A 113,525-nucleotide genomic window follows, 5' to 3' on the forward strand; every position below is an offset into this window, starting at 1 on the left:
TGAGCCGCCATTCCAGATGTGGACAAGTTGTGGTCACCTCTGAATCAGCTGCTTTGTGGCTATAGATTGCAGGAAAGATGAGTTTTATATCCACAGTCATATGTTTGTCTAGAACAAGCCTTTGATGTGTTCAAAAGCTGTTCTGTTGCTGACCTGGCACAAAATTCTGGTGCCAAAATTATGATTGTAGTCTTTAAAACAGAATTAATTCTCCAGGCATTCCCAAAACATACCTGACAAACTAACCCAAGCTGGTTACAGCAAAAGCAACTCGGAAGCAGAAGAAGCAGCCCTGCTTTGCTTTTCCAGAAGAATATCTGCATCTGAAAGAAAATAATTTATTGGGAAATATGTACAGTAGAGTAAAATTGCAAAATAAGATATTCAGTGGGGATTCTATATAAAACCATGCCCTTTGCCTCTAGCAGGTAATGAATAAAAATGATATAAAGAAGAAATGAACACTCAATGTTTTATATTTAAAATATGTTTTGTGAGGAAAACAATGTGGCATAGAAACAGGACTGAAAGGTTCTTCAAGATAATGCCAGCAACTGCAAGATGTCAGTAGCATTGTCGTGTAATTTTCAAGGTGTGGGTTTTTAATTTTCTCTTATGAATCACAGAAGGCAGACGTGAAAGCTGTCATTAAAATTCATTACAAGAACAGCAAACTTATATTAAAACCAACTCCATTCTTCTCTGAATTTTGGGTACTGGTTAGGAATCACTGTCTGCCTTTCTGCCAAAACCTTACCTACGCAACATGATTTAATCTCTAGGCTGTTAAATCTGAGTTTTCATACATCACCTTCTTCAATCCAGAGTACAAAAAAAGCAAATATATATATATATATTGCTACTCTAAATTGCAGCCTAGATTTTCACACCAGCAAGCTACAGTTTTAAGAGGCTTCATCTGCCATAATTTTTCTAGGAATTAAAAGAGAATGAAAAGTAGAGCAAATATGAAGAAAACAGATTAGAAGTAAATAAGAGAAGCAGCCCTCCTTCGTCCTTCCATTCTCCTTCCTGCTAGGTATGTCTATATATATATTTATAAACTTAGGTATTGCTATTTTTGACCTAAAATCCAGTTACCTCTTCCAATATATTTGTAGCCATTCTCCCTCTCCAAAGGAAAGAGGAGTCAGCAGTAACAGCAATATACGCGCATGAAAAAATCTGTTGTAAATTGTGACCTCTTGGTGGATGGATGTACAGACTGAGCTGTGAGAGAGGAGGTGTTCAGACAGCAGCGTTCCCATGTGCTGCACACCAGACCAATGCCTGCAGCCCTGTAAGTGGCAATTTACAGAGGTGAGCTGAGTTTGCAGGGAACTGCCTGCCTGGCTGTGGGAGGGTTTGCCACAGTTGCTGCAGCAGGTGAGTGCTGCGGAGCCAGCAGCAGGACCATGGCATGGTGGCAGTGCAATCAGTGGCCTGGCCGGGATGGGAAAGGTTGAAACCAGAGCAGAACTTAGAGCAAACAGCTGAGGCTGCTCTGGGGTGATGTTAGGAAGCCTGACAGCCTGCTGGTTACTTCAGGAAGCAGAGGAAGTCGTAGGTGCTCTTGGCATGTCCAGGTGCCAGCTCTGCATTCAGACATGGCCAGATCAGTCACAACCACAGCGTTAAGTGCAGGAAGGGTATTTCCGAGTCCATTTGGATGAACTTGCACACATCCTTTTTATAGTGAAGAGTGTCTCTTCTTTCTTCCCTCCTTCCTCTCTTCATCCTTTACATGGAAGCAAGCCCTCCAGGCCTGTCATTTTCTTTATGTATAAGGAAAGGTTGATGAGGTCTGAGTCCAATGTTCATTTAACCTTGCTGTGCTGCTAAGTTCTGCCCTGTCCCATCCTGCCCTCCTAGCTCTTGGGCCTACCCCATCCTCCAGGCCTTCTCTCCTTCCCATTGTAATGGTTTTTATTGCTGGGAGAGGACAAAGGTAACTGAGTGCTACTTGGGTTTAAAAAAAAAGTCATTTTTCTTCACTGTGCTGTTTTTAACGTGGACTGTTTCCCAGCTCTGTCCCCCAAATTGTTTTAATGGCACGAGAGTGGATAGAAAAGTGATGGGAACAAGGCTGGGGGGGGGTCAGGATGGGTTGGAGAGTGGTTAGGCTGCCGTTGCTACAAAACAGAAATGGAAAAGCAAAGCAAGAACACTAAATGACAGCCAAAGCACAATGTATTTAGGGGCTTGGATTTGAAAAGCCAAGCACCATCTTCTGCATTGGTTACATTCCTCTGCAAGATAACTTCTGGCCAAGTTTCCTGTGAGCAGAGGCAGAGTTCTCTAAATTTGAATTCCTGAGGCTCTTGCTTGTGGATTTTCTTTTGTGTTCAGCATTAAAGGAGGAGAAATCACAAGGCTAAAGTTGGGCTGTGGCTTGTCCCTCCTTGGGATGAGCAGAGGCTCCAAGGGGCTCTGGGACCCCTCCCCCCTTGCAGATGGATGTAGCACAGAGATCACCTCAGTGGCCTGTGGACATGGAGTACCAGGAAAGACAGGGCAGTTGTGGACCTGTCTGTGCAGGACTCACTGAGTTTCCCTCCTCCATGGGCTTCCTCAGCTCAAGCTGGTTCCTGGGTAAGGCTGTTTCTGTCAGTGAAGACATTGGTCCATCAGTAGTTGCATGGCTGCTGCCAAGGCAACTGAATGGCTGTGACGTCGGGTGGCTGAGGCCATTGCTCGGAGGCACAGCCATGGTGGAGCTCCAGGCTTCACATGGGTAAGGTGCTGCCCAAAGGCCTCCGTGTGAAGAATACACATGGCAGCAAGTCCCCAAGAACTGCCAGGGTGCTCACTGTCACTATCCTTGTGGGGCTTTAGGTATTTTTAGGGCAGTTTTGCTCTCCTGGCAGTCTGGCTAAGGACTGCCAGCAGTGATTCCAGTCACCTCGCAGCACATATTTCATCAGCCCCAGGCTTGGTTGGCAGCAGGGACATGTGGGCAAGACTCCCTGGGTCCTTGAGGCACAAGAGGAGGCAGTTTGCCAGCTGAGCTCCAGGATTCTCCCAGCCCTGTATCCGCTGGAGAACAAAGGAGGCTCTTGGCCCAAGACAGGCAGCATTGCACACCATGTTTTGAGCAGCGCATCTTTGTTCGGTTACGTTTGTCTTCTTTGGTGCTTCTGCTGAACAAGAGTCTGTTGTTCTCTCACCAACTTCAACAAGGCTGAGTCCAGCTGGATTTGTGTTTTAGGTGCAGAGAGTCAACAATGCACCCACCAGTTTCCATGTCACAGAGAGCTAAGCACAGCCCTGCCTGGGCACCTGTGCTTGTCCCTGCATCCCCAGAGCAGCAACGTCCTGTGCCATCAGCTTCTTGAGCAGGGCCTGCATCCTGAGCCCTCCCAGCAGCTCAGGCCCCTCCGCTCTGGGGAATGCTTTGGTGATTTATGTATCCCCAGTATTCATCTGCCCAGTAACCTATCTGTCAGGACACCCTGGGTGGGCAGGGCTTGCTTGGGTTCCTATGTAAGGCTGGGGCAGGTCCAGCGAGTGGCCTCAGGCTCCTCCTGGTGAGTCGTGGCAGAAGGGTCAGGGTCTTGACCTGCTGCTCAGTACCAGCCCCACCAGACTGGGGACAGATCAGAAGGACACTCGGCATTGTCACTCCTGTCAGCCCTGTGCAGGCACAACACAAACAGTCCCCATGGCTGCTCCAGAGTGTGATTGAGGCTGCCGAGCTGCAGACAAAGCCAGGAAGCTGTTACTGGTCAGATACTTTGGGGGGAGCATAATTTCCACAACAATAAATGCATCTGATTATTTGGTTGCAGGGAAGATGTGGTCCCCTCGAGGAGGGCCTCATGCACAAAAGAGAAATAACTCATGCCCTGCTGAATGGGAAGCGGCCACTGTGACAGGGCAGGAGAGTGAGCACAGTGTCCTATGGAGGCTTTGATCAGCTGGGGTCAAGCATGCCAGTAGCTAATATGGCTGAAAACCAAGCGGGACAAGGAGGCTCCTGCTGTAGCATCGTTTGGGGACCCTCCTGGCCCTCCACTCCACTTCTCCACAGACCTTCACCCTCTCCTGCTATTTCTACATCCTGATCTCTTTTGATAAGCTGCTCGTGTCCCCTTGTCACCCCTCTTGCCATGGCTTGGACATGGAGATGAAGTGTAGAGATGGCAGGACAAAGAGGATCATTGTCCTGTTTCACATCCTGAGCACATGCACAGTCTGATTGTGGTCACAGGCACTTGGGGTTTTTCCTGTCTCTGGTGCGATTGAGCCATCGCCCTTTCCTCCTGCAACAAGAGCTGCCCCCTACTCTCCCTTGGACTAAGCTACAGTGCATATAAAAGTAACTTGTGTTTGGCCCACAGAATCATAATACTTGGAAGTGAGAGCAAGAAGGAGAGGACTTGGCACTTAAGGAGTCTGGAGCTGTCCAAGATCTTTACAAACACAACACAGTTAACTCTTGCAAGAGAGAGGAACCCTACTCATCTGCATGGAAAGGAGCTTGTGCTGCAGGCAAAAGGCACTGGCGCTCCAAAGAGCAGAGTAAGTTTTTTTTTGTTTTTTTTTTAAGTGAGAAAAAATCCATTTTATTCAAATGTAGGTCTCCACACAGTTGTATTGCATAGGTGCCGCATACAGATCTGTGTGTAGACAAGTCCTGAGGTTTTGATCCCAAGTGACATTTAAGAGTTTATCTAATAGGAAAAAAAATCTCCCTTTGATGCGTGTGTGCTCTGAGGATTTCAGTGTTGCCATGCTATAAAATGGACTGGAGCAGTGCAAGTTCGTGCTTCGCATGCTTCATAGCCTCTTGCTCCCCAAGCTATTTCCACGCTGCCCGTGTAGCCAAGGCCGTAAGGAAAGATTTGCCACCATGTGCTTGTCATCTCACCCTCAGTAAATCAACCCAGTATCATCTGGCTCAGAGCTCCTAGGAATCTGGACAACCTTGAGAGATAGTATGAATAGTGGACTGGGAAATCCACAAGAAGAGTTTTGGGGAACATGAGACTGTAAGCCAGGACTCTTCCCTGATCTGCCTTGAGACCATAAGAGTGCAGCTAGAAAGCAGCCCTTTAAACAGACACTGCTTCAGGGGTATTGCCTTACCAGTGGCCTGGGTACAGTTCCCCATGAAAATTCAACCTGGGATATGCGTGTCGCTAAGAGACAAACAATACCATCTGCAGCCTGCCCCTTCTAGATGTTGGCTCTGTTTATAGAAAAGAAGGGGGTGGTGAGCGTCTGTTAAAATCTATTACTTCCTGACGTCATTTGTGAGAAGTCATATATTACAGTGAGACCAGTCAGTCAAAACTGCCTAATGGCACAACGGTCAGTGCTCCTTCCTTAACTTCTTCCTCGTGTGGCTGCTGCAGAGGGACAGAGATGCTAAAGATAACATTTCCATCCCAAAATATCTTGGCTCATTGAAGGGTGTATGGGTAGAGGGAGCGCTAATATTTCGCATGGTTGGTGCCTTGTGATACGTGCATCCCCAGGGAGGCAGAGCTCTGTGGAGACCTGTGGGGAGAGTGGAGGAGTAGAAACCATGAGCTCGGAGAACGGAAAGAATTTTGAGGTGCAGAAAGAGATGTTTGCGTCGCCTTTCCATATCTACAGGCTCTGAGGCAGTTACCAACAGAATCAATAGGTTCAGCTTAAGCTAATGAAAAAAGCAGGGAAGAAAGATTTCTTCCCCATCCCGCGCCCACATTCTCATTTACCTTGGGCAAAAAGCACAATAAAACATGCCTAGATATGAGTTCTCCACCAGAAGCAGTATTTTATACCCATTCACAGAGGGTAAGTGACTTCATGTGTTATACAGCAGTGGGAATTCAGGCATGTAATGTAATAACAAGAAAGGATTTTTAGATTTGTCTCAGGAACCCTGCTAGCTCAGACGTTATAAAAAAGAATTCCAAACCTTTGTGTCCATCTTGGTCTTAAAAAGTGTGAAATACATCCCCTGTTAGAGCTTGGTTCTTTATTTTGGAAAATTGCTGCAGAGAACATGGGCGAACAGCACCTCACATCTGAACTGCATATTACCATCTCTTGGTTCTTTACTGGAGCAATAAAATCCCACAGAGCAACTGCTTAACCAGCTTCTTTGCTTAGTAAGCCATCCACTAGTCATTTGTATAGGATGTGGCAGTGCAGACCAAGCTTGAAATGGGGTTCTAGGCAAAACCACAAGGCAGACAAGAAAGGAAAAAGGAAAAGCCTTCTTGTGCTGCCTCTGGGGGTGAAACAGCAGCACAACACAACAGACCAGGACGGCATGAAAAATACAGTATGCGCTTAGAGCTGACAGCCATAATGTAACGTGACCCCAGTCACATTGGTATTTGATTAGCGAATGCAGAGGGATTGGGAAACAGTCCTGCTCTTAGGAGAAAGAAATCTTTCATATCTCTATAGTCGAGCCCTCAGTGTTGTTGTATCTGGGAGATGGTGTGTGAATGCTTTAGCAGAGCAAACTGTGTTAGCCGAGTGCCTTCATCCCTCCATGTCCCCATGCACAGGATTCCGCTGCGGGTGCCGGCTGGCAGATAAGGGGCATGCGGCAGTCCCAGAGGTCTGTGGCACATGCCATGGTGGGCTGAGAGCCCCTCGTGTGCCCATTGTGCTCAGGGCTGTGCATGTCGCACACAGATGGAGACAGCTCACAAATTCGGGTGCTTTTAAGCTTGGTTACTGGGAGCTGGCCTGGGATTAGAGGGAGGAAAGCTGGGGCAGGTATACTTTGTGTGCTCCCGTTGTGCAAAGCTCAGTGTGAGTCATAGGCTTGGGCCATTGGGCTTGTACTTTTTGTTTGTGGGATCTCACAACAGGTCATCTTCATCCCCTGCACTTCCCAAGGCTGCAGTGGCTTGGTTCATCCCACACCCAAGCACTGGACAGGAGCTGGGCATTGCCAGCCACACGCCTCTCCCCAAGAGAACCTTTTTGGAGTTAAAATCAGAGGTGACAGCTTTCCTCTTCCTCCTCCTCACCCGACTTCCCGCATCGGCTGGCTGTTATTTTATTTCAGCCAGTTTTGCTCTGCCCTGAAACCTGCCTCCCTCCCTATGTCCTGACATTTCATTTCCCTTGCAGTGAGGCAAATAAATAAATAGCGGCAGTCAAAAACGCCTGTGTGGAACAAAGCCTGGGCTGCCAGGAAGCAACTGGTGTGCCTGATTTTTCAGTGAAAGTCCAGGTGCAATCTCAGCAGCGCAGCCACTGTCTGCCTTTCAAGCAGATGTCTTCATATAAAGCGCCCGCTGCCACCCCGCTCCCTTTGTGCGTCGGTGCAGGGAGGACGGGAGCAGGAGACAATATAAATTAATATCCATTGGAATGACAGCAGCTGGTGCCTTGCATAGCTGCAAGCACGTGTCTTAGGAGTAGAGTGATTAGTCGCAAAACTGTAGAGCTGAATGTTTATGCTTGATCAATTACAGGAAAACAATGGATGATTTTTTTTTTTTTTTCTGGGTGGGAGGAGTGAGGGGAGGGAGTCTTCAGCCATGAGATGATTTTCTTCTTTTTTGTGTAACAATAGCTGCAAAGAAAGTGGGGCCTGGTTACTGAAGGGCCTGGCAGACAGCAGCTTCTGGAGAACCCTGTCATTGCTGGGGCTCCGCAGCAATTCTGAAAAACAAGAACTTTGTGGGCTGTAGACTGCAAACTACTTGGCTTTAAAGAAGGATGGACTCAGCTGCCCAAAGCAAGGAGCTTGAGGAAATGAATTAGCCAAAGCTTTCCAGTGCATGGGCATACACGCAGTATGTCCAAGAGACTTTCAGCTGCAAGAAGTCATTTCACTGTGTTTCCTTTTGGAGAGCTCTCCCCTCTGCTCCCCAGTTCAGGAACAGTAGCCCTGTCAGAGGAGCATCCCCCTCAGTGCCTGCAGAGGGTGCAGAAGTGTGAGCAGGACTTCGTTTGCAATCCTTAGCAATTCTAATTGCAAAAACAGGCCAGGTCTCTCCCCACATACGCAAAAAAAAAAAAAAAAAAAAAAAAAGAGAGAAATTGAGTTACATTTTGCAATAATTCTAATGGAAATGCTAATGGGATGAACAGTGATGCGCAGCCAGTGAATGACCCAGCAATTTCATCTGTGCTGGCAACAGATGACCATCTAAACCATGTTCGGGTAATTCTTCCTCTCATTAGCAGCACAATAACTCATACGCACAAATCCATAGGCATTTGCTATAATTTTTTAAAACATGGCTGGAAATAGAAATAAGTGCCTGCAGAATGCAAGCGTTACAGCATATGTTGGCTGTAAATCTGTCTGGAAGTGGCCCGATCCTGTTCCTGGTTAAACCAGTGGGAATTTTGCCACTGACTTCAATGGAAGCAGGATGGGCTTTTTTGGACTTATTTTAAAAGTGGGACGTTGTTTCTCTGGAACAAAGCTTTCAGATTCACAGCTATGTTTCAGTACTTGGCTGGAACTCCAGTCAATTCACCTTCCATTTGTTTAGCAGATGGGGCTGCTTGCTGCTCACCTGTTTGGCATCAGCGCTGAACAGGTCTCAGCTGGGTGATGGCCACCCAGGGCCTGGCATGCATGGAATTGGTGGCCATGCTGTGGGACAGAGCTGAGAGGAGGTGGGCACTTTTGCTGCTTTCCCTGGGCACTTTTAGTCTGGGTATGTTAGAGTGCTTGGAAGAGACAGCCACTGCTTCTATTTTTCAACATCTATAGGGAAAGTAGCCAACGTGCTTCTCAGAGCACAAAGTGCAGAGGTGAGTGGTGGTGAGCACAGGAGGATTGGGGAGGCTGAGGGGGCTCTGCCCTGTCCTGTCCTGCCCTGGGTGGCTCTGGTGACTTTGTGTCACATCATGGAAAATGAAGGTATTTGCAGTTGTGGTTCTCCTCAACCACCTGTAGCCCTTTAAGATTGTGCTGTGTTGGCAAGTATTCCTTAGAGCATACATACATGCTTGCAGCTTAAGAGCGTAAGGAAAGGGACTTGTGTGTGGTCACATGTTTCTTTCCTGCTGTCGCAGTAACTTTTGAACCTTTGGGCAATTTAATCAGAAATATAAATCTCCTAAAAGATTTGAGAAAGCAGCTGGTGATAGAGGACAGAGAGCCCACGTTAGTGCCATTGCAACAGGAAAAGCATGAGCTCAACGTTTCCTGTACAGCAGTGGATCCAACCACATGCCAGGCACCTCTAGGAAAGCAGCATTCATTTATCCTGTTGCTCGCAGAGCTAATTGCTTCATTGATATTCATTTTTGGTGATGAATCCAGCTCTTTTTTCCTCTTCAAAGAGCGCACTCTCATGCTGCTCCTTTCTGGCATTGTCCCTGCTCCCACCTGGCCTCCTTGCTGAGCACTGCCCCCCATCCTGCCTCTGTGCTGTGCCCCACAAAGCCCCCCTTGCTCCTCTGCTCATTGTCTCCTTACTTTCCAGGGACACTTTTCTTCTCACTTGCTTTCTGCTAGCTGTTTGCCCCCTCTTCAGCTGTTGGTGGTTTACAACACGTCCATCCCCTCCCCAGTCTGAAATTTCCACCACAACAAAAAACACAGGAATGAGGCAATTAGTATGTATTATTTCAATGGGAGGCTTTAAAAAACAAAAAGCTTTCGCAACAACTTCCCAGTCAGAACCACAGAGACTATTGTAAGGCAGAAAAACCTAAGAAAAGGCAGCTGTAAAATATATTTAAAAGCCTTTATTCTTTCCTATCACAATGTGGCAAAAGAGACTAAATACAGCTTTCCATTTGTTTAACTAAAAGCTGCCATTCCTCAGTCTCTTTGATGATAATGATACCCACAGTTACAATCAAACTCCAGCGCACACACAGAAAACTTTGAGCTCTGTACCAACTTTACACAATGTATTGTTAATAGAGAGATTCGCGAACCCAAGTGCTCTGAGGTGCTGAGAGCAAGGGGAAGCCTGGCTGTGCTGGGCTCCTGGTCGATGCTGTTAAATGTAGCACACCGAGGAGGATAAAGAAAACCCTGTAGCTGAATATTGTTTGTATTACAGTAGCCACTGGACTTACTGTGCTACACTTGGGGAGAGACCATTCAGGAGTTCATAATAGAGAAGTCAGAGTAGGGGTAGGAGAGAAGCAGATTGGCAGTTTGATTCTACTAATGTGGAAATGAAAGGCCATATATTAAAGGCCCGGTGCTGCTAACGCTGGGTCGGCTGCTGGATCACTTGTCCAGCTCAGGAAGACAAGAGCCTACTGGTTCTCCTGTCTGCAGCTGGATGGCTACAAAAGCACCCCTCATGTCACAGAACCCAGTAGTTGTTATTTTAGTGCATCTCTTTTACAGCTAAGCCATAAGTTAAGCTTTGAGAAGACCAGCCTGAATTTGAGGAGGCCCACGTGCTCCTCAAGTCCTGTGAAGGCAGCTCAGTGAGAGCACTGTGGTGCAAGCTGCCCAGAAAACAAGCAGCTTCCTGGCCGTTGTTCTATAGGTTCCTGTTCCCCTGAGGACTGTCCAGCGTAGTTATTTGAGGCATGGGCCTCAGTGCCTCCCAGCAGCTGATGTGCCAGCCTATTGAGTGGGAAGCAGGCTTAGCACAATCAATCTCCAGAAGTTTTACTGAAAATCAATGGTGTCTGCGTGCACGATCCGGAGGACAGAAGGAAGAACCTCCTGGGAAAAAGGAGCTACACTGCAGTGATGAGGGAGCAGCCCTGTCCCCAGAGTGAAAGGGTGATGACAGTGACTCAGAATGTTCACAGAAAGGGAAAGGAAGCAGCACTGAGCTCTGAGAGCATGGATTTCTTGTCTAGGAAGTGACATAAGTACGAGGCCTTGATTTCAGGTGTGCATTTGAGTTAAAGGGAGGATTAAGAAGACTGTCTTCCACGTTCGGCACATAGAAGAACTGTGCCAAAAGGATGATAACCATCACTGTGAAATGTCTCAGTAGGTGAACATGTACACAAGTTCAAATGTGCCAAATGTGCTTTGAAATGTTCCCAAAGCACAGGAGTGGTGGTCTGTGATGAAAACATATCTCAGCCTTGAGTCTAATGATCAGCTGGAATCCACTATGTCTGTTCTCTTTCCTCTCCTTATCTGCCCTTTGCCAGCAGGGCACATGCCTCTTTCTGGTTTGAGATTGCTTTTTTGGGACACTGAAACGTGCTTGGTGATGACAGTGAGAAGTGGTGGCTCCTTCAGTACTTTCTGTGGCATCCTCACCTAAGCACTCTGTGCTGAAAACCCATCTCCAAACAACAGGCTGTCTAGCAGCATCAGGGGAAAGCTCCTACCGCTGATGCTGCACAGGCACAGTCGGATGGCAATCCCTCCCTCAACAGTTTACAACTTGACTAAATGCAAAAGTAATCCACAGGCTTGTCATCCACGTTGTTTCTGGCTCTTGGTTTTCATCTGCTTTGTCTCTTAAGACTGTAAACTGTTTGAGGGAAGAACTGTCTCTGACTCTGTGTTTGGACAGCAGAGGGGTCTCAGCCCTTGCTGAGCCAGGTACCATAATACAAATAAGGTGTAATAATTTATTTTAGAATGGACATCAAAGAAAACAAAAGATTAAAAGGGAAAGACAACCTTGCATAGCTCAAGGCTTTCCCCATAGTGCTCCAGAAGAATGTGCTCTCTGCCCGGAGAACAGCCCAGTTGCAGGGAGGGCCCTGTGACATACCACCACAGCAGCCAGTGCCAGAATGTCCCTGGGCACGTGAGGAGAAGAGAGGTCAACAGCTAAAGCAGGATAAGCAAAGGAGAAAGACCTTTAAAATATACACATGTGTTTTCTTGCCAGGATCTATCAAGCCAAGAGCCAAAGCATTGTAATGGCATTTTGTTTATAAGGAAAAAGAAATCGCTTCTGGCCTGAGAATTTCTTTGCCAAGTCTCAGGCAAGGGGGAGTCCAAAAGGCTTGCTAGTTTAGGAACATGTGTATTTTTAAGGCGGCGTTTTAAGAAGATTGCTGGTGAGGTCTGTTACAGCACTGAGCACACAGCCCTACAAGCCCATACTGCAGAGCACAGCACTCCATGGGAGCCAGCCTGGCAGAAGCTGATGGCAGTACTTGCAGTTAATGGCATCGTGCTGGCTTTGCAGAGCTCAGCCGCTTTTGTCGCACCCAGCCATCAGCCAGGGTGATCATGGAATCATAGAATCACTCAGGTTGGAAAAGACCTTAAAGATCATTGAGTCCAACCATGACCTAACCATACTACCCTATCAGCCCTCCAGCTTCAGCAAACTTTAATTGAAGCTGTGGGTTTGCAGCTGTGCCTGGGCCCACATATGTGTCCCTCTCCTTCAGCCTGTATCAATTTCGCTGTTGACCCCACCTGGAGCATGTGCCAACTACGGCTTCTCCAGCCTATAGCTGGCCAGATACTGCCCTGTGGGCGGGGATCTGTGGAGATCACAGGTGGTGGGTCATTATGAGTGCTTCTACTGGGTTAACCTGCAGAGCTTGGGTTGCCACAGACTAGCAAGAGGTTGATCTCGAGCGGGGGTAAGAACATCAAAGCTGATTCAGAGCCCTCAATAGCAAAGCCAAGAGAATTTCCAGGGCCTGGCACAGTGGCTGATGGCTTCTCAGTCCCCTCTCTGACAGAGGGGAGAAGCTAAGGGATTCCAAGTGCTCTCCTTGCAAGCTGGCCCAGCTCCTGCTGCAGCTTTAGTGCAAAGCCTTCACTGCACATCACCATGTGCAGGCCATGCTTGTGCAATGCCGGATACCTGTCCGTAAGGGAACTGCTAAGTCCAGGAGTGTCAGCATCTGCAAAAAAGCTGTCTTTTGTACAAGGAGCCCTCTGCACAGCGACTGCGTGGAGAAGGGAATGCTGGAGCACAGCAGGAAGCAGGTAGGGAGACGGCAACAGGAGACGTGGCTGTGTGCAGTCTGTGGGGGGGCACTGAGACAGTGCCTTCTGCTGCTGTCACCAAAGGGCTCTTGGGTGTGTTACAGTGGGCTCCCCTACAGCCTGGGTCGCAGTGTTCCCCTCCTGCATTCTCCTCCCACGTCTGTGCTCTGCACCAAACAAGGGCTTGAGATTCTCTTGTGGGGCTGATTTCTGCCTAATGTGCCCACCCAGTGGGATTTCAGCAAACATTAAAGCAAGAGATGGAGCCTTTAATGAAGTTAACCTGCTGAAACCAGGAGAGCATTTGGTTGAAGTACACCTGAAAGCCCTGGATTACACAGCAGCTGCTTCAAAAGAAACCCATTCCCTCCTTTCATACTGCTGCCGCATTGAGAAATAATACAGCACCTTTATATTCAGCCTAATTTACTCAGCCTGCTGAAGTCCAAAAGCTTTTTTTATTAACTCAGGAGATGCAGGGCTTTCCTTCCCAGCCGAACCCCCCTGCAGGCAGCGGGCACAGGTCCCCAGCAGCAAGGAATCACCCCCCTCTGCACTAATCCAATGATGGGTTTAACTTCATTAGTTTGCTTCCTCTGCTGTCTTTCTTATTTTCTTCCTTTTATTCATTTTCCCCCATCCCCTTGTTTCTGTTTCTTTTACCATCTCCCTCCCTGGCTCTTCTCCCCCTTTGCTGTGTTTTGCTGCATGCCAGCAGAGCTCCTCAGATGTGGCATACTGGGTCAGAGAGCAGCTCCCAGCAGCTGCTGACAGCCTGGGCAAGTATGGGGCCATGGCAGGAGGCAGGCAGGCAGTGCAGGGCAGCCCCTGAACTGCCCCCCACACACTGCTTCCACTGCAAAGTAGCAGCCATGGTATCATGGTAGCCTCATGAAAAATCAGCTGGGAGACGTGCTGGTTAAACACTACCTTACAGATACCTCCTGATGGTCATGGCAGGGGTGGGAAGGGCTCATGCAGAAAGAGGGAGCTGAGGGTGAAGACAAAAGAGTCAGCATGATCGGTGCTGGGAAGGAGCTGCAGTGAGAGGGAGGGATAAGCTGGAGAGTGCCAGGGAAAGCCCCAGGTGCACGGCCTGTTGTCATCACAGCTCTCAGTGACACCTGGGCCGCAAAATCCTTCCACCAAATTTAACACAGGTGGTACAGTAAGTATTATAGTGCCGTGGTATTATGTGTTGCTTCATTTTTAATGAGGTTTTGTGGATGATTCTGGCATACAGGCATGGTAAAACACAGCAAATTGCTAGTGAGCCTAGTGAGCGATGCCCACAGGAGGAGGACAGACTGGGGAGGATCTGAGCATTAACTGCTCCCCAGAGAAGTGCCTTGGGGCGCTTTTGTACCTGGGCCAGACTAGCAGGAGTCACCAGCTTGTGGTCAGGCTGAGCATCTGCAGCAGTAGAAGCTCTGCAGCTCTGCCCTCTGTCCTTGGCTCTGATGAGGCTGCACCTCGAGTAATGGACGGATGGACAAACAGATAGCTGGACAGAGAGTAATGTCCTCAAGTTGTACTGGGGAGGTTCAGGCTGGATATTACAAGAAACTTCTCAGAATGAGTGGTATTGGGATGGGCTGCTCAGAAAGGTGGTGGAGTCACTGTTCAAGAACTGTGGAGACGTGGCACTGATGGCCATGGTTAGTGGGCATGGTGGGGTGGGTTGGAGTTGGACTGGGTGGTCTTAGAGACCTTTTCCAACCTTACTGATTACATGATTCTAATCTGCAGGGGCCTGCTTGGTGTTTTGTCTGTGCCTTCCATGACAGCAGCACGCTGTGCAGAGGAGACTTGAGATGGGACAAGAAACATGTGGCGTGCCAGTTGGAACCTCTGTGAGCAGCAGGTACCTTCATTTCCCATCATTATATTGTCTCCTAGAGTTAACTTCTCCTCTTTGCTTAGCAGCAGATCATAGCTCAGAGCAGTATTCAGAGGGCATGGCTGAACAAGGTGTGAGGAAGGTAGCCCCTGCGCCAGGTGATGTGTTAGGTGGGGCCATTGCCCATAGGGCCATCTCCTGTGGGTCCTTATGGCCTCCTGCTTTTCCACATGCCTTTTGGGAGAGGAATGATTTGTGCCGTAGGTTCACATTGCGCTTTCATAGCTGTGTTATGGTTTGTGAGGGCTATTTATACACTCAGCAGTCGCGCTCTGCTAGCTTCAGAGTAGTCTGACTACAAGCAAATAGTAAACAATAGTTGCATAACTCCACACCACAATGCAAAGTAAGGCAGCAGGATGGCTGCCACTGGCTTTGCATTGACTTCAACAGCTGCTGGAGCACGATTGAGCCCCAGAAGATGTGAAAGGGATCCCAGAGTGTGCAGAGACAATGGGGTGACACAGCCCTCGGGTGACAGCTATGACAGCGGCGCTGCCCCATCGCTGTGATGCTGAGGTCCGGGCTGCAGGGTGAGGTCCCGGTCCGGGGGAGGCTCCGCACCCGCTCAGCGGCAAAGGCGGGCGAGCAGAGCTCCGTGCAGCGCCTCCCAACGCCGCTCCCAGGCTAGGTTTTAAGGAGCGCGCTGGGGACGCAGCGCGGGAGGCAGCGGCGGCGCGGTGCGCTGCGCTGCGGGACGGTTTGCTCCCGCACCGCTCTTGGCACTGCGGCGCAGCGCGCGGCTGTCAGCAACGGCCCCGCTCGGGCCGAGGCTCCGCGCTCCCTCGCGCGCCGCCGGCAGCGCTCTCCCGGAGCGGGGCCAATCCTTGTCCTGACGCTCCCCCATCCGACAGCTCGGGCGCACCCGCCTCGCGCACAGCTCCCGTCTCCGGCGGCGCCTTCCGCGGCTTCGCGGTGCCCGCCGGCGCGCGGGGAAGGGGCGGCGGCGCGGAGCGCGGAGCCGAGCGGGATCCTCCGCGCTCGGCGCGGGCGGACGGCACGGGGCGCCGCGCTACGGCTTGGGGCGCGGGCGGGCGGGGCGCCGGCACCCGAGGGGCGGGGCGCGGGCGGGCGGGGGGCCGCGGAGGGCGGTGCTGGCGCGCGGCGCTGACAGCCACATGCCGCCCTGCCTGAAAAGGCTGCGAGGCGCCGGCGTGGAGCGAGAGGAGGCGCAGACGGCGCCCCAGCCCGCACTGCCGTCGCTGCGCCCCGGGGGATGTCGAGGCGCCGACCCCGCGGGTCGCCCTAGGGGACGAGCGCTCCGTCCGCGCCGCCCGCCCCGTGGCCCCGGCCCGGGGAAGCCCGACCCCCGCTGAGCCGCGCCGGAGCCGCTCGCCCGTCGTCCGCCCACTGGGGCTCCGGGGCAGGGAAGCAGTCCGGCGCGCGGCCTCTCGGTTGGGTTTTGCGGTTATTGGCTCCTCGCGAAGGATGGATACGTTTCTTCTGGTGTGGGGATTTCTAGGGCTGAGCTTGCCCGGCTCCGGAGGCGCGGCGGAGACAGGTAAGCGGCCCCCGGGCGTGGGCGGCGCGGCGCGACTCGCGGGGTTCGGGCGGGTAGCGTGCGGGGCGAGCCTGGTGCGCGCCGCCTGCGGCCGCTCGGCTGCCTTCGCCCTGCGAGGGGATGGAGCCGGGCTGGAAAGTTGAGCGTTGCTTTCTGTGAGGGGAGAACGGGCAGCAGGGAGAACCGTAGCGCGGGCACCGCAACCGGCTGTAGCCTCGGGAAACTTTGGGTGCGCAATGGGAGCTGCAGGCGGGGTACGGGCACAGACCTGGCAGCGAGAGAGGCTTAGGGACGCGTGGCCGCGGGCTGCCCGTAGGGCCGGGCGAATCCGGGGCTGCGCTCGGAGCCTCTCCGAGTGTTCTGCCTGGCCCCGTGCTCCCCTCTCGCTCGGTTCGGTCCGGCCACTGAGGGCCGCGGGATCTCCGCTGGTGCGGGCGCCGCGGGGGAGGGACGCGCCCCTCCCGGCCCCTCTCGGGGCTCGGGCTGCGTTTAGCGTTGCGGTCGCTGCCCGGCAGGACGGAGTGCCGAGCCGAGCTGGGGATGTCCCATCGCCGGCTGGACCGCGGGACGTGCCCAGGCAGCCCCCGGGGCAAGCGGTCCCTGCCCACGGCGCGACTCGGACAGCGCTGGGTAGCAGGGGGCGGTCGTCACGGGTCGTTCCCTGCGTGCCCCCTGCCCCGATCTGCGTAGAAGGGGAAGTGGGAGAGGCGCTGCGGGCTGATAAAGTCCCTATTTTGCAGCAGCTGCGAGGCGCGGATGTTCCCGGCGCGCACACGGCGTACGTTTAGTTGCTCACTGGCATCGCCTCTTTTCTTACGGTTATAAAGGAATGAGACAAAAATTGGATCTTTTGTTCAGATAGGAAAATAAACGAATAAGCGCTTAACGGGGTAAAGAGAGGACAGAGTCGTGGGACCCCCGTGGGTGGAGCGGCCCTTCCTGCGGTCCCCGTGTCGGAGCCGCTGCCCTCCCTCCCGTAGCGCTGCTGTGCCGGGCTGCAACCTGAGGCTCGTGCCTGGGCACACGCTGCCAGCTCCGGGCAGCTCCTTGCGGCAGCTCCTTGCGGCCCCTAGGAGCCCGGCCGCCTCTTCCCGCCCTCCACTGGGCTCGGGATCAGCACTGCTTTTCGGGAAGGGATTGACGAGCCGGCCGTGGGGCTGAGGTTGCTCGGCTGCCGAAAGGAATGTTTATTTGAACGCGGGGTTTTCCCGGCTAAGTGGAGCATCACATGGTGCTGGAGGCAGCGAGGAAGTTGTCTCCCTGCGGCTGACACCGGCGGCTGTGTCGAGACGCTGTCGCGGTGCCTCAGCTGCTCAGATGGCTCAGTCGCGAGCCCGGTGAGCAAAGGTATGAGGTAGAGAGGCGCGAGCCCCAGTCGGGCTGAGTGAGACGGGCACATCGGTAGATGAAGCTGCCACACCAATGAGTCGTGTCACGCAAGTGTATTGCAGCGCTGCGCACGTAGGGAATAGCTCCACCCAATATGTGCACCTTGGCTCACGTGCAGGTTACATTTATTGGTTATGTTTACCTAGACTCATATTTTTCCCTGGAATTTCGTGCATGTATTAAATATTTTCTCAAACTCATGAACGTTTTCTTAGAACTGATAAACATAAGGCCCTCCCCTTAGAGCATGCGCAGTCACTCTTGGGGGTCTTTTCTGTGGTCGTCCAGGGGTTGAGAGGGGAAGGCTGATAGTCTCCATTGCTCCTAAACCTTTGACCCCTGTCTTCAAGAGTGTGCTCAGCTAGGTGTTTGCCTCCTCCCTAAGTGTGGTTTCTCTGGTATGTCTGATAGGGCCCATCCATCTTCAGTTTGATTTCATTTCCCATCCTTATCTTTAAGGTAGTACATATGGTTCCTCCAGATACTGATGCTTGCAGTATTTGAGGTCCTCACTCCATCAGAGCACAGCCCCGGTCAGTGAGCAGCTTGGTAAGAACGCGTGCCTGAGACAGATGGATTTATGTTTCAGTCTGGTGTATCTGAAAGCCTGTCTCCATTACAAAAGTCCCTCTTAAGATTCCCTAAGGGAGGTTAATAGAGGGGGGAGATGATTTTAATAGACAATAATATGATAATCCACATGGCAAAAACCCTGGTGCAATATTTCTACAGTAAGAGATAAACAGTGCAGCTGCCAATTTGTATGTAGCCAAGCAAACCCGGAGATAACCGTAGAGGGGAGCGGGTGGGAGACCCTGCAGATAAATCGGAACGCTGGATGCTGTGTTTTTCATCTTCCCGTAAAATGCAATCAAGTAGGAAAGTAACAGGTTTGAGTGACCCAAGTGCTGAGCCGTTCAGACAGTGTTTATGCTGCTCTGAGCAAATCTCGCTCTCGAAGCCTTCCAAATAGTTTGCTTAAAAGCCAGTATTTTTCATAATGACTTGAGAGATGCGGTGAGGTAGGGAGGGGAGCACAACAAATAGCTGCCAGGCAGGCGCAGTGCCGCGCTCGTTCGAGCAGCACACACACCCACGCGGTGCTTGGTGTAACGCCGTGTGCCCGCTGTGCCGTTTGCTCGGCTCTTAACGGGGAACAAAAGCTTTTTTAGCCCAGGAGGCAGACAGTTGTCAGGAGCTTCACGGTGAGCGACTGATAGGAGCTTGGTGGGGGCTCTGCCCGGGATGAGGAAACTGGGTTTTGTCTTCCGAACTTCCCTGTCTCTGCACATCTCCGTGCACGGTGCCTGGAGCTGCAGATGGGCGTGTGGGTCCCAGTGCTCTGTGGGAACGCTCCCCATCTCCCTGCTCTCACCTCCCAACACTTATCCTGCACTTGGTACCTCCGTGGCCCCAATTAAAGCACGTCAGGCTGTGCTGGGTGCTAGGCAGCACTGTCCATCCCAGCGGAATGCTGCTGTGGGCAGTTGGTGTCCAACAGAAAGTGCCAGTGTCACTGGGCTCCGGGATGTGGTGGCCTTGTGGCACAGATAGCCTGAGAGGAGAGAGCATCCTTCATGGGTTTAGGATGCTGTCAGGTTCAGATAAGGCTGGGAGCCTATCCTGTGGGACCCCTGCTTGTATTAATAGGGAAAAATTAATTTTTAAGCACTGGGATTGCTGCCAAATTATATGACCTCTGACAGACCAGCTGCGCTAAGAAAATAAATTGTCTGTATTTGAGACCCATGGTCCTATCTGAAATCGAAATTGAAGAAGTCGGCAGTTAGCCATGGCAGCGGGGCAGACTGCAGCAGCCTTACAGCAAGCTGGAAGCTGCTAAAGTTGCTTTCCATTGTGCGGTGAAGTCACCAGCACTGTCCCCACGGGGGCTCAGGAATACAGTTGTCTGATCCGGGAAGCACGGGAAGCTGCTGGGCTGACCACGTCGGCGCGGAGGTGGGGGCAGGAGTGGCCGTGAATGTCTCCGGCTCTACCCTAGCTTGGAACAGCCTTTTGGCTTGTCTCTAATTATAATACACACACAGACAAAGAGGTAGCTGGGCTATTTTCGAAATCCCTGTCTACACCCTGGTGGAAACCGCAATACTAGCAACAACATAAATCAGGGCTGTTGCTAGCAGTGTTGCACACGGCGTCGCGCTACAGTAGCATGGTTTTAATCATACTTGGAATCAAAGGGTCAGCTTCTCTCTGCCTGAGCCAAATTGCAGTCTCGGAAGGCTGGATCCAAAGCCAGGCCCCATGCCTGCACAGCGAGGAGGCGCGAGCACAGAGAGGGGAGGTTTGTCGGGACGATGTCGGCAGGCACAGTGCCAAGCACTCAAAATCACAGTTTGGATCTGCAAGGCTTTCCATGTGCCAGCCGTGCCCTTAGATGGCATGGCAGGGAAGCTAGGGTAGCACAGTAGCAAGAGCCCCATCCACAACACTGCTTCTTCCCATACAGCTGGGAATAGGGCTACAAGCTGAGCAGGAAAGCAGGAGTTGGCAAGTAGATTAGCCAGAGGTATTGCTAACAGCAGTGGATGGCTGCAGAGACTTTGTCTGAATGCTTCTCACCCTGCCTTCATACATGAAGAAAATTGGGCCCCAGAGGTGGAGTGCTGAGCTCTGGGTCTTTGAAACTTTCCCCGATTCCTCACCATGTATGTGAAACAAGGGCAAAACATCTCTCCCAGCTGTCCTCGTGAGTCACCCCAGCGTGGGGCTCAAATGCCTGCCCTTCTGCATCTGCCACCCTGAAAGATGGTGAAGCCAAAGGGACACTGTCTTTTCCTGCCGCATGTTTTCTGAAAGATGCAGTTCTTAGGGGATGCCTTTCGGGTTGGGGAAGGAGGAAGGAAGCTGCTGACTTGTACATGTAGATGCAAATGCCCGCCCGTATCATCTCCCTGGCTTCTCCTCTCTTTGCTAGCACCCAGGTCTGATCCTTTTCAGTTTCCAAAGCCTTACTGCCTGCCCCACACACTCCTGCATCCCATCCTTCCCTCGTGCTCTCCCTTGCACGCTCAGGCTCTCTCCACAACTTTTTCCCTCACACACACCCTAGACTCGCTTCACTTTCCTCTCTGCCTGTCCACTGAATATGTGCTCAGCAGGAAACAATGTGCTTAAGATGCTCGCCAGAATGTGTAATAATGTTGGTGCTAGCAGCAAGGCTCAGCAGTGGCTGGATTTGAGCAAGTTGTGTTAAAGGCTGAAGCTGCTGCTCAGCAGCATGTGCATGGGGGGAGCTGCAGCAGGGCCTCTCCCGGCTGGTTCTGAGGGAGCTGTTTCCCTCCCTGTCACATCCCATCCCAGGCCTAGGGCTGTGCGCCCGCTGCTGACACGCTGGGTTTTGCTGTGCACCGTGAGGTGGGGTGTTTGGGCTTAGGGATATGGAGGATTCGGAGAGGCTCTGCCAGCTGCCTTAGGGAGAGGCAGAAGTAAACTGGTGGGGGAAGTTGGGATTTGAGGTTTTATAAAGAGCAGATCCTGACAGATGGGCTCGGAAAGTACGAGGGATCTGGAAGATCACAAGGGGCTGTGAGAGATGAGATGTGCTTTTGGTTTCTTCTTGGAATTGTCATAATAACAATACTAATTAGTATTTCAGTGGCATTGAACACCTCTCATCAAGCTTGAAGCTCTTTAGAGAGGAATCCTAGGTGAATTTCTTTAATGTGTGGAGTTAGAAATGTCTCTCACTTTTCTTCTGTGGCCCTCAAAGCAGCCTGTTTTTGATTCACAGGGATGGCTCAGCAGGTTGTTTCCTCCTCCTGTTTTTTCCTGGTGCAGCCTACAGGGGAGGTGGCAGGCTGCAGCACAGGAGTGCTCTGCCCTATTTCTGCCTCTGCCCCACACCTCTCTGAGCTCCATTTCCCTCCCTGCATACCAGTGAAGCTTCCCCAGCACCTGCCCGAGCTGCAGCAGGAAGCTCTCCTGAAGCTGCCACCTGCTCCTGGGAGGTGGCAGTGTGCTTCCATGTGTTTTCAAACCCTTGGGAGCCTGACACAGAAACAGGAGAGATAGGCATGGCTCCTGAAAGTTCAATCTGCAATTATCCCCTTCTGTGTGCATGCACACACTCACACACCTCTGGAATGATTGCTGCAGTAGCCAGAAGTTGTAATTTCAGACCCACCAATTACATTCACAGGCGAGCCAGGAGAATTGTGTGCACACATCTATATAAAGACTAACGCTATTAAGCCGGTTGCCCTATTGGAATTGCATTAGCTTGTGATATAAGATGACAAATAACAAAGTTAACGGAGGTGGCACCTTGTAAAAACAGGATATGAAACCTCATCCAAGGTACAAATGTGTGGGCAAACAAAACAAACAAACAGACCTCCCAACTACAACATTTGAAGGTCGAGATTCCACAGACTCAGGTTGTACAACCAATGCCCACTGCTGGAAAGCAGCTATCCAGAGCCTCAGGGGTGGAAATCACCTGAGTTCCAGTGATTTTAAAGCATATTACTGGACTTGCATTCAGGATTTGGCCCTCTAGTTTTCCACAATGAAGCTCGAGCAGTTCTCTGTTTGCAGTCAGTTCCTCGGTGGATTACCATGGACAGGAAGTGCAGGTATGTCTTGTTCTCTTCCTCCCTCCAACGCTCCTATCTTATTTAAAAATAATTTTAAATTATTTCTTTCTGTGAAGGCTCACAGCTAAAATGTTCCATTTGCTGAGCTTTCCGGAGTTCTCCTCTCATTGCTGTCCAGCACTATAAAGTGAATATATTGCATCCTTCCCCAGTTGCCTTAGGAAGTGGTCAAACGGCCGCATTCCTGAGCTGATGGATTGGCGCGCTCCTTTCTTGCCTGAGCCCAGACAGTGTTTTTATGGGCCTGTCTCATGACAAGCTTGAGACGCTTTGAATCAAACAAAACCCGAGTTCACATCTCAAAAGCAGTCTTTACGTTCTGCTTTGCTGTGAGCGTGCTTCTAAGGGAAATTTAGTCTGAGTGGTGAAGGCCTGGCTGAGGTGCTGGGGGAACTTTCCCTGTCTGTGTGGAATCCCCAGAGGTGGACGTGGGTGTCACACTGGGATGAGCTGTGCGTGTCAGTGCTTTGTGTTGTCTGGGTGTGTTTGTCCATTAACTCGTTCAGGAAGCCTTTGAAGCTTTATCTCACAATCCAAAGCAAACATGCTCTTGCTAATATGATCTATGCTACTGGGGATAAAAAAATCTAATCTTATTAGCTTCCTCTGTTCTGTGTGTCTCTCCCTGGCCAATGGCTAAGCTGTACATTTAAATCCGAAGCTCGATTTGTGCTCCCACCCTTCAAAAGCTATGCCTGAGGGTTTAGGGTAGGGCCCACGCCAGCCTGCAGCATCTCCTAGGGCTGAAGCACTGGTAAATGAAGCAGGATGGACGTGAGAAGTAATGAATCCCACCAGATGGGATCTGTTTCTCCCATCCATGCTGAGGTTTGGCAAAGCACTTGCATGCATGTGGACCTTAGAAAGCTTAGCTTCCTAAAGAGCTGTTTGACTCCAGCAGGTTTTGCTGTAGCTTGTGCCAACTCCGGCTTTGAGAGCACTCAGATCCTCCATGCCAGGACCCACATTTTTCTGTGGTGTCACTGGGCAAACCTGCCCTGCCCAAGTGCCACGTCCCATGATGTAGAAATCTTCTGGTGGTGGGATGAAAGCGTGGAGTTGAGGTGCAGGGCCTTGTGCAAGGCAGGGGAAGCAGTCAGGAGGCAGCAGACAGCAAGCCGTGGCGACATGGGGCTGCTGGGATCTCCCCCCTTGCTGCCTTCATCCAGCAGCAGGCGTCAGTGCTGCTGCCTGCTTCTGAGGCAGCAGGAGCGCCTTGCATGGTGCACACAGCCTTGAATTATATCCCCAAAGTAAACTGAACCCAGCGGATCAAAATGTGCGATGGTTCCCTGCTGGACGCTGTGAGCTCTGAGAGGCTGTAGTATGTGTTTGTTGTGAAATGGGCCTCTGTGGTGATGATTATTTTTGTTACAGGCAGAATTGGCTTCAGTTTCTGTGTTGCAGGTCCAACAATAACAGTGAGCCCAGCTCTCCTGGGGTGAGGAAAATCCAGAGGGGTTTAGTCGACAGGAAATTCAAGTAGGAGAACACTGTGCTCCTGTCCAAAAGTTTCAGAGCATGCTGATGAGCTGCGGAGCTGGGAAGCCCCACATGTGGGTGGAAGCTCCAGGGGCCTTGCTGCTATCTATGGGTCCCCTGAGTGCCGACTGCAACCTCTGTGGGAGTCTTCCCTGTGAGCATCCCTGATGTTCCCTTTCAACCCTTTTGGCTTGTTCATTGTCCTCTGGTGTAAGTCCCCTGCTGGGGCTGTGCTGTTCTTGTTGGGTTAGCCCCTACTTGCAGGGATAGCCCAAGGTACCTGGTGGGCTGCAAGGAAGGAAGCCTTTGGGGGTTTCCCATCCCAACCCCAGCCCACTTTCACACAACCAGGAAGCGCTGAACCCTGCGGCATCCGCTGTGGAGCCTGCAGCTTGGCCATGGGCGCAGCCTCCCAGCCCTCTGCCACGCGGCTTGGCATGGCCCCAGCAGTTGGCTTTCAGGGCCCACGTTCTGCTTACTGAGCAGCGGGATGTCCCACGCACCTGGCAGCCTCAGCTGATGCTTCAGAATTCAATTTTAATTTTATTAAGTGAATTTAGGGCTGGTGAAAGCTGCCAGAGCCCATTAGTGTTGGAGCACGTCTTGCTTCCAGAGCATACAGCCTGGGCAGTAGCCATGCTACTCACTTTTTGCTTTTTTTTTTTTTTTTAATTTTTGCACTGACTTGATGCATCAGTTTTAAAGGGCAGATTTATGCAGAAGCTTGGACCTCTGCTGAGTGCACAACAGACCTGGTTTTATATAGGAAGTCGGTGCTTGGCACGTCTGCTGAGACAAACCCTTTGTCTATCAGTGGGCGCAGTGATGGATTTTTTTGTTGCAGGTGTTTGTCTGCTAGATACCAGTGAATCAATAGAAAGAAAAGCCCAACAGAACAATTACAGAGATATTAGTCATTTTACCTCTTCAGGTGACTCTAAGAAGCCTGTTTCCCTGCTATGCAATTGCCCACCTCCTAGGCAGTGCTGCATGTGGGTGAGATGTAGCTCTTCTTGTTAACAAGGAGCTTCTCTGGGGTGGTGGCGGGGCAAAATCTGCTCCTCTAAAAGGCTGAAAAGCTTTCCTGCAGGTGGAAGGCTGCAGAAAGATGGTGATGCTTTCCTGGTAGTCTCTAAATGTGTGTTAGACAAGATAGGTCTTCCTGTCTGCTCAGTTATCTCACCTGCTCATCCCATTTTGCTCTTGGAGCCACAGAAGGAGGGTTCTGACTCTGCTCCCTCTCACCTTGGCACCTGAGCAATGAGCTGACCTAAAATCAGGATCGAGCCTGAGGACTTCCTTAGCATGATCCTGCTGAGCTGTGGTGGCCTCACAGGGCAAGGGGAGAGATTGTAGCATCAGGGTGTCTGCTACTGAGTGTATCTGTCAGGAAAGAGCCGGCGCCTGGTCCCTTGTTCACATTGCAGTTCCCCCCGACTGGCTGGATCGCGATGTGTGCTTGTAGTACCCAGCACGAGGAAGGGGCTCACAGCTTCAGAGCGGTGGGTGATGTTGGTGGTATCAGCCTAGCGGGTAGCATGTGTGTGAAAGCAGGGGAGACAGGGAGGGGATGACGAGGTGTGGAAGGATTGACTGTATTTTCATGGCTTCGAGACTTTGCCCTTTCCAAGAAAAATAATCTGCAGCTTGAATATTTCTCTTTGCTGGAGGGGGTGGACATGTGTGCAAACGAGGTGTGAATTTTTAGGAAAAGGTGTGAAAGTGCGTACATGAGTGAAGTGTGAATTACACGTCTATTTGTACGTTGATGTCAACAAGTCCTTGATTTTCTTCCTTCCACGTGAGTCTCTCTCCAATCCCCCCTCCTCCCAAACCCACACAGACACGTGTGTGGGCAAATATGCTTTGCTAAGAGAAGGGGTTTGTGCAAAACCGTTGGTTTGTAAATGTTTGTGTGTTGAGCAGGCGCTCCTGTGGAACAAAACCAGATGTTTTTTGGTATTCTCAGCTCCTCCGTGGCAGCTTTGCAATTTTTTCCCCTCATATTTTTCAGGATTCTTACAGGATTATTTTAAGAAAAAGACAGGGCTGCAGAGATGCCTCTGGGTGTGTGAGAAGAAAGTTATTTTAAAGAATGAATGTGTTAGAGGGCACAAAAAATATAGAGGAAATGGAGGCAGAGCTTTCTCATAGTGAAGGAAGCCTGGTTCCTGTGGGGCAGCCAGAGCCCAGGAGGACCTTCCTGCTGCTTCTGCACAGCATTCGCCCCTTCTGCAGGGTGCATGTAGGCAGCAGGGCGATTTCTCCAGGAGGCATCGCCTTGCTTTTTCTCCTTATGTTGCCAGATGTCCTTGCCCGGGCTGCAGGAAAGCCCACCCACACCCTGCTGGGATGGAAAGACTGTGGGACAGCCCCTTGGAAGGAGGACAGTCCTTCCCCTTCACCCCTTCCTTTCTGGTCCCTGTGTCTGGCTTTCCCTCCACTGCAGAGGCCCCGATGTGGATGGGTGTACATGAAGATTTGTGTTCCATGTTTCACCCCATCGCTCATGGGCTGGGAGGGTAGAGCCTCCAGAGCACAAGACTGGGGTCAGCAGGGCAGTGCCGGCCACGCTGCTTCCCTGGCTGGCTGCTTTGTGGAGGAGCCGCAGGGTTTGGCTGTATTTCACCCATTTTGCTGAGCAGGAGCAGGCATTGCCATCATCTGGAGATGTCTGTGGGGCCATGATGCTTGGACAGGGGGGTGGCAGTGGGGAGGCACGCGATGGGGCCCCATGGAGAAAGGGACTTTGTTGAGATTTGTAGTATGTTATCAATTGACCCTGTGATGCAGATTTTCCTCCCGGCAAGTAATGCAATAATAAATTTGATTTGCAGCGTTCATGAGATTAAATGTTTTTTTGAAGATGAAATCACCCTCCAGGGCCTGTTCTAACCCAAAGCTGGGAATTCTCCCTCTGCTCACCATGTAATTGTTGCCAGCTATTTGTGGGCTAGCCCCACAAAACCACTGCTGATTATCAGTCTACAATTCCAACAGCTTGGATTGACCAAAAGATTTGGGAAGGAAGAGGTGGCCTGTCTGCTGAGTTGGTGTCATGGCTGCTGTGGGTGAGAGGGAGGCAAGTGGGGAAGGGCTGTCACACAGTTCCTTGCTGGAGCCAGGAGGGCAGGACACCGTCCTCACCTCTGCTGTCAGTCGTGGACCTGCTGCTCAGCTCTGCTTTGCCTCAGTGCCCTTCCCTGGAAGCAGTAAAGCACTCTGCAGCTGCACTGAGGGTCAACTGTGTCCAAACTTTGGTGCCTCTCGAGATGCCTGTGGGAGGCTGCAATGGAGCAGCTTGCGAAGGAAGATATGAAGTGAGGCAGCTCCAGATAATGTGATACCAATCTGTCTCTTACTTTATTGCTCTGTAATTGCCTAGGCAAGGGCATTTGTTTCTGTTTTCTGGTCTGTGTGAAATGTGGCATGTAAGTGTGGCAGGAAGTGGAAGGAGAAGGGAGTAGGTTTCTTGTGTAGAATAATGTCTTCAAGCCCAGAGGTTGATACTGAAATAGTAAGGCACCAACCTGGCATCAGAAGGCTGGAGAGTGGCCTTTATCAGACCACCACCACCCATGGCCCACAGGGACCTGCTGTCTGTAGCCAGTGTCCCAAACCTGTTTTTAATGCCTCATTCCCTTCCTTGTCTCTGCAGCTCAGCCATGTGGGGGCCGCCTCAACTCCAAGGACGCCGGGTACATCACCTCCCCAGGCTACCCCAATGACTACCCCTCCCACCAGAACTGCGAGTGGGTCATCTATGCTCCTGAGCCCAACCAGAAGATTATCCTCAACTTCAACCCTCACTTTGAAATCGAGAAGCATGATTGCAAGTAAGAACCTTCCTCTTCTTCACTAGTACGCTGTTATCTTGCTTTCATGTAGCGGTATGGACGTGCTTGAAAGCAAGCATCAGCCTGAGCTTCCATGGTGCTGTACTGTGTGTCATGGCCTTTCAGGGCAGGTGTGCCTCTGTCGATGGGTGGGTTTAAGATGCTTCTTTAGACTCAAAGGATGAGCATACACTGTTCTAGGCTGAAATATTCTAAGCTGAAATCATCTGAAAGCAAGAGCTAACTGGCTTTCAGCCTGAGTCTGACTTCAGTTAGAAGGCAGCCTGAGTTTTTTTTCTGTGTTGCAGTGGCTTCACCTTTAAGCCATGCTGAGAGAACAGTGCAATTTCCTGTTGGGTAACTAGGCAGAGGCATGGCAAGGAGAACCCAAGGGCTGGTGACCTGGGCTTGGGCTTAGCTGAATCTGATTCTCCACAGTGTTTGTTCTACTGGGTTTAGTAATCAGGGATATTGGTTTTGTTTGCTTTTCTTTTTCCCCTAAGAGGGGGCTCAGAAACTACACGTCCAGGAAAAACAATTAGCAGCTAGTAAAGAATAATTAACAGCATCAAAGGGCACCATAAAAGGCTGAGTTAATAACATGGTCTCAGCAGACTTATAAACCTGTGCATTTCATCTGGAATCTGTGGCCAGCTGCAGGGATGTCTGAGCTGTGAAGCAGCTCAGTCTCCTAAAGCAGGCCTGATGCAGCAGTTTTGCTAGGCATGCTGCTCCTGTTGATTAAAAGGAAGTTATATATGGAGAGCAGGACTCTGGTTGCAAAAAGGGTCTGGGGAAGCATTTACAGGGCTGTAGGATTGGTCCTGTGGAGAATAAAGAATTCAGCATGGGTTTCATGATGTACTGAAAGATATAATACACAGAGCTGGATCCTCAGCTACTGTAAATCAGCATAGGTCCTCTAACTGTAACCAAGGTGTGCTGATTGATGTCACTGGGGATCTCATCACCCCCTAAAGATAAAGCCTAGGCTAATAAGGTTCTGAGCACCATCAACTCTCCTTGAAGTCACTCTGTGTGTAAGAAGTTTAGCACTTTGCAGGATCAGGCCTGCATTTAGAGAAGGGAGACAGTGGAGAAAGGCTTAACATGGGCATAAATGAATACAGCAAGGCCTTGGCAGTGCTCGTGAGAATGATGGTTGCTCTCAGGTTTTACTATTGCTTGGACAGGCTTGACTGTATAGCCTTCTCACAGCTAATGCAGTTGCCCCAAATTCAGGGTAATAAAAGCTTCATAGGCCTATGTTCTCAGACTGCAGAGTATGCAATATGTATTGGCAGGGCAGCGTGCACGGGGCAGGGGCTGAGCTGGGCAGGAGTGACTGTGTCTCTCCAAGGTCTCAGGCTAGCAAATCTGGGTCAGTCAGAGTGCCAGAAATCTTCAAGGGCACCTGGTTTTCCTCTGCAGCTGTGCAGTTGTTGCTTACAGCACTGAGTACTTTGGACAACTTCTGCTACATTTTGGTGCCTGTGAGAAAGCAGGGTCTGGTCCTGAGCTCAGGTGCTGTGTGCTGGAAGGGTGACCCCAACCACTGAAGTCATCGCTCCACTGCAGCTTTCTGCTTTGTTGTAGTAAAAAGTCTGAGTAAGTGCTGTGGTACTATGCTTTCCCTTTGCCGTGTGTACATGGAGGAGCTTTGCAGGAAGGTTCGTGTTGGAGGGTTTTTGTTTCCAGCACTCTCCATAGGACATGAATGGTGGAAGTTTTCTCAAGGTCTTTGATTCAGTTTTGCTCCTGCAACAGTATTGCTCTCTAGGAACCAGGAATTCATATCAAATCTGTTGAAAGTGTGGTTTGCTTGCACCTCTGTTCCCTCAGCTGCCACGTGTGTACAAGTGTGAGACAAGGTTCATCCACAGTGCACCTGGGCCTTTGCTGACCCCCAGGTGTAAGCCAGAAGCCAGCAGTTCAGTTGCCTATCCCCACAGCAGGCATTGCAAAGGATGGACAGTGCCTGGTAGGGACCGTGACTAAATCTGTGAAAATAATGCAAGAAAAACACTACCTAAAAAGAACAGGTGTCCTATCAGAAAGAGAGAAATCTTAACACTGTGTAATTGCCTGGACATTAAGTAGCATTAGCAGATGACCATCTCATAATAAATCTCATCTGAGTGTCAGAGGGTGTGTTACAAGGATGCAAAGGTCTCATTGCAGCTGCAGGTGGGAATCTTAATGGGACCAGGAGTTCAGCATCAAAGAAACAGCATCTCAGGGCCTTTCTTCTGACATCTGGTCATTTAATAAAAGCACTTTCTCTGAAGATTGGCAGCCGATGGACTGACTGGCACTCAGTCTCTCAGCAGACACAGTCCCCCTGGCCTGGTGTTGCTACCTGGCAGCTCATGGAGCGGGAGCAGGGCCAGGCTGTGCTTCGTGCTCCAGCTGCCAGGAGTAAACAAAACACCACAAGCGCTTCCTTTGTTGCTTCATCCTTCGACATTTCTTTTACCTTATTAGGCTAAAGTTTCTTCCTTGTGAAGCATAACATTTACATTCCAAAAGCCTGTTTTAAGGCGTATGAAACTATCTGCAAAAATCTTCATCCTTGAATCAGATGTAGGCTTCCCTTTGGGGCAGGAGGTGCTTCCTGCCGTGCTCTGCACCCTTGGGACCTACACGGCAAGGTCAGTGACTTCCTCTGGCCGGGCAGCTGGCCGGAAGAGGTTGCGGACCTGTAGCTGCCGGACATCAGAGTGAGAGCGGCCTGTGTGCGGCAGGGTCTGGTGGCTGGTGCTGCTCAGAGAGAAGGAGCCCAGGCTAGGGCTGGGTGCCCGGAGGTGGCAGTGACAGGCAGCTCAGTTGGTGCTCATTACATTGCTATTGTTTCTCCAGAAACACATCTGGGCTTTTATTTTTTGGCTGTGTCCAGCTGCATTAAGAAGTAACTGCATCCCTCAGCTGTCATCAAAGGAGTAATTGATATAATTGAAGGCCCAGAAGATACTCTCTATCTCTGTGTTTCATCTGTGCTCTGAGGAAGTGCCTTACTTGGGGAAACGCTTTAGATAAAGAAGACTGGCCACCTCCTGCACTTGCAGCTCCTGGTATCAGTCACAGTAAGGCTCCTGTTGCAGGAGGGTGGATGTGCTGGGGGGGACAGGCCCTGGGCCATGCTCCCCCTGTCCTGCATCCATGGGGACACAGTGTGACAGCAGGGACACAAAGGAAGCTGAGCACTGTGGTGAGAGGACTACCTAGCATCCAGAAATAGTTACAGCCCTATCCCCTTGCCATTTCCTCCTGTGCACTGTGAGCACAGCTCAGGTGGGGCAGTGGGTGTGTGCTCCCTAAATGGGGAGGTGGCAGCCAGGGGAAAAGTGTGCTGCTTCTGCAAAGGGGGTTCAGCTCTGCCACAAGGCATGGTAATACCTGGGCAGCCTTGTGTCTACCATGGCCCTGCATGTGGCAGGGGGGTTGGAGATTCTTGATCCTTGAGGTCCCTTCCATTCTGTGATTCTGTGGTTTATTTTTAATCCCAGGATTGATCCAAACAGAGTTTCCCACTGTGCAGTAGAAACCCCCCCAGCTCGCCCAGACATGCAACCCTCCTGCCCAGTTGCCATTTCTCTGTCTGTGCTGCTTACTTGGAAAATCCAAGTCAGAAACTCAGCTCTGAATGAATCATCGCCTCTATAACTACCTTTTCCATCTGTGTCCCTCCCATTTGCTAGGGATGTCTCTTGGCCTCTGATAGCTCCCAAGCCTGGCTATGGGTTCTGCCATCCCAACTACAAGGCAGGTTGGGCAGTGACACACTGGGTACTGGGACATGGCTGTGTGCACGTGGCACAGACACATGCTGTGCATCACAGCGGGCAGGCATGGGCTCCAGATGCCAGCAGAAGACCTTTGGGCTGAGTCATAGCATCTGCACCAGAGGAGCGCTTTGTATTGAAAAGCCTGAGCCACAGACAAGCCACGTCGGTGGGATTTTGGAACCCTTCTGCCAGGCACCCAAGGGAAGGGTGGAAGGATGCTGCTGGGGCTGTGGTTTTCTGCCTGGGCAGGTTTTGGGGCTGCTGGTGCAGCTCGCAGCCCCCTCTGGTGGCGCTCACCAAATGCTGGCAGAGGACTCTAGAGATGGGCTCTAAAAACAAGCAAGAGGTGGCAAATGGCAGGCAGCCCAGAACTGTAGAGTCAAGCTCTTCTTCTTTGTGCTGGCTCACCATGTCAGGCCTTGAGGGTTTCCAGAAAAAGGAACTGCGACCACAGTAAGGAGGAAATCTGTGTAGTTGTCATTGCAGCCTGATATGGTGATGTCAAGTGAAAAAGGCCATGTTCAGCATGACCAGGCAGATGCAGCTGGAGAGGCAGGGCACTGGGGCCGGGGCTGGCATGGGAAGATGTCACATGCCAGTGGCCATGTCGTGGAGCTGGCAGCAATGCACCAATGCTCCCAAGGCACGTTGCAGTGGGACATGGTGGGCACAGCCAGTCAGCAGTGGCCCTGTGGCAGCGTGCCATCTCCTGTGCTTCCAGGAATGGGACGCGTGGATGCAGCATGGCTCCATGTCCTTCTTAGAGAGCAGCCAGGCGCTTGGCCCCGGCCCCACACACAGTGGGGAAGCAGCAGCCAACCCCTGGCACCCCAGGACTGCCGCCAGGCCCTGCCCTGCTGGTCTGCCTCTCCTGATCATTTCCTTCAAACAGGAGCATGATATTGCAAGATGCCCTTCTTCCATCAGCCAGGGTTAAGAGCAGACAAGGCAGCAATTATGGACAGCTAATTAGGGAATGCTTTTGAAAAGTTTGCATAATAAGCTCATTAGTAAACACTTTAGAAACAATGCAGTTCATCTCCAGATTGGGTGGATGCTTAGAAAAGAGAAATTTGGCACACTGCGCCTGTTTGAAGGGGGTCTTCACTGGGGTGCAGTGGGAAGTGAGTGCCTCTCCTGCAATGCTGGAGCAGGCGGGCCGAGGCTCTGCAGAGAGGAAGTCAGCGATGAGATGTTAAGGAAGGCATGTGCTTGCTCATACATTTGTGGCACGGGTAGCCAGAAGCAACATTTCTAACGTACAGGAAATAATTCTGTCTGGGTAACGCAGCCCTGTGGCTCAGTTTGTCTTCAAATGAGCTTCTGCTGCTTTTTAGCTCTGTCCGGTATCCGCCGTATGGTTCATAACTCCTGTCAGCCGCAGCCGTTTTGCACACGTGGCCAGCAGTGAGTGGGCTAGCAGTGGTGCTGTTTGGCCACCTCCAGGTGACTCATCTCTTTGCTGCCCATCTGCAGGGCTGGGAAGGCTCAGCTCGCTCTGTGGCCATCCCTGACTGAGCCCCTCAGGTGGGTGGGGGGCTGCAGGCACGCTGCAAGGCTCCAACGTCTCACCAGCATCCGGCGCTTAGGAGTGCTGGGTTTTGTCCTGCATCGTGTATCCTGTTGGCATGATGACACAGCAAAGGCTGTTCTTGTGACACAGGAACAATAGCATGAGACACCTCTCACCTCCTTCCTGCTCCAGAAGAACCTGCGGATCACCCGCTTCTCCTCAGCGTCTGGGGAATGAGGGGAGAGCAGGACCCAGGGGCTCCAGGAAGGGGTTGAGCGTGGGGCTGGCTGTGGTGATGCCTCGGGATCCAGCTGCCGGCTGTGTGGAGTGTGCCCAGTGCCCTGCCTTTCTTTGCGTCATCCTCTGTGTTTGCAGATGTGGCCTCAAGTGCCCAGATGGCTTTGGGAGTGGGGTCTGGGCTTCGGTCACTCTTTTGGCGTCACTCAGTGGGGTTAGAAAGTGCTCTTCTGCATCACAGGTCTGCTATCTGGGTGCAGGAATTAGAAGGTTTAGTGAATGTAGAAGAGAGGTCAGCCAGAATGATATTTTGGAAAGTATCCTTTTTTTTTTTTGAAGGAGCAGGTGCAAAGCCTGTAAAGGCAGCAGGAGGTTTTACCTTGATTTCCACAGGAGATGAATTAGGCTTTTAATGAGCAAGTGTTTTCTTTAGCTACACACAGCCTCTCCAGTGGGTACCATGCCTATTGTCAGGCTGTGATGGAAGGAGTGTTGGGCTCACCAACAGTACCAGGGCTGGGCGTTGTAAGACTGAGGCACTTCCCCTTCCCTGCTGTTGGTTTTACCACTCCTGCTTTCACACTTTAAATTCCTCACCCTATAAAAAAGTGATGAACGCTTGGGCATCTGCAGGCTCACTGACCAGTCTGGCTAGTAACAGTGCATTGCACGTTCCCCACCAAAGGCTGCTTTGTTGCAGCATTGCACAGAGCAGGTCAGAGCGCTGCATATGAAGATTGGTTCCTTCCCAGCCTTTTCTGGCCAAGTGTGAATTCCGCAATTAAATATGAATGCAAAATAAAAAGAACAGACTGCAAAGAACAGACTGAAAACGGAAGAAATTTCTGGTTGCTTTTGGCCAGAGCTCAGCACAGAGCTTATTTGAAAGAACAGGGAGAGGTTAGTTTTCAGCATGAGGCGAGTTCTCCGTTTTCTTTAAATCAAGCGGCTGCGCATCACTGTTGAATGGCAATGTAATAACATGTTGCAAACCACAGTCTGGTGATCCTGGAATTCCTTATAAGTTAATAGCAGTCATGGTCCACTAATCACAGCCAGGATGTTTTAAGCAACTGTCTTTGATATATCAGTTCAAGCACACCACTGTAAGCTCTTCTTATGCTGACTGAGCAAGTAGATGGGTAGAGCGTCAGAAAGAGTGAGTAACGTGGATTGGTTTTTTTCCTGAATCCTAAGGGATTTATTGGACATACGTACAGCATTGCTGAGTAATCCCAGTCCAGTGGGATGGTAGTTTTAATGCAGCATCGGGTCAGACATAGAGATATCTCAGTCTAATAAATTGCTAGAAGCAGAGGCTGAGGCAGTGGGATGAGTCTTGTAGCAAAAATCCTTTGCCAAAGACTTCCTTAGCCCTGATACAAGCAGCACAGAAAGTGGTGGGTGGCTGCCCTGCACGTGTGCCTGGTGGCTGTCCCAAATATCACTCCCTTAGAGGAACAGACGGCCGTGCCGAGGCCATGTGCATGCACGGTGCTTGCACGCAGGCGGTCAGCATGTCAGGAACCCCCTGGGGGCCCACAGAGCAGGAGTTGCTGACGGATGTCCTGCAAGCAGGGCCCCCCCTCCCATCCCCTGCTGCTGGCACGAGTGTGAGGCATGTGCTCAGCTTCCTTCCCCTTCTGCAAGTGTCAGTGTGAGATTTTATTTACATTGTTGTTTTTCAGTGGAAAGGGAAGGTGTAATGCCTGGCTCTCACGTGCTGTGCCTTTGGTAACGTTGATGTTGGGCTGATAATGGTGAGCAGGACCAAGGCCTGAGCTCTCCATCAGCTGAGGGGACTGATTTATCATTGATCTCTACTGACTGCACCTTGTTGAAGTTTTTTAACCCGTTTGATTTCTTAGGTTTTCTTCTATGAAAATCCTCTGATTTTCTGCCGATCAGGAGCAAAACATTTCTCTGTGTCTTTAAATATGGCAGATGGGGATTTCTTCAGATGTCCAACAACTCAATTGATGGAGACCTCTCCTCTTCCCTGTCCCCCTTCTCAGCCTGTCTTTTCATCTGCAATCTGGAGATGTAAGGGCTGTAGTAATAGAGTGTCAGAGGAAGTAATTGATTCATCACACGCCGGGAGAGGAGTCTGTTGCCTTTAGTGTCAATGGAGCTGAACCGCAGCCTGGGAGGGTGAGGGCGGCTTGTAAACACTGCATGGCTGAGCTGGCAGGCAGTGCGGGCTGAGCCGGGTGGCACAGAGGGGCCACTTCTCAGGGGAACTAAGGCCCTCAGTGGGGCCTGTTGGGACCTGGGGGCTCCAGGAACACTGCGAATGCCCACCTGGTGTCCAGACTGCTGGCATGAGGAGCTCCTCACTTGCATCTCTTCCTGCAAAGAGAGCAAAGGGAACGTTTGCCCTCTGCCTTCCGCCTGCTCTGCTGCTCTTCAGCAGTAAATTTCCCTCTTGTGGTTGTTATCTTTTATTATATAGTTTTTTTGTTGTTTTTTTTCTCTTTGTTAGCGATTGGGTTGCCTGTGAGTGGTGACAGTATAATGACACAGAAAGAAGAGTCAATTTTTTTTTTCCACAGATGGATTGTAGCAGAAGGAGGAAAGCGCAAATGCAGTTTTCCAAGTGTCCTGCATTCAGGGGTTATGGAGAGCTGCTAGCTGCCTCGGCTCCCCTGCAGCAGCAACAGAAGGGCTGAGTGCCTGGGGAGGGGGCTGTGCTGAACACACTCTGTGCATCTTATTTCTGGTTTCACCAGAATTTTTCCCCTCCCGAACACTTCCAAAAACATCTTGCAAAAACCGACCTCTGTAGCTAAAGATAGAAGGGTGAGAAATTTATAGAGACAGAAATAAAATTAAACATCCATGTGTAACCCCTGAACAACAGTCTGCAGAAAACCCCTGAAGTGCACATCTTGTTTTCTGAGATAATGAATAGTTCTCCAGACGTGCCCCAGCTGAGAGCACTCCTCCATCCATTGCACTACAGTGATCTGGGACGAGAGGCATGTGGGGCAGCAGGCAGTGTGCTAAGAGCTGCCCCTTCCTGGACCACAGAAGCAGCTTACAGATATGTTTTATTCTTCCCTTTGCAAGATGCATCTTGTCTAACTCTTCTTTTTTTTTTTTTTTTTTTTCTGCTTAACTTAACAGTTGCTGCTGAGACTCTTCGTATCAGCAGTGCTGGTTTGGGGGTGAAAACAGTCCAAGGAATATAAATAGAGGCTATTTGTAGTTTCCATTTTTTGTCTTGAAGGCATTTTTGAAGTTCTCCAATCTGTTAGGGTTATTTTCTCTGTCTGCCTCACTCCCTCCTTATTTTTTTGACGGGGTGACTGGATTTTTCTCATTTCTCAGAAACTCTGGTCAGATTTCTGCAGAGATAAAATACTCCAACACGCAGTGGAATGATTACAAAACGCCACAGCACTGTGGTTGCACAAGGCGTAATTGGATGCAACAAATTCAAAACAAACTTCCGAGAAATCTGAAGCAATTATGTACCCCCAGGCTCAGCCCAGCCTCGGCTGCCACCAGACTGTGATAATTTCAGTCGCTGAAATCCAGTGAAATCTCTCCAGATGCAGAGCAATGCTGGCCTGCTTGTCTCGGTTACTCCCAGGCACAGTTATGTCAGGGCATAAGAAGGGTAAGCTCTGCTGCTCCGGGTGCATCCTTTGCCTTAGCGTGGCACGAACGGCTCCACGAGATACAGGCTGAGACTCTGCCTCCAGTCTCCCAGAGGGCAGTCCCAGGCAGAGCAGATCTGCAGTCAGAGCAGGGGAGTGATTAACCCCCATCCTGAGGCAGGGCAGTGAGCCTGTCTGTGAGAGCTGCAGACACTAGCTGGCTGCACTGCGAACTTTTAGGGCTGCACACAAATCCATTTGGGACCTGTGAGGACTGATTCTCTTCTCACCCTAGGATAAATTAGGAGTGATTACCCTTAAAATGATGAGTTACACAAGTGTAAAGCCAGTTCAAATCAAAGGAGAATCCAATTCATCTGCTGTATTTATAATTAATTACTCTGATTAAGGGCTGGCAGCTAGGATCAAACTTCATTGCTCTTGTTTCATCAGACTGCAGAGGTGTTTGCCTCTGGTATCACGGCTATAAAAACTCTGTTTAAAAGTCCCCAGTAGTTTCTGCAGCCATTTCAGCTTTGAAGGGAATGTCATTCAGTAGCTCAAGATTGTGTAAACATCATGGAAAAGTTTTCTTGTCTTTCACAAAGTAACCACCCATGAAATGAGGATTTGGTTGGAAGGTGGCATAAGAAAGAGCGTGAAGATGGGTGGTGACACAGAAGAATTGATGAAGCCAGCTGGCATGTAATGGACGTTAATTCTAGCTGCCCCTTGATTACAAAACAAGTGCTGAGCTGCCCCTGACCATTTCTTAACCATCTTTATGCTGCAGCTGCTATCTCATTCCTAAGCTTAATTCAGCGTTTTCTTAGAGCATCTTTTAAAAACATTGTGCTTTTAATAATAATTAAAATAAATACCCTTTCAAGGGAAGTGCTTGCATTTGCCTGCTGACATTGTGGCTAAGCAGGTCCCTACCTCCCCCCAGATATCTGCAGAACGTTAATGTCTGCTGAACTCCACTGGCATTGTGGTTACCCTTCATATTCTTAGCGGATGTATACGAGATACCACAACATATGGTTCAGGCAGACCAGAAGTCTCGAAGGCTTGAGTCAACACTGGGCATTCCCAAATTTGGGGCTATTGGCACGCAGTCAGTACCTATTTGTCTCTCTGTCTATCTAGGCCAGACTCTTCTAATATAATTTAATCTGTCTAATCAAGGCTGGCTTCTATTCCTGGCCATGCTGCGAGCTTCCTGTGTGACCTTGGGCCAACCACTGCTCTTGTCTGCCTTCCCACCTCTCAGGGTCTCGTGAGGATCCCTTCACTAATGTTTGCCAGGTGCAGGCACGGGCCCCTTGGAAGTGACTATAAATAACAGCTCCAAATTAAACGGTGGGGAAGCTCAGGTCGGAGCCTTGTGTCTCTCTGGCTTTGGCAAGCGCTGGAGCCCAGGCATAGCTGTGTACAAGCCTCACCTTCTCCAATGGTAGCTCTGAGAACACTGCCAGTGTTCCCAGGCCAAAGCTTTCCTGGGTGGGCTCTGAAGCAGGGCTTACGTGTGGTTAGGTGCTATGGCTGTGAGCAAATAAATGATTTATCATTTGTGTTTCTCTCCATACTAAGCTAACTAATGTCCGTGAAGTGAGTTTCAGTGAGGAAGGACCTGGCATTTCTAAGGAGCTGTGATCCGGGAGCAGTAGGTTTGTTGATTATGTGAGTCCCAGAACAGCTTTTTGCTGTCTATGTGTCTTGGGAAGGAGCGCCCATTGGCACGACACAGCTCTCTGGTGCTGCTCCCAGGCAGGGCGCATTGCCTGCAGCTCACAGCATGTGGGTGGGCACCCAGGAGGTCTGGGCTGGCCTCAGGCACGGGAGCACAGCTGGCTGGCCAGGATCCCATGAGCCATTCTGCAGCAGAATGGGACTGAAAAGGTGGAGTCTCCTCACCACTGCAACTGGGGCTCGTTGCTGGTCTTTATAGGGCCTGGCAGCCTTTTTCAGGAGCCAGCAGCAAAGTGACTTATTGAAAATAGAGAGAAAGAAGAGGCTAGGAACTAGTGAGGGCTGACTGAGGGAAGAAGCAGGCAAGCATGAGTAATACAGACATTAGAAGTGCTTTATAATTAGTTTATAAAAGCTCTCTTAACATCCGCAAAGCACTTTCTACTAAAAATCTTTAATAAAAACACAGCAATATTTGTAAGCATCTTACATTTTCCATTTAATTCTGTTAAACAGCTACAAGAAGAGTGTCTAAGCACTGCACTTCCCTTCCTTCTCAGCCCCCCATTGTCTGGGTAGTTAAAAGCACTTCAGCTTTACCTTCCTGCCTTAAAACTCTCTAGCAGAAAGTTTTGTTTCAAACCAGCTGGCTGGCCCTCCCACTCCAGCAGTAGCTGAGAATATCCCGCTGCTGGAGGAACAGCCAAGAGTGGCCACCTTCCCTGCAAGTAGACCTGCTTATTCCATTGACCGCAGATGTGAGTTATGGATGTTGTGCCCTGCCTTCACGTAGCTGCGGTTGGCTCTCTGGAGCAATGCCTGGATGGGAAGAATCATAGAATCACCAAGGCTGGAAAGAAAGAAGTGAGAAGTGGCCGTGAAATGTGGCCTTGGAAATAGCAGCCTGCCCAGTGGAGGTAATGCTAGAGAGGTCAGCCCGCAGGGGTGATGATGCATGCTGACTGAAGTAGTGGATTTGGTTATGCGAGTGAAATGCAAATTGCTGGGTGCTGGTCAGGGTGGTGTGGATGCAGTCACTGCATAGTTGTCCCACCCAGCTGTGCACTAGTTTGTAATTATCCGTAAATGAAATGGTTAGACTAAAAAACCATCTCTTGCATTGCACTTTCTTCCTTCCATTTTTTCTTCTTGTTTTTCACATAGAAAGAACAAAGTCTGGAAACAATGCTTAAGCCTAACAGAAGCAAAGGTCTGGCCAGTGACCCAACATGAGGAGAATGGGGTTTATCAGTTTGTTTGATTGTGGGCCAAGGCACGGACAAGACCAAAGCGCATGATGCCAAAGGAGTCTGTGGTGGGATTAGCCGGTATTCTTGCTGAAATTTTAAACTCTTGTTTTGGACCAGGAGTCTTTGGTGTTTCATTTTTAAAGCCTGGAGCTTAATTGCTGCGCTGGAGAGGAAGGAGGTGCTCCCCCTCATCTGGGCAAGAGCTATCTCCTGACCGTAATGCGCTCCCAATTCGTGCTCTGTTTACATGACCTGAAGAAAGGGGGTTTTGCCTCATGAGGAGCAAGGGGCTTGAGCCAAGATTTTTTAGCTAGGAACAAAAACTCATATGTGTTTATGTTCATTTTATATTTGGCAAAAAGGATTCTCTGACCTTCTCCTAGGGGCTTTTTTAGCTGTTTGTAACATTTGATTTATTAAGGATTAGCAGCAGTAAGAGAAAGCTCGGTTAGATGCTTGGATGAAGCCAAACAGGGTTTAATTCAGAGAGAGGCAAATATTTCCTGACGGTTTACTTACTAGATTCATTCTTTTAATTTTCCATTTGCAGATTGTCCAAGAGCAGAATGCAATATTCCCAAATTGTATGTATTATTGGAAGTCATTCACCCATTCAGTAAGCAAATATTTCTTGGTCCAGAATTTGCTTCTGAAATTGCCAGGGCTCCTAGAGCATTGGGTGGTTGAGAAGCCATGTGGAGAGCAGTGGGCTGCTGGGTGTGCTGGCTGCAGCAGGAGCTGGAGTGCTGCATTCCAGCAGCTGAGGCTGTGTCCAGAGTTGGCCAGTCATAACCCCATGAGGACACAAGATGTGTTTCCTTGGGGTGCAGCTAACCTGCGCCTGTGCCATGCAAATGGCAGCTTTTCCAACGCAGTATGTTAGCTGTGTCTTGCCAACACTCGTATTTTCAACAAATTGATTTTTGTTGCATGTTCATTATTTCAGTAGTTGTCGGCAGTCCTGTAGCACAGACATGTACTTCAGATATGGAAGGGCTGCACACACAGTTGAGATCAAGGAGTTATGAGAACAAAATGTCCCCGCTGTTTGCTCAGCACTACTTTAAACAAATAGACAAACAAGGAGGAAAAAAATTCTGCTTAGAAGAAGCACTAACACTGTCCTCTGTGTTCTTCCTCCCAGGAGAGAGGATGGGAGCAAACCACACATTAGGGACATTAGTGGGGTCACGGAGGGTGCTGCTGGGTGGTATTAGGGCAGAAAGGGGTCACGAGGTGACGGGGAGCTGCTCAGGGGCTGGGGGAGCTTACATCCCTGCACTTCCACCCACCAGCTAAGCCAGGTCTCTTCCTGTGCCAGTGCTTCATTTCAGGACTGCTTAGGTTTCACCTTGGCCAAGGCTGTGGCATTTGTAATGGAGTTAAAGGCTGGGTGATTAGAGCTAACTCAGTGCTGCGTCCAGCACTGACAGGATTTTATCTGCAGGCGTTTTGCTTCTGGCTCTTGGCCTGATTTAGTCCCAGAAAGGAGTGAAACTGAAGCTGCTCAGGCAATCTTTCTTTGTGGAGGAACACACTGCGTCTCTGTAAGTTTGTTTTCAGGCTGTTGCCCGCCAATGTGAGCTTTGCAGAGCGGGAGTGAGTCACATGAGGATCACTGCATCCAGCAAGCTACTTCTTTCAACTCTTGATTCTTAAACACGAGATCTTGTGACAAAAGGCAGATTTCTGGCAGCGTGGAGCTGCTGCTTCCCTCCCAGCCCCACAAGAAGAGCTGTAGCACTGTTCAAACAGGTTGATAACAAAGCGAATGAGCAATGGAAGGGAGATGGGCAGTCTCTGTAAATAGCAGCGTGCTGGCCAGAGATGAGGAGAGGGGCGGGAGAGCGCGGGTGTTAGGAGACAGCTGAAGAACAAGATGTTCACATAAAAGCTGTTTGTTTCTTCGCAGCGCACGCAGCCTGATACTACCTTGCTATTAGTCATGGCCCAGACGAAGGAATCTGTGGGAGTTTCCCCTTCAAGCCAGACTTTGCAGCAAGCCTTTGTCTCAGCACCAGGAGGCGGCTCTCCCAAGCCACCGTGTTCCTCCCCAAAGCCAGGGGCTGGCTGGGTGGGCTGGCAGAGTAGGTGGGAAGGCAGGCTGTTACAGGGACCCAAGGGCTGGGCGGTAGTGGATGTGGTTGCCCATCTCTTCCTGCAGAGCTTCTCATCCACATGAGTCTAAGTTAGCACTTAACAGAATAGAATTGGTATTACCATCCAAAACCTGAATAAGTATAGCAGCCACTCTTGTTAAAGGACCAATGCAGCGTCAAGAATGTACACAATGTGTAGAATGATGGCACGTAGAGAGGGAAGGGAAGGAGAGCAGCCCAGGAGTATTGGAACTGAGCTTCTCCCTTGCCAAAGGAGTTTTGTAAAAATGCAGGCAAATTGTGTCCAGAATTTTGCAAGTTGTCTGTGAAGTTGAAGTGGATGTGGGTACAATAAAATAATAATTGTGTAAGGTCACAGTAGAGAAAGGGGCAGACAGACAAGAAGGAAAAATGTATGTGTGTGTGTGTAGATGTGAATGACTGAGTCCCAGGAACCTGACTGGAAGGTAGTTCTGTGAAATACTCAGATAAATAAGTGCTTAGCGTCTGTCCCCAGCATGCTGAACCTCTGACAGATGGTTTTCATGCCATGTCCCCTGCCTCACAGGTACGACTTCATTGAGATCCGAGATGGAGACAACGAAGCAGCCGACCTGCTGGGCAAGCACTGCGGGAACATTGCACCTCCTACCATCATCTCGTCAGGCTCCTCTCTCTACATCAAGTTCACCTCAGACTATGCGCGGCAAGGGGCCGGCTTCTCCCTGCGCTATGAGATCTACAAGACAGGTCAGTGGCTGAGTCAGTGCCTGTCTGCCGGGCCGTGTGCCGCAGTGGTCTTCACAAGGAGATGTTGTTGGTCTCCTTTGCTGTATGATGTTAGCACATTCATGTTCTTCACAGATAAAGAGCTCTTTTTTTTTAGTTTAGCTTATTGGGGTTTTTTTTTTACATTTAAGCTAGTCATCATCTCACTTCCAATAAGGTAAAGATACCAGAGTGGGAAATGATGGTACCTTTTTGGATCATAGTGTGGCAGCAAAAGCAGGATTCCTTGTTATACACTCCCTTGAATTCAAGGACTCATAAATGCTTATCTTTCTTCATGCATGCGTGGAGCTTGTTAGGGCTAAGTGGGGATTGTCTTTGGGTTAGGAGTGTATGGAGCTCCCCTCCTGTGGAGTTGCGATTGAGGAATGATCAATGGCACTGTGTTTTCTCCTCCTGGAAGCTAGGTTTGTAACTGAGGAGCTCTGGTTTTCAAGGGACTGCTGTCAGCAGAGCTGTCAAGGGTAGAGACGGTGCCTTTCCAGGCGAATATGAGGAACTATTCATAATTCTGTTTAATACCAAACTATTATTGAGGAAAGTAAAAGCTGCTCAAAGGCCTTTTAATAGCGTTTCTGTCTAAATATTTGTCTGGATTGTGTGTCTGGGAAGAAGGCGTGAGAGCATAAAACCCACTCAGTGTGTTGTGTGTGCGGGTGAGTGAAGTGTGCCCGCTTACGAAGGGAGCAGGAGCATGTTCTGCATGGAGATGCAGTGCCCACATTTCTGTGGTGGTGCGTTGGAAGAAGCACATATGCAGCTCTCATGTCATTGCATCCAGCAAGAAAAACGTGCTTGTGCCTGGTAAAGAATCAGAAGGGAACACAAGACTGCCTCCCCTTTGCAGAGGCTGGTGACTGATCCGCCTCTACAAAGAGGCAGGAGCACAGGCACCAGTGCTGAGGGACCACATGGCAGGCAGGTTCACAGGCACCCCATCTGCTCACACATGGAGGTGGATGTGGAGACTTTGCTGATAGGGGTCAGGGATGGGATTCCTCAATTTTACTGTGGATTGGTGAGGACAGGAAGTTTCTAGAGGTTCTCGTGAATGAGGAAAATGCCGTTGCTGATGGTTGCCTGGGCTGCATAGTCAGCCACCAATCTGGTCTGGTGCAGCCACTTCAGACCACTGCTGTTCTTTAATGGTGAAGACTTATTTGATTTGATTGAGCTGGCTCTTGGGATTTGTTGAGGCCGGTTGCTAACACAGAAGATGGCAGAGTGCCTGTGTTCAGGTGGGAAGACTGGTGACCCTGCTCAGCATCCCTTGCCACTCCTTCCTGGTACACACATGTACACTCCAAGCCCAAGAGGCTGGGTACGGGGTTGTGCTGGTTCCCAGATCGAGTCTGTGCCCTGCCTCGGAGCACAAAGTGGTGTGAAGTGGTCCAACTGGCAGATGGCAGAGGTGGCCAGTGGGAAGGAATGGGGCAGCAGGCAGGAACTGACTGCCAGTGTTGGGAGATGTTGTCCCCAGGAAGGGGACAAATTCACGGAAAAGGCGATCTTGTTGCTTCTGGGAGGGGAGAGATGGTGTTGGCTGGAGGCTGGATATGAGTTTGCGTCCCTTGATGGAGATTCCTGCAGAGCTGTCAGGCCTGAAGTTGTGCTGTCACTCCTCTAGCCACCATTCTCCCGCTGCAGGCAGCTACTGTCTCCAGAGAGAGAAACGCTTTTTTCCTGCAACAGCCCATGAAATTTAGCTTGGCAAGGCATATTTCAGCATAGGGGACTGGGAGCACCACATTGCCATCCTTGCCCGGCCCTGTCCCTGCCAGGGATCCCTGGAGAAGTGTGCTTCAGGCACTGCATGGAAACAAACCTCACCTTTTATTTTCATACACCTTCAGTCTGAGCTGCCAGGGGAGCTTGCAAGGGTGTCACCAGCTTTAAAGGTCACTGGATTGTCATTGTCCACATCAGTAAAAGCAGCATTGCTTCAGCTTCTTTCTTCCTTAAAGATGACCAAAAAAAACAACTCTTTTCAACCGAGCATTTATTTCCACACCTTATGCTGAATTTTCCTTATCACTATGTGAGAGGGGCAATCTGCATACAAACAACTGCATACCAGTCTCTGAGTCCCCTGTTGGGACTCAGTCAGTGGTCTGTGGGCTGACAAAAGAGCCCAGCCTCCCTGCTGCTCACTTTGTGAGTCAGCTTGGCAGGGCTGGCCTGAGCCCTCCTTGCTGGGCATCAAAGTGTGCTCTCAGGCTGGTCCGTGCTGCTGAAGCCAGCAGGGCTCCTGTTTATTATCTGCAGCATTCTTATGAAAAGACGATCATTGTTTGCTGGTATCAGCCAAGCTGTAGACAAAGATGCCAAATCCGATAAGAGCTCCACATGAGGAAACTTGTTGTCGAATACAATGACATAGTTATGTCTCTCTCCTGTCTCGAGGGGACAGTTCCTTACTCCTAACTCTGGATTTTGTCTTTGATTTTCTCCCTAGCTTGGAGCTTGCATTATTTTGTTTATCTATTTGTCTTTTCAGCTGTTCTGAATGAAGTACACCCTTATCCCCGTTCATGGCATTATGCTGTGATTTGTGTTTGGCCTTATTTTTTGCCTCTGCATTTTACTCCATAGGTTCACACCAGAAAAGCTGGCTGCTTCATTAGGTAGTCAATTAAGAGACTCTCCTGAGTAGCTCTCCAGCTAGGCACTGCATAATGCGGTGCCGGGATCCTGCCATTACTGTGGGCTGCTGGCCTGACTCCTGGAGGTTAATGCTGAATTGAATAACAAGTCTCCCATTAGTCCCAGGAAGGCCTGTGCTGCCTGGAAGAGACGAAGCAGAAGGGTCTGTAGAGGAGAAGGCGGGTGTCCCAGCAAAACCAAAGCTGAAACCTTTGTTAACACCGGGTTGCAGCAGCGCCTGCAAAGCTTTGTAATGTCTCCTTTCCCCTCCAATAGCTCCAGGCTGCAGATTTCTGTTGGCCATTGTCCTGCCTCCACAGAGCAGTGGTTTCAAAGTCACCGTGGTATGAATACGTCACAAATTCCCCTTTCGCTGGCCACCCTGAGGCACCTTGGCTCTCTGAGAGGGGGCACCGAGCTGCGGCGGGGGCCAGTGCAGAGGTCAGCAATAAATAAGAGGCAACATTGTCTGCCCGACTTGCAATGCAAAGGTCTTGCTTAAGGATAGAAATAACTTGCATTTCTGGTGCGGACGGCCGAATCTGTGAGAAAGGGGCTCTGTTCCCCCTCTAGGCAGAGCCCCCTGCCACAGCTCCATCTCCCCCACCCTTGCTGTGGCCATCGAGCACAGCCGTGTGCTGGTGCTGTCCCATCCCTCACAGAGATGCAGGGGCACTGCAGGCTAACAGCTTGCCTCCCCAGGGTTGCCAAGGTTCCCAGCTGACAGTGGAAACATTGGCACCCGCTGGCCCCTCTGGGTCTTTTCGCTGTCTAAATATTTGCATTTCTTGATTTTCTTGAGGAAACTGAGGCATAGATGTTGAGAGAAGTTGCAGGAGACCGGCCCCTGGGGAGAGCTTTCTTGAAACAGAGGAAGCCTCCATTACTCTTCTTTTGTTCCTTCCCAGGACAGCTCCCTCACTGAGCAGGGGCTCCTCCATCATGCCTGGATAGTGGTGGCCTGTTGCCAGCTCAGATGGGTTGATGATGATGGCAGGTAGCAGGTCACTCTTTCAGGAGCCAGTAGGGGAAGCCCAGCCCAGCTTGGCATGGCCTCCCTTCCCCTGCAGAACTACCACCTTGGTGTGGGGGATGCAGCAGGGACTGATGTGCCAGGTCACAGCCCTGGCTTTGAGTGGCTTTGGATGGGATCACCTTCCTAGTCCTGCTTTCGGAGTAACTGGCAAGGGGATCAGCAGAGGCACATGGGGTATGTATCTATAGCTATCTGAGGGATTTAGATACACTGTTCTCTCCAGCGAGTGCACAAACCTTGTCATTCCAGCCATGGAAAGCTTTGAAAATCGCTCTCCATCCTTGCGGGCAAAGTCACACAGCTCTTGGGCCACAGAGAATTTCCAGAATACACAGCCCCTCTAAGCTCAAAATGGGGTTTCCACAGTCTGTCAAACTGTTGGTATTAAGCTTGTCATTAAGACTGGGTTTTCCCTGCTGCTACAGGCTCTGAGGACTGTTCCAGAAACTTCACTGCCTCGAATGGCACTATTGAGTCTCCGGGTTTCCCTGACAAATATCCACACAACCTGGACTGCGTCTTCACCATCATAGCCAAGCCAAGGACAGAAATCCTCCTCCACTTTGTGCTCTTTGACCTCGAGCATGACCCTCTGCAGGCAGGGGAGGGAGACTGCAAGTATGACTGGCTGGACATCTGGGACGGCATCCCTCAAGGTAAGCCATGGGATGCCACTCCTGCGTCCTCAGCGCCTCTCTGTGTCTCACAGAGCTCCAACACTCTGTGCTCTGTTTCTTAAGATTAAAGGTACCTAACCTTAGAGATGACTGCAGCATCCAGCCTGGCAGTAGGGCACTCTATGGCTGTCCATGGGAGCAACCTGCTTGCAGAAGGCTGCATGCATTAATCCTGAAACTAAAGCTCTGTTGTAACCACTGATCTAAAAAGTCCCATGGGGCACTCCCACATAGCACTGATCCTCACTAAGAGAAGGGCAAAGGGTTCATGCATGCTGAGAGGATCTCCCTACCCTGAACCAACACTGTGAAACAGAGCAAATTGGAGCGTTTCCCAGCAATTGCAGAGCAATATTTGCTGCAGTGGATATTTCTGCGCAGCACACTGCGTGGCACTGGGCCAGTGGATATAAAAAAGTAGCCCATCCCCAAAGCCTGCCTTTCTTTCATCCCAATCTCTCCTGCTAAGGCATCCATGCTGAGTGATGCCAACCTGCTGGTGACCCATGAGGCTGGGGAAAAGGCAGGAGTTAACACTGTTGCTTTTTCTTTTACAGTTGGCCCTTTGATAGGCAGGTACTGTGGCACTAAGATGCCATCAGACATCCGCTCGACCACCGGCGTGCTGTCACTCACCTTCCACACTGACCTGGCTGTGGCTAAAGATGGTTTCTCTGCTCAGTACTACTTGATCCAACAGGAAGTGCCTGAAAGTAAGTTGGAAATGTCCTGAGCATGTCTTGGGCAGTTGTGTTGTCTGTTTCACCTAAGCACTTCCTTTGCAAGAGTGAGGTGGGAAGAGTATGCCTAAAGGGCTCCTTCCCTATTAGCCACGGAGAGAAGAATTATACTGAGTTTGCTGTTTCTCACAGGAATGGGATGTAAGGAAGAGTTACGTTCTCTGAATTTTCCTTAAGTTTTCACTTGCTCGTGTCTTCTCCTTACCTTTTGGGATAGAATCCTTTGTGTATATGCTCAGCCCAAACAATTTAGGGTAAGACTTCAGCCCAGTGGGTGCAGCAAAATCATTAAAGTGTTGGGGAAAATCTCTCCAGCTTTCCAAAAATTCACAGCCCCAAACTACAAGGTGAAATTTCATGTCTGTCTAATTAAGAAATGCCTAAAGCGCTAAGAAATTCAAACCAGAATTTGTTTTAGGTCCTTTATTAAGAGAAATAAATCGAGTTGGTGTAAGGAAGAAAAGTTGTATGTTCTGAGAGTGAAGAGCTTTTTGATTCTTTGTGAAAACACTTGCAGGCTAGAAGAAGTTCAATTACTTTTCCCATTATATTTCTGCAACGGAGCTACAGTTCTCAACCTCTGTTAGCAGCAAACCTGTGATACAACAGAAAAAGCCTTCAGGATACCTGTCAGTCCCAGAGAAAGTGAGGAGGTCTCTGACCTAGGCTGAGAGCCCAATGATGGACAGCAGGGCTGTGCAGGGCTGGGGGAGATGGGTTACAGCCTCTTGCTCCACAGCTCAGCTAAGAGTCCCTCTGCCGAGGCTGTGAGAGTTACAGATATGCACAAGCTCTTCACTGCTACATATTTCCACAGTCTGTTGATTTGTTCTTTAATCCCCTTTCTATCCCATTCTTTAAAAGGTCTGGGAAATAAAGCATTGGTGACACACAAGGCTTGAGAAATCAAGCACAGGAACTATTAAAGGGCTAGGCTTGTTTTGATTCACACTGGTGTAAACTGAAACTCTAATAATACCACTGAGATCTTAACTTGGCTCATCATTTCCACCCGGGGTTGACTTGGCTGCATTAAAAACACAAACAGTTTGGTCAAGCCCCTCAGCAGTGGTGAGCTGTTTTCACTGTTATTGTTTTTACAGGACAACTACCATAAAATATATGAGATGTGCAGTAAGATTGGGCTAATTGCGACCTTTGAAAGTCTTAGAAGTGAGGAAACCCAAATAAAAGCATGCCAGAGTCTTTCATGTTTATGGCTGGTTAATCCCTACAGGACTGATATCACAAATAATGCAAGCACACATCCACAAACATACCCATACACTCACATGCACACAGAACCTTTAGGCCTGCCTGTGCCAGGCTTTGATGTTGCTGCTGGCAGCACAGCAGTGAGCATCTTCCTGTTTTCCTTGCCCACATTCCTTGCCTTGTCAGTGCCTAGTTTTCACCTCCAACCTTCAAGAAGATGGGAGACTTCATGGCAAGGGAACATGGGACATCCTGATCCAAGGAGACAAGGAGTTGGAGGGAAAAGACAGAACAGTGCATTAAAACTGCAGCGGTGGAGAAAGGGGAGAAGGGCAGAAAGACCTGGACAGTGTTGATTGTCAGAAGGCCATTCAGACATAAAGCTGCGCCACTTTTAATTTCACAGTGCCATCTGTGAGCACATACAACACACAAGATTGTACAGATCTGCTCATCTTTCCAGGCAGACAGCTTTGCTCAGGGTTAGATGTAAAAGATAGCTTAGGGCTGCCTTCCACTAGGGAGTGAAATACAGACACTGTAAGCTATCTATGTGTGTGTCCCTGCTTCAGACTTCCAGTGCAATGTGCCTCTGGGGATGGAGTCTGGAAGGATCTCCAACATGCAGATCAGTGCCTCCTCCACCTACTCAGACGGGCGATGGACGCCCCAGCAGAGCCGGCTCAACAGCGATGACAACGGCTGGACCCCCAATGTAGACAGCAACAAAGAGTACCTCCAGGTTTGTATGCTTTCCACTCCCCTCGCCTTGTTCCCCACTAAATGGAGCATCACGCTGTTAAACTGACCCTTGACCATAAGGCTTGTTGAATTTTTTATTGCCTCTGTGGCTCATGGGGAGCAAGCAGCAGGGGAGCTGGAGTGCCTCCGTGAAATGAGATAGGCTGGCTCTCCCATTAACGTGCTTGCATAAGGCTGACTTGACCCATTGTCCCTCTCCCACCCCTCTCCTTCCTGCCCAAAGTGCTGATGGGCTTTCCAGCATACTGACAGAAATTGAGAGACCTCTGCCACTTACAAGGGCCACTGACTGCAACTGGCCTGAGGACCAGTGTCTCCAGGAGACGTGTGGAAAAACAGCTAGAATAATATTTATCTCATCAGTGATGCAAGGAGCATGAGTGGGCTGCACGTCAGGTAGGGGGCTGTCAGAGCCAAGGCCTTCCCTAGGACCTAGTTAGATCTGCAGTTTCTGTCCACACACAGGGTTTCTGGCTGTGTCACATTGCCATGAGACGTTGCTTGCTAAAGGGCACTAGGAATGGAAGATGGTGAATGTCATTGCCTCCAGCAGACATCTCATTCTTCATTCATGGCTGTGCTACCAAGCCAGCTCTGCTGACCTTTCTCAACCCACACTGTGAAAAAAAGAATAAAAAGGAAAACCAGAAACTCTACCACTTGCTAATTGGACACCCTGCTTTTATTTTACATGGAAGAAGTCAGTCCTTGTTCTGTTTAATGGACCTGAGCCTCCAGTTTCTGTGCAGATCCTATTGCTTGGTCTAAGGCAGGAAGGTGGCTTTGTGATGGGCACATCAAGACCAGTTACTCTTGTCCCATTGTTCTGCTGCAGGCATCCTGCTGAACTCAGCCTGGGGGAGTTACGCCTGTGGAGATGAGTTCTTACATTCCCATGTGTTTCCCCATGTAGAGGGAGACAGACTGAATTTGCACGTTTTAATGTTTGGGAAAGTAAGTGAGGAACTAACTAGCCAGCCTGGGCTCTTAGCTGCTCACCACTCTGTCTCTTGTCCCTTTTTCCCTTGTAAAGGTGGACCTCCACTTCCTGACTGTGCTCACAGCCATTGCTACACAGGGTGCCATCTCCAGAGAAACCCAGAACGGGTACTATGTCCGTACTTACAAGCTGGAGGTCAGCACCAACGGGGAGGACTGGATGATGTACCGACATGGTAAAAACCATAAGGTAAAGGCTTTTTTGTCTCTTTTATGTGTGCCCTGGTGGGTCTTGCAGCCAATGGGAGGGAAGAGAACAGAGTGATTTTACAGACCTACAGTGTTTAATCTGTGAGCGACCCTTTTTCTGATGAGGGCTAAAAGACTGATGATGCCTTGAGCAGAGCAGAAATAGTCCTCTCTCCGCTGCACAGCAATGAGGAAACATGATTCCTTGGAAAACCTGGCTGCTGTTGCATCTTTCGTAGTGGTGAGAGTATGTTCTTCGACTGCAAATGAAGGAGAAAATGCTTTAACAGCCTGTGTTTTGCCATACAAGATTCATTGAGCTTTTATGGCTATAGCCCCGTCTGCATGCTGGGTTAACAATCACAAAACCACATGAAACTGTAGTTCAGGAGTTATTGAGGCTTGGAAATGAAAGGGCGCAAATCCTTAGAGGGGATCGCACCATCCCAGAGAACAAAATGAACAATAAATAATGAGGAGCGATTCAGGCTGCCAGAGCTGTGGGATCTGTGCTAGCAGGCGCGGTTGGCAGTGGTGCATCAAACCCCAGGAGCTGCTGCACGCTCTCACCGTGTTCGTGGGAGGCACATGCAGATGGGAGCAAGGTAGGGTATAAATACGGGTTCCTGGCCCTTTGAGGGCCTGCGCATGGTGCTGCACGGCAAGGTGATTCTGAGACAGGCAAAGCAGGAAATGACAATCTGGTTTTGTATGGGGAGTGCCAGCCAGGCTTAGGGTAGCTGTGGTGCTGGCTGCTTCTGCTCTGTCACTTGCCTTGGTCATCTGGTTGTCCTCTGGTTAAGGGCATCTTGGAAAAGCTCTCCCTGCTTTTCTTCAGACCCCACTGGTGCTGCTGCCAATGCTCAGGTCCTCCCCACTGCCGTGCCGTGATCTGATTGAAATGGGGCCTGCCTGCCTCCCCCCACATGCACGTCCTAGCAGTTTCTGCTTCCTCAGCATTTCTGTTAAATTAGCTGTCCCCTCCCTTTACTGGCACAGGCGCTGTTGGCATGAACTGCAGTAGCCCGCCTTGTCCAGGATTCCTTCAGACATTTCCTTCCCTTCCGGGCCATGTGATTTTCCCTTCCTCACAAGCGGTTCAAATTTGCTCTTCATCCCACAGCAAGTCCGCACCGTGAGAGACTCCTAGCAAGGCCTCATACCTGCAATATTTGGAGCCTTTCAGCTTCTCATGTGCCAGGGAGCTGGTGTTCCTGCTATTTTAGAGGTACCGAGATGGGGACACAGGGCAGCACAGCCCCTTCTGAGCTCCCAGCTCAGACTGCCTGTCTGTCATGGTCATGGAACACCAGCTGCCCTGCAGGCCCTGGGCTGCAGCTGATGGCAGAGCTCTCGCTGTGCTGCACAGCCTGCTTTCCCCAGGGCCACTTGGTGCAGCAGTGCTTTCTATGAGCCAGGGGCTTATCTCCCTGCTCTGGGCAGGCCACTGGGGAGTCTGAGGTCTTGCTGGGACTATCTCTGCAGGCTGATTTCCCATCCTTGCCATCCCAGACCCCTCGTCCTTAGCCAGGGTGGAGCAGGGCCCCACTGGGCTTGCCTACATCAGCCTGGCTGGTGCCAGCCCAGAGCATCCCCATCGCCATGTGCATTACCACCCTACTGACACTTGGACTTCAAGCCCTATCAGCTCTTTTCTGCCCTACTTTCTCTCTTCGTTAAAAAAAAGAAAGAGAAAGAGAAAAAGTTAAACCTTTCCTTTTTTACTCCTTTATTCCAGTCTCACCACTTTCCCACATTCTGGCCTCAATTTAGCAGGCACCTCCCCAGGCTGGAAGACAAGTAATTGCTTTCAGTGGCTCGCCTACCCCTTGCATCAGAACATCGTGCTCTCCCTCCCTCTGTCCTCAAGAGCGACCCTGGCAGCTGAGCTATGGCAGGCCAGGGGCAGCTCCTCACTCACAGCCTGGCTGGGGGGCTTTGGTCCATGCTAATCTCAGCTGTTCCTGTGCTAGGGAAGCTCTCAGCCTCTGCGTCAGTACAGTGCTCTGCTCACTGCGGGCTGCAACGGTGGAGTGAGCCATGCCAAAGAGATTTGTCAAGTCTGCCGCAGCTTGATTTGGTGCCATGAGGAGCAAGGAGGGGAGGGGCAGACAGACGGGGACTCTGTTCCTCTCTGTGCATGCATACACACACACAGATAGATAGATATATATATACACGTGTATAGATAAGTATATATATGTATATGCAGATGCACGCACATACATATGGGGTATATCAAACACTGCTCTGAACTTCTGTTCCATGTGTGGGCCAAAAACAATGCATTGCTGTACTGTGGGCAGGTCAGCTGACATTTACATCTTTATCAGGGAGCTAAAGCAGGAGAAAGCCGGCAAGCACAAGAGCGGTGGAAGGAGGAGGAGGATTCTCTCTGCAGAGGACAGAGAGCTCTGACCTCCTCCCATTCGTTCCCACTTCCCCTCCTGGCAGGTCTGGGAGGAGAGCAAGGATGGGCTGTGTCCCTGTGGAACATGATGGCTCACCTTTGAGTTCACAGCCGCTGGCAGTCGTGGCAAGGGAAACTGGAGAGGCAGGATGAAGCGGCGGAAAACGAGATTAATATGCAATCTGAGCAGAGGGGCTGGCTGGGCTGTTTCCTTGCAGAGCGCTGAGTGCTGGGAGGCGGTGAAGCTGCAGCCAGCGGGAGGGGAGCAGCAAGTCTTCCTGGCACCCTGTATTCAGGCCAGGCTTCCCCACTGTCCCTCAGAGCTGAGCCCAGCACACTGCAGTTATCCTCCTGTCCAGGGGATGATGCTCTGTCCTTCCAGGATATGGGACCAAAGGTGTAGAGCTGCCTTCTTATAGGTCCCCTGAGTGTCAACGGAGAGGAGATGGGCAGGAAAGCAGCCACCACATACTGCTGTCACACTTTCCCCTTACTCCCCTCCAGAGCATCCCCATGGGACAAGTCTAAACAGCCATGACTCCAGAAAAGCTGCACTGGCTTTTTTCTCCTTTGTGCATCCTGCAGTGAGCTGCTTAGCCTGAAAACCTGGTTCTCTTTGTGCCACTACCCGCAGTGCTCCTGCTTGTCACCTCTCTCTGGGTGTCTGGGCACAGACACGAAGGGGGAACCAGGCACCCTGTAAATGTGCCCAAGCCTGCAGGGCCAGGGCTGCTGTTTCTGTGTGCAAGCAGTGGTGTCAGCACGGGTCCCTCTCAGTGTCACCCAGCGGTCAGTGGCCCCTGAGGTTATCTTCCAGGCACTGGCCCTGCAGCTTGTGCCAAGATCTTATCTGGCCATTTGCAAATATCTTTAAAAAACAACTCCTTCTTTAACCCAAGAAAGGAAAAGAGTACCTGGCAGGATTTGCCCTTTTGTTTTTGACCATTTTCTTCAGGCAGATGCAGTGGTGAGGATTTTATTGGAAAACAACATGCTCATCCATTCTGATCCACTTCCTTCATTGCAGGGTTTCAGGTTCCAGTCTCCGTGTGGTCTGAGCTTCCCCACATTTGTAATTGCAGATTTCAGCTCTCAAGGATCGTGTAGTGGGGGGCCGAGATAGGTGCTATCACTGCCTCCATTTCCCTAGGTGTGAATGGGAAGAAGGCAACTGAAGCATTTGCTTTGAGACTCTAAGTCAATAGATGAGGAGTGGCAGAAAGATCCAGCTGATGTGCGTTTTCAATTTCCTACTTGTTTTGACAGCTTTATGCTTGTTATCAGTGAACCTTCCTGGGTGGTATTTCAGATGAGGCAGGAAGGAAGGTTAAATCACTGCGTACAGCTTCAGCAGTACCTCAGCGGCGTGTGGAGCCAGGGACATTAGAGGTGTTCGGTGCTGGTAGAGGATAGTGAGGATAAATCTTTGGAGACCCTCATGCTTTCCCTTAGGCGCAGTCCTTCGCCCTTTTAGTTCATAATGAGGTCTTCTGTGTTTATTCACCTGAGGAGGAAGAGAAAAGCTTTCAGGCCCTGGCTTCTTTTTTGTGGAAATCTCAAGTAAAGCTCCCGTGATCAGCCAGAAAGCCACACGTGCTTCTGCGCAGAGGCATCGTGGTGCAGAGAGTTTGCCCAGAAGCATCCTCAGGTCCCAGCCTGCTTCTGCTGCTTTCACAGCAGTACAAAGCCACCAGGCTTTGGGAAAAGCAGCCCTTTGCATTCACCCTTGGTGCAGTACCAGGGGAGAATTACGGCCCTGGCTTTCCCAACCAGGCTGCAGCTTTGTGTTCTTGGGCCTGCTATCTCCTTTGCAGGCTAGCAGAGTACCACTCCTCCCATCCCTGGTGGCTTTCAGATTTGAGTGCAGCCACTCACAGGCACCATGCTGGCAAGCCCTGCATGCTGCGCCTGGCCCAGGCGGCTGTGCTTCGTTCAGTGTTGCCAAGTATCATTTTTCTTCTAACTCCTTGTTCCTGGATTTAATAAATCCCGGACTATCCACCTTCCTCTTGAGCCAGAATCCTCCCACCATCAAACATACCCCATTTTGTGCCTTCCCTATCTGACAAAAAAATAATCTCCCCTACTTTTCTCCTTCATGCTTCTCTGTCTAAATCCTGAAGGCCTAATCCTGTTAGCATGCTCTTTTCCAAGACTCTGTCTCCACGGGAGTAACATAATCCTGCCGTAAATCTAGTGGGTCCAAGAAGACATATACAAACAGATGAAGGCAGGGCTGCTGCCATCCTTGGCCTTCTTGTCTGCCTCCCCCCTTTTTCTTTCACTCCCCAAGAAATCTCACAGTGGCCAAGCAGCACTGTAAATACAGCAAAGAGAGGGCACCTCATTCCCGCTGCCTGCTCTGCTGCCTCTGCCTGCATGGGCTTATCTGTCTCCCATTTGTCCTTCACTCCAAGCCCTGGCACTGGCAGTGCCTGTGCCCACTGGCACTAATGCAGCTCAGAAATGCTCCCATCACTCTGGGGCAGTTGTAGAGCATCAGGAACACAACTCCTAAGTTCTGCTGGGAGATGTGTGCGCATGGTGAGAAACATGGTAAGAGCCCTCCTCCAGCCTTTGCAGCTTCTCCTGCCTCTTGCTTTCTGCAGCAAATTAATTAAGCAGGTTGCTGCTCATTGATTATCAATTTAATTTTACATGTAGACCTGCTGGCTGGACTAAAACGTAAACATAAAGTATGTGGGGAGGAGACTGGTGGCTTTCTGATGCAGCGGTGAAAATGAGTTCCCTTGACTGCTTCTTGGAAGGTGCTTTTAATTTGTTAATGGTTTTCCCATTCGTCTTCTGGCTCTGTCACCGTCAGCGAATGCGTGCGCCTGCGTGTGCACGCTGCTGAATGTGCGTGCCCATTTCCCTAGATTGCAGCCAGGTTTTTTTTCTGCTGGTGTAAATTACTGTGACTTCTTATCCTTCGATGGCAGTATGTTGATTTACACCATCCAAAGACTTGGCTCCAGCTATGTGCTGAGTGGGAAGGAAAGCAGCTAGGAGGGGAAGAATAGCAACATTCTATTTTGGTAAGGGGGAAGAAATCTTTTCTTTCTTGGCGCTCCGAATTTCACACATTTTCCTGCTAGTTCTTCCCATGCCGCGAGTGCTAATTTGAGGCAGGATGAGGAGCCTGCTCAAGTCAGTGGGGCTCTCCACAGTTCTCTCAGCTCTGGGAACAGCACATCCACAGGCTGGGGACCAGGCTCTGGTCAGTGATGCAGTGAGCTGCATGTGTGCGGTGTGTCCCCAGTGGGAAAGAGGTGTAAGGCCAGGCATGCATGAGGTGCTCTAGCTGTACTGAGCACCTGTCCTCCAAGAACTGGGCTTCTCTCCGCTGTGCTGAACTGGGTACAAAGCTGTGACTTGCTACCATCAGCTTTTCAGAAACAAGGTATGGCTAGGACTGGAGATGGGAGTTGGGTGGCACTTCTGCTCTGGTGCACATGGTATCATGGCCACAGTTCGGATTTATGTCACTTAAAGAATGCAATCCAGTTGGAGGAAATCACTGATCCCCAAATCTAAAGCAGAGCTGAGGGTGCTCTCCTGGAAGCAGGTGGTTGGGACTGAGGTCACATAAGAGATGCTTTCAGCAATGTGTGTGGTAGTGATAAAGTTTTCTGGGCTCGGTCCCGCTTCTGCTTCCTGTCAAGCTTGACTTTGCAGAAATCAGCAACAAATTACATTGGTGTAAATTTGGATTCTGGCCCCTGATGCTCATATGTGTGAATTGAGCTAAAAAAGAACAAAGCTGCAAATATGTTAAACCAAAAAGAGCAGCAAACCTCATCAGCAACTGCTGAGCGTGCTGGTCCATATGCAACCTTTGGCTGCGGAGCCCTCCGACTGCTGGCTGTAGGAAGCAAGGGAGGCTGCCAGGAGCTGCTCCCCCCCACTGCCACAGCCACCAGGAGCTGTTCCTGGGACATGGGGACCTTCGGGCTGGCCTGAGGTGCTCCTCCTGGGCTAAAATTGTGGCCCAAGCTCAGATAAACATTTCCTGTCCTCCGGTGTTAGGTTCAGTGGCAAGGTGTTGTGTGTCAGCCACTGTGCTAACATGGAGCTGGAGGCTGTGCTGTGGAAATGTGTCCTTTCAGCCTGTGCGTGTGTTGTGTGTCCTCACACGTATAACAAGACCTGCACATATGCCTGAGGAGCGGTACATAGTAAACACTATTCTGACAGCCCTACTGCTGGAAAAAAGGGTATTTGATGTCTGCTGAGCAAGGGAAATGATGGGAAGTGGGGGTCAAAAGGAATAAAATAGGATATTAAAAGCACATAAACCATGCTGTGTCGCTGAATGATAACAGCATGATGTATATCTCCAGATTAGCATTTCTGCTGAAGTTCACATCAACTCCAAATCCTAATTACTATCCAGACTCGCTACCAAAGCCCTCCATGGGCACACCCAGTCCTGGCAGGAATACCCCCATCCTGGGCAGGACCCTGTGCTGCCGTGGGGCTGCGAGCACCAGTGCCGTCCCTGCAAACACCTCCTGCCCACCACAGGGCACGAGAGCCTTGGAGGAGAGCAGCCTGTGGCCCTGGGCAATAGGACACTTAAAAATGCTTCTTAACTCTTACTGGAGGCAGGAGACCAGTGTACAGCCTTGCCCTTGTTCTGTCCTGACTCACAGGAATCTGCACTTGAATTGTTTGATGGAGCTCAGTGCCAAAGATTACGCTCCCCTGCTTTGCTCTGAGATAAACTTAGCAAAGCTCCTTGCTTAGAATGTCTTATGCAGGGTGAGAAGCTATGAAAGAGCCCAGCCAACACTGTGCACACAGGTTGCTCCTGGCTGAGGCCAGGCGATACTACAGCCCTGTCCCTGTCCCACGTGTGCTATGAGGTAAAGGGGAGTGAGGGCAGCGTCAGTCTGGGAACGTTAGCACTGTGTGCTGGGTTGGAAATGGCCCTCAGATTGGGTATCTTCTCTTTCCCCCCTTTTGTTCCACTCGTGGCTCCATAGCCTGGAACAGAAGCACAGCTACCTTGTTCTTGCCCGGCCTGTTAGAGTTATGGGAGGGAGGGGTGGATCTAGCATCCATCTGGTAGTTATTGATTACGGCCATCTGGTAAGACAACAGCTTTTTTGTATCATGTCGGATCATAAACTCTCTCCTAAAGCTGTCTCTGTGAAGGGCTGTGCATGCACTGGGGAGCAGGAGAGGGGCTGCCTGAGATGGCAGCTCAGTGCCCAGGGCAGGGGCTGCATCCTCCCTGCTGCTGCTTGTGTGCGGCGCTTCCCCACGGTGCTTCCCAGTGGAGCTCTGTGTGAGGTCCAGTCAGGATGGGCGAGTCCCTCAGTCCACCACCAGTCCTGCTAGCAGCTCAGCTCTTGCTGTCTGCCCTGGGGCTTGCCCTGGCCAAAGGCCAGCCCTTCCCAGAAAAGCCTCTCCTCATTTTTCCCTGCTGAGGTTGTTTGTTTTGACTTCTGACCTGGTTATTTCTTTCTGCCACAGGAGAACATATTTGTATTTTCTGTATTGCAGACGTTTCAGGCCAATGAGGATGCCACAGAGGTGGTTCTCAACAAGATCCACAGCCCAGTGCTCACACGCTTTGTGCGCATCCGTCCCCAGAGCTGGCACAACGGCATTGCCCTGAGGCTGGAGCTGTATGGCTGCCGCATCACCGGTGAGCATCTCCCTGTTCCCACCAGCCCTCCTCTCTGTTCCTCCAGCACTCTGTCCCAGGCTGTGACAGCTGTTTGGGGCAGCAGTGGTGGCACTGCAGGTGGCACAGAGGCACCTATCCCTTCAGCTGTGCTTAGGGAAACCAGGGCCCAGACCCTGGAAGCAAGAGAAAGCACTTAGTGCGGCTTCAGTGCCCAGAGCTTAAACTTGCAGAGGAAACCACAAGTGCCCTCTTCCTCCTTCCTGGCTGCTCACACCCTCTCTTTCCCTGCAGATTCACCCTGCTCCAACTTGCTGGGGATGCTTTCTGGCCTCATCCCTGACTCGCAGATCTCAGCCTCTTCTATCAGAGGCTATGACTGGTCCCCCAGCATGGCCCGCTTGGTGAGCAGCCGTTCAGGCTGGTTTCCACGCATTCCCCAAGCCCAGCCTGGGGAGGAGTGGCTGCAAGTGGACCTGGGCGTCCCAAAGAACGTCAAAGGTGTCATTATCCAGGGGGCTCGCGGAGGGGACAGCGTGACCACCACCGAGTCCCGCTCCTTTGTGAAGAAGTTTAAGGTAGCCTACAGCATGAATGGAAAGGACTGGGAATTCGTCCAGGACCCCAAAACGATGCAGGCCAAGGTAAGCACTGCTTGGAGCAGCTGCAAAAAAGTGATATGCTTTTGGCTATCTTCAGTCTGTCTGATGATGTCTTTGAAAATTAGCTTTTGTTTTGTTTGCAGTGATTTTGGGAATTTGAGTTGTCACTATGAAAGGTTGCATCCCCTGGTTCTGCTTTTAAGCTATATTAGGGGATGCAGGTTCCACCTAGTCTGAGAGATAGTAGCTTCACTTCTCATTACAGACCAGGCATGGGGATGTGGACAATATTTTCTGCTCTTTCCAGCTTCTGCAAGTCAGAGCCAACAAGATAATGTGTCAAATTTTGTTTGACACAAACTATTTGCATATTTTAAGGGGAGAGATGTTACTGTTCAGTCTTGCAGCTCTGGAACGGGAGAACAAATCACAATCTTTGGGAAATCTGCTATATTAAGTTCTCTATACCACACCAGCATAAGCCTGAAATCTCATGTAATTTTCCCATGTTGTTGGAGCTAGCCATAATCTTTCTGCTTAGTATTGTGGAGGTGGTAGGGGGCTTGAGGAATAAATGAATTCTCTGCTACTGCCAAGAATTTTGTTTTTATGCAAACTCATCTGCTCCTGAAAGTTTAGGTATGTTTTAATTTTTCCTGATCATAAAAACGAGTTTTAGAAGACCTGATGCTATCTATAGCCCTGTGTTTATTGTTTATTCTCCACAGACTTCAGTTCATGCACTCATGCTGAAAAACGGCAGTACTTACAACTGTACAGAAAACTGAGTGTTTGCACTGTCCTAGAACATGCAGTAGCTTTCTTACTTGCCAAAGGACAAATCTGATTTTGTTTATACATGAAGTGAGTGGATGTTCCACACGCTTTCCTGGTGAGGTTTGGATCAGAATCTAGTCCCTGGATATGAAGCAGAGGCCAAGGGAGATCATGCAAGTTTCTTGGAAACAGCCTATTTGGTCCTCTTGAAATTGAGGAGGAGCAGCCCAGTTGCTGCTCAGCAGTATTCACTGCCTTGCAGTTGAACAGCTAAACTATTTCAAATCATGGCTGTGTCCTGCCAGACCCAAATATCTAGGCTGGTGGAGAGCAGGTGGGATGTATGTGTCACGAACTTATCCTCTCTCTGCAGCTCTTTGAAGGCAACATCCATTACGATATCCCTGAAATCCGGAGGTTTGACCCTGTTCCTGCCCAGTACGTCCGAGTGCACCCAGAAAGGTGGTCCCCAGCAGGAATAGGAATGCGTCTGGAAGTGCTGGGATGTGACTGGACAGGTAGGACACCTCTGCTTTCACCCACTGGTTGTGAAAGGGGCTGAGCCAGCAAGACAAGAGTAAGGTTATTTCTCTCCCTGCTGACCCACCTCAGGCTCATGTGGGGGCAGGGAGCCATGAGTGCAGGAGTGGCATGAGCCCATCTTTTTTCTTCCGTCTTAAAAGCAAGTTAGGTCTGGGGCTGGCCTTGAAGTGGGATGTAGTGCAATGCCTGAATGCCAATTCAAGCTTTCCCAAGGAGCCACATGTGGGATTTACCCCTGCCTCTCCTCTACTCCTTTTGAATCTTTTATCTGGATGTTGTGCAGGCTTTTGCACTCCCAGTGTTAGTTAGACAATATATGCACTTTTCAACCCAAATGAATAAGACAAAAAAGTAGGAAGAGGAGCAGAGGCACAAAAGTGGAGTGCTGGGACTGCTACAGCTATCTTGAGCTGCCCCAATAAGGTTTTACTAAGAAAAGAGAGCTATCCCTCTCATCAAACCCCATGTGGAAATCCTACTGCAGAGAAGGCTGGGGAGTTAGCTTTACAACATTCCTAAGAACAGGGAAGTTTGTTCACTTTTTTTGCCCACCTGTTTTTCACAAGTGAAACATCTTGCAGATGCCATTATTTTTAACGCAGAAGTGAAAACTGTCTAACACACTCACTGGGATCAATAGAGGCTGTGCCTCTGACCCCTCTAAGGCTCAGTCATGATTGATTGCTCCTTGGTTTCATCCCCAAAAGCCAAAAATGCACCCAACAGTTCATTGTGTCTGACGCTTTTCAGTGCCAGGGGCTAGTGGTCCTTTCTTTTTCTTTTTTTAATTATTTTAATAATCCGCTTAAATCTAAATCTGGTGTCCAGATGTCAGCGATAAAGAGGTATGATTTCCATTTTATAAACACATCTGTACAAAGCATTTTCTTACAAGAATTCCCATTCTCAGAAGCTTAAAAGACGCAGAGCTTTTTTTTCCAGCCTTTTGTGTAGTGGTTACTAGCCTTTCCTCCTGTGAAGTTCTGTGTGATGCATTACAAACGTTAGCAGCAAGTACAGAACACATATACACAAGATTAACAATGATAATTTGTCACCTTTGAAATCTACGGCAAATCTTTCCCTGGACTGCAGATATATTGTAGACAATCTAAACCTCAATATTAAAACTTAATTTAAACCTTATGACATCTTTGGGATGACAGGCACAGAGGCTTCCGTGCGAGCGGTGGGAGCTGAGGCTCTGCAAAGAAGTGGTTGGGCAGCCCCCACACCACTGCTTCCCGCAGCTCCCAGGCGTTTTCTGGCTGCCAGATCTCTGGCCCACTGCTGGCACACGCATCACACCCCAGTACCCTGATGCCATGCTCTACTCTGACCATGTCCGTGTCAGCCCCTCCAGAGCACTCCCTCAGATTAAAAAGCCAAAGAAATGCAACTTTCTCCATTTCTAGTCCTATTTTTAGTCCAAATTTTCTTTTATGGCTGTGTCCGTGTTCAATTTCAGTATCAGCAGCGACAGCCGATGTTTTTTCCAGGCAGGGTGCTTTATGGTCATTTCCCAGTGTGGCTGTCTAATCATTTGCACGTTGTAATGTTTAAAACACAACTGCCAAGTCATAAATATTTTTTAGCTTTATTGATCTACAAGCATTCCGCTTTGTAATCAGAGCCGGGCTTGTAATCTTGTGGATTCACCATGTTACAAAGAGTGTTTAGATCAACAATGAAACCTGGGGAGCAAAGATAGCCCATGGCTTTATCTGCATGCTAAATGCGGTCCCTGATGCAGGCAACACAGCCCTCCTTTGCTGGGAGGATTCAGGCGTGTTACAGAACTGGCTGTGAAGACTCAGGCAATTGCACTTGCTTGGAAACAAGATTAAGAGATGGATTAAAGCAAGCTGATTAAGAATATTTTCAAATGAGGGCCAAAGCCAATGTGTGCCCTGCCCAGCTGTTTTCATTTCTTATCAGCAACGAGCATCTTAATTACAGAATCAACCAGGTAAATTGGCAGCAACCAGGCCTGTAAACTAGTTGGCTAGTAGCTCAAACACAGTGAAGCAAGCAGTCTGCAATAGGCTTCTTTCAAAGACCTGCCAATTTTTTTCCTCTGAAGAGTGGAGATTGATGAATGTTCACTTGCAGCTGGTTTTCTCTCCTTTGAAGTTCCGAACATCTGGTTTCAATTGCTCGGTGACTTTGCATTTTGATCATCCGTTACCACCAGTTGCACAGACACTTGCTGGGCCAGGGAGAGAGAAAGCGAGCAAGAGACCACTGTTTTTCACTTTCCATTTCACACGTCGCATTGTCCTCCCTGCTATTTTCATTATCTCATGTAACCATCTTGTTGCGGCTCTGCCATGGTAACTGATTTTTCAAGATATATTTCTGCGGCTTGTCTGGGGCAATGCAACACTGCTGATTTACATCCTCTCAGCATCTGTATCCCGTATGGGACTTGGCTTTCAAGGTCCTTCCACATTGTCACATTTCAGCTATAAATCTCAATATACAAGAACAACAACCTAAAAAATGTACCGGCTCTAAATAACATGCAGCTTTTGATACGTTGCCTTCACCTGCTGCTTTCTCCCCCTCACCCCCCTTCTTTTTTATGACATTTTTCTGTGCCTGGCTGCTTGCAATTTGCTTCTTGGTTGTGTTTGGAGTTTTATGGGGTTGTAACAAATTTGAACTTACAAATTAAAAGACTTTGAGGTTATTTGGTATTTTACTTTGAACGAAAGACAACCACCGGGAAAAAAAAGGGAAAAAAAACCTGAGTCTCTGTGCAGCATGTTTAATAACAGGAAAATAAAAGGGCAGAAAGGAGCCTATGGAAAATATTCAATGTATTTAGCCATTTCCTCCTGCTTCTGGCTTTATTAAATGATATCCTGAAGGGTGCCGACAAAGCAACACAATCACACACAAGTGAGCAAAGCAGCCTCTTTTTGAAAGAGGAAAGAATAAAGGCTGCTGTACTCCAGTTAGCGCACCCGTAAAAGGAGAGCCTGCTGGAATCTAATGTCGTTTACTGTTGATCTTAATATCCTTCTCTTTCTTGGTTAAATTTCCCCTGACACCTGCTTTGAGGTTGTTTCACACGGGCCATGTTGGAGAGAGGGAGATTGGACAGAGACACTTTAAAAGCGTAGTCAGGAGCCTGGAGTGTGAAACCAGATGCTTTCTGCAGTGAGCCAGAGCACACCAGGGGATTCTCTGGGTCCGCTTGTGGTTACGTCATTTGTGGGTTTGAGTGACTTGTTTTATAAATTGGCACAACTGGTGGGAATGTTGCGTGTGTGTTTTTCGTGTGTCATATGCCTTTATGAAAGGAAGAGATGTTCTGCCTGTGATCTCTGTTATCCAGTAACTACAGCCAAGAGTACTGCCAACACCCGTGTAGATTAAAAAATGAAGAAAGAAAGTAGCATGTATGTCTGGAGGAGAGCACTGTCCAACAGGGACTCTAAATCAAAGGAACCCCCCTATGGAAACAGCCAGTTCACACCAAGTTCAAACCACACTGACATTTGTAGCGTACGGAAGTTTTGTGGTACTCTTGTCCTGTCTCTTCCTGCCATTACAAGAACATGAGAAAAAGACTTTTTGCTTTGTTTCCCATTGCCTGGCCTTCTTGTACCACCTATTGCACACAGCATCTCTACTCCCTGTTTTGCAGATGTGAAGCCCACTGCAGAGACGCTGGTGCCCACTTTGAAGAGCGAAGAGACCACCACCCCATACCCAACTGATGAAGAGGCAACTGAGTGTGGTGATAGCTGTGGAGAAGAGGAAGGTATGTATCAGGAAAGTACATCTTTATCTCAGTAAAAGATGGTTTCAGAGCTAAGAAAGCATTCTTATCTTCCTATTTGCTCCTGTATATGGGCCTGATTCCTGGAAAGCTTTCAGTAATGTTATTAGCAATAGATTGAGATTTAAAAAAAAAAACTACCCAAAATCTGATAAGTTATATCAAGGAAGGATGCAAGAGCAAGACAGATAGCAACTAATTTAGTCCCTAGGGTATAAGACTTACAGAGCTGCTCTCCCAGTTTCCTTACATGACCTGAAGCAGCTCACTGAGGGCCCTCTTTTGTACCAGATCCTTCTGGTTGCATGTCATAAATTCAGAAGGTGATTCAGGGAAAGATTCAGACTGCCTGTCATGAAGGGCTCCTTTTGCAGAGATCACAAACGTGGGAGTAAATCACAACATGCAGAGAAGGCAGGTGTGCTGAAGACAACCTGTCTTGTGAGGATCATCTTGTTTAATATCAAATGCTTAAAAATTAGAAGGACAGACTGGGCTCCTTGTGCAGGCAGGAGGGGTGAAATACAAGCTGCAAGCAGCATTTTGCCCCCCCCTTTCTTAGATGGCTGTCAGATATATGGAGGATGGTTTGGTATCTGTGGTGCTTGCTTGCCTCATCTGATTGTAGAAGAGGCTGAACGTTTTAGGCTATGTACTCTGCTTATAAAGAGCTGATGCAACAGGGAGACTAGTCCTCTCTGCCTCAGATCCTTACCTGTAAAACAGACATCTTACCCTTCTGCTCCTTTCAAGGGCAGGGTGAGCATCTAAATCTGGAAAAGATCAGATGAAGAGGGAGGGCATGGCGGAGCCTTGTAGGGTTGGATGCACGGCACAGCGTACAGAAGAGGCACACCTCTGGGCATAGCAGCAGGGCCTGGGCCTCAGCAGTGAGGCTTGGGCATTTACACAAAGACCGCAATGAGAAATCTCATGACAAAATGCTGTCCTTTGAGATCGTTCCTAGGACTTCTGTTACTGCATCTTCAAGTCCCAGAGAAAAAAATTAATGGATTTTTAAATATATAAATTAAAAAAAGAAGATTAATTGTCTTTTTCATCCCCCCCACTGGGATTCTGCTGTAGTTCAGTTCTGGAAATGCAAGTTACAAAAGCAGCTCAAAGGGCCTGATTCTAATTTCTTTGCCTCGATGATGAGCCTTTGCAACCCTGCTACCAATGAGGCACTTGGGAAGCTGCCGAGAGGAATTTAGGCCAGTAACAGTCTATGCAGCAAGATGGTTCCTGGGTGAAGTCCAGTGCAAGAGGGAGTGGAGTATTCTTTGGAGCAAGGAACCAGCCTCCATGTCAGCTTCACTCAGATTTAGCAACAATTTTCATTCTCATACTTCATAAACAATGAGTGTGTTTCTCTCGACAATCAGATTTATGACAGCCAAACAGAAACAATGCTGCTCTCCAGGGTATGAGATTAGGTTGGAATAAAAGGATCCATGATCTGCATTGTTTTATTTCTAAATGAGAATGTGAAAGAAAGCTCTGTGCCCCTCGCAGCAAAGTTCCCTGATGCCTATCGCTTGAGTCACTCACCTCCTTCTGGATATCGCTCGGTTTGCTGGCACTGTAATTTAGAACTTCCTCTTTGCTCAGGAAAAACCCAGCCTATAATTGGTCTCTGACGTGCATGTCCGCTGAGTGCTTGGGATGATCTCAGGCCATCTCTGCAAGCCTCCGTGCCTTATGGCTGCTTCTCCCACTGAGGGAGCCAGCAGCTGCCTCGCTGCTACATGCAGCCCTTGGCATGTGCCCTCCTGCCCACAGACCTGTTTCTGCAGGGAGGCTATCCAGAGCTTTTAAAGCTCTTGACACAGAGGAATTTGCTCTGCTCCTATTTCACAGCTTAAAACTTAAAGGGCACACCCAAAGACCATGTGGTGAGTCCATAGCAGAGCTAGAAATAGAGGCTGTCTCCTTTCACTCAGAATCCAAGAGCTTGAGCTCATAGTGGCCCCACATTTCCCCTGGTAACGTTTCTATGAGAAGGTAGGAAGCGATGAGTGACAGCTCGCCATGTTGACAGACAGCTCCCGTCTGGTGCAAGTGGCTAGATCTGTCACTCAGGAGCTGGGATTTTGGAGCACTTGAGAGTCTCCGTTTGGAGCCAGAGCAGGAACTGAGGAGCACAGGGACACTCAGGAAGTACTCCTCCCTGACATTTAAGAAGGCATTTAATATTTGACCAGTCTAGGGGATGAGGAAAAGGTGCTGATTGGAGTCTAGAAGTGTTCGGAGCTTGCTTTTATATTTGCTTAGTTTGGTGGATTAGCTGCGGGATGTGGAGTGGGCATTTTCATGATGCAGAACTTAAGACTGATCCCTGGAGCTGACGAAATGTGAGATAGGTTAAAAGCATCAGTCTGAGTGAGATTTCATGCTTTCTTCAGTATTTATGACTTGCTAACCATTTTAGTGGATTATTTTGTTTTTAATCCAAGTTTGTTTTCTTTCTGTTTTGCTTTTAAGATTTCCATCTTCCTGCAAACTTCAACTGCAACTTTGATCCCCCTGAAGACCTGTGTGGTTGGTCACATGACTTGGCAATGGGCTACACGTGGTCTTTTCAGTCTGCAAGCACCTGGATGGGCAACTCTGAACCAAGTCCCGAGACTGTGCCTGGTAAGATGATTAATGTCACAGTGAAGTAGGGAAGAGGGAGCTGATGGGCCTTTTTCCTTGTGAACAGGATGACTGATTATGCACAGCTATCAGGAGTTGCAAAGGCTGTGCAAAGCTGAATGTTTTCTTTTGTGGAAGCTTTCAGATGCTTTGTTTTATGGGTTCATGACTTATTTATAGGACTGTGACTGCTGGCACTGAGTTGTACTAACTATCCTCTTGAGATAGTCTTGAAGCAGAGACTGGGTTTTGAATCCCCAGTGACTGTGTAGGCTGGTCCATGCTTTGTTCCACATCCTGATCCAAATGTCCCCTACAAGACCCAATGTTTTTTTCTCCAGAATGCGCTTCCTCTTTTGTTAGAGGTGTGTTTTCTGCCTCCCATATGTTGCTCGGTTTGCCTACAGTTTTCAGCTATTCTGCACTCTGGGCGTGCATAGGCTGAATTTCAGCCTCCTCTCAGTGAAGGATGATGTAAGCCCTAAGAATGCAGAAATATGCCAGCTACTTGCTGTTTGACTTTTGCTCTTTTTCTCTGCTTTGAAAGCAGAAGATTTGCATGTGTGTGGCTGAGCCTAATTTATGGAGGACCTCACTGAGATGGGTTGGCATGGGTTGGAAAGGGGCCTGCCTCTGGCAGTGTGGTTGACGCATGGCGTTCTGTAGCTTCACGTCTTTGAAGCTGCTCTGGGACTAGTGCCGTTTCCTTACTGTTCTCGACTTTGTGGCATGAGTTGCGTGAAGGACATTTTCTGGTTTCCATGTGACAGTAGCCTGTGGCACCGTGACATCTCTTCACATTCATTCGTTGCTTATGAAACCCGAGACTCCATCAGGGAGAGCTGGCTGATGTTCTGGGCTTCAGCTCTGCCCTGTGCCTGGTGACTCCAGTGTCAGCACACCGCATGCCCAGGGAGCTGTGCGTGCCTCAGGCTCCTCCCAGCTCTCCCAGTCACCCCGGTGAGGTTGAGTCTGGAGATGCAAACATTCAGGCGAACCTGTTAGCCACCTGGCAGAGGCGCTGGCCAGATTGGCAGCGCTGGCAGCCAGTTGGAAAGCCGTGCAGCCAACACCTGGTAGGCAGTGCTAAAGAGGAAAATATGTATTCCAGAAACATATGGGAAGAGGAGAATCTGCTACATCTCCACACACAAATCACCCCCACACAAACGCACACATCATTTTTCTCTTTGGATCCTGAGGTGCCCAGCATTTTTCTAAGAGACACAGTAATGCCGTAAGCACAGCCTATGTGGACATCTGACAAATTCTTTGGTGTGACATAGGGTCACAGTGTCTGCCATGGAGAAAAACATTTTCATATTTCAAGTGTTTATCTCTTCAGCATTTGAGTGCTTTAGAAGATTAATATCTGGAGATCAGTGGAGCCTCAGGCAACTGGAGAGAACACTTACAGCCAGCCCCAGACTTAATAACCCTCCCCATCTCATTCGTTGTAATAATGTTTAATTAATATAAGCCTCCTGCAAGTAGGATAAAAATTACTTATTTTTATAACTCAGACTCAATTTTTCATTTCATTTCCTCTCCCCCGAGTCTCCCTACAATTAGTTGGCCATAGTTTCTTAGAAGATTGTGAGTGTATGCTGGTGCTGCATCAGACATCTTAGCATGCAGTTCTGGATTTTACCCTTCTCCTACACTTTCTTTTCCCTTAACAAGTTACGAATTGCAGGACCCCAATCCCTTCAGCCAGGAGACCTTTCTCCTGCTGAGTTCAGTGCTCTGGTTTGGTGCCAGCACAGAGAGCAATCCCTCACTGCACTGCGACCTGCAGTGGGGTGTCCCAGTGGGCACACACAGGCACTCAGACACTGTCAGGAGGTCACAATCTGTATGAGCAGAGGGAGGAGAGGAGGCAGCAGCTCCAGAGGCCTGAAGTGATGTTCCCATGGCCGTGGAGGAGCACAGCAGACAAGCTATGAGCATGGCAATTTCTGATCCCCAGTCATCTCAGCTGCTGGAGGCTTGCAGCTGCTCACAGTGACTCAGAGCCGTGCTCTGAAGCAGCATGGGTGTCCCTTGTTCTGGTCACATCTTGAGCAGCTGTGGTCATGACACTGGCCACACGGCCTTCTGACTGGCTGGATTGGCAAGGGGTACAGCCATGTGCTTGCCTTGCCCACACAGCACAGGACTGTGGAAGGGCTTTGGTCCTTCTCTACAAAATTAAGAGGACAAGACACAAAGGGAAACAGCTATTTGCTTTTTTCCTCCATGCATAGCTTTTAACAAAAAAACCAAGGAGCATGAAAAAGAGGCAGCGCTTGCCCCTCAGTGGGGACAGAATCGAAGCATTGTTTGGTTCGCACTCCCCCCATTCTTCCCCTGGCTTCCCCTCACGCTCCCTCCAGCACTTTGTTTCTACTTACAAAATTCATCCACGGACTCCAGGGAGCAAAGAATGAAAAGCCCTTGTTCGGGGTGGTCTTTTCTTGTGAGTTCCCCACCCCAGGGTGAGCAGTTGGGTGAAGCAGAGCAGCTGTGCTCGGTTTAGGGGAGGGCAGAAGCCAATGGGAACTCAAAGCCACTGGAGCACCATTTACTCTCATTTAAAGGTGCGGCTCTAGCCAGAGCCTGCGATCATTCCACAGTAGCAAGGAAATATGCTGTGCCTTTAAGAGCCAAGTGGGATATGTTTCTATTTCTTTTGAAAGTAGCAAAACAAAAATTAAAATTAAATGGGAAAAAGTAATAATAAAAGGAGGAGCCCCGACTCAGCCTGTGTGAGAGGGGCGGGAAGGAAATGACCATGCTGAAATATCCTCTGTGAGGCGGTTGATTAGAAAAATCTGCTGAGAGACAGGCCTGAATTCCTCAGATATCGCCTGATTTCATTTTATGCACTGCATGCAATTCCTCCTTGTCTTTGGCACAGAGAACTACTTCTTGAGACTGAGAAGACACCCCCTGCTCTCGTTCCACTATTTTTATTTCCAAGATACTCTATCAGGCAGCTCTGCGTTTCTTTTTTTAGTGCTGTGTTCCTTGGGCCCTTCACACCATGGATTAGCTCCACGTCCTCTCCTGCAGGCTCCCATTACACGGCTGGAGACCTGGTGGTGAGCATGCACCCAAAGTGCACCACTCAGCAGAAACCTAGCATGGGTCCAGTTGCTGCCCTGCCCTTTGCAAGCCTGGAAAATGCTGTTGCTCCCTTTTACATTGCCCCCTTGAGAAGCTGCCAGAATTTTTCCCTCCATGGATTTTCAGATGCTTCCTATCTGTAAAACGTTTCCCCTTCGCTGCACCTAGCAAACTTCAGGCAGCATCATGTTCAGGTTTCGCCTCCTCTTGCTACACGCAATGGCAGTGTGCCATTGGTGTCAAGGTTTTAAGGATCTGAAAATAAATCTGGTTGGTGAGTTGGGCAGCTCTTTGAATTGTACCAGGAGAGTGTGCAGGACCTGGGTCACATCCCCAGCTGGCTGGTGCAGTTGCATTGCTCTCCGTGGTGCCACATGAATAAGCCATTATGAGAAGCTGGATTAGGTGTGCTTTGCTCACTTTCTCCCTCCTCTGTTCTTGCAGGGCTTTAGCATACCTTGTGGTCCCAGCAAGGCACCACAGATCTGCGTCTCTTTCACACCCTGCTTTCTGTTTGGTCCAAACCTGTGGCCAAGCTATAAGCCCGGCGCTATTCAGACAGATGTGCATGCAGGAAGAGCAGTTGGAGCCTTGTAGCTCTCCTGGCCAGCTGGGTCCTGTACCAGGCTGCGAAACCCACCAGGAGCTGCTGCTGCTGGTGTGGCCCCGCTGGCCCTGAGGTGAAAAATGCTGCTCCTTGGGCTGCAGGCGCTGAAGGGAAAGGTTTATTTGCTTCAAAGTGTTTCCAGCAGAGGAATGTTTTTAGTGCTCTGAAGTTTCATAAGAGCTTATTTTGTAAGGAAAACAAATCCCGAGTTGTTTTTATGCTGGTGGTGACCCTTTACCATGTCTTTGTTTTTCCCATGGGATTCTTGGGAGGAAAAACTTTATATTTTTCCTGCAATCCATGAGAATTTCTGCCTGAACTCCTTGATCCTGCTCTGTCCAACCCAGCAGAAAGGTTTTCTTTGTGTTAATGGATCTGGACTGGGCTGGGTCTGCACTCTCATAGGGCTCACACTCAGGGCTCGTGCCTTGGGGACATATCCTGTGCCCTTTGAAGCAGGAGGGAGCTTTGTGGTGTGTGGTGCAGACTGCATCTCACAGAGCCAAGCACGGTTCTCCTTCCTACATTTGCACGAGGACAGCACACTGAACATCATTTGTTCCTGCAGCACAGTGGGGTTGGGCCTCCTGATCCCAGGGCACAGAGGCTGACTGGGCTGTGCTGGGCTGCGCTGTGCTGAGGCTAAGCATTGGGCTGGGCCATAACCGGCTTTGGTGCTCTTGTCCCTGCACTGCCAGCAAAACTCATGCTTGCCATTAGGCTCACCATTTTATTCATAGCTTGCCTTGTTGAGTCCCTAATCACTTTTGTGACCCAAAAGCCAATGACACACGCTGACTGTAAAACCAGGCAGGAAAGCCAGAAGCTGTCTCTCAAATCTCAGTGCATACATCACTCCATGCCTTAGCAGCTCATGAGTCACAGAGCCTCATTTGGGTAAGCGTGTGTGAGCAGGCAAGCAGAGACGCATGCGAGCAGCGTGCGCAACAAATGTACTGCTCAGTGGGTTGGTGCCTGTCATTGTGCATGCACACAGCTGGGTGCAGGAAGGCCTGTGTGCACCTTTCATGTGGCAGTGCACGCTGCCTGCTGGGCTGGAGCTGGGTGCCGCACGGGTAGCAGCCTGCTTAGCTAAATGTCAGGTGCTAATTGGCACCTGGCTTGTCAGGGGCACCGTGCCCTCCCTGCGTGCCCAGGGGGAGGCTGAGGGACTGCGGCCACACGGCGCTGAGAAGGACAAGAGGCTTAATTAAGAGAGGGGATGTAATGGCCCGTCCATTAGCCGGGCTCCATGGGCAGGTTGAGGGCCTGGCACCAGGCAGGTGCAGCGTTTTATGCCTTTTCACGGACTGATTTAGATACTGAAATGGCAAGGACTTGGCAGGCTAATTAGCACATAATCAAAATTGAGGGAAATTTCCAGCAGACGCAGTGATCTAGTTAATATAAATATTAGTTTTACAGAGGATTGATTTCCCTTTGTAAATGAAAGTCTGTCATTGAGGAGAGGCCTGTCACTGCAATTACAGTGGCAGCTTTTTGAGGTGAATTTGCATGATTTGCCAAAAAAATAAAAATATAAAACTACCCAATCTCAATCAGCATATTCATCTGCTGTCATCCCCTGCACTGGAGCACCCTGCTGCCATGGAGAGGCTGAGCTCTCTCCTTCTGCAGGGAAAAGCAGGGCTGACACAGCCTCAGGTCACAACCCCAGCATGATGGCAGGACACGAAGCAGGCTTTTCTGGGACATCCCAGAGTGGCATTTGTGGCTGTGCAGGTATCAGGGCCCAGAGAGATGGGCTGTGGTGCTGTCACTAAAACACACCCTGAAACAATCTCTGCAATGGGGAAGAGTGCAGTGACCTTTGGAGGTGTGTACGTGAAGGCAGTGCATTGTGCAGCCTCTATAGGAGCAGTGGCTGTAAGTCAGCAATACCCAGCGAGGGGGAAATGCTATAGGAACCTGGGGTGTGGGTAATTGCTTGTGTACGTCCTGCCCAACATGTTTTGCTGGAAAACCTCCAGGTGTGCTGCTGACACCAGCAAGGGAACGTGTGTTTCTCTGGAGAGGGGCTGTGGCATGCAGGACCATGTACTCAGGCTGGCTGACCTTGGCAAGGGAGCGGCTGTTTGGTTCCTGGCTGCAACCTGACCTGAGGTACAAGGCTGCATCCCCCCATGTCCTCTCAGATGGCCTGCTGGCAGGAGGGGATGGGCACGCCAAGAGGAAACTGCGTGGGCCAGATGGTTCGTTTGCAGAGCCCGGCTGGTGATTTATCTGGGCTCACTGCCGTACACATACAATGCTTCCACCGTCGTCTGGCTGGGGATGGTTGCATGTTCACGCTCCTCTGGCTCCTCCACATCCAGATGAACCCATAAATCTTCCATGAGATTTATGCAGTAGCATCAGTTGCAAAAACAGCAGTAGGTTAAAATGCCTGAGCAGGTTTGTCCTGCCGTTCTCTGTGCCAGGGTTTTGAGCTCCCAGTACTTCGGTGGGGAAGCGACTGCCACGTGAGCTGGAGCAGGGGCTGCAAAGTTCTGGGAAAGAGATGAAAATGCATTTCTGATCCTAGAAAAATTGATTGGCTCATCACTGCAAGGCTCTCTTCGAGCATCTTAGCAGGGGAAATCAGCCTTTCAGGTGCCTTCTGTGCCAAAACCTTCCATTTACTGTATCAGTGACTTGTGGAACCACCAGGCTCCCGCACACAGCTCCAATAATCACCTCAGTAGTGCACTTGCTCAGTCAACCTCAGCAAATTTGTGGGTCTCTCAGAAGGTGCAGCTATCCACTAGAGTGATCCAGCCAGTTCATCTTCAAATGACACACAAATGTCTGCTTATGCCCAGCTGTCCGTCGCAAAGGTTGTCCCAGCAAGGTGCCCAAAGCCATGGCATAGATGAGCAGTTGGGTTCATTACCCAAAGCCTGAGCCTCCCCACAACCCTTGGGATTGCTGCAGTGCTCTCAGGGCCCTAGCAAGTGCTGGACAGGGAGCACAGGAGATGTGAGTTTTGGATGCACCCAGAGATCATAGAATCAAAGAATTAATCAGGTTGGAAGGAACCTCAAGGATCATCAAGTCCATCAAGCCTAACCATAGTACCCTAACTCTGACAAACTCTGCTAAATCGTATCTCCGAGGATGGCTCATGTCCCACCCCTCAGTCGGGCTGCCTAGATCCTGGCACCAAAATGGATGCTCCTAACACTGAGGATCCAAATTGGATCATTTGTGAGCCTGTGTGGTGCTTTTAGTAAGGACTGCCTTTGAGACCCTTTGAGCTGTGAGATAATTGCGTGATTGTAGTTTGGTTTGCTTTTCCACCTTGTTGTTTGTTGCTGCCTTTTCTTGTTGTTGCTTTTTGCTTTGAAGAGGCTTGTAGTGAATTAGAGAAAGAGGATTTTAATTCAGGAGACCTTGATGACTTATTATGCCTTATTGCTCCTTAGGCGCAGAGTACAGCTTGTGCTTTTTTTCCTTCTTCCACTTGTTTATCTCCCACATCTCCTCCTGCACCACCACCACTCTGAGGTAAATCACGAGAACACTCCTGCATTAGAGAACGGCATGGTACTTTCTCAAGTGATTCACTCAAGCAGGAGTGGGCAAACATGCTTTCATCTTTTTTTCTGCTAATGTTTGTTGGCATAAAGTGCCAAGTGACCCAAGTGCATTTCATAGGTCCCGGAAAATAGTGCTGGAAGATGTTGCTCTTTCTGTATATGGCCGATCAGGGACAGATTTGTCCTTCATGCAGCAAAATCGCTGAAAGTTCATATGGAGTGGATACGCTTTTGCTGTATTTCGGTCATACATCCCAGGAGCAGAATGATGGCAAATCTTTCTGCTCTCTTGTCCTGCATTTATTTTAGAAGCCATGTATCTCACGGCCATTGGTTCCAGCCCATCTGTGTGGCAGTGACAGGCGAGCGGCAGGGCCAGTGGCTGTGCAGCCACCGACACAGCTCACTCAGGCTGCCATGTCACCAAACTGCTGTGGGAGCTGCGAGGTTGGCTCCAGTGTTCTGGATGGAGTTTGTCAGGGCTCTCAGATTTTGGTTTTGGAGGTGTTTGGGTGCACTTTCAAAGTGCAGACACTGCTCTTCTGCTATTGCTGTGGGTGCTGACTTAGTCTATCACACCCAGGTGTTTTCATCCATGCTTTGTTTTTTTGCTGCTATCAGTATTCAGCTCAAGCATCTCCATAAATAACAAGTATCCCAAATCTCCCTGAGCACTGGCAAAAGGCATGGCACAGTTTTAAAAGTAATATTAAAGAAAGCAAATCCCTTCTGTCTTTCAACCACCTTCAAGTTTGCAGCTACCCAGACATCATATGTGCTTACCTTGCTCGCTAGGTCCAGGTCCCTCCTCTGGGCTGTGCTTTAGGACTGTTGTACCGCATGGAGGAAAAGCTGAGTCCCAGGCTTTCAATTTATCATGGCTGTCCTCAAAACAAAGTTGTCAGCAGTATCCTGACTGAGGACCTGCTGTAACTGCCAGGGGTGACCCTGCTCCCACAGCACCTTCCTGGCCACGCAGTGCTGAACTGCCGCAGCAGGAGGTGAGACGCTTGTTGCACGTGGATGCAGGAAATGCTATAACTGGGTTTTCCTCTCCGAACAGATGTCAAGAGCTACCTGCGGCTGCAGAGCAGCGGCAGGAGGGAAAGCCAGCGCGCCAGGCTCATCAGCCCCACCATCTACCTGCCCCGCAGCGCCATCTGCATGGTGTTCCAGTACCAGGTGTGGGGCAGCAGTGGAGTGATGCTGCGGGTCTGGCGGGAGGCCAGCCAGGAGCGCAAGGCTCTGTGGGTCATCGCAGAGGACCAGGGCAAGGAGTGGAGGGAGGGCCGCATCATCCTGCCCAGCTATGACATGGAGTACCGGGTAAGACGTGGGGCGAGGTGTGCGTCCCCAGCAGAGCCCTAATGCTGTGGTGTGCAGCCAGGGCCAGATCATCATTAGGGAGTGTGGCTGAGAGGGGCTGTTTGCATTGTGTTTCTTGGGTTACTATAGTAACTAAACGACACTGTTTGTTATTCAGAGTGTGCCTGTCTTCTGCACAGACTTGGGCCTTTGTTCAGCCTGTTGCCTTTTATATTCCTCAAATCTTCCACTCTGCAAATATTTTTTCTTTTTTTTCTTTCTTTTTTTTAATTGAAGTTTTTCCATTTTATTCTGTTCAGTTCCTCCTTCCCGATGACGGTCAGACAGGCCAGGTTGATGAGAGGCAGCACCCACTCCAGGGAGCAAGCTCCAGCCCTGTGCCCGTGAAGCAGGGATGAGAACAGGGCTCATGGCTTTGCAGGGAGGTCTCCTTGCAGGCATCCCAAAGAGAAGGGCTACCTGAAGCAGGGAGAGGAGATCTATGGCATACAAAGCTCCAGGAAAGTGCTTGGACCCTCAGGACTAGGCAGGGGGAAGCAAAGCCAGAGCTTTGCACTGGAGCTGTGTGGCTAGTTTGCATGTGTTGATCTGGGCTTTTTAATAAAATACTATAGGCACAATATGCCTCTTGATAAGAATGATGGGCACCAGCTGACTACTTCGTGCATTAAACATGAATATACAGGCATTAGCTAAATAACAGCATCATTATGTAAATAATGCAAGTCTCTCCACTCAGCAGTTCTTAGAACCTAACGACTCTATTTATTTTTGTAAATATATTTTGCCTGTGATTAAGTAGGAATAAATTGACCCTTCTGTAACATTTCAGTACTTTCTATGCAGCATTGATGAGAACTGCACTTTGCAGCTAACGTGGCCATGTGCATATTGTGTCCTTCCCTTCCTTTTTCTGATCATGACCCGGCTGTGGGACTCTATTAACACCATAGCCCAGATTTGCTGCTGTAAGTCAGTGCATTGCCACTCACATTGTTTGTACAGAAGGGGAGGGAGATGGCCTGCAGTGCTGAGCATTGATTCATTCCATGTGAGAAGCATTTAATTGAGCAAAATGCATGCTGAGTGATGCCGGGACAGGTAGTGGTCTCCCTGTGAGCCCTTTCCCACTGAGCAGCTTACCCTGAGCGAGGAGAGGCAGAGGCAGGAGGAGAAGCAGAGCTGCTCTCAGGTCCACACAGGTGTGCAAGAAGGCCAGGAGCAGATTTCTTGCCATTGCCCTTAGGAGCAGGAGCCACTCACTGCATCCTAGCTTAACACTGATGTTTCTGTCCTGATTTCCCACAGATAGTGTTTGAGGGATTTATACGCAATGGCCACGCAGGAGAGCTTGCCCTGGATGACATCCGGCTGGGCAACGACATCCCACTGGAGTACTGCATGGGTACGTGCAGCAGCTGCTGGGGGGCTGGGGATGGCGTGGGCAGACAGGCTTGGAGAGCCTTAGCTCATGGGCGGCTGCCGCTTCTCTACCGATGGCTCCTGGATCTCAGCTGGGATTCTGCTAACTTCCAGAGATGAGGGGGAATTGGTCCCTGGGGAACAGGGATTTCTGACTGCGTTGGCGTGAAAGGCAGGAAGCACATGTCTCTGCTGTGCAGAGCTGAAAGAGCAGCTGAGGGTGACTGAGGACTATTCTATGTGATAAGAACATACGCCAAATCTAAAAGGAAAGTGCTGGACAAAAGAAACCAGCTGTCAGTCAATACTACATGCTTAGAGGAGATGATGAGTTCAAAAGGAGTCTTCTTTAATAAGAAATAAGATAGCAGAGGGGTTTTGCAGCAACGTTAACAGAATAACAAAAGGAATTCTTGTCCTAGAATTCACCGTTCCCTAAACCAGGCCAGAAGCCAGTTAGGGTCTCTCAGTGTGAAAGACAGAGAGGACTTTTAAATAAAAAAAAAGCAGAGAGAAGAAAAGATGTATTTTAGCAGTTTGGTGGTGGAGTATTGCCCTGCCCTGCCCTGGCCTGGCTGACATATCACACACTCCAATAGCATTGCTCACCATCTAGGTTGGATGTGGATTTAGAGCCCTTCCAGCTGAGGATGGGAGCAGCTGTATTCCATCAGTGGGATTAATGTGAGAGCTGCCCACAGGAGCTAGGTCCTGCTCTTCCATTTGCTCCGTGGTGGGCAGGTTTAACTGTTAACCACCCATAAACCCCACTGAGGGAGGCAGAGGCTCACTGCTGAGGTGTGTCTCAGGAAGTGGGACACAGGATGAGCTGTGCCTGTGAAGGGCTGGGCATGTCACGTGCTGTGCTGGGCAGGTGGGTGATGTGAAGATGGTGCAGAGACTGACAGTGGGAACAGAACAGAGGAGCAGGGCTGCCCCAGAGATGCTCCTTGGTACTAGAGGTCCCATTTATTTGATGTTTTGAACTCTGCTGGTCTCCTATCTGCCAAAAGAGCTAATGCTCCATATGTCAAATTCCCTATATTGAGGCTTGATAGCGGTGTTTTAATCCCTTGCCTTCTGTGGCATTAAAGAGAAGCAAGAGGGATGATTAACACGAGTAGCATTTCATATCTAACTTCTTTTGAGTGTGGCAGTTCACCTAATTCAGTGTTACTGTATCTCAGGCCTTGAACCTAAAGCTTAATATTTTGAAACAATGCATGAATAAGTTACAAAGTTTCAAGCATTGCCAAACCTAAAAATAACACCAAACCGCTACATAAAATTATTTCTCATGTTCTAGGAAGTTGAATGGGAATCTTAAAACCTACCATTTCGGACCAGTCCTGACAAAGGGCTTCCACTGCAAATTTTAGCATAACTCGTGGGTCATTTCCAATGCTGCCAAAATAATAATGCAGTGATAGAAACACAGCACTGCTTACACTGTCAGAGCTGTGAGAATAGCTGACTCCAGTGCAGGCTACTGGGTGATTGGTTTTTTTGGGTTGTTTTTTATTGGGTTTTTTTTTTTCCAGATATAATCCTGGGAAGTAATCTGATTCCTTTTTATCGTGAAAGAACTCTTATAAGTCACAATAATTTTTTCCTTTGACAAATGTGTCCTTTGCATTCTGAACTTGAGTGATGATTTCATAGCACTCAGCAGTGCCAGTCTGCTTGTGTGACTCACAGGCATAATGCAGAAGTAATCTAAAAATAATCAGAAGTCTATTACTTCTGCGAGAAAGTAATCAGTAATAAGCACTGATTATTGCTTTTCAGATCCAGTAATTTGTAATAGATTACTTCTTCAAAGTGTCTTGAAAAAAAGAAGAAATCACTTGCCTTTGTTTATTGGCACTGTGAGATAGAGAGGAACATGGCACCGAGAAGCGATACAGTTCCCAAGCGAATAATGATGACAGAGTTGAGCCAGAAACCAAACTGTTAGTGGAAATTTTAGGGGATTTCAGAGCTGCATCATTAGCCAGGTGGGGATTTGTCTTCCGATGACTCAGGCCAACCAGCTGGATCCAAATGACCCCTCAGCCTAACACATTTTTGTCTGAAGTCTGTGCCCAAGTTGAGGCTTTCCACCTCTGGCCAGCCCCTGACTGAGACACGGTTTTCTCCCTGTTGTGGAGGAGTTGGCTGGAGCCCTGCACTGCTCCCACCACATGGCATCTGTGGGGTACGGCTGCACACCTGCTCCATTTGGATGTTAATAATTAATGGATATGTGAACTGTGGCCTTCTGTGTAATTTTCTCCTCTCTAATTCTGAGCTTTTCTTTTCCATTGCAGAACCCATCACAGCTTTTCCAGGTGAGAACTTCTACTTTCCAGGTAAAATTGCACTTCTCTTTCTGCTGGCATGGGCTTTTAAAGTAAAGGAATGTTAAGTGCTTGCTTGAACAAACAGCAGATGTTCTGAGCAGTGAAATGGCAAGTGTGTGCTAAACCTCTGCTGGTGCCACAGCTGGGGATGGCACCCTCTGATTCCTGCCGGTTGCCAGGGAGCAGGCATAGTGACAAATCCCCGGGGCTGGCCCAGGGTTGAACAAGATGGGGAGACCTGCGATCAGGAAGCACCTGGCCTCCTGAAGAACAGCAGAGCCCAAAATGCGTGGGCTGAGTAGTAAAGAAATTGACTTATCAATTGACTTAAACAAAAAAGTAGTAGCCACTGAGAAGTGAAATGAGGTGGCAGTGTCTTATATTACTGTGGGGGAAAGGATGTTCTGTAGTTCATGGGTGCTCTGACAGTGGCAGTGTTCAAGCTGCTGATGAAGGATGGTAGGGTTGAGCCTTCTTGGAAGGGAAAAGCAGTTTGGATATAGAAGTGCAAGAGTAAATTGCAAGAGGAGCTCTGAAGTTGACAATCAATAAAAGGAAAACAAGATGAAATGATGCATTTAATAGTTTAATATTAGCATGAAGGATTAAAACTGGCATTTCTGTGATCCAACCTATGGAGTAAGATACAAGGTGGAAAATTCAGAAAAAATGCTTCACTGTTTGAACAGCCAATGGGGATGCTGTTTGTGTTGCTCTGAGTGGGAAAAGCTATTTGTGTTTGGGGGAAGATCAGTGTTCTCTGCTTTGGTTTCCGGATTTTGTTTTCCTGCATGCCTCTATAAGAAGGCATGCAGGAATCACATTGTGATGAAGAGCAAACATGGGCCTCCCCTTAACTTCGAAAGTTGTTTAACAGTTTGGTCAGCACGCCCTTTGCTCACAGTTGGCATTAATATCTTTATTCTGTCTGTCTCCTGCTCTGCTGATGGTCTGCTTAATACATCTGGACTCTGCCATACAAGCACCTGCACTTCTCTGGAGAATAAGGCTGCCTCAGGCAGATGCGTGCGCTGGGAGTTGTGGCAGTAATGGGAAAGCAGGGATCAAGACTGGACTGCACTAAGAGGGGTGGCCAGCAGAGTTAGGGAGGTGATAGTCCCCTCTGCTCTGCCCACATGAGGCCCCACCTGCAGTATTGCGTCCAGGCCTGGTGCTCCCACCACAGAAGAGACATAGGGCCGTTGGAGTGTGTCCACAAAGGTGCTCAGAGGGTTGGAGCACCTTTCCAGTGAAGAGAGGTTGAGAGAGTGGGCTTCTGTAGCTTGTGGAAGAGAAGGCTCCAATGAGACCTCATTGCAGCCTTCCAATTCTTGAGGAGAACTTATAAACAGAAGGGAGGCCAACTTTTTATGTGGTCTGATAGTTATAGGACAAGGGTAAATAATTTTTTAAATAAAAAGAGGATAAATTTAGACTAGCTATTAGGAGGAATTCTTTATTCAGAGAGTGGTGAGGCACTGGCACAGGCTGCCCAGAGAAGCTGTGAATGCCCCATCCAATGCCCCATCCCGGAAGGTGTTCAAGGCCAGGTTGGATGGGGCCCTGGGCAGCTTGATCCAATGGTTGGCAGCCCAGCCCATGACAGGGATTTGGAACTGGATGATTGTTAAGGTCCCTTCAAACTCAAGCCATTCTGTGATTCATTCTATGATTCTATGAAACTCAAGGCAAGGGGCAGCTTCCTTCTAAGGACATGAAGCAGGCTGTGGAGCACTGCTAGTGGGAGACATATACAGGCATTAAAGCTGTGTGTTATGGTGCTGCACGTACACATACTGCAATAAGTAGGAACTTGGGCTTGCATGTGGGTAGGCTGCCTGTTTATCCTGCTACTCAGACTTGTGGTGTTTCTGAAAAACAGCTGTAATATTCTCAGCTGACACCTAAAGCCTCCTGGCTGTTCCTCACTTGATCCATCCCTCTGTGTTCTGCTGAGCCTTTCAGTTAGTGGGTCGTGATCTTACAAGACCAGTCAAGTGTGCTTAAACTGTGCTGCATTTGAGAGTTGATGTATCTCACCCTTAAAGAAAAGGCATAACAAGTGGCTGGCAGCAAGGAGTTAGATAAATAGCAGGCTAAAAATAAAAGACATCTTCCAGAAGGCATGGAGACAGGCTGTGGGGAAAATTTACCTGCAGACTGTGGGTTTTCCCACACTGGGTATTCTGAAATCAAGGCAGGGATGCTGTACTAGAGAAGTGGCAGGTAGCAACTAAGGGATTGAGGCCAACACGAGTTTTGTGGCATTCTCACGTGGGTAAGATGAGTTTACGTTCACTTTCATCTGTGCCATCTATGAGAAGTCCAGCTGTGCTGCTGATCCACAGTGGTTTATGGCAGTGTTGCTGGAAAACACAACAGTGGCACAGCAGTGACAGCCAGCAGATGGCCTCCTGGGAGGCTCTCTGGAGAGGATATCCTCCTTGTTCCTCAGCATACATCCTTCTGCTCTTGCTTGTTTGGGATTTTCATGCCTGTTGCACAGCTCTAAGGTTGCTGCCTGTCAAGCTGCAGGGGAAGGGTGGGGGGAGGCTGGCCAGGCAGAGGGGAGCACAGAGCACACCCTGTGATGTTCCCCTGGGTTTGCACTGCCCTGCATTTCAAGTCCTGCTTTAACCAGTGCACCCACTGACTTGACAGGAAGGCAGAGAAGCATTTATTTGCTAAGGCGAGAGCCCCACTGAGGGGATGAGGAAGGGCTAGCACGTGTGTGGCGGAAGGCAAAGAGGAGTGGAAAAGTTATTAAGTTACAAAGATGGATTTTTTTTTTCCGTCTCGCTGAGCAGAGAACTTTTCCATGGTATAAAAGAAAACTTCCAGTGAGCAGCAGAGCCAGTAAAAGCAGATAACATCAGCTCTGTGCTGAGTGGACTGGCAGCTATATTTAGTGGCTGACAGTGTAAGGAAGAACAATTGTTAATGTTGGGAATTGGCTACCTTAAGACTTGGAGACAAGGGAGTGTGACTCCTTACTGATTGTAGTTGCTAAATGAACTCTCCAGACAGCTGCTATTACTGCAGCAGGGCCATGAGGAGCGGAAGCAGGGGCCGAGGCCAGATCTGGGCTGCACCACCCCTCGGGCTCACTCCTTGCCTGCACAGGAGTCCATCAGGAACGGACAATGGCTGCCCTGGACTGGAGCCTCCAGGACGCCGTTCCCACTGGCAGGGTCATTGGGGCATATGACACGACCCCCCCACCCAGCCTGGGATGTGTGTGTCAGATCAGAGGCACGGGCTAGGTACCACAGCACGAGCAGCCCTCATGCTCCCATCTGCTGCATATCAGACATATAAGTAAGTGGTACTGTAAGCACATCTCTCACTAGAACAAGGTACTGTGTAAGCACAGGCTGACATCAAGAGTAAACATGTGCATCCTCTGTGCTGAGAGCAGGTCTGCAGTGCTCCCAGGAGCCAACTCGCCCCAGTGCTGTCAGGAGTGGTGGTGAGATGCCAGGAGTGATGGCAGTGAGGTGTATGGACCCGTCGGGGCTGCATCTGTGTGGGAGGCAGTGGCAGACAGTCAGTGAAACCCAGGAACCTAGTGCCCTGGGACATTACACCTTTGTGCCCTGTGCTGGGAGCAAGCAGAGAGATAGGAGGAAGTGGGGGACTGTTGCCCGGGTCCATCACCCCCATGCCAGCACGGTCTGGGTGTGAGGGATGGGGCAGCTGGGCTGAGACAGGGTGAGGGAGGAGAGCAGGCTGCTCCTGAGCTATCCGAATTGCTTACCTGTATTGACAAATATGTGGGTGGCTCCCAGCCTCCTGCTCTGTAAAAGCAGGATTTATCTTGTCCTTGTGGTTTTTCTTTGTTTTATAGTTTCTTTTTCTTAGGGATTTTTGGTTTTATTATGCATCTGGGTGCAGTTTTCATTCCCATTTTCACTCCCTGTGCCCAGGTTTTGGGGAGATGGGGAAGGAATAGCCAAGGAAGTACCATTTTGCCTTTGCCAGTGCCAGCAGCAGCAGTAAAACTGTCTATGTGCAGAGTGTGCAGCCAGTGGCTCTGGTGGGGGTAATGCTGCAGGGGGTGGTTAGATGCCCCTGTGTTTTCCAGGCCAGATGCATCCTGTACTGTTTTTTCCCTGTGTATCCTCTTGAGCCTGTTCTAGAAGCCTGTGCCCAGCAGCAGAGCAAGTCCCTTGCAGCTTCCCCAGGGACTCTGGCTGCTAGAAGCAGCAAGTGCAGAGATGTGGTGCAGGCGTGCACCTCCCCCAGGGCCCCTGCAGCTTGAAAGCAGAGCCAGGAGGGCTGAGCAGTGAGTGCAGGAGGGTCAGCACCACGCTGTTCCCTGGCCGTGGACAGCAGCACCAACCCACACCTGCTCAGGACATGTGTGTTGCCATGGGCTGAGCCCGGGATCTCCATGCCCTTGAGCCCTGAGGCAGCCATTGGATTGTCTTGCCTGAGCTGTCATGAGCATGGACTTCTGATGGGGTTATCACAACCTGCACTGTGCACGAAGTCAGCATGTATCATCATACCCATACTTTTTCACTTTAATTATTAAATCTGTAAGACTGTGAACAGGGCACCTAGTAAGAGCAGGTCTGCATACCGAGCACTTGCAGGAAGAGATCTTGCTCCCTGTCTTGGCTGTAAAAATGACAAATATTTCTCCATCTAATTTCTTTCCCAGTCTCCTGTAGTAACTTCCTTGGCCATCTGAGATTTTGCTCTTCCTCCAATTAGGGACGTGATGGGTTTTGTCACTGTGTGACAACATCTGCCATACAGAGACAAAACCAGGCAGCTGATCTGGAGAAGGCCAAAAAAAAGAGGGGAAAAAAATATTTGTTGATGCCAGAAATAATAGTAATAATAGCATACATATGGAATTTGCATTGCAAGCCAGGCAGCCTGCTTAATTAAACGGAAAGAGAGAGGCATGTTAACACGCAGCTCGACGAGTGCAAGCAGCTCCCTGCAGGAGTGTGTCCCGTACCTGGAGCTGCCCTGGGCCCCGGTGTCACTCGGCACTGTACTTTGCAAGCATGTGTGTTTGTTTGTGCGTCTGCATGCCTCCCACCTAGCAACCCTGTTCTGTGTCTCCTCCCCAGGGGCAACCCTCCTGCCAGGGACCGAGCCCACAGTGGACACGGTGTCAGTGCAGCCCATCCCAGCCTACTGGTATTACGTTATTGCCGCCGGAGGTGCTGTTGTGGTGCTGGTCTCCGTCGCGCTGGCTCTTGTGCTCCACTACCACCGGTTCCGCTATGCGGCCAAGAAGAGCGATCACTCCATCACCTACAAAACCTCCCACTATGCCAACGGGGCCCCTGTGGCTGTGGAGCCCACCCTAACCATAAAACTAGAGCAAGACCCCAGCTCACGCTGCTGAGAGCCGAACGGGAACGAGAGAGCAAACAAAACACAAAACAGACAGACAGAAAATAAGACTTCCGATATGTTGCCTCAGTTTTGCACTTTTTTCCTTACCTAACATATGTGTGAACTCTTAGACATCTCCACCCCCCCCCCCCCCTCTGTCCCCAGCCCTTCCCGAATCTTTTACAAACTTTAACTAATGCTGCATCTTGGATCACCAGAAGAGACACACTGCCCCTTCACTTCAGAAGTGAATGCTCCTTTCTATTCCTTGTCAAGGACTGCTGGGGTGTCGGGTGGGGTTTTTGGTTTGGTTTGGTTGGCCAGGGAGTGTTTTTTGTTGGTAGGCTTGTTTGGTTTGTTTCTTTTCTCTTCCCAGTGGGCAACCTGCAAGGGAACTTGATGGCGAGCCTGGAAGCGTGTGTGCAGTCTGTGTGTGAGTGTGCATGGCAGCATGTGCGTGCCTGACTGACTGAATGTATATTTAGAAACAGCCCCTTTTCATTTTGCTTATTATTGCTTCTACTTGCACAGGGAATGCTTTTTGTGTTTGTTTGTTTGTTTTTAAATTTTATTTTATTTTATTCACCACCCCCCCTTCCCTCCTCCCTTTGGAAGGTCTGGGACACGTTTGTGGTTAAACCCAGATCTGTTTACTTGGGGAAGAGAGCAGTGCTTTTTTGTTGCCTTATCTAGCTTTGGCTGGGTCTCCTGTTTGATAGCGTTAATGTCTTGGGTGCAAAAAAAAAAAAAAAAGACCAGGCTGGACAGTAGGAATGTCCACCTCAGATGGCTGGAAGAATCCAGAGAGGTTCATAGATGTCCAGATGGCAAGATCTCTCCATCTTGTTCTTTCTACAGCCAACTCAATAACACAGCCATTGTTGGAAAGCGGGGGAGACTCTTCCCCATCCACAAGTGAATCTTTTTAAAGTTGCCTTATATCAGAGAAGCTCATAATGAATGTTTGGTTTGTATCTGTTAAAGCCAGCCTTAGGGCAACACATAGACTTCAGCAGGTCTAAGGTGGATGCTAAATACTATAGTTTCTTGAGAGTTGGAGGTTTATTAATTTTGTAAGTACCCTCGCTCTGGGTGTTGCCAGTTTTGATTTTACACAGGGAAGGGGGAGAAGGCTCCTCCTTGTCTTTCTGCTTGACACATTGAAAGGACAAGTACAATTCCACTTTCTGGGTTTAGGGTTTGGATTTTCCTTTGCTCAGTTCATAGCTGCTGAATCATAAAAACTGCCAGTTGACATTCTAGAATGTCGATTAGGTTTGTGTTTGCTATTGTTCGGCTTTTTAAAGCATCAGTAGCATCTAGCCAGCAGAGCCCAGAGTGGCCTGCAGGGCCCGGCCATTGCTGCCGTGTTAACCCAGGCAGCTGGAGGGAGCCTCTGATTGCTGGATAGCCCAGCAGATTGTCGTGGAAATGCCTTATATAAATTACTGAGCGACGACATGCAAAAGAGGTTTGGGTCGTTAACTCTAATCCATTTACAGGCAAAAAATGTACCTCCAGTGAGCAAGTTTCTCCCTCTTGTTTGTGTTCATTTGTTGTGAGTGACCAGATTCCCTCCACCCTCCTAAACTTGTCAGCACTCCCCACCCCTCCTTGCCCGTGAATATTACACAATGCTGATGCAGGCATAGCCCCTCAATGTCCTGGCGCTCTGGGGCATCTTGCAGTAGATGTATGGAAACAACAGTGCTGTGCGCTTTGGCCCTGCTGTGGCTGGGCACTGTGCGTCCTGTCAATGGGGTCACACAGCTCATTTGACCCCTGGTGCCACCTCTGGGGTAGGCTTCAGCAGAAGCCCTCCACCGGCTTCTGGAGCAGGGCAACATGGGGCCTCTGGGGCCAGGTCCTTCCCCACAAGCCTCATCTCTTCAGGGCAGAGCAGTTGAGCGGCTTCTCCCAGTGGGCTTTAGCAAGCGTGCGTCAGTGTGTCAGAGAGGAGAATGTGGCACCCTGTCTTTAAAGCTCAAATCACCAAAGACAAACCAGGTCACTTCGAGGTTTTTACTCCCCATTCTCCCCGCTCCTAGAGCCGTGACATCCCCAGCGTTGCCCAGTTGCCTGTGTGTGAAAAATATCTTGTGGAAATTTGAAACTCTTTGAAGGTGTATTGTGTGGAATGTAATAAAATTATGATATTTTTATACAAATATCTGTTTTTTTCTTCCTTCTTCTTTCTCTGCTAACAAGATCTGCTGGTGATACAGTGCTGCAGGTTACATGTCTGTCCGTGCGTTGGGAGCTGCGCATAGCTGCCTCTGCTCTGAGGATCGGGCCATCAGCGTGGCCTGTAGATCCGTTATACTGGTCACAGCCTTGGTGGGAGCCTTGGGCAGCCAGCCCAGCACTTAGTGTTGTTTGGGGATTTCTCTAGCGCTGCTTGGTATTGGCTGCTCACTGTGATATGCTGCGTCTTGGAGGGCTCCAGAAACAGGAAGGACATTGCAGGGTGTGGTGCGAAGTGCTGCTGGCCCACCAAGCCTTGCACTCAGCCCCTGGCACCGTGATCAGTGGGCAGGCTGTTACCAAAACTAACAATGATCGCACTGCGTTCTTCTTCCATAAAATTCTTTTGAGCCTCCACATGTCAGGCTGTGCAGGAGCAGGCTGGGTGCCCACCCTCTGGCACAGTGCTCAGCCTTTGCTGAGCATGCCTTCCCGTCTTGAGGAGCACCTTTTGCCCCTGCAGAGCAGGCAGCAGCATCACATTTCATGTGAAATCTGTTTGCTGCCAGTTTGAGAGGTTATTCTTTCCCTCCTGCATGTGTTTTCCTTGTCTCGTACTCTATCCTGGCACTGAACTTAGCATTGCGGTGAAACTTCCTGGCTTTACTCAGAATTCAGGCCATCAGCAGAAAAATGATTCAGATGTGATCTCTCACTTTGGCTGTTCAAACAGAAGCAAGCTGAGGACCCATGCAGGCTTTTTGGTTTTTTTTGGTCTTGCGTTGTTTTGTGGTTTTTTTATTGTTTTTTTTTTGCTCTTTTTGTACAGCAAAGTCCATGCACTTGTAATTTGCATTTCATACACTTCAGTGGCTGTCCAAGCAAAATTCAAAACAAATATGCACATGCAAAAAACAGGGAGGGAGAAAATGGCTGCTGGCTTCCCAGCAAGGAGGGAAAAAATCTGTTAAGTAAACAGAAGAAAAGGGAGGAATCGTTCAGGGTTTAATTATTCCTTCTGTACACCACAACCAGATTGACCGGGGAGCTGGGTGCTGCTCAGACTGCAGCACAGTGCAGGAAGAAAAGCAGCTAAAATTAGCCCGCTTTGTTTAGAAAAATACATGCAAGTTAATGAGGCTGGGGTGCAACTTCCTCAGCAGGCAGCTTCAGGCACACAGGGGTCTGGGCTTGGCACCCAGAGCTGCCCGCAGCCTGCAAGGTGAGGTGTGCTTCTTGGTGTGTGGGACTGACTGAAAGCTGCTTCTACAGCAAGGACGCGGCCCAGCTTCATGCCACCAGCTCAAGTGGGTCTTTGCCTGCCCCACCATGCTTTGCCATCTCCTCTGAGCACAAGGTGCCTACAGGGCATCTCAGTGCCCCAAGATGAGGTGCTGAGGATAAGGTCCAGCATTTCCCGCACTGCGGGAGGGAGGGGATGTAGGGCCAGCGGAGAGGTTTCTTGTTTGCTTTCTTTAATGCTGATCTCTAGCCAAAGCACTCTTTCAATTTGGAATTTGGCAGAGAGTTTTGTAAACTAAAAACGTTCTGTGTTCCTGGAGGGGTGGGGTGAGAGAAATGAGGCGGATTTTCAACTGGAGGTGGAGCGGCCGGGATCCAAAGACCAGACATATACTCCAGCTGCTGCCTGCCCAGCATGCAGCAGCACCGAGACACAGCTGTGTCAAGGCAAGGCCCCGGTGGCTGCTTTGCTGTGTCAAAGCAAAGTGACGTGAGTTGGAACCACACCGTGGCTGCGGAGAGAAAAGGGCTGAAAGTGAGCAGAGAGAGAAGAGTGTGATGCTCAAGTCTGTGCCTGGGCTAGCAGCAGCAGTGCTTTCTGGCCACATGGTGATAGGGAGAGCTCTGTCTAAGGATGCAGGAACCCTGCAGGAGGCAGCACTTGGTGCCTGGGGTTAAATCAGACAAAAATCAGTCAAGAAGGAAAAAGCAAAACGAGAAGAGCTGGCACAGGGTTTGGGGATCATGCATGCAGTGTGTGTCACTGGGATGCTGCAGCCTTGCCCAGTGTGCAGAGCTCCTTGGCCCTGCTTGACCCACACTGCCATGTTCAGGGATGTGTGGTAAAGAGCCTGAATCTCTGCAAACACTGATTCTTTCCCCACATGCGAGCTTATGGCGGCATGGTACTTAAGATGCTCCTTCTCTTTGATTAGAATCTCATCCTCATTTTTCAGGTCCCATAAATTAGCCTTTTAGCTGATGGTGCTCTCAAATCCAACAGACTGCGTCCTTTTCTCTGCATCTGGCTGCTTGCAGCAATGTCACTAACATCAGCTTTTTAGCACAAAGGGCTGGGTGCTCTGCTCTGTTCGGCTCCTGCCTTTTGCTGAGGAGAAACCCCTTCTCTTGGCTACACACTGGTACCCTTTGCAATCTCACCTACCTTTCTCCAGTGTATTTTTTTCATTTTGTCTCCCTACATTTAAAAGCCAAGTAAATTATGCCTGGAAGTTGTCTTGTAGGAAGGATGCTCTCCCCAGCATGGGGCAATATATGCTTACCCCATTCTGCCCTGTATCTTGCTGGGCTTTCCTAGGAACTGCACGCCGGGGAGTCAGCTTTCATGGTCTGCTCCCCTTGTGACAATATGTCTGAGATTTGTCACAAAGGATCCTAATTAATGACAAATAGCAGGCTGTTTTCTGTGACAGAAAATCATCTCCAATAGGATCGGTGCTGCAACCACCGGCTCCAGTTCCCAGACAGCCCCGCAGCCAGATCTGATTTTGTTAATGACTCCAGAAACCCCAGCACGGAAAAAGACAGGCCGAGTTGTTCCAGGGCCAATGTAAAGCCCTGCGTGACACAACTGCCATCCAATAGCAGTATTGCAGTGTGCAGAGCGCGTGACGAGGCTCTGCCACCAGCCTGAGGAGAAGGGAGTAACAGTGAGGAGGAAGATGTCTTTTAAGCAGAAATTGGAGTCATATTAGCAGAGGGAATTGAGAAAATTGCAGGGAGAGCAAACAGATTCAGAGCTGGCTTTTTGTACAAGCATTCTCTTTTTTCAAGTTTTCCCAATGCTCCTTTCTTTCAGGCTTGAAGAATCAGTGTTCTTTCGAAAGCGTTGATTAACTGATACTTTATTTTTTCTGGCCTTTCCCTCAATACTATCCTGGGAAATAAAAGAGCACCAAATTGCTAACGCATTCTCAGACAAAATGTAGGGGAGCTAGAATACAGAAGAGCAGAAGGCTTCCAACACTGCTCCCCTGTACATGGCCCCCCTGGTGGCCCGTGTCCCCGCTTCCACCTCTGTTCATTCACATAACCTGCAGTCCTGTGGGTTGTGTGGGTGACAGCGGGAGGGCAGAACGCCGCAGCTTGTCCTCCGGCTGAGGACCAGAGAGCAGACAGCTTTGTGTGTGTTCTGCTTTGCAAGTTATTTTCCACATGTTCGGCTCTAAATGTTTGCAAGAGGCCCTCAGGCAGTTCTCCCAGCCCTGAGATGTTGCCATCTGGGGCTGTCAGCTCTGGAAGTGCTGAGAAACCATGTGAACTCACTGCTAAAGCAAAGACATACAGAATGTCTTGTACACCTGTATTTCCTCAGCTACCTACCAGCAGCCTCGGGTTGCCTTAATTCCGTGACTCACGTGATGTGCAGCTCAACATCAGGAGGGGCAGTTCTGGCGTGTGTGTTCCCGTTGCCAGGTTATCTGGAAAATTCAAAGAAATTCTTTAATTCTTTGAGTGAGGTGGGCACAAGACAACTCTGCAAGTATGGAAGCTCCCAGCACATGGAATTTCTGCTGTCAGTCTCCAGTGGGGAGCCACTCACATGCCCTGGGTGCTGCTGCTTGCCACGGCTTCTAGAGTTATACCAACACAAGTTAAGGTATCAGACTTCTCGGGCAGGGAACTCTTGGGACATGGGTTAAATAGTATGTGGCTCAGTGGGTGTGGTGCATTTTCCCCTCCAGCATGAGATGCTGTCAAATTGAATTGGAAACAGGATGACCACCAAGGCTCCTGACAGCAAGGGGGATTTGGGCAGCACAGCTCTCAGCAGAGCTGCCCTGCTCTCGGTGAACCTTGCAATATTGCTAGCAGGGGCTGCCCCACAGCATTCTCTGTGATAGCAGAAATGGAGTTGATGATTCAGGAGGCTTTTTCCAGTCCTTAACCTCTGTGCAATATGTGCAAATAATATTCTACATGGTTTCAAATAATTTCATCACACATTGAGCCTTTAGGGACAAGTTATATTCTTTGGTCTTAGTTGCTTTTAAATAACCTCATAAAATTGTTCTTGCTGTTTCTGTGCAAGACATAAAATATCCTTGGTTTTCAACCACAATTATTTCAAGGATGTGAATCCTACTGCTTTCTAGCAGTCCCTGGTTTTTGGCATTCCTGACCTGCTGAAGGTCCTGTCTCAGCTGAGCACCCTGAGTTATAGCCAGCTTTGAGAAATCTAAGCAGATCAAAATGAAGAGATGTTTTCTTTTGGAAAACTGAAAATGAAATGCGGTTACTATACTTAGAGAGAATGCTGAGAAGACTATGCACACACACAAAGAAAACAAAAAACAGCCACCCTTCTGCTGAGATTACATCCTGGGCATTTGGTTACTAATGCTTAATCCATGCTGAACAACAGAAAGAAATGGCATCACTAAAAGGAATTTGGATCAGAGAGATGTTAACATAAATGCCTAGATATGGACACCCATTTGCCATGCTCCCATTTTAACCAGCTTTTGCATTAAAACATACTATGGTGATATATGACTTCCTCAAATTGTTATGAATTTATCTGAAACACAGAGAGAAACTGGCTCATTGGAGCTATGAGTCCTGTGAGATGTATGGGGAAACATGAAAAGTAGAGTGGGCTAAATGGGTCTAACGTTAGTGGCAAGTAATGATAGGCAGTATGATCCTATTCAGAGTTACAAGGATAATACTCTTGAGCATGCTAACAGTGAATTATAGCCATTATGTAGACAGCAATGGCAATATTTTAGTGCTATTCAGATTATCTGGTTTCTTTGCTTTTCATTCTACTTTTTTCTTCTTAAAATCTGGTCATCTGGTGGTCGTGAAATGTGATGTAGTGGGAAGATTCTGTTCTCTTGAGTGTGTGTGTGTGTTTGTTGACTTTGGCCAACAGAGAAAGAGGAAGAACCTTGCAGTAGTTAAGCTATTGTTTTCTTCACTCACATAGTCCAGTGGCTGGTGGCAGTGCATCCAAAAGGCCTCTTTAAACAAACAGTGCTTCCCATTTTGTTGTTCTAGTGAACTTCCCAAGAATGAAGGATGATTTCCTGATCCCTGAGCAAGACTTGGAAGACAGCGATGATACTGGTTGGTATCAAGATGCCACATGGATAGTTTGTCTAGGGGAGCTTGTCTTTCAATATCAGCTGCTTACAATTTCTCACAAACCTCGTCTTTAATGAGGTTTAGGAGCTTGAGAATATACACTGAAGTGGTGGCTTAGTGTCTGGACAAAGACATTAGTTTTCTTTTCTTGTTTTCCTTCTTCAGTAGCAAGCAACCTTGCAAAGTCAATATATTGTATTTGTGTTAGGACAAGTGGAACTGATCTTTCAAGCATTAATTGCTGCTTGTGTGGCATTTTGACTTGTAAATGGAGAAAATTAAGTCTGGGATCTGTGACAGGCTGTTGCCATAATTCTGAACTCAGTGGCGCTTGAAGGGCCAGAGTTTCAGTGGGTGTAAAATGCTAGCATGACATTAACATAGCCACAGGTGTAGGAGGGAATTGGGACGCTTAGCTTTCTTGGTAATTAGATGCTTCACAGTAGTTCTGGACCTAGGTTAGAGAAACCTGCCTGAGATATATTCAGAGGGAGGTGTTGTGAGGCCATAACAACTCCAAGTAAGAAATGCTTCAAGATGGAGAAAAGAGTGATCGCTGGATAATAAGTACCCATTCCACTGCAGATTACTTTGGATCGGATAAGAACGACACCCTGTTCTCTACTAACTCTCCAGGAAACTCGAAGCTGGACAAAGAAAAAAGCTGGCTCTACAGCCTGGATCCCATCCTGGTGACCATCATAGCGATGAGCTCACTCGGCGTCCTTCTCGGAGCCATCTGTGCTGGTCTTCTGCTCTACTGCACGTGCTCGTATGCAGGGCTGTCCTCACGGAGCTCCACCACGCTGGAGAACTACAATTTTGAGCTGTACGACGGTATCAAGCACAAGGTCAAGATGAACCACCAGAAGTGCTGCTCGGAGGCCTGATGGGTGCCCTGTGGGACCACCCTTGGCGTTGTGCCCGGTGAGGTGGGCTGGCGGGGGGGTTACTTTATTTGCTGTTTTCTGTGGGAACTGAATGCCATAACGGGAACCGAGCAGCATGGGAGGAGTGAGGGGGGGTGCTGCTCCCACTGTCAGCTCCTGCCGGAAGCTCCACCAGAACCGAGTGGGCAGCCCAGTGAACCGGACTGTGCTGGGTGAGGGGCATTAAGACCCTTGTTTGTTGGTTCATCTTCATTGTCTGCTGATGTGATGTGGCAAGGGAGGCTGGTTTACCTTTTGGATGTGAGAAACTAATTGTCAGTTGTTATTTTCCACTTCCTTTCTCTCGTGAGCTGCTGAGAAAGCTGAGGGCTTTCTTCAGCCCTATCTTTAGGAATGATGCACGCACACAGCGACCCTATCCATTTTAGACCCTGTCCAGTTGTTATTTTGGCTATAGGGATTTGTGCACTTCATATAAAACCCAGGAAGCTGTGGTTTCCAGTCCTGCACGTGGAAGCCTGTTGTTACCTTTCGTTTTCCTTGTCCTGGCAGGGGGGAGAGATGGGATGCTGGGCTTGGTGTTTCTGGTAACAACAGCGCTTTCTAAGTCATTAAGAAATAAAATAGAAAGGAACCCTATGTGTAGAAGCACCTCTTCGAGAGAAGCTGAAGAGCCTTAAAGTGATTTGTGAATAAGAGCCATTTATTAAATCCAAATATTGGATTGAAACAGCTGAGGCCTTCATCAGGAAGGCCTTTCTTTGAATTTCCCACCCCTCTTGATCCTGCCCTTTTTCTTCCCCCCCCCCTCCTTTTTTCTTTTTTTCCTTTTTTGCTGTAATGAGAAAATTGCAGCAACAAAAGACAGAGTCTGCCAGTTCCCTGCACTTGGGTATTTGGAAGCCCCTTGGCCAGGGCCTGGATGCAAGGCATGGTGCTGAGAGCTCCCAGCCAAGCCCAGGAAGGAGGACAAAGTGTGATGTAGGCCAGAGCTGTACCTGCTGCCCCGGGGAGCCTGGCTGCGTGCCCTCTGTTCCCCAGGGCTGCGGGGCGTGAGCTGGCACTGCCAGCACGTAGGGACCAAATTGCTGCCATCTTCTCATCCCCTTCAGAGCAGAGTGGCACCGCTCCTGGTCAGTAGCAAAAACCTGAAGTTTTATTTCTGAGCTGTGTCTTGTCTTAGTTTAAACAAGTGCCTTAGAAGAAGTGTTTTTCCTCCATCTGATGATCAGTGCTGTATCAAACAAGTGAGGTCTTCATCCTTCCCCACAAAACACTGTCCTGCATGGCTTTCCGTTGGGCACAGCCTGGTTGAACTTGCCCAGTTCTTCTGCTTTGAAGTGGTCTGGCTGCATTGTCACCTCCCACACCACTGTGCCGTGGGAGAGGTGTGCTAGGAAAACAAGCTAAGGGAGCAAGAAGGTTCAGATGCTGAGCCCCAAACCAATGCCTTCAGTCCTGGTTTAGTACAGATAGATTGCCTGTGTTAGCTTGCACATGCATAAGGGAAAAATTTCTCCGCACGCTGGGTTTGTTTGTTCAGGAGCTCTTTGGAAATGTCCTGGTTTTACATTTTGCCTGGTATAATGTTTTGGGCTGGGGATGGATTTTCTCGCATTACCACAGAGCGCTGTAGGTGCAATGTGGTGTGAAGCTCAGCTTGCACAGCCCCTGCATGCACATCCTACAGCAGGCCAGGTGTTCAGGGAGACGAGCAGCATCTGGAGTGGGGAGGAACACGGACAGTGCCACAGCTGCTCCTCGCTGCAGTGGGAATAGAAACATTTGTCCCTGTTTCATGAAAAGCTCTGTGAGACAAGTTTTTAGGGGAAAAAAAGGAAGAAAGACTTGCCCACTGCTAGAAGTATGCACATGTTTCTGGTGCAGCAGATGCAACAGCTGTATCAGCCAGACATCCACGTTTCATACACGCACACACAGACACATGCGGCCCTTCATTTTTTCAATTCATGCTGTGTGCCCGACAGGAACAGCAGAATCCGTCTCAGATTCTCTCGAGTCACCTTATTTCTTCTGGCTTTCTTCATGTACAAGTTCCTCAAAGGTGTTGCTTTGCTATAGAAAAAGAACACGGGCAGTAGGAGGAAATGTACCAGACCATTTCAAAGCTGGACTGCTGCTGCTTGATGGCTTTGTCCCCTTTGAATCACAGGACAGGGGAAGGATGAATGGAAAAGGACCATACAGTAGAAAAGTCAACTTAGGCAAACAATAGGTGAAAATATATAATTAAAAAGATATCGTTATGGTGTCTAGTAGGCGTACAGAGAGAGTTCGTATATACATATATTCAGAAATAGTGTGTTTGCACACGCACGTGGATTCTCTGTATGTATTGTGTATGTGACTTATTCCGTGGGACTCGTGTTGCTGTGTCTCTTACCTGGGGCAGGAGAGCACTGCTGGCCCTGGCAGGCTGTGCTGGGACCACGCGTGTGTGCTTGCAGGGCAGGAGCAGGCTGATAATGCTGCAAAGCCGATACCTCACTTACCTCTGCTGGGTGCTTTACTGTTCTACTACAGAAAACTGTGTTTGATTGTAACTTCAACAGGGAAAAAATACGGTCGTCAGTGCATTCAACTCATTGCATCCTCCTCTGCAAATATATTTGATTTGCTGATCACAATTCCCTTTCGAAATTCAGAAAAGGAAAAAAAAGAAATTAGTGTTAATGCCTTTGCTGAAATGGGCCATGGCCTCCACACCTTTCTGAAGGCGAGGACGTGTTGCTAGCAGGCAGGCTGTGGTGCCGAGTGATTTCATTTCATGGGAAGGTGCCGGGGCTGAGCATGGGAATTAAACCATTAAGAAACTGTATGCAGGAATGGAACTTCTCCAAGGTTTGCAGTTCAAGGTATTTGACTGTTCACTGGCTGAGCCAGGACTTATGGACTTAAAGAGCTTTTACTGTGATTCTTCGGTGTAAAAAAAAAAAAAAAAAGAAAAAAAAAAAGAAAAAAATCAAACTGTGTTTATATGATTTGTATAAAAACCTTTTAAAATTACTATTTAATAAACATTATGGTAGAGATTATGTTTCAGTGGCTTTTTTGTTTATGGAAGAACAATGAGAAGAAAGCTGAACTGAGAGGTCTTTGACCAGCCAGATGCCTCAGGGACACAGCAGCAAAGCTGGAGGTATATGGCTCCAGGTGGCCTGTCGCCTGCAATGACACAGGAGTGTCAGGGCTATTGCAGACTGCACTCTTGCCTTCTCCCTCTCCAACATAGCCTCTCCTCCCTGGCACGGAGGCTGCTGTTTCTGTCAGATGTCATGTAGGTTGTGGCATGGGCTGCACGCTGAGCTGGGGCAGCACAAAGCAGGCAAGGCAGCTGATCCATCCCTGCCTCCTTCCTGCAGCCTCAGGGGCTTTCCAGCTCATGCACCCTACAGAGGCTGGTATTGGAGGCCACAGGCTGGCTGGAGGAGCTGTGGGACAGAACCTGCATCATGATGTACGTATCTATCTTATCTACCAGCCCTGGTAGATGGGAACCAATCCGTCAAGCCCCAGAGACCTCCAGAACAAGCGAAATCTTGCTGCCCTCACCTCTCCCCCTCCAGAAGCATGCTCATTAAAGAGGCTCTTTAAGCAATGAAGGGCAGCTGGCAGCCGAGATGAAGATGGCCATATAGCTGCAGCCTTGACAGCTCTTCCCTCACCAAGAATAAAGCACCAGTGTTACAATCATTACCTGGGGGGTGGCTGTCAGGGAGCAGGATGCAGCTGGCAGATAAGTGACTCAATCATGTCACACCTGTCCTGTAAATCAGTTTGGCTGGAGATGTGCCTCCTCTAGCACAAGGAGCAGAGCAGCAGGTAACAGCTGGGCAGTATAGCAGGCGCACGCAGGAAGGACAGGAGCCAGGCAGAGGAGTGCAGTATCCACCGAGCTACCCAGCACAGGCCACAGATGGGGAGGAGGTGAGGCACCAAAGGACATTTCCACTGTGCTGCAGCTCCAGCTCAGGCCAGGGCCTGGGAGTGGCACAGGAGCAATCAGCAGCTCAGCAGGCTGAGAACAGCAGTGTCACCATCCTCAACCTGCTCAGAGGGGTTCAGGCACTCCTGCACATCCTGCAGGTCCTCTGACTGCACTCTCATGCACACCCTCCTCGTGGCTCTCCCCCTTCTCTTTCTAGCTATCTCTTTGCCTTCTGTTTTAATGGAAAGTTTTCTCAAATAATGACTTGCTCTCTGGACAGCTGGGGGCTTGGCAGTGAGGGGAGCCATGGGGCTGCACTAATGAGTAAATGCGTAATTAATTAATTGGCAGCAGGTGCAAGCAACAAAGCTGTGAAAGGTCTGGAGCACAAGTCTTACGAGGAGTGGCTGAGGGAACCGGAATTTTGCGATCTGGAGGAGGCTGAAGGAGAAATTATTGCCATCCACTGTTCCCCGAAAGGAGGTTGTGGCAAGGTGGGGATTGGCCTCTGCTTCTGCATAACTAGTGACAAGACTAGAAGAAATGACCTCAAGTCGTGCCAGAAGAGTTTGGGTTGGTTATTAGAAAGAATTTATTCTCCAAAAGAGCAGCCAGACACTAGAAAAGACTGCCTAGGGCAATGGTGGAGTCACCATCCCTGGAGGAGTTCAAGAGCTGTGGAGACATTGTACTAAGGGACATGGTTTAGTAGGCAATATTGGTGACAGGCAGACAGCTGGAATAGGCAACCTTACAGGTCTTTTCCAATCTTGGTTGATTCTGTGAATCTAAGCAGAGCATCTCTTACCTCTCCCTCTGAATACCTCTCCCACCACCCTGAACCTGCCAGGTGCTCCTGAGCACCAAGGACTGGGGCTGGATGTCCCACCCCCAGCCTACAGCCACTAGCCCTCATGTAGGCTCCCAAAATAGCACTGTGCCCCTCCAGCAGCTCCCTGGGCACCAGGCCTAGCACCACAGCCTGTACCTGCCTCATCAGCAGCCCTGCCCCTAACAGGCTAGAGAGGCAGTGGTGGCACCCTGTGCTGTTTGCTGGTTGCAGTCAAGCAGTGTTCACTGCCAGCACCCATCAAACACAGCAATGCGTTTAAGGCAGAAAGCTCACCATGACTAAAGCAGTTTAATAGGAAAATAACTAATCCTTAATGTGTTGAGAGAGAATGACTCCTCTCTGGGCTCCCGCATCGTAACTCAGCTGCACCACTCATATCTGAGATGGAAAGTGCTGGATTAAATGTACAGCCCGAGAGCCAAAAACCAAGGGAAGAAATATTGCCCTGCTGCCTTGTGTTGCTGTGGGGGGTGGAAGACAGCAAACCAAAAGAAAAGGCTCTGCCAACTCTCTCCACCACCCCCAGCAGTGGAGGACGCCTGGCAGGAGTGCAGAGAGGACACTGCTGCACCCCAGATCTTCAGGAAGCCGTGCAGGGTCCTCACAGGGCTGCGGTGCTGCTAATCCCACACAGCCATCCCCATCAGTGGAGAGGCTTTGCTAACTTGGGGGAAGGAAAGTTTCTGGGCACCAAAAGCCTTTCTGCCTTGGAGAGAAATCAGGGTGATTTAAGCAGTCCCCAGATGACACATCAGAGGGAGAGCCGTAAGCCGTGGCTGCATTTATTACAGAAGGAAGTTGGGATCTGCAAAGCCAACCTCTTTGAGCGCTCCGCGATAGCGTTTTAATAAAAAGCACAACAAGTCCGCAACAAATCACAGCTTTGAAGAAAAAAAATGTCAATTCCCGTCAAGTTCTGAAGAATGTCTGAGCTTGTGGAGAAGTGAATTCCTGCAACACTTTCCTCGCACTTTGCACGGCGCAAATCCGCAGCACAGCCGGGCACGAGGCAAAGCCAGCCGGGGGGGCACAGCCAAAACCGCCTCTGCAAGGCCTGCAGGGGGATTGAGGCTTAAAGGAAATGAAATTTATGGCCCGAGCATTAAAATATTAAAAGACCTTAAGAACAGCCATGAATCTGATTTGGGGGGAAAAGGCAAGTCTGTCATCAGGCAGAGACAAACGGCTGCAGGCCTTGACAACTCACATAAATCTGGCAGAGGAGAAGAAATAAAGCCCAATCAGTCTCAAAGAGGAAAAAAAAAAAAAGGTGATGAAAAGATTTCAGGGCATAAAAAGTGAGAAGCAGAGGGGAAGCTAAAGAAGATAAGGACTTGAAAGCAGAGAAGCGATTACAAAAATAGCAGCAGCAGTATGGCTGGAGGTAGAGGAGGGAAATGATTAAAAATCACCAAAAGAGCACAGGTCGCATGGGTATTTTTGATGATCTCCCCCAGGAAAGTGTGTTTGTCATGTGCAGCACAGACCGGCCTGAAAGAACAAGTGGATGGCTGAACAGATGGATGAATGGACAGATGGATGGACAGATAGCTGATCAGAGCATAACGGCCTCACATTGTACCAGGGAAGGGTCAGGTTGGATATTAGGAAACATTTATTCTCAGAAAGAGTGGTGAGATATTGAAATGGGCTGCCCAGGGAGGTGGTAGAGTCTCCATCCCTGGAGGTGTTCAAGAACCACGGAGACGTGGCACTGTGGGCCATGGTTAGGGGTCACGGTGGTTGGGTTGGACGGGGGTGATCTTAGAGGCCTTTTTCCAACCTTAATGATTTTATGATTCTATAAATGGGGGCAAATCTAACATGGCTTCCCCAGACCCCAAGCAGGGAGTAGCCAGGCAGGACAAAGGTGACAGCTCTGAGCAGGGAGCTGGAAAGGAGTGCACTAAGAGTCCGTGCTAGGAAACACTGCCTGCGAGAAAGCCCTCTGAATGCTAAACAAAACCCAACCTCCAGCTACATTTTGGAGGAAAACAAGAAGCATCTGGTTCCCTTCGCTGGTTTACATAGTGAGAGAAAAGTTGGCAGTACATTTGATTGCCATAAAAGAGAGAGCTATGCAGAAAAAGCCACATTAGAGTAACATTGCCCGAAACAAAGTTAAATGTCTGCCTTGTTTTGGATGTGCTCACAGTGGAAACGTGAGCAAAGGTCAGCCCAAATCAACAAGAGATTCTAATGAATGGCCCAGGCTAGACATCAGTATCTCACCCAGCAATTTTTTTTTTTAATTGACTTATTTATTTCCTTGGACAAGGAGGCATCCTTGAAACAGGGCAAACAGTATGCCCAGTGCTTCTGATGGCTGGCATGCCCTGTCACATCCTATGACAACCCAGCTGGCTACTAGCAGGACAACTCTTCTGCGGCAGATAGCATTGTGGCACCAAAGGGTCTTTGCATCTCTTTCTGCCACAGTGCAGTTTTACTGCAGGAGAAGTTAAATACTGAGCTCGGTTTGATCTCAGGAGGGAGAAGCAGGAAGAGGAGCCCAGCCCTGGCTGCATGAGCATCCTGGAAAGGAAAAACCATTCTGGCAGCCCTTGAGCTCCTAACTCCAAACACATGGATACTGCTGCTGCCCAGCTTCTGCAGCGATGTGCCCCTGTTGTGGGGGCATGGAAGAGGTTGGAGCAGCCACGGGCAATGGTGGCAGCAACAGCAGCCCCTTCTTGCAGTATACTTGGGGATTTCAGGGAGCAGAGAAAGGAAAGGCCCCTCGAGGGTCCCATGATGCCCCCATCTGCCTGGGGCAGGCCCCAGATGTGCTGCAGGATGCATCTGAACGAAGTTCTACAGGACCAGGTGTGGAAACATGCCGGCAAGATGCATCATCACCCAGCCCCATGCATGGCAGGGAGAGGGACAGACCCCCACTTGGAGAGCATTTCAAAAACAGTCTTTGTTGTTTTCAAAGGAAGATGTTATTCCCACTGACTTCAAGATTAGAAATAGAGTTTACCAAGTTCAGCAGGTGGGCTTGGGAGGGCGGAAACAGCTGCAGTAGCTTGTATTTCTAAATACCAACACTGTGACAAGCAGGAAACTGCTCAATGACTTAAAAAATGAACACCAAGGTTATCAGACTCGGGATAATGACGAGGTTGCAAATACAGCAATGCTGCCGGAATTGAAGAGATTCAGGATCCTGGCCGAGGAATGAGTTGAGATGATTCCCCCAGATACTTGAGCTGAAGTGCAGATAATGCTGATAAACCGCATGGCACGGAACGAGCCGAGCAGTGACAGCGCTTCATCACAGCTACCCAGGCAATTTGGCATGCTGGAAAAGCACTTTTGCAAGTGTGACCGAGCCCCATCCGCATTTTCCTGCAGCACCCAAGGGATGCGCAGAGCAGCTGAGGCTGGATGAGGGCACAGGAAGTGGCCCTGTGGCCGGGAACGCCTTCTCCATCACCTCACTTTCTACCAGGCTGAGGTCACTGTCTCGCTTTCCAAAATCAGCGCCACCCTGAAGTCAGATCTGACTGTAATTCTGTCCCTGGCAAAAACAAACGTGTGTTCTCAGAGAGCAAGCTAACTATAAAGCACCATCTCCTGGCTCTCTCCTCCAGCCCACACAGGGCATGAACCATTTCTGTCTGCAAACAGGAACGGCACAAGAAGCCCCGGGCTCATCCCCCAGCCCCCTTCCTAATCTTGGACCATCAGGGTTTGCCCCCTGCAGAGCCGAACACATCCTCCCAGAGGCTCCGTGAGCGGCCCAGAGTGGCCGTCCCACATCTCTCCGCAGTACCACCCCAGTCGCACTTCACCAGCTTTAGTGGCACACTGTCCTTTGCTGCAGGTGCGAAGGCACCTGCCTGCTTCTGAGCCACAGCCTCCACACCATCCGCAGAGGGCACCAGCGAGGCAGGATGCTTTGTGCTGCTTTCTTGTCACACCACTTCACAGTGAAAATTTATTTAGAAAAACAGGATTATTAAAAAAAAAAAACAAACAACAACAAAAATGACCTCATGCCTCTCTCTCCTCCACCACCCTCCCCAGGCAGCGACGGGGGATAATGAAGTGCTGGGACTGCCATCCAAAGAGCGCTTAATGACAGGATGCTGCGCGCATGCGTGTGTGTGTGTAGCATCGGCTGTTCTCAAAGCTCTCAATTATGAATAGTTTTCAAGCTGTTTTGACTATTATCTGCTACAAAGAGAAGCTCACTGCTGTCTGTTTCCATCACTGAAGCTGCCCAATGTGAGCTGCCTGCAGCAGCAGCACCACAACCGATAGCTCACTCTCCTTCCTCACCTCTACACCAAAAAGAGCTGACCCAATCCAAAGGAGACAGACCGACAGCCTTTTCCAACCCTTACGCCAGGCTGCTGCAGAAGATGGGATGTCCCAGCCCCATGGTGGTGGGGATGGGGACTCGGGCCAGCTTTGCACTACAGAGATGTCACAAGCTTCACCAAACAAACCCATTCTCTCATCTTTTCCCATACCCTTTGCTGTGAGGTACAATGTTTTAGAGGAGCAGCTAGAATCTTTTTGGTATTTCGTTTTGGTCTGCTCACTGTTAACTTCGGGCTTACTGTGCTTTTTGTGGTTCTTTTCCTTATAGAAAGCTTATTTTCTCTTAAAATATGGAGAGAAACAGCTTGGCACCACAGACAGTTTAAACATGTTTGAACATTTGCAAGAGGAAGCAAACATTTTTTGACTGTTATGAACACCACCTTGATCCCCAGCATCTGAGCAGGAGCACTCTACATGCGCCTACCTTCAGCTTCCGAGGGCACTCTGAGCAGAGGTGGCAGGCAGCCCCTCACCACTGGGCACCCACTGCAGCCGTCTGCACCTCCCAGCCACCAGGGATAGCTCATCCAAATAAACAGAATGATAAGGTCACAACATGATTCAGTGTTGTCAGGCAACCAGCGATTCCAGACCCTGCTGCTGGTTCCCACTGAGATTCTCAAGTATGGCTTTATCTTCCCATCTTACAAGAAACTGGGATGGCAAAATCTTTTTTTTCTAACATCTTTAAAGCCTGCCTTTCTCTCCCCATGAAGGTATCTCACACAGCACAATTAAGTCACCTCCTGTTCTTTTTAGTAAGCTAAGCAGGCTGAGTATCTCCGGCTTTGCGCCGTGAGTCACTTCCCTGGCATCTCCAGGGTCAGGTCTATGGCACTGCCGCAGCCTGCACATGGATGCAGGCTGGCTGCAAGATGTCAGCTACCCCAAAGACCATGTTCTGGGGGCTGTGTCCCCATGAGACATGGGACAAGCTCCAAAATTCAAGGCCACTTCCCAGCACACAGGACTTGCATCCAGGGTATATGTCACCCTGAGTCACCTGGTACTTTACTTTCAAGACAGGAGAGGAGACATGGAGCAAAGGATGCTGAAAGTCACAGCTCCCTGTGACTTGAAGCTGGTCAGTGCCATCTCTGACCTCATCCCTACGTGGGGTCTGGACACAATCGTCCCAGCAGTGGCACATCGACATACACTGCAATATGTGCTGCTCTATTCCAGAGCAAGCGGCTGAACCTAGCCTGCAGGTGGCCAAGCCTGATGGGGAGGCTGTTATTGCATGAACCCTGCCCATTTCCACACCAGTAACTGTGCCCTTGGCAGAGAATCATGAGCTGCTTGCTGCCCTGTGCAGGGCCAAATCTGAGATGAGTTTCCCAGCTGTACTGTGCGACCATGCTCAGATATTAAAGGGACCAGAGAGTGTCATTACTGCCAGGTGATAAAAACAGACACTACTTATAAAGAATGATGGCCTTTGTGAGCACTCCCAACAGAAGCTTCATTCTGCACAGTGGATAATAACAACCGTCGTGGGCTGATGTCCCAAGGCAGCTGCATTTTCCAAGGCTCCAGAAGTGACTTGAGGATTCCTGGCGCCACATTTCTCAAGCATCATTTTTTGGCAGTTGCAAAGCCCAGAGTCAGTTAATATTTGTAGACGATCACAGCTTTAAGATGCCTCCTGCTCTTCCCCCAGCTTGCAGTTCTGCTCTCTGGATTTCCTCTCAGCCCAGCAAGTCTGAGGGCTGCCCTCAAGCTGCCTGGTGAGGGAGCTGTCTGGCAGCCAGAAGCAGAGCTCCCCTTCACCTTCCCCTGCAGCAAGGAGAGGGAGATTTAAGCCTCCTTCCCTGACTGTAAAGTAATCACTGGATCAGTTACGAAGACATCATTGCATCACACTGCAGACATCACCCTGCAGCAGTGAAGTCTCTGCTCCCAGAGCTGTAGCCCTCATCCCTGCCCCAGCCCATTTGCTGTGCCCAGCATCAGGAGCAGCCCAGCCAGGTACCCCGCTGCCCACACCACTCACTCAACTCTGACACCTCGAGTATTTTCTGCTGTATGGGTTCTCTCAAGATCTTTCCAAGGATCACTGTTCTTTTCTAGCCTTTCAAGGGTCCTCTCAGTACGAAATTCTCTTCATATCACCTCCTGCAGATGCAGGTAATAAAATAGCAGCAGATTTATGACTTTGAGAATCTCATTATATCTGTCTATCCATCAGAAAAAGGAGCTGCTTTTGAAAGAGACAGGAGATGTATTGTGCTATTATTTATAGTTTAAAAAGGAGGAGAAGAAAAAAAAAAACAACAACTCCTTCAGTCCTTCCCAACACCAGCTGTGGATGTAGTCAGTGTCTAAGAGAGCTGTGCCAATAAGGAACACACTAAGGACATGCCAGCATTGCTGGAGGAAGGTCTGCACTGGCTGGGCCCTGCTGCTGCCTGCCTATGGAGGTAAACAAGCCCACGTCTCAATGAGGGGACACAGAGAGACCCATGTGGTACCCATGCACTGAAGGAATCTCAAAGCCATGTTGGTGTGCTCAAGTTTCAGGTATGGAGCTCAAGCAGGACCTCCATCCCATATTCATACCCATGTGTGGGCAGCATGGAACAACTCAGCCTAACAGCAGATGGACACAAAGGCTGAAGGCTGCCAGTGAAGGGCTTGGTGGCAGGAGGAGAGCAGGAGAGTCCAGACATCAGCAGCAGCAGTCATCTGAAGCATCAGTGCCACTGGTTCTGGCTTCCTGATACAGCCTTGCACCCAGCAGTCACTCTTGCAGATCCCTGCCCTGTTCCCATGCTCCCCACTGCTGCTTTCCCAGCAATTCCCTAAGCAGCTCTCATCTGCCTGTGCCCAAGGGGAGTTCTGCACCTCACTGCTCAGTGGCTTCTGGGGGTATCAGGGAGGGTTAAACCAGCATTGTAGCAGGATCCAGTCTGACAGAGCATGGTAATGGGTCATGTATTTGCCACATCCTCTGTTCATATCACTGCTGAAGTCCCCACTTGGGAAATACATTTTCCAAGTGTTGTTCCAGCCAAAAGAAGGCTTTGTAGTCCCATTGTCAGCATGATTTGGCAGCCTGCTTGCAAGTGGTTGAAGATCTGAGCAGCCCAGCTCCCAGCACAGTCCAGCCCCAAGGTCTGCAGCAGTCCCCTGTTTCCTGGCTGCAAGAAATGTGAAGGCCCAGCACAGCACTGGGTTGGACCATACAGGGCAGGCCAGGGACTGGGATAGGTGGGGGGGACCAGACAAAATAGACACCCAGCACAAAATCACAGCTTTTTGTTGGCTTCAAGAATTTGGTCATCAGCTTGTCACCACACTTTAAGCACTAAATGCTGGTGTTTGAGGCCTTCAGCCATCCCCTACTCTGTTTTGTGGATAGGGACCCCCTTCCTCTGAAAACAGAACAAATCAGTTCTGATCTTCCCCATTAGCTGCTTTTGCAAACACTCATCCCCGCTGGACAACTCTGTTGATACATCAAAACACTTGGTGAAACAAAGCAGCAACCTGTTCTTCCTGTCAACTAACAAATCATTAGGAAAGAACCCTGATTCTGGAAGAACAAGAAGAAAAAAAACAAATCACCTCCCTTAGCTTTTTAAGGAAAAAAAAAAAAAGAAAAAAAAACAAAAACAACCACACAACCATTAACCACTGGTAAACAGCCACAGTCATTTCATCTGAAAGGCGATGGGGCTGTGGTTAACATCTGAGAGCCTGCTCTGAGAACTCATTCTGTTTTTCACAAAAGAACAGGAAAAGCCCCACCCTCTGATTTTAAGTTCTGGTTTAGGAAGGAGGGAGAGAAGAAATCCACAGAGAAAGGCAGCAGCTTTGGACAACACACTGCAACTCCACTAAACACAAATGGTCTGTCATTCGCATTCACTTGGCAAGGGAAGTTGGCTGCACACTTGATGATCCACCAGCACTTTGCAGGGAAGAGGCTGAAATATTCCTATTCCTATTAATTAGGACAAAGCAATTCTCCTAATGCCACCGATCCAGCCACAGCCCAGCTCCTACACGTACTGCTATTGGCAGTGTCACTGAGTGAAGTCCCCTGCAGGCAGCTGGGGATCGATAAATGCTGACATTTGTCCTCCCATGCCCCCTCCCATGGCACCCCACAGCTCTGCGGCTCCATCAGCATGGGCAGTGTGAGGGACAGGGAGTGGGGAAGAGAGCTGAGGTGCACTCTGCTCAGAGGGTCTTAAAACGCACAGCAAGGAGGAATCACAGCTTTTTCCAGTAATTGGAAATACAGCATGCTCTTCATTAATTTATTTGCCAGGAACTCTGCTCCTGCTAGGCGAGGCTGCCACTCTGCGGCCAGCACACGGGCCATGGGCAGCACAGCACCCAAAGCAGCTGTGTCAGGAGCCTCCCAGCACACCTCAAGCTGCTCCTCCCCACACCCAGAGATAGCAACCATCTCCCAGGGCACCCCGAGGCTTCCACGCTTGTTCTCCCCACTGCCGGAGATAAAGGCTGCCACAGATGTGGCTACAACTTTGACTTTTTTTGTTCAAATGGTTTGAGAAAGCATCTTGCAAGAGAGCAGTTGGAAGCAACAGCTCTCAGCTCAGCCAGCTCAGTTGGCAGTCTTAAAACGTGGCCATCATATCGGGCTTAACATAGAGAAGTTAAGAGCAGGAGGTGAAACCTGACGTGAGCTGCATGCCACAGGACGAGGACGCACAGCCAACCCGCACCACCAGCCCACGTTGCCACCCAGCACTGCCACCCCGCACCACCCCGCTGGCTGCCTCCATCCCTGCACCAAGCTCCAGGTGCCTGCAGCTCTCTTACATACAGCAGGCTCAGTCACGGGGCAGGACAGCATCCCCATGGGCAGATCACCATGCTGCAGAACCTGGAGCCTGACTGCTATTCCTCAGGCACCACCCAGCTCCATCATGCCTGGGCACACACCGTGCTGGCTGCAGGCATGGGCACCCAGCAGTGCAGAACAGCAGCTGGGGGCAGCCTGTGGTACAGGTTCTTCCCTCCTCACAGGACACAGGACAGCATGCACAACCAATTCAGCACGTGTCTATTTACTATAAGCGCATACAAAAGACTACAACAGCTCTCCTCCCCCACCTTTGGCAGGCAGCCTATGTGTTGGCAAGCAAAAGACGTTATCTTAAGGATAGGCTGCAATACCCTGAGTCATGCTGGAAGCCTGGATCCGTGAAGAAGCTTGCTGCAAACAGGGGGCCTAGTGCAGGGACACCATCCCCTTACCTGCTGTCCGTGCTCATGCTCACCAGGGCCACCCAGCAGCACCACAGGCAGATTGGCAGCAACACCCCATGCATCAATCCCAAAGGCCAGGAGAGATGGCACCTTGATGTGCAAGTGACATCCCTACGAGCCAGGCTGGGTGACAGCAGAGCCTGGCCAACGTACACCAGCCAAGGAACTACCTCAGGGCCAGAGATTGGAGCAGAGCAATCCAAGGTAGTGCAGCAAACACAAAGCCCAGCATTAGCACAACATACTGCATCTCAAGTGCTTAGGCATGAGGAAATCCGGACCTTGCAGCAGCCTTTAGTCAGGAGAACTCAGACACCAGGGGCTTGAGCTGCATGCCTCCTTCAGGCACGTTTGGATGCAGCCATCAGAAACCTGAACTCCCAGGTACAAGGGAACTCCTCCTGAACTGTGAAGTTCTCCAGAGCAGCAGGTAGCAGCTCCTACTATTCCTGGGGCTGCCAAATTGAGGAGCAGTGGGAGATCACCACACAGCCTCTGCGGGTGATGCCCCATACTGCAAGCATCCACCACAAGGGGTGTCAAACAGCACAGCGCATCCTCGTGCAACCCACATGGAACACCAGGTGGGGAAACACTGCCCCACTGCAGTGCTGGGAGGAATGAGGGGACTCGAGGGGCATCCCACTGCACACAGGGACACAGCAGTCCTGGTTGGGCCGTGTTTTGTGTTGAGACATACACACCTACAAACCACCCGATGGACCACACGGGTGTACAGCAGCTGTAGCTACTACGAGTAAATGGATGGATCTCCAGGCCGAAGGATCAAGCCAAATCACTTAATATGAACTCCCACAAGAGCCAGGCCACACAGTCACGGGTCCATAATTCCTGCCCGACCTCGCACACGGCTTTTAGGAAGACCTTCAAACAGGAAGGATGGAGGCAGCACAGCCCCGGAATACATTAGCAGATAACCTTATGCAGCACCAAGGGAGATGCACGTTCTTTCGACCATCCTCAGCCTGCCGGTACTGTGCGTCGTTACGCCTTTGTCCTCCAAATTAAACAGCCCCCCGCCCCCCGTAAGTCTCCTTCCTAAGCAAACGCTTCGAAAGCACGATCGAGCCACCCCCTCACCTTCCCTTTGTTACTCTAAATTACTCGAACTTCCTTCGCGGCTCCCCCGGGGCAGCACTCCGGGCTGCGGGGCTGAGGCACCCACCGCACCGCCGGCTCCGAGCAGCCCGGCCCCGCGCCGCCGCCCTTACCCAGCTCCGCGTGCAACCGAGCTTGCGAAGCAAGTAATTAACAGCGGCAATTAACCTCTCTGCTTGCTTTCGTGCATCCCCATCAAAACTCTGGGGTGCTTTTGTTTACTTGCTGCGTGACAACAGCTTGATGGATTTATACGAAGAAAATTAATAAATAGGCGGTACCCACGGCTAGAAATAATTGGGAGGACTTAATGTCACTGATTAAATTACCCATTCAGAAGCGCAGCGCTAAGCTTCTCCTTCCCGCTCCGCCTGCCTCCGCACCCCGCGCCGCGAGCCCCGGCCCCACCGCGCGGCCGCCCCCCTCCCGGCCCGCCTCGCGTCATCGCGAGCCCCGAGCGCCCCCTGGCGGGCAGCCCGAGCTCTGCCCCGCGCCCGGCCGGCAGGAGCAGCCGCAGCTCCCCCGGCGCTCCCTCCGGTGGCAACGGGACGCCGCTGCTGGCGGGTGCAACCGGGCCTCGCGCCACGGCCTTCCCGCCGCCGCCGTAAATTGCGCTCTGCCGGCTGCGAGAGCGGCGTTTTTCCCATAGCTTCTGTTTGATCTTATTAGGGGCCCCGGAGTACCAAAGAACATGGGTGCCAGGGGATGGGAATACTGGGGGAGCAGGGTGCCAGAAGATGGGGAGACTGGGGCACCGTGGTGCCATGGAATGGGATACCAGGACATGGGGATCTTGGGGGACCAGAACAGCAGAGGATGGGGATGCTCGGGGACCCAGATACCAGGGAAGGTGGATGCTGAGAAATGCGGTAGCAGAGTGTGAACTATAGGGCCGGTGATGCTTTCAGACACTGTTCTGCTCTGGAAGTTGCGAGGCTTGAGTTCTGCATCCCATTCCTCACGCAGAACAAAGGCTAGTTTGCTGTCACTACTTGCCCACTCCTACCGTGTTCTGAGTGCACACTTTGCATTTACCCAAAGTGGCAAGAGGGCCTGCTGTTGGAGCCTCAAGCCCACGTTTCAAGTGGCCCCTCCTTCCTACATCGCCTGATCCTAGCTCAGAGTTGGGTCTCCTTCCACCACTCAGAACTTCAAGAAAACAAGGCTCCAGCTGAGAAAATAATGAGATTGACATTAAAAGTCAAAGAAAGTAATGACCACTTGGTTCACTTACATTCTTTGCTCAAGCATATAGAATCATTTGGGTTGGAAAGGATCCCCAAGGGTCATCTAGTCCAACAACCCTGTACTGAACAGGGGCACCTACACTAATCAGGTTGCACAAAGCCTAGTCCAGCCGGCCCTCGAACATCTGCAGGGATGGGGCATCCACCACCTCTCAGGGCAACCTGTTGGCACAATAGTTTTTTTTTTTTAATCCTCTGCAGCCATGAGATCCATCACTTCTCTCCCACCCAAGAAAGAGCAGAAGTTCCCTCTGGGCTCTTGGGGAAGTCCAGCTGCTGGATGGCTGGCAGCAGGAGGAGGGGATGTGCAACCAGTCTTTCTGCTCCTCCAGTTCTGTGTTGACATTTCTATTCTGCACTGCTCCTTATCAGCTCAGGGCCAGGCTGGCCCACAGGCAGCTGATGACATTTCCAGTCATCGGCATTTTTCCAGTTGAGCTGAGATGAAGCCAGCATCTTCTCAAAAGGAACTGTATGGTAGGCGACCAAAAGAGCACTAACAGCAGCCCCATCTGCAGCCAAGACTTTCCTGTGACCCCTCAGCACTGTCACGTTTCAGAGCAGGTGCCACCTGCAGCACCAATGGACACAGGAGGGCTGATGGCCAAGCACGCAGGGCTGCAGCCCCAGGGAGTCCATAGCTGAATCATGACCTGACACGCACCTCCTTGTGCACCAAAGGTAGCAGAAAGCATCAATATGGCCAAAGCTCTTGCAGACCCAATATTCTCCCACTCATACCCAGGCTGCCTGCCCACCACAGCGAGGCCAGCCTTGGCCATGCTTTAGCAAGGCTGTGTTACAAATCCTTCCACCCACACTGCTTTCCTGCCTTGAGGCTCAGACCCACACCAGCTAAGCCACTACAAGGCTCCACCTTTCTTCTAAAGGGCATGGCTGGAGCCCTGCCTGGTCCCAGAGGTGGGTGTCAGTGTGCACTGACCTTCCTGTGACAAGCACTGGGTGCCTCATTCCCAAATTGCCTCTAAAACTCCAGAGCAGAAACCTAATCGAGAGGATGCCTAAAGGTTTTAGATGTTTTCTGCATGTAAAAACATCATCGCTTCGAAGTCTTTCATCACTGACCTTCTACGGTCACCAGGAACTTGACACAAACACACCCAGCCCAGAGGCCTTTAAGCAGCAAGAGGACATGAGGAAATGCATTTCTCCATGTACTGGAACTGGGTTTTGCCTGGTTAAGGTATTACAGTGCATTAAAGAGAGCAAGAAGGTCTGCTCCTTGAGCCTACCCCAAGCCCGCACACACACACAGCCATGTAAGCGCCAGCAATCAGAAAGGCAGAAAAGATGGATCGTGTGACTTGATTAAGTGCCTTCTCAGCTCCCAGCTTGGTTAAGTGCCACACAGCCCCACTCCTCTGGGACACAGTTTGAAGAGAGACATGCATGGGGACTTCTACCCACGTTCCCAGGCCTTCAGCCACAAGGAAAACGCAGAGAACCATTCCCAATACCACTGGAGGGCAGAGAAAGAGCAAGGGCTGTCTTTGGGCAGGGTGCACTGCTCTGGGTGTCAGCAGCCTGATGCCCCAGCAGCAGGCCCGCTGGGCAGGTTGCAGCTGCCGGCAGGTTGAAGACATGCACATGCATGAGGCATAGGCCTGCAGTCCCCAAATATCTGATTGTACTTGCAAATGAAGTCGCGTGGTATTAAGTGCATGCAATTTGCAGGTGCCAATAATTTTCTCCACAATCTGGTGTCTGCTTTTAACTGCAGGCAAAAGGGTTGTCAACAGGAGAGCACACCTGCAGGTTTGGAGGCTGGCTGAAAAGCAGCAATAAAACAGTCTAAGACCAAAGCACTGCAGCCCAACAGGCACACAGAGAGCCACAGCAGCAAGAGCTGGGCAGGCACAGGGCTGTGTCCACAACAATCACAGGAGCTGCCTACATGGCAGCTGCTGACACTAGAAGTGCTGCTGGGGCTCTGCCTTGCCTGAATGACAGCCCAGGTGGCCAACACTGAACAGGAGTTTTTCATCATAAGACATCAAAAAAGAAGTGCACTCATCTAGCAAAGGTTCATTCCCATCAGTCTATCATGTCAAATTACCAAAACACATACAAAGTTGAAAACAAGACAAGAAGAAACCTGAAGTTCACAATGCCTGACAAGCTACTTGGCTGTAAAGAGTTTCCATGGCATACATCAGGACACCTCTGAGGCAAGACAGTGCCTGGAAAATGAAGGAGCAGACACAGGAGCCCAAGGAGCCATGAGGTATCTGGAGGTGCCAGCATGGGGCCACCTTCACTGGACCTGAGCCTCCTCAGACCGTATCCAAGCACATAAGAGAGAGGAGAGCAGCATGCACGCCTTGGGTGTTAATGAAGGCTCTTGCAGCTGCACTCTGCAAGGTTGTCACGGGTTGTCCTCATACAGTTAGGTGGCTTTTGGGTTGGAAAATGCTGAGAAGAGCTCCCTTGCAGTTTGTCTTTGTTAATGTTCTCATTAAGATCCTGTTCTTTTTTGTGAAACTCAGTCCGGAAAGTTACATTCATGCAGGAGCAGGCAGCACACATCCACCCATAGGGATCTTCACCATCCTGAGAAGTAGTACTGTGCCTTCCCACAGAGAGGACAGCAAAAAAGCTTTCTGCAAACATTCAGAATCAGTGCCATAAATCCCATCCTGACTCCCAACCTCCATCCACTGGGGGAAGAAACACCCCAGGTGTGAGGTCCTCTCTGGGCAGGACGTGATGGATGACAGATAGGGAAGCCTCAAGGAAAAAGCAGCACTGACAAGGCTAGCAGCAGCCTCACCCAGAAAGCGTGGAGCTGTCAAAACCTGGGCTGTCAGGATAATTGAAGAAAAGCAATTTCCTAAAGCGTAACAAGCTAGAGTGAAGAAATTGTATTTCCTCAGTGCTAGAAACAGGATACACCGAATTATCACACAGTGGGATAGCTTGGTGAGACATTTTGACACACGTCACTCAGGCATTATAGAGCTGTGGCCTCTTTAGGAAATTAAGTAATGAGGGTGAATGGGAACGAAGCAAAGTGCCCGTTTGCGGAGGATGAGAGGCATCCAGATGTGCACACGGCCGTGACTGCTTCACATTGTGTGCGACTTCCAGCCCCGGAAACCAAAGAGACAATCCTGATGAAATATGCAAGCCCTTGCTGGAATGCTATCAAGTCAGCATCAAACCCAGTGCTAAAGCATGAATACAAGAAAGGAAACTCAAGAGGAAATGAAAAGTGAAAGAATCTCCCCTCAAAAAAAAAAAAAAGTAATAAAGATATTCCCTCTTCCCTGCGCTTCCCCTTATCTCCTCCTGCTTGGGGACCGTCAGTTCTGCACGCAGCAGTCTCTGCACAAGTCCTGTGGGATGCAATCTCTAGGTGTGGGATGAACCCCAGTTCCAGCACCCTGGGCTTTCCCTCAGAGCCCCACAGTACCTGGCTAGTTACAGGCCCCAGGCAGCATGCTGCTCATGCACAGAGCACAAT

General features: G+C 49.8%; 1 protein-coding gene and 1 long non-coding RNA gene across 7 annotated transcripts; one reads left to right on the forward strand and one right to left on the reverse strand.

Moving 5' to 3' along the window:
• The first annotated feature begins 15,989 nt into the window (after positions 1-15,989).
• Positions 15,990-96,279, forward strand: NRP2 (neuropilin 2). Of its 6 annotated transcripts, none has more exons than XM_052674702.1 (17): positions 15,990-16,215; positions 27,364-27,541; positions 42,288-42,469; positions 46,613-46,843; positions 47,422-47,577; positions 49,392-49,561; positions 50,615-50,770; positions 58,691-58,835; positions 59,109-59,458; positions 60,567-60,711; positions 64,392-64,508; positions 67,011-67,163; positions 75,481-75,743; positions 77,052-77,148; positions 79,475-79,516; positions 92,315-92,383; positions 93,038-96,279. In XM_052674702.1, exons 1-17 carry the CDS (start codon positions 16,143-16,145, stop codon positions 93,289-93,291), a joined length of 2,781 nt encoding a protein of 926 aa, XP_052530662.1. In that variant the 5' UTR covers positions 15,990-16,142; the 3' UTR covers positions 93,292-96,279. The 6 variants fall into 6 exon arrangements, with proteins under 6 accessions (XP_052530662.1, XP_052530664.1, XP_052530660.1 ...); XM_052674700.1 differs by having other exon boundaries at positions 15,991-16,215; positions 92,987-96,279; XM_052674703.1 differs by having other exon boundaries at positions 15,993-16,215; positions 79,475-79,495.
• LOC128076715 (uncharacterized) lies at positions 64,399-66,334 on the reverse strand. The gene is made up of 3 exons (XR_008204630.1): positions 66,078-66,334; positions 65,242-65,299; positions 64,399-64,491 (listed from the first exon to the last, which is right to left on the reverse strand). It is a non-coding gene; the product is annotated as an uncharacterized LOC128076715 (long non-coding RNA).
• Positions 96,280-113,525: the final 17,246 nt, after the last annotated feature.

This window comes from Tympanuchus pallidicinctus, unplaced genomic scaffold, assembly GCF_026119805.1.
Source record: "Tympanuchus pallidicinctus isolate F22 unplaced genomic scaffold, pur_lepc_1.0 scaffold15, whole genome shotgun sequence".
NCBI lineage: Eukaryota > Metazoa > Chordata > Aves > Galliformes > Phasianidae > Tympanuchus > Tympanuchus pallidicinctus.

Coding starts and splice junctions, on each gene's coding strand:
- NRP2 (XM_052674700.1), top strand. CDS start 16,143: ATGGATACGTTTCTTCTGGTGTGGGGATTTCTAGGGCTGAGCTTGCCC. Junction 77,149..79,474: donor CCCACTGGAGTACTGCATGG/GTACGTGCAGCA, acceptor TTTCCATTGCAG/AACCCATCACAGCTTTTCCA. Junction 79,517..92,314: donor TGAGAACTTCTACTTTCCAG/GTAAAATTGCAC, acceptor TTGTTGTTCTAG/TGAACTTCCCAAGAATGAAG.